The 115,440-nt window shown below is 39.8% G+C and overlaps 3 protein-coding genes across 6 annotated transcripts; 2 read left to right on the top strand and 1 right to left on the bottom strand.

Moving 5' to 3' along the window:
* Window positions 1–18,947: 18,947 nt before the first annotated feature.
* On the top strand, window positions 18,948–22,079 carry RAG1 (recombination activating 1; the record flags this gene model as incomplete). The annotated part of the gene is made up of 1 exon (XM_079707766.1): window positions 18,948–22,079. The coding sequence occupies one exon, from the start codon at window positions 18,948–18,950 to the stop codon at window positions 22,077–22,079; it is 3,132 nt and encodes a 1,043-aa protein (XP_079563892.1).
* Window positions 22,080–33,695: 11,616 nt separating this feature from the next.
* Window positions 33,696–35,279, bottom strand: RAG2 (recombination activating 2; the record flags this gene model as incomplete). The annotated part of the gene is made up of 1 exon (XM_079709107.1): window positions 33,696–35,279. One exon carries the CDS (start codon window positions 35,277–35,279, stop codon window positions 33,696–33,698), a length of 1,584 nt encoding a protein of 527 aa, XP_079565233.1.
* A 499-nt stretch (window positions 35,280–35,778) lies between these two features.
* IFTAP (intraflagellar transport associated protein) lies at window positions 35,779–95,395 on the top strand. 4 transcript variants are annotated; one of them, XR_013810988.1, is made up of 9 exons: window positions 35,779–35,875; window positions 51,949–52,103; window positions 73,272–73,426; window positions 74,675–74,746; window positions 76,069–76,135; window positions 87,225–87,364; window positions 89,393–89,528; window positions 92,210–92,271; window positions 95,158–95,266. XR_013810988.1 is itself a non-coding variant. In XM_079708201.1 (7 exons), exons 2-7 carry the CDS (start codon window positions 51,962–51,964, stop codon window positions 95,314–95,316), a joined length of 729 nt encoding a protein of 242 aa, XP_079564327.1. In that variant the 5' UTR covers window positions 35,779–35,875; window positions 51,949–51,961; the 3' UTR covers window positions 95,317–95,395. The 4 variants fall into 4 exon arrangements, 2 of the variants coding, with proteins under 2 accessions (XP_079564327.1, XP_079564326.1); XR_013810989.1 differs by lacking the exon at window positions 92,210–92,271 and having other exon boundaries at window positions 95,158–95,179; XM_079708201.1 differs by lacking the exons at window positions 89,393–89,528; window positions 92,210–92,271 and having other exon boundaries at window positions 76,069–76,129; window positions 95,158–95,395.
* Window positions 95,396–115,440: the final 20,045 nt, after the last annotated feature.

Here is a 115,440-nt window from a genome sequence, read left to right as displayed (position 1 = left end):
TATACCCAGAGTTTCACTGGGTTGCAATTTCATCAGAAACTTGACTGGGGAAAAATCTGCTTCAAGCTCAGGCTGTTGGCAGAATTCAGACCCTTGAGGTTATAGGATTGAGATCTCTGTTTTCTTGCTGGCTATTGGCTGGTGGCCTGCTCTCAGTTAAGAGAGGCTGCCGGCCTTTCCCTGTCTGGCGACATTCTCCATAGGCCCTCTTGCAATGTGGAAGCTTACTTCTTCCAACCAGCGAGGAAGAAAATTTTCTCTCTCTGGGCTACTAAGACAGGATCTTATATGATGTAGCATAGTCAAAGACATAATTATCACCTTTGCCATATTCCGTTGCTTACATCAAGTCACAGGTTCTATCTGAATTCAAGGGGAAGAGAGTTACACATGAATGTTTTTATGCACTCTCCTGTATGTGTAATATATTTTATAGCACATTAAAAAAATAAGTTAAAAAGAAAAGTAGCAGAGATAGATAAAAGGATGGAGTCAGTCTGTTTGTCTATTTATCTATCTATCTATCTATCTTCATCATCATCATCTATGGTAAATTAAAAATAAAAACAAAAATAAACCAATGCAGGGCAGCAAGAGTTATCCTAACCACAGTAGAAATCAAGGAAAAAGCATAACTGGTATAATGAAGGTCATTTTATATTGATCATATTTCTTAATTTTTCCTTTTCAAAGGTAATTTTTTCCATGAATGGATATTTTCATGATCTTTATTATTCTTTAAGTGTTGACATTTTAATAGCCTATACTTTGGAAGAGATTTCCCTGTTCATTATCTGTTTCAGAGTATGGTGATGAGCTCTCCTAGAGCTAAAGCTTTGTTTAGTGCTGGAAAATTCAATACTACTTGAGTAATGCTTTTATTCCATGTGATTTGACTGGATTCAATTATCTTTGGGGGAACACCCACCATTCTGTGGGTTTCATTTCACTATTTCACTTATTCTATAATATCTATCCCTAACCTTTTCCTCATTATTTTCATCTCTGCATTCACTTCCTATGTGATCTCAGAGTTTTTCTCCAGTTTGTTTTCTATATCAATAAGTTGCAAATTTGTCTCTTCTGGCATCCAGTGTATTCATTGTATTTCTTCTCCTTGGGTGTTAGTTTCATTACACATCCTTCTTACCTTGGTTTATCTTCTCATCAAGGACACTGCTTGTTCAACAGAGGCAATTCCTTATAGGAACATAAGTAAATAAATATTTTCCCATTTGTCTTCTGTTTCAGAAAAAGCCCATCCTTTGAAGCTTTGGTGCCAAGTATTGACTTTTCCTCTCTAGCTATGAAAGTCTTAGATGGCATCTTCTTCCAATATAAGGCTGTTTTCTCTACCTTGAAAATCTGTTGTTTAGTGTAGCCACCTTAATTATTTACCTTAGCTAGATCTTCTGGATAATTTGCTGCAGCTTCTACATCAGCACTTGCTGCTTCACCTTGCACTTTTACGTTATGGAGATGGCTTCTTTTCTTAAACCTCATCAACCAACCTCTGCTAGCTTCAAACCTTCCTTCTGCAGCTTCCTCACTTCACTCAGCCTTCAGAGAATTGAAGAGAGTTAGGGCCTTGCTGTGGATTAGGCTTTGGTTTAAAGGAAAGTTATGACTGGTTTGATCTCCTATCCAGACCACTCAAACTTTCTCCATATCAGCAATAAGGCTATTTTGCTTTGTGTGTTCACTGGAGTATCACTTTTAATTTCCTTCAAGAAGTTTTCCTTTGCATTCACAACTTGGCCAACAGTTTCATGTAAAAGGCCTAGCTTTAGACCTATCTAAGCTTTTGACATGCCTTCCTCACTAAGCTTAATCATTTCTAGTTTTTGATTTACAGTAAGAGACATGCAACCTTTCCTTTCACTTGAACACTTAGAAGCCATTGCAAGGTTATTGATTGGCCTAATTTTGATAATTTTGATAATTGTCTCAGGGAATAAGGAGGCCCAAGGAGAGGGAGAGAGGTGGGAGAACAGCTGGTTGATGGAGCAGTCAGAATACACACAGCATGTATCAATTAAGTTCACTATCTCATTCGGGCGTGGTTCATGGATCCAAAAACAATTACAGTAGTAACATCAAAGATCACTGATCTGGCTTCCCTGGTGGCGCAGTGGTTGAGAGTCTCCCTTCCGATGCAGGGGACGTGGGTTCGTGCCCTGGTCCAGGAAGATCCCACATGCCGCGGAGCGGCTGGGCCTGTGAGCCATGGCTGCTGAGCCTGCGCGTCCGGAGTCTGTGCTCTGCAGCGGGAGAGGCCACAACACTGAGAGGCCCACGTACAGCAAAAAAAAGAAAAAAAAAAAAGATCACAGATCTCCATAACGAATATGAAAACGTTTAAAATATTGCGAGAGCTACCAAATTGTGACAGGGACATGAAGTGAGCAAATGCTTTTGGAAAAATGGCACTGATAGACTTGCTCAATGGAAGGTTGTCAAAACCTTTGATTTGTAAAAAACTGCAGCATCTGTGAAGTGCAATAACATGACGTGCAATAAAAATGAGGTCTCCCTGTAAGAAAAAAACAATGGTAGCTTTCTTTCCAAACTTAAAGCTCTTCAATGCAAATGCAAAGAGACTCAGTAAAATTGTTCTTACTTGATTAAAGGGTTCTTATTTGACAGGATAAGCAGGTAAATAGGGATAGGTTCCTGGCTTATTGTATATTCTGCAGGCTCCTTTTAGTTTTGTAACATATTTTTAGTATGGTAAAACAAATACACCATCATTGAACTGAGAAAACTTTTATATGCCTCTAAAACTGTGGTTAGGCAAAAGGGGTTTTAGGGAGAGGCTTTTTGAGGGGCTCCTTAACCTGTCCCCTCTGCCTGATTTCCTGGCTAGTGCATTGCTGCTTGCCTGAAATGGATTTTTATTCTTGCCTTTGGAGTTGGCTCCTAGATACTTGGAACAGCTGTTTCTATAAGTGGATTCTCTATCCTGATCTTTGCCTATCTGCTTTGGGCAACCCCGTTCATCATGGCAGCCTCCCTTCCCATCTCCAAGTTGGAAGGTATCCCTGAGGCTGTTAAGAAGGGGGCTTCAGGTCAATCCTCAATGAGATTTCCCTTTCCTCCCTTTTCTCCTCTTCCCCTCCCTCCCCCTTTCTTGCCTATTTTCTTTTTCTTTTTTTTTTTTAATTAGTTTCTGCTTTATAACAAAGTGAATCAGTCATACATATACATCTGTTCCCACATCCCTTCCCTCATTTGCCTATTTTCTTTCCAGACTATTTTCTCTGCAAAAATTGAAGAGTGCATTGGAACCCTGTTATGGGCTGAATTATATCCCCCCCAAATTCATACGTTGAAGCCCTAACTGCCAATGTGGCTATATTAGGAGATAGGGCCTTTAAAGGGGTAATTAAGGTTAAATGGGATCATGTGAATGGACCCTAATTCAATTGGACTGGTGTCCTTTTAAGAAGTAGAAGAGACAGCAGGGATTTGTAAGCACAGGGGAAAGACCATGTGGGGACACAGCAAGAAAGTGGCCTGCAAGCCAAAGAGAGAGGTTCTGGGAGAAACCAATCCTGTTGACACCTTGATTTTGGGCTTCCATCCTCCAGAACTGTCTGAAATAAATTTCTACTGGTTAAGTCACCCAGTCTGTATTTTGTTATGGCAGCCCAGCAAACTAATACAGACCCTATCATCATTCTGCTCATCTATAGAGACTCCTTCTGGGGATCTTGGCATATGTCTAATTTTTATCACTTATATCTGGTACTGCTGAAATTTTGGATGATTTTGTGGGCACTGGGAAAGAAGGGCCCCCTTGGCCTTCCCTCAATCTCCTCTGAAACTTCATATTTCTCATGGTCTCTAGCATGTAATTTAGCAGTTATGCCTTATCTGTTCCATTCATTAATAGCAACAGCTTTAATATCATCTGCCCAAATAAGCTAGCTCGCAAGCAGCAGGTTATTAACTTCTTTAATCTCTGTCTAACACACTATTTATGCTTAAAAATGCTGAAGATTTGGTTGATTGGTTTAAAACCTCAAATTGGATCCAGGGCACAGGGATCTTCTTGATCCTTTCAATTTCCTGTGTTTAAATGATGAAGGCAGATTCCATAAGGAGTGAAGGAACTGGGGGCTTCTTCCAACAAATGTGTGTATTTTGGAGCCCCCAGTCTGGTTTCCACATGAAGTGATGTGCTGGTCTGTTGTTTTTCTCGGGGACCTCGAGGCAGATGTAGACGGCAGATGTAGACAAACAGCAGATGAAGAGGAAGAGCTGCGCACCGGGCAGGCTGAGAGCTGTAAACAAGGGGAGCTATATTAAGAAAGGTCTCCATCTACAGCACTGTCTCAATCCTGCCACCCACTGGGCATGTTCCCAAATTGACTTTCCGCAGTCAGCTGCTCAGTGACAGGTATGCAATGATTTTGTAACAGACACAAGTCTCAGCTTCTTAGAGTCGGGAGGATTCTCAGACACCACATCCTTTGACGTTTAACAAAGTCTCATTGCGGTGCATGAAATGAGTTTAGGTAGCACACGAGATGACTTCAGGTGGAGACATTAACATTGGGTGCAGGTTAACGCTGAATTGCTTTTCCAATTTTCTTTCAAACCTTTTTAATTTGGGAAGGAAAAAGTGTCTATTTGATGCCAGTAGACCTTGACACTCACTCGCCTTTCTTTCTAACAGAGAGAGCATTTTCCTTCCTACCTTGTATTTCTGCTACAAACCTTTGATAACGTATAAAATCCTTCTCTAAGTAAATTGATTTAAGTAAACAAGGTAACTTCCTTTAAAGACAACTATTAAACAAATAATAGTGCAGGTGGTATTTGGATAAGGCAAAAATCGTGAATGTGGTACAGAGTGAAATTATAAAGATACTGGCATTCCATCCCCTCCCTTTTGCTTCTACAAATGAAGAAACTGAGGCCTCTTTTGTAATGTTTCACTGAGAGGTTGAGTTCAGAGAGTCGACGTAATTGACTAGTGGCACCTGTTATGACCAGTATGCCCAAGAGGAAAAAGAGGCTGCTCCAGAAATAACCAGAGCTTGGCATTGGACCTTCACGATGGCAATGCCTGACACACAGGGAGGGTCTCTGGCCAGCCACCCTTCCACTGGTCTCTCTGCTAGGAGAAAGCATATTATTAGTATTTGGGAGTGTGGTCTTCATGGCATTAAGAGGCATGAGAAACCTGGTACTTTCAGTGATATCAAAGGGGCATAAGAGCTGGCAGTGCTGTGTGAAGGCAATAGAGCTTGGTGTCAATAGTTGAACTTGGGGCCTTAAATTATATTTTTGATTTTTCCCTTTTAATTGATCAGTCAAATAATTATTGTTATAAATTTTATTTACCTTCAATATAGAAAAATATGAAAAAATGGAAACTATATATACAATCATGTGCAGAGCAGTTACACAGTTCAGTTGCACATAAGTGAATGTCTTTATTTTCAGAAGCCAGCAGCCTTACCACTAGGAGCCCCCATTCAATCCAAAGGCAGGAAAATTAATCTAAACAATGCCTAGTTTTCCCTGTCATTTGAGATGAAACTAGCCAGTCCTTGTGATTTTCTCTCTTATTCTCTCTCTCTCTCCTTCTTCCTTGGTGGCTACTACATGTCTGACATCATGGCTGGAGATGGAGGGTAGGGACCTGGCTGACATCTGTTCAGGTTGTCGGGTGTGGTCTTGGTCACATCCCAGAATCTGCAGATGTAACTCTTTCATCACCGGTCATCTGACTCTAGCTCAGCCTTCTCCTCCTTGTGGTGGTGAAGTCCTCTCTTGACCTGTCTGTGTCCCTTTCACTGTTCCAGCATCAGAGAACCCGTGGCTTGTCTCCAACCTCTGGTCCCCAGCACCCCATACGGTGTTATCAGCTCTGCTGCGTGACCTCATGCAATCATGCAGCAGTGAAACTGTGGGATTTTGCTCATTTTCCCAGGCTCAACCCAGGAAGTTACTCTGTGCTCTCAGATCCCAAAACTTACTGGGATGTGGTTCTATTCTCACCTCCCCTCCTTCTATGTAGCACTTAATATTTATTAAGTACTTACCAAGTGTCAGACTCTTGGGCCAGGCATTTTCATTTAATTATTTGATCCCCCAGGGATGCTGGAAAGTAGGTGTTACCCATTTTTATAGAAACTAAACTGAGAAAATCCTCACTCGAGTGGTTACAGGAATGGTTCAAAGTCACAGAGCTCCATAGTGACAGACCAGAAAGCACATCTCTTATCCCTTGACTCTTGATTCTCTATCTCATTATCTCTATCTACCCTACCTACTACTCCAGGTTTATCTTTTTTTTTTTTTCCTTGCGGCATGCGGGCCTCTCACCGTTGTGGCCTCTCCCGCCGTGGAGCACAGGCTCCGGACGCACAGGCTCAGCGGCCATGGCTCACGGGCCCAGCCGCTCTGCAGCATGTGGGATCTTCCCGGACCGGAGCACGAACCCGTGTCCCCTGCATCGGCAGGCGGACTCCCAACCACTGCGCCACCAGGGAAGCCCTGCTCCAGGTTTATCTGAATTCCACATTAGACTGCAAGTTCCTAGAAGTCAAAGGCAGCTGTGATGGTTAATTTTATGCGACAACTTGACTGGATTACAGGTGCCCAGATATTTGACTAAACATTATTTTTAGGTGTGCCTGTGAGGATGTTGCTGGATAAGAAAAAACATTTGAATCAGTAGACTGAGTAAAGCAACTTGCCCTCCTCAATGTGGGTGGACATGCACCATCCAATCTGTTAAGGGACTGAACAGAACAGAAATGTGGAGAAAGGGAGAATTTGAGCACTTTCTCTCCCTTCCCGCCCCCTTCTCTCTCTCTCACTGTTTGAGGTAGGACGTCAGTTTTCTCCTGCCCTCGGACTGGGTCTTACACCACTGGCTTTCCTGGGTCTCTAGCTTACAGATGGCACATCATGGGACTTCTCAGTGTCCACGATCATGTGAGCCAATTCCTCATAATAAAGTTCTCTCCTAGATAGCTAGGATAGAGATATCTCCTACAGGAGATACCTTTCTCTGGAGAGCCCTAACATGGCAGCGTCTAATGTAATATTTCAGTCAGAGAGAATAGCAAGTGGCAGCCTATATGGACTTTTTGAGGACCAGCACAGAGGCCAATGTGGCTGCAGTGAAGTGGGTAGAAGAAGAAATGCTCCTTGTTAGTCCTTGTGAGGTCCTTGGCTTTTACTTTAATCCAAGATGGGGAACAACAGGAAGATTTAGATCAAAGAAGTAAAATGAATAGGATGAGAATTTGGTGACTGATTAAATGTGAGGATTTAGAGAAAGAAAGAAATGAAGGATGACGTTAAGAGTTTGCCTTGAAATGGGGATTTACCTTTGATGAAAAAGGTTGTGGGGAGGGTGGTTTTGAGCGGGAGGATTGGGGGTTCTTGAGGCAATGCTGTGCTTAACAATGTGCTAAGCAGCTTACATGTATTAACTCATTTAATTCTCCCAAGAGCATTACCAGGTACATATTATTATTCCCAGTTTTAAATGAGGAAATGGAGTCAGAGAGGTTAAGAAATATGCCCAAGGTCACACAGCTTGCAAGAGGTGATGCTAGAATTTAAACCCAGGTTTATGTCACTCCAAAGCCTGGGGTACCCCACACCAGAGCCCAACATTATACGGATAATAGTGGCCATGATAGCCATATTTGCTCATTAAGACTGAGGTCCAGTGAGCGTCCTCAGACTTGACCATCCAAAGAAACTCTTCCTCCTTGAGTGGATGAGTGAAAGGAGTGTACAAAATGAGAGACTGATCTCTACTTTCTTAGCCTTCTCGGGCTGCCGAAACAAAATACCACAGACTGGGTGGCTTAAACAATAGAAATTTATTTTCTCACAGGTCTGGAGGCTAGAAGTCAGATATCAAGGGGTCTTCAGGTCGGTTTCTTCTGAGGCCTCTCTCCTTGGCTTGTAGACAGCCACCTTCTCACTGTGCCCTCACGTGGTCTTTCCTCTGTGCTTACAGATGCCTCAGTGTGTCCCAATTTCTTCTTGTAAGGACATCAGTCAGATTAGATTAGGGATCATTCTAATGACCTTATTTTAACTTAATCACTCCTTTCAAGGCTCTATCTTGAAATATAGTCACATTTTGAGGTACTGGGGGTTAGGATTTCAGCATATGAATTGAGGAGAACATAATTCAGCCTACCTTTAGATCAATAGGCATAAACCACAAGTTACTTCAACATTATACTATATTATTGATTACTACCAGGAGAAATAGCTTTGCTGGAGAAAGGGAGCTATGTATCCAGGTGACCAAAAGGCCCCGGAACCTGGAGTTGATTCCTGGAATTTTATGCAAGTCTCTACATAATGGTCTGTGGTTCATGAGGAACAGAGAAGCCACAAAGGCCCTGAGGAGGTCTGAGGACTATTCTGATATCATGTTACTAAGAACCTTTTTTTTCTAGTATAACATATGTAATATGTACACATTAGAGATAATCATGGATTTTTGTTATGGCTGGTGATTTTGGGGGATTGAAGGGGGCATTGGAGATCCTAGAAATGTTGAGGGGGTCTTGAGGAGAATGACGGTAAATTCTTCTTTGAAAGAAGTGCAAGGAACAGCCAATCTTAGTTAAAGCTGAATTCACTGGTCTCACCTTATTTGTCACAAAGCAAAGTTACTTTTTATCTTTATTATTTAAAAAATTTATTATTTTTTTTTAATTTTTATTTTTTTGGCTGTGCTGTGCAGCTTGTGGGATCTTAGTTCCCTGACGAGGGATTGAATCCAGGCCCAAGGCAGTGGAAGTGCAGAGCCCTACACACTGGACTGTCAGGGAATTCCCCAAAGTTACTTTTCAAAACTGACATGTAGACAAGAAAGAGTAGAATCCAGACTTTTTTTTATAGAAACTTATATAATGAAATAAATAAAGTATTACTATTAGTAATACTATCTTCAGATGTGGAAATAAAGATACAAACTTCTTTCTGTAATGATAGTGGTAAAGGGCGCTTTTATCCACACTTGAAAATTGTACTCTTTTTGGGAGGGAGGAATGTCCCAGGAAAAACTTATAACAAGATATACATTTAAATCACATAGTAATTTTAAAAGTTTTTTTAATAAACATGTTATCGACAATTCAATGGCAGGTTTTTGAACAAATATAATTAGAAGCTGATTCTACCTATGCCTTTCCAGAACCACTATTCATAAGTTGAAAAAGAATATAGTTTTTAATTAAAATTTGTTAAAAACTTAGCAATTGTTCTCATTAGATAGAAAATTAAGCCACATAGTAACTATAGATAGAAACACAAGTCAAATGAAATTATAGTTAAATCCCCTTTGTTTAAAAGTATTCCTTTCTCACTCTCCAAAAACAATTATGAAATTTTTGGAGCCCCCAAACTGTAGAGCTTGGGATAGTTGCCCAGTTTGGCTTTTTGTAAAGATATCTGTTGCTGTCCTGCAATTAGTCATTTCAGGCCGTTATGTTTACTCTAGGCTTGAGAAAACCCATTTCTCAAAATTGAATTCTAACCCTGAGACATTTAGATCAAATTCATTCTACATTGATGTTTGAACTCATTCTTAGGCTTTATACAGCTGAATGAGATGAGGAGGAAAGAAATGGCTTTCTATATTTGGGGTCTGAAAATGGAACAGATGTCTCCAGTTTAGAAAGGATGTCTAGTAGAGTCCAAAACACTGGACATCACTTCTCATTCCTCAGACTCCCTCATGAAGACATGTTCCTTACATCTTCACTTGTTTGAGGAATGGGGAGAAGGCATTTATTACATATTTTCTGGGACCAGTTAGCAGTAGCAAAATAGTGAGTTCCATGTTAGACCCTTGATTTTGGTGGAAGACTAGAGTTAACTAGGTCTGGGATCCTGAGCAAGTTACTTTGACCGTCTCAGCTTTTGATGTTGTTTCATAGTCAATAGGAATTATGGGAGATTCCTACAGAGGCAGGTGATGGTGGAGGGGATGGGTAGGGAAGATAGAGGTTGGGATAAATGGAGGAGAGAAGAGAACCAAACTTATTGACTACTGAACTAGTTCATGGACTTCTTGAGACTTTTCCTGATAACTCAATGATATAGCCTTTTTTTGCCCACATGATGGCACTAGTTGTTTAGAAAACAGCTTAGCTAACAGCAGAAAGCCCGCCAAGGCACTCCTGAATTTGTGGCGAAAGAGCTGCAGCTGACGTTGTCAGCAATTAATAACACATTAGAAAATTTACTAACAGGGATAATCCACATTGAGTTAATTAGAAAGTAATTTTAAGACTGGAGAAGTGGGGGAGAAACGAGCGTGTGGGGATGCTCGCTTTCTACCACCAGCGCTGTGGCAAGTTTGCATTATCACTGAAGGCTCTAATCTAGCAATGATCTGTTACGGTTCTGCTTTGATGCCAAGTCGAGTTCCTTTCCAGGCTAAGAGAAGCAAGAAGGCATGGCGTGGGCGAGGGAGGGATGCTCCCTTTTCACCGTAGTGGGAAGAATCTTGTCTTGGGACTCCAGAGACCAGCTTGTGATGCTATTTTTGCTACTAATTCCCTCCTGTGACATTGAACAGGACACTTTGCTCTTCAGGTACTGTTTCTCACCTCTAAAATACATCCATTGAGTCAGATAATCTCTAAATTCCCTTCTAGCTCTGGCATTCGATTTGGTGATGTTAGAAGACAAGAGTTTTGTGAGCTGGAAATATGTAGATACATGCTTATATATGTAATCACAGTGTCAGTAAACAGCAGCTGCTGGATTATGATAAGAGCACAAAATGCAGTGTTCACACTCAGACCACAGCTGCAGGAGTAGATTTCGATTGATATCAGCAACTGGAGTTCCAGGCTATCTGGGAGGAAATTGAATTTGAAAAGTTCTTTTAAAAGGGCCTGCAGAGAGCCCAGGGGAATAAGTGTAGGCAACCTGCCTACAGGTTTGGGGCTTGGGTGAAAAGACAGGTTAAGGAGGGACAGCAGAGTGCGTGTGCCCAGAGGGAGGAGGGCCAGTGCAGACCCTGTCCGCACATCTAGGATTAACCACAGCTAGTCACTCAGCCGGGAGGGCTCTACTCAACACTGGGACCTGGCATCAAATCATCCAAACTCTAGTTTGCCCTTTTCCTACTGCTAAATTGAGCCAAGATCTGTCGGCCATATTTTATTTTATTTTATTTTATTTATTTATTTATTTTTTTTTTTTTGCAGTATGTGGGCCTCTCACTGTTGTGGCCTCTCCCGTTGCGGAGCACAGGCTCCGGACGCACAAGCTCAGCGACCATGGCTCACAGGCCCAGCCGCTCCGAGGCATGTGGGATCCTCCCAGACCGGGGCACGAACCCGTGTCCCCTGCATCGGCAGGCGGACTCCCAACCACTGCGCCACCAGGGAAGCCCCATATTTTATTTTTAATTTGCTTGGAGCAACATGGAAATCTTGGCAGCTTTGACTTTGCTGTTTCATGATGGAAGTCAGGGTTTGCTCTAGGTGGGGTCTGTCACATGGAAAAGATTTGAAACGAGAATAGTGGGTGGAATTTTAGTGACCAGGAAAAGGGGCTCAGCATGTTTTCCTGGTAATCCAATGGAGGTGTCATCTCTCAGCAGGGCACAGGGGACAGCGACATGATTTCAACATGGATGGGAGAAAGAGGTCCCCAGGTGTAATGGGGAAGGACAAGAAAACATGGGAAATCCTGCTCTTGAAGAATCTGATGTATAAAAATCCAGACTTTCAAATGTAAAAAAATAGAAGAGTTTCTTCATATGCACCCAATATTTTATTTTGCTTCATTTTAAATTAATTATTAATATTTTATTGTGTATCTTTTTTTCTATTTTAAAAGGAACATATGACTGATAAAAAATTAAACAGTACAGAAATTTTTGGTAAATATGATACAAAAAAGATAAAGCTCTTGTTTAATCTGGTCTGACACTTATACCACTGGCCCCTATGGCCTGGTGTGTATTCTTCAGTGAGTCTTTTGAACATCTAACTTTCCTAAGAAAAATTGAAAAGGACTCCATTTATGAATGTTTGAGACGGAGAAATTTTCCAACTTTGGCTTGGGGTTGAAGGATGACCCCCTGACCCTGTTTGCCTTGGACTTTCAGGGCTGAACCCAGGAAAGTTCCAAGCAAAGTGGGACAGTTGGTCACTCTAGTGTCACTTAACTTCTAAGTGGGTCTATGGAACTGGTGCCTGATCCTCTGAAGCTGGGACTTGATGCTTTGTTCCAATTCTGTGAGCTATTACTGTTTCCTGTTTCCTTCAAGGTGAAGCAAGAACCTCTGGCCCTTCTACTTTCTGGGAGTCCAGTGGAGATGCAGGGTTTTGCAGTGTGGGAGGATGGATGGGAAGGGAATCTTCTTCCACGTCAGCCATGCTGTGACTCCTCTCCACTTGGCCCCTTGTACAAAGAGGACATGAAGACCCATAAAGCCACATCCCAGAGACCCTATTTCCTGCTGATTTGAACATGGGCTCCATCTTCAGGAACTTCTCAGCTCCCAACTGCCCAACTTCACGGTGTCACATGAACCTTGGGTATAAACAATCGGAAGCTCCTAGAAGCCACAGGCTATCTCTCACATATTATTGCAGTGGCTTCTGCTCACTCTTTAACTTAGTGAGCAGAAGCTGTGTCCCCCAGGACTGTTTTGTGATTGGACAGGCCTGAGTAAAAAAATAGTGGGGATATACAAGAAGTATCTAAAGAGGGTAGCACAGCACAGAGAAATCCTTGCACCTGCTTCTTTGACAGTTTTGTTGAAGATGAAATGAGAGCAAGGCCACCTTCACTTGGGGGATAAAGCTGGTCTAAGAATTATAAAGGGGATTTGAAACAGAGACCTTGCTAGGTAGACTGATGACTCATTTTTGAGTCATCCTCACACTATTGGTGCCAATGGCTTTCAGTATTCTCCTTTTACAGAATAGTGAAGTGGTTAAGGACATGCACCTTGAAACCCACTTCACTATTTAGTGAAGTGTATCTGTGGGTAAGTTTCTCCATTTCTCTAAACTTCTGTTGCTTTTCTTTGGAGAAAATAATATCAAATGCATAGAATTGTTGTGAAAAATAAGTGATATGTAAAGCACTTGGAAGCTTGGCCTATTGCTCTGGATAACTAGGGGCTAATATTATCAATCCTGGGTTGTAGATGAGGAGATGGAACCTCATAAAGTTTAAGTAATAAATCCGAGACCTGAGGCAAGATTTAAATCCTGGTCTGTGACTTCAAAACTCTAGTAATGTAAATGTAATGTTGCTACAAGGAGCACAAACTTCCCTGACTGAGAACTGACCAGGTAGGTCATTTTAAAATTATGATAAAAATGATCATATAGTTAGCATTTGATGAGTACCTACTAAAGGCAAACACTGTTCCAAGTATTTTCTTATAATAACTCTCACTGTGTAACGTCATTGACTCTTTGAGGTATATACAGTTCGTATTTCCATCTTACAGATGAGGAAACTGAGGCGCAGAGCTCTAGAACCCTGGCAGAAGCCCCAAATTATGTTGACAAGATCATTTACAACCAAACAGTCTTGGGGAGTGAACTGGCAGCTTTGGCAGTGTTCCAGCACACACCCATGTGTGGTTCTACACTCATGTCCCCTAGCTAAGCTTCCTGAGGAGCCAGGTGCCAGCTGGAGCAGGGGGCTCCTGGCCTGTGATTGGCTACCATCATTTGTGGTTAGCCCTGTGTGGTGGAGGAGGCTGGGAAGGACAGTGGAGGCTGATAAATATTGCAGCAGTCTGCTCTGAAAGACAGGAGGACACACTCTGCCTTCTCTTTGATATCAAGTAATATCAACCAAATTGCAGACATCCCAACACTTTGTCCAGGCAGCCTGCTGAGCAAGGTAACACTCATATTTTTCACGCCTTGAGTCACAATATTTATTACATTTTTATGTTTCTACTTAGAAGTACTTGGGCTTTTTCCCTTGCAGGGAATGAGAGGAGGGAGCAAGGGAAGCTGACGTATATTTGTTTTTTCTCTCTAACGTACGAAAATAGGAAAGGAACAAAAAACCAAGTTGAGGAAGACACTGTAGGTTCATAGAGAAGATGCAAAATATCCGAATTACTGTACATGAGTGCTGCAGGCAAAGGAAGCCTTTAAGGAGTGCCTTTTTTCTTTGTCCACATCACACCTGGGGATATTAGTTCCCCGACCAGGGATCGAATGTGGGCCCCCGGCCTTGGAAGCTCAGAGTACTAACTAGTGGACTGCCAGGGAATTCCCTAAGGAGTGCTTCTTGAGTGGATTTGTAAAATGAATCAGCAGAAGGAAAGGTGTGAGGTACTTGGAAAAAATACCGTGCTGGTCCAGGCAAGAAAAATAATCAGGAACAAAAAAATTCCGGGGTTGGAGGAAATGTATACTTGCTCAGGTATTTGCCAAGTACTGCCAGGACTTTCCTGAACTAGGTCGGACTAAGCAGAAGACCAGTATTTCTCAAAGCATGACCTGTGGGCCCCTAGTAGCAGGATCACTGAAATGCTTGTTAAAAAATATGATTTCTGGACTCCATCTCAGATGGAGAATCAGACTGGCTGGAACCTGATGATATTTTTTTAAACACAAGCTCCCTAGTGATTCTGATACATGGCAATTTTGAGAATTGCCACTGTAGAGACCCTACACAGAGGTTACGTTCTTGAATGGGATTCCTGAACATGGGCTGTGACAGTGCACTTCTCTTTCTGAAGTGGTTCAAGCAAGAAGTTGCCTGGAGGAAGAACCAGAATCTTCAGGTCATTTTGTGGATGCCTGAGACATAAAAAGTCTTTTGATGCTTTCAGCTTTTTGATGCTGGTGTTTGGCAAATAGTAGACAATAGTATTTGTGGAGTGAATGAACGAATAAATGAGTGGGACAGTGACAATAAGGGGTAACTCTTGGCTACACAGTAGTCACTTGAACATTGTGTATGGACCAAGTTGAAGAGGTTAAGAGGAGATATTGTGGACCAAGTACCAGTACGTTTGTGTGTGTAGGGTGTGTGCGTGTAGGGTCTGAGCGTGTAGGGTCTGTGTATGTAGGGTCTGTGTGTGTAGGGTCTGTGTGTGTAGGCCTGGGTTGGGAGTCGGGGTGCTGCTGTTGTGGTTCTACCTCTGGAAATAACTAAGGATGCACTCATACAAATGACACTTCTGCCCCAGCCAAGCCACCCCAGACCGGCTTGTCAAAATGAATCCACGCCCTGTGGGGAAAAGGAGCCCTGTAGCTGGGATAGCAGGTGATGGCAGTGCTGAGAAGGCAGAGCCCATGGGAACAGGGCTGAGCCAGCAACAACCACCCCGCCTTGTAGAGCCTGAGGCTGGTCCACTGCTGAGACCTTTTGTTAGAAGAGAGGAGATCAAGCATTTGCAAGATTCCTGAGTGTCAAAAACAAAAAAAGATCCATGACGACAAGATAACTCTTTCATAGTCCTAACTTCATGTTGTCTGCAGGTCCATGTTTCAGTCCCCTTTCAACATGTTAACCAGAAAAGAAAGATAAGCTAAGAATGGTGGTCAGATTTGAGGCTTAGCCAAATCTTAAACTTTTCTGGGGGGAAATTTAGGAAGAAATATGGAAAAGGGACTATGGGTACATAGAAATCTAGCCTTTACAACATTTTTTCCCTAAAGTGAATATATCACAAAAATTAAAAAAATAATCTGTATTTGTTGTGAAACATTCTAATGATATAAAAATGAATTAAATAGAAAATTAGAGATCTCCTCACCAGTGCCAATTCTATTTTCTAGAGAGTTAACATTTTTAAGGTTTTAGTGCATATCCTTCCAGATTTTCTGTATTTTCAGATATATACAAACATGCATAAATGAAGTCTTACTATACTTGCTATTGTTGTTCTGGTCTCTGCTTTGTCATGTGGACATCTTTTTGTATCTTGATGTATATAGAAATTGCACATATGTATCAAGGCATATAGAAATTTAAAATTTCTGTGCTGTTTTCCATTGTATATCTGGACCAGAGTTTATTTAATAATGCCCTATTGGTGATCATTTATGCTGTTTTCTATTTTTCAAAGTAACAAACAAATCTTTTAAACAGATTTTTAATTTTTTTCTTTCTCTCTCTCTGTCTCTCTCCATATAAATATCACTGTGGGAATAACCTGTGGGAATGTTTCTATAGGATAACTTTCTAAAAGCCAATTTATTGCACAAAAGATAATATATATTTAAAAAATTTAAAGACATTGCCACATTTCCACTAGAAGTATTATACCAATTTACACTTCTCCCAAGACTGTATGAAGATATCTGCAATCTCCATGCCTATATTGATGCTGATTAATATCAACTTTTTAAATTTTTGCTAATCACATAGACAAACGATATCTTATTAGAACTAGTTATTAAAAGTTCTATCTTCTAAAAGTAATAGAAGTTTATTTCAGAGGAAGTAAAAATCATAGATAAAGATAAAAATATAAAACGTCTATAGCTTTCACAGATCACCACTATTAGCATCTTGGTGTATGTTCCCCTAAAAATAAGAAAAATAACACATTTCCCCCACTCCCTCTTGCTTCTAGTTTGGATAAACTTTTAGCAATTAAGTAGAAAAACAATCTAATAAATAAATTTGATTTGGATGTCAATGGCTAATAACTGCTTGGTGATGGTACTCTTTCCGTGGGAGTAGTTACACAAATGTATTTTGGCAGATTTTGACCCAACATTTCAGGCCAGTGCCAGTCAGGAGAGGGTGGGTAGGGAGGGGAGACAGTTCTAGGGAGGCTTCCTAACATGGCTTCCCAACATGGCTTGTGGTTGACTTACCCATTGTGAAAGTTCAGTATTTAACTTGAGTAGCTCTAAAGATGGTCATGCATTTTTTTTTAAAGAAGAAGTCAAAATATTATCTTGGAATTCCAGAGAACTAGTGCAGAAAAAGACAGGGAAGGGAAAGCCTAAAAAAATAAAAAAGGCACTTGGGAATGAGTTCAAAGCAATGGGGCAGAGGGCAGGGGACATGGAAAGTCCTCGACCCTGACCCAGGACAGAATTTAGGAACATAATAGAACTGTAAACAACTCTGAGGTGTTGGTTGGGCTGCAGATGAAATATTGAATACTTCTGATATTAATGAGACCTTTGAAATGGTTTGGAACGGTTTGGTTCTCACACAGTTCTGCATATAGAACAAGGTAACAGGATTTCCTTTTCAACAAAGACTGGAAGTTGGCTTTTAGTTTTTATGAAAAACATAAACCTCTGAAGCATAATGCATGCAAGATGCAACAAAATTCAGTGGTTTAAAAGGGTGATCTGACAGGAAGCTTTGTTAGCAGCTGTCAGGACAACACTTGTGGCTTCCTCTCCCACCCCTAACCCCAAATCCCACCTCTGGGCAAAGTGTGTTCATCTGAGGATTAGTCTCCATGATCACATGACTAGAAAAATATCATCAGTTTGGTTAGTTAGTTAATTGAGGGGGAAACGTTGTTTGATAAAATTGGCAGGTCAAGGCATTAACCCAGGCAAATATGAGAAATATAGATGATAGTCTGAAAATACAGTTGCTGTTTTCCCAGTTATGTGTACTAAAGAATTTTGAGAATATTGGGCTAATTGGGTCTAGAGACACTCATATGGCAGTTTTAGACTTCTTTCTACTGCTCCATGATGTCTACATCACAAGCCAGATTGCTAGGGTTTCCTGGAATGTATAATTGCTAATGTTTTTCAAAGAAGAAAAATATTACTCCCACCTCTTCTTTTTACAAACTATAGAGCTAATGACCAGTGCCCAGTAATGACTTTCAGGATGGCCTGTGTAATTTTATCTGAAAATACTTGAAATTTTCATCTTAAAATTCTTCAGAATCTTTGTACATGCACACTGTGGTTTGTTGCAGGTTTAGAGAGTTCTGTGGGTTTTGTTCCTAATGGAGAAACAACCTTATAATTTACAGCAGCGTTCGCTAATTAAAATTGTAAGCATAATTACTATCCATGATACTTATTATTAGCATGCATTCATAAAGCTCAAAATTCACTTCATCCTTTCATGTGCTGAGTAATTAGTTTCTCTGGATTTGTAGCTTTATCATCCCTTTATGTTCCATTGGGAAGAAATCAACAACCAACCTCCCCGGAGATAGCTTTAAAAAGCTGGAAATATATTGTCCAGCTAGTGCAATGAGACTGATACAATGCAGAAAATATGACTTTTCTTTGGTTTAGTAGACAGCTTTTCCTTGCATTTATTCAGCAAATAACTATTGAGCACATAATGTGTGCTAGAAAACTTGGGGAGACAGAGATAAATCACTCAAGGATTCTGTCCTCAAAGACCTCAAGGTTTCACTGGAAGGAAAATAATATTGTACATATATAATACTGTATATCAACTATACCTCAATAAAAAATAATAAGTTAAAAAATAAGTTTGTACATATATATGTGAAATAAACCATGGTGTTATATGTAATTAGATACGTGGTATAAATGACCATCAGCACTGTCAGAACAGGGAATGACTCTCTTCTCCGCTATATGATCAGCACCTAACATAGTATATTAAAATAGGAGGTTTAGGGCTTCCCTGGTGGCACAGTGGTTGAGAGTCTGCCTGCCGATGCAGGGGACATGGGTTCGTGCCCCGCTCCGGGAAGATCCCACATGCCGGAGCGGCTGGGCCCGTGAGCCATGGCCGCTGGGCCTATGCGTCCGGAGCCTGTGCTCCGTAACGGGAGAGGCCACAACAGTGAGAGGACCGTGTACTGTAAAAAAAAAAAAAAAAAAAAGGAGGTTTAATAATTATATTTTTGGATGATTTAATAACTGAATAATTGAATGTACTCATTTGTATTCCTTCCAAGGTACATCAGTGGGATATTGAAATTTTTTTCCTAATCTGATTTGTTTTTATTGTTTCCAGGTACCTCAGCCAGCATGGCTGTCTCTTTGCCACCCACCCTGGGACTCAGTTCCGCCCCAGACGAAATCCAGCACCCACATATTAAATTTTCAGAATGGAAATTTAAGCTATTCAGGGTGAGATCCTTTGAAAAGTCACCTGAAAATGCTCAAGCGGAAAAGCAAGATTCCTCCGAGGGGAAACCCTCTCTAGAGCAATCTCCAGCAGTCCTGGACACGCCTGGTGGTCAGAAACCAGCTCTGACTCAAGTGGCATTGAAGCCCCACCCAAAGTTTCTGAAGAAATCCCACGATGACAGGAAAGCAAGAGACAAAGCCATGCACCAAGCCAACCTGCGATGTCTCTGCCGCATCTGCGGGAATCCTTTCAAAGCTGATGGGCACAATAGGAGATACCCAGTCCACGGGCCTGTGGATGGTAAAACCCAAGTCCTCTTACGAAAGAAAGAAAAGAGGGTCACGTCCTGGCCAGACCTCATTGCCAAGGTTTTCCAGATCAATGTGAAGGCCGATGTGGACTCGATTCATCCCACTGAGTTCTGCCATAACTGCTGGAGCTTCATGCACAGGAAGTTTAGCAGTGCCCCGTGTGAGGCTTTCTCCCCAAGGAATGCAACCATGGAGTGGTCCTCCCACACAACATCCTGTGACATCTGCCACATTGCCCGTCAGGGACTCAAGAGGAAGGGTCATCAGCCAAGCGCACAGCTCAGCAAAAAACTCAGAACTGTGATTGACCGAGCTCGAGAAGTCCGTCGGCGCAAGAGGAGAGCTCAGGCCGGGATCAGCGGCAAGGAACTGACGAAGAAGATCGCCAGCTGCAGTAAGATACATCTCAGTACCCAGCTCCTGGCCCTGGACTTCCCGGCGCACTTTGTGAAATCTGTCTCCTGCCAGATTTGTGAACACATTCTGGCAGACCCTGTAGAGACCAGCTGTAAGCATGTATTTTGCAGGATCTGCATTCTCAGATGCCTCAGAGTCATGGGAAGCTATTGTCCTTCTTGCTGGTACCCCTGCTTCCCTACTGACCTGGAGAGTCCAGTGAAGTCTTTTCTGAGCATCTTGAATTCCCTGATGGTGAAATGTCCAGCCAAAGAGTGCAATGAGGAGGTCAGCTTGGAAAAATATAATCACCACGTCTCAAGCCACAAGGAATCGAAAGAGACTTTCGTGCATATTAATAAAGGGGGCCGGCCCCGCCAGCATCTCTTGTCCCTGACCCGGAGGGCTCAGAAGCACCGTCTGAGAGAGCTGAAGCTGCAAGTCAAGGCTTTCGCTGACAAAGAAGAAGGTGGAGATGTGAAGTCAGTGTGCCTGACCTTGTTCCTGCTGGCTCTGAGGGCAAGGAATGAGCACAGACAAGCCGACGAGCTGGAGGCCATCATGCAGGGACGGGGCTCCGGCCTGCAGCCGGCTGTTTGCTTGGCCATCCGTGTCAACACCTTCCTCAGCTGCAGCCAGTACCACAAGATGTACAGGACTGTGAAGGCCATCACAGGGAGGCAGATTTTCCAGCCTTTGCATGCCCTTCGGAGCGCTGAGAAGGTCCTTCTGCCGGGCTACCACCCCTTTGAGTGGCAGCCACCTCTGAAGAACGTGTCTTCCAGCACTGATGTGGGCATTATTGATGGACTGTCTGGACTGTCCTCCTCTGTGGACGATTACCCGGTGGACACCATCGCCAAGCGCTTCCGCTATGATTCAGCTTTGGTGTCTGCTCTGATGGACATGGAAGAAGACATCCTGGCAGGCATGAGAGACCAAGACCTTGACGACTACCTGAATGGCCCCTTAACCGTAGTGGTGAAGGAATCTTGTGATGGGATGGGAGACGTGGGTGAGAAGCATGGCAGTGGGCCAGCAGTTCCGGAAAAGGCAGTTCGGTTTTCCTTCACGATCATGAAAATCACCATCGCTCACGGGTCACAGAATGTGAAGGTGTTTGAGGAAGCCAAGCCTAACTCCGAACTGTGTTGTAAGCCCTTGTGCCTCATGCTGGCAGATGAGTCTGACCACGAGACCCTGACGGCCATCCTGAGCCCTCTCATTGCCGAGAGGGAGGCCATGAAGAGCAGCAAATTAATGCTTGAGATGGGAGGCATCCTCCGGACTTTCAAGTTCATCTTTAGGGGCACCGGGTATGATGAGAAACTTGTCCGGGAAGTGGAAGGCCTCGAGGCTTCGGGCTCAGTCTACATTTGTACCCTTTGTGATGCCACCCGCCTGGAAGCCTCTCAGAATCTTGTCTTCCACTCCATCACCAGAAGCCACATTGATAATCTGGAGCGCTATGAGGTCTGGCGTTCCAACCCTTACCATGAGACGGTGGAGGAACTGCGGGACCGGGTGAAGGGGGTCTCGGCCAAACCCTTCATTGAGACGGTCCCTTCTATAGATGCACTCCACTGCGACATCGGCAACGCAGCTGAGTTCTACAAGATTTTCCAGCTGGAGATAGGGGAGGTGTATAAGAACCCCAGTGCCTCCAAAGAGGAGAGGAAAAGATGGCAGGCTGCCTTGGACAAGCACCTCCGGAAGAAGATGAATCTGAAACCAATCATGAGGATGAATGGCAACTTTGCCAGGAAGCTCATGACCAAAGAGACGGTTGAAGCAGTTTGTGAATTAATTCCCTCCGAGGAGAGGCACGAAGCTCTGAGGGAACTAATGGACCTTTATTTGAAGATGAAACCTGTCTGGCGATCATCATGCCCTGCTAAGGAGTGCCCAGAATCCCTCTGTCAGTATAGTTTCAATTCACAGCGTTTTGCTGAGCTCCTCTCCACCAAGTTCAAGTATAGATACGAGGGCAAAATCACCAATTATTTTCACAAAACCCTGGCTCACGTCCCTGAAATTATTGAGAGAGATGGCTCCATTGGGGCCTGGGCAAGTGAGGGAAATGAGTCTGGCAACAAACTGTTCAGGCGCTTCCGGAAAATGAATGCCAGACAGTCCAAGTACTACGAAATGGAAGATGTCTTGAAACATCACTGGTTGTATACCTCCAAATACCTGCAGAAGTTTATGAATGCTCATAATGCATTGAAAACTTCAGGGTTTACCATAAACTCACAGGGAAGCTTAGGGGTCTCATTAGACCTAGAGGACTCTCCAGAATCTCAAAATTCAATGGAATTTTAAGCAGGGCAGCCACTTATGAGTTGGTTTTGCAAATAAATTTTCCTCTGGGGGGCATTGTGACCTTCTCCTGGTACCCTTCACTCCTGTGTATGGGGCTTCACCACTCAAGCGGTGGTAGGTTGGAGAGGCCACAGATGCTGAACCCATGTCAGGAATGGATAACTGGTGAGCTGATTGCTTGAGCCATTTAGGGAGTTCAGAAAAGCAACAGGAGAAATCAGTTATTTGAAAACTCAATAGCTGAGAACAGGAGTAACTGCAGGGGACCAGAGATGAACAAAAATATGTGTATGTGAGACTGAGTGACGTGAAAATCAAAGTCAAGGTTGTCAAAGGACAGCCAGTGAAGGCAGGAAAGGAATTTGACTTGTGGTTTCCATCGACCACCACCTCCCCAGTTATTCTAGTTTATATTGAGATGTGTTTTCTATATCATTTTTGCAGAATTATTTATTTTATAAATTTCACATATTTTGGCTTATTCTACAAGATTCAGGAAAGCTCTTCAGATTTCTCTAATAATAATATCTTACATTTGTATGGCACAATGACCTTGACAATGCTCCTGGTGCATTTTGTCATTTGGTACACTTATGCAGAAATACCCTACATCCAGAATATTTTTGGAAAATCAGTCCTTTTCTGGATTTAAATGATGTCTCTGTTGTAACTCTTGGAGTTTAGGAGATCATCTGGTACCATGGATTTTTCAATTATAAAGTGAGAATAAAACTGTTAGCTGCAGTTGGTTACTAAATCTTGTGATAATAGATGTTTACTTAGCTATCAGTAGCCAGGTATGATTTTTATTTTTTACTTTTAATTAATTTTGATTCTCCAAATGCTTTTCCATACAATCTCAAAGCCACAGAGGCTATTAAAATCTGGTTTTGTTTACTGTATGAAAACAGATTTAATGTCTTGCTGAAAATTTCTGCCAGGTTTTCTTCATTTGAAACCTGGGTCAATTTTACTAAATCCACTTTTCATGGAGTTTTTCCCTTTGCAATGTGTTATTTTTTTCTATTATGATCAGTTTACTTTCAGTGTATTAAGATTTTTGTAGCAGGATATCTTTGTACTTTTCTCACCTGCTAAGTTTATATGGAGCCTGCTCATGGTACAGTGGAAGAGTTAATATTTATAGAGGGTTTGGTTTTTTTTGCCACTTTTAGAATATTTCCACATTCATTTTTGCCTCATTTTTCCTCACTACAGCTCTGTGGGGTAGGTATTGTTATGATTCTGATTTGGTGGAGAGTTAAATGATTTGCCCAAAGTTACAGGGATAATACATACCTGATCTGGAATTTTTTTTTTTTTTTGCGGTACGCGGGCCTCTCACTGTTGTGGCCTCTCCCGTTGTGGAGCACAGGCTCGGGACGCGCAGGCTCAGTGGCCATGGCTCACGGACCCAGCCGCTCCGCGGCATGTGGGATCTTCCTGGACCGGGGCACGAACCCGTGTCCCCTGAATCGGCAGGCGGACTCTCAACCACTGCACCACCAGGGAAGCCCCTGATCTGGAATTTGAACTCAGTCCTTTTGTCTCCAAATTCCACATTGTTTCTACCACGAAAATTAACCAGTGTTTTTTGTTTTTTGCTTTTTTTTTTTTAATAAGGCAGTAATATAATTTGTTTAGAATCTACAACTAATCACTATAGTTTGTAATCTTGGGATTACATTTCTTGGGGGCAGGGATGGGTGGGTTTTAAGTCCTTGATGTGCTTTGGGCCTTTTGCTAGAAGAAAGAATTGCCAAAATTCCCAAGGGCCTCCCAAACCCCTGGTGGCTCCAGTTTTTGGAAACTATTGTCTGTATCCTTAGAAATTTGGGAATTACCAATTGCTGGCAGTTTAGAGCAGGCATGGGATTTTATGTGCTAGTGAGTCATAATGATATGTTAGTGCTAATTAGTTTTTTTTCCTTTGATTTTATTGGCCTTAATTGCCACTCTTCATACAGAGTATATCAAAGAGCTTTGTAATTTGGTTGTCAAACATGCATCAGTGATATTATCCTAAATGGTATGCATTTGGTGCTTTTACAGGGATTGAACCTGGTACTTTTCCATTTAAAAAATACAGCGGTTTTTCTTGCTTTTTATATATAGAATACATAAATTACAAAGACATTTGTAATTTAGTTGTCGAAAAGATATACATATTTTAATTTTATTTTTTCTTGAAAATGTTTAAGTTTTGCATTTTGTAAACAAATGGGCTTTGAAGCCATGACTTTCCTTCATCCTATTTAATCCTTACAGCATGTCTCTGCACTAATAAATGGCTAAATTCATGTAATCATCTTACTCCGTGAAGCATGCTGGCGCTGGTTTGTAGTTTTTTTTTTTCCCACTTCTACTCTGTTACTCGATTGGTGGCAATGTAAATACTTTCCAATATTAAATTCAACTTTTCTAGCATTTGGGGACTATGCTGAATGCATGTGAGTAACAGCATGATTTATAGCACAACCCTCCCAATAATCCCTTAATCAGATCACATTTTGATAAACCCCAGGAACATCTGGCTGCAGGAATTTCAATATGTAGAAATGCTGCCTATGGTTGTTTTTGCCCTCACTGTTGAGATTGTAATATACTAGACCCTGGTTTTATATTTAAGTTTTATTTTTGACAATGCCCACTGTGAATGCAGCCACACACTCTAGGGAAATTCACCACACTGAGTGGAGCTTTTTTAAATTTTTTTAAGTATAGACCGAGACTTGAGAAGTGCAATGCATTTTTCTCCCATGAAGCCTGATTCTACAAGTTCTCCTGCCAACCCACTGAGGTGCACTGCAGGGACCAGTGATAATGGCTGATGAAAATTGATGAATGGTCAGTATGAGGCCAAAAAGTGCTTTGGGATTAATAAATATGTACCAAGAAGCAAGAGCAGGAGGAAAAGATGTCTTTTCCTTCCAGGTGAACTGAAATTTAGTTTTGCCTCAATTTGTTTTCACAAAATATAGATGAAGATCAAGATTTTTTTGGTTGAGCTTGTGGGTCTCGCATTAGATCAAACAGAATTCAAATTACACACAGCTAGGAGGTAGAGTTTGTAAGCACCAGTGGTGGTTGGGAGAATGAATCATCATTTAGATGCAAGTGATTTTTGATTGCAGATATGTATGTGTCTTCAGTTATTGTATGAGAGGTGGTACTATTCTTTCAATGTTAAGAGGTTTTTTAATAAGAGTAGATATTTTGTCCGTATTTTATTTTTTTCATTTAACCATAGTAATCTACATAAATATACCTCATTCATTTTTGGTGAGATTTTTCTTTTTGTGGAATCGCACTTCACTTTATTTTCATATAAATAATTGTAAAGTTTGTTTACTGACTTCCAAGACTCTTCTTCTTCTTCTTCTTTTTGTGTTTGCTTTAGGAAAAATTCAGGTACCAGGATATAATGGTTTTATTTGATGATTTGATGCAAAGGACCTGTATTTTCCTGTCAAATGATTTCAATTAAAATATGTGTTTCAATACTTATTTTTATATTTTAATATTTTCATTCCTTATTAATGTTATAGTTATTGTTAATAATTTTAGGCTTAAGTATTTGAAATAAAAGTTTAAAATTTGAAAATAGTGAGTATTGTGATTTGTATTCAAATAATAATATTGAGTGCAACATTTAAAAAAATGAAGTAACTTTTTTTTTGAGGGAAATACAAAATAAATTTGGTGATCTTATAATAAAAAGCAACAGAATGGTGACAATGAGTATAATTTATACTACTATAGGAGAGACGATTTGGTTCCAGATACTTAAGGTAAATGTAGGATGTGAAAATGAGTCGTATTGAAACTCCTTTGAGAGTCTGATAAAAATATGACCCTGTTCCCCAGAAAATTCACACATTCATATACCAACATTTTGGTCAGAGTAGTTGACTTGTCCAGGGCCACACAGATAATGGTAGAAGTGAGCTAGAGCCCAGGTTCTTTTGACCAGTTCTTTTCCTAGTGATAACAACAAAAGCAGCAGTAACAACAACAGTACTGATAGCTACCACTGACCAAACAGTGTGGTGGACACTTTGCATATGGTTTTCTCATTGGATCCTTTTGGAGGCAGTACCGCTATTTTCTTCCTGTTATACATGTGGTCCCTGAAGCTTATCTCAGCCAGAAAATGGCAGAACCACGTCTTGGCAATCTTCCCCCTAGTTCTGTCCATCTTACCTTCATACTAGTCTGTCATCTCCACATCATCCGTGAAATTTCAAGTAACTTAGGGCCACTTTATGGAGACTTCCAAGCTCCCTCCTACTCAGAACACAGATTTAGCCCGGCTGCTTCCATGCAACCATACCAGTTTTTGTAATATCGAAATATGTTTGTACTTGTAGGTAGGTAGCCTGTTCCCCAAAGGCCCTGTTCCTGCAGCCCCTCCCTGTCCCCCAGGAACTCAGATCCAGCAACTAACAAGTTAACTTTTGGCACAGCAGGTAGCCTTAAGGACCTGCTCCAGCACCCTCTTCTTTCACTGATTTTTAAAAGAAACTCCTACTATCCTTGTCTTGTAGTATTTTTTCCCAGCTTTATTGAGGTATTATTGACAAATAAAACTGTACATATTTAAAGTGATTGTTTGATATAAATATACATTGTAAAATACTTTTCACAATCAAGTTAATTAGCTCATCCAGTGTCTCACATAGTTACCTCTTGTGCATGCGGTGAGAACACTTAAGAGCTACGCTTTTAACAAATTTTAAGTGTACAAGGCAGTACAGTGCCATTAGTATAGTCACCAAGCTGCACATTAGATCCTCAGAACTTACTCATAACTGAAAGTTTGTACCCTTTGACCAAGTATTTGAACATTACCCCCTGCATTTGAGAATGAAACATCTCCTCACACTTTAAGGTCCAACTAATTTCTATATCATTCCCAACACCCTTTGCAACTACTTCAGCCTATTTTTAAAACAAATATTTATAGGATGTCTTCTATGAGCAGGCAATGTGTGTTTGGCACACGCTGGAGATATAGTGGTGAACACAGATGGTTTCTGCTCACAAAGAACTGTGTGGAGGTAGACACTGAATCAACTAGAAGCCTAACAAATGCATGACTCCACAGTCTAGTATGTGTTATGAAGGAAAAGTACTAGGTACAATCAAAGTACAGTAAGACAATGGAATTTAAACTGGGGAATCAGAGAAGGGTCTAGGAAGAAGGAACCTTTAATGGAGACTGGTAGGATGAGTGGGGTGAGGGCAGGTGAGAGGTGATAGACCTGGGCCAACTTAGCCTATGGGAAGGCTGAGGTGGGAGAGTGATTGGAGATGTTTAAGAAGTGAAGGAAGTTCTGTGTGGCAGAAGCAGATAGAGAGGAAGAGGGTGCTGCATGAGTCTAGAGAATCAGGCAGATGCCTCATCATGTAGGACTCTGTGGTTTGGTAAAGACTTTGGATCCTACCCCAAGTGCAAATGGAAACCTTTGAGGAGTTTGAGGCAGGTAACTGTTGCAATCCATGCCACGCCAGGAGAGGGACACCAGTGAAATGCTTTTGGAAGGTATTAAATGTGAAAGGATTTCCAAGAATGAGAAGGTTATGCATATAAATTTAAATGATGGAGTAGCTATTTCAAACATTTTTGACATTGGTTACACACTGCCTGCTAATTCATATGTCTCACCCCCTTAGTTAGGTGACTGTGTCCAACTCTAGGCTGGAGAAGTCCAGGGAGGTTCTGCAATATCCTCAACTTGACAGCCTCACCTGTTCATAAAGTTAGCATTTCTTCCCCTGACATTTTCCCTTCTTTGTCACAGAAATTTCCTTTCCTTCCTGGCTTTCAGAATGAGGTATTAGTTCTCTTAGGAATAAGTGGGCTATAATAGATGTTTCCTGACAGAATTAGGTTTGGGAAATGGTAAATTCCAAGACAAAAAGCGATATTCTATAATGGAATGGAATTTGGTGGCATATAAATAATTTGGAATTCTTGGCACTGTGGATTAGAATGACTGCCTGTTCCATCTAAATATACCATGATATCCATTCTAATCTTGTGTGAACTCTTTTCACTAGAAAAGAGAATAATTTTAACCCAAGACCTCACCTCATCTCTTTCTGTGAATGTCACCATACTTTTTGTTCCTAAGTTCTATGAGATGTGATAATTTGATTGATCAAGATATTTAGAACACAGATTTATTTCCATATCTCATCCTTCATTTATTAAAGACTGGAAAGATAGAAAGACAACTGCAGAAGTGAGTACATTTCAGTTCATATACGTGAGCTTAATTCAAGAAACAGTTTCAGAGCAACTATAATGTAACAGAAACCATGCTTGATACTAAGGATACAAAGTTGCTTTCTAGGAGCCCACTGCCAAACAGAGAAGGCAGGCATATAAATGTCATGTAAGTGGATAAATGCTATGAAGACAAACAGTGGGGAAAGAGGGATGGCTTGGCCACAAACGTGCATGCTTTGCTCTGCTTGGGCTGAAGTCTTCACTGAGAACCTCAAGATTGAATCAAATCTTGAAGGATGGTAATCATTCACCAGGGGAAAGGGTTTTCCAGATGGAAGAAGTTCAGCTTTGATGAGGAATCATGTGCAAAATGGGTAAGGGGAGAGGAGGGATGAGCCTAGAGAATCATCCCATATAATACTGAGGCATTTGGATCTTTTTTCCGCATGGGAGATGGGGAATCACAGGAAAGTTTTCACCTGTGTAATGTCATTTTGGGATGATTTCTGTGGTCTCAGAACAGTCAGATGATTGGAGGGGCCATGGTGGAGGCAGGGAGACCAAGTCAGGCGGTTGTTTAAACAGTCTAAGCACAAGATAATACAGACAGGGGCAATGAGTCTGCAGAGCATGGAGCTTTGTTTCTACCTTAACAGGACTCTGTTAGTACCCTTCATTATTACTTCAAGGTACTTGTGACTATTTCATCTGGTTGTTTAAATATATGCTATAATAGGTATTGGCTTCATGCTTACCACATCCATTTCCCTTTTCTGGGCACACAGTTAAACTATATTTCCCATTTCCCAGCCCCTTTGCATCTAGGTGGGGACATACAACTAGTTTTTGTTTTTTTAATCAGTGGAATGTCAGAGGAAATAATCTATCAGTTGCAGGCTGAAACATTTGCATGAGGGTGTGCCTTCTCCATGTTCTTTCTTTTCCTTGTATCTGAAGTCTTCAGGATCCAAGATAAAGATGAAGATGGCAAAGTTGTCAAACAGAAAAAGCCTGATTCCCTGGACACATCTTGGAGGAATGCCACTCAGATTTTTAGCTTAATAAGGGAAACCTGCATTGCAACCAGCTTGAGTGAGAAATAAACTTTGTGACAATTTACTGGTGTTTGGGAATTTTTTTTTTTTTTTACCACAGCCAGTGTCAATTATCCTGACATACTTATTTTCTTATTCTCATCTATGGGGTCATTCAGAGGTTTGTTGGTTCCATTTATTCTTACATCTCTTGCTTATTCAGTTAGTATAATTTATTCACTCTATTTTACTCTAAATATCTATATCAGTGTTAAGCTAGGCAATGAATAAGTCACTTTGACTGCCCACACTGGGATACAGATGCAACTCACTGAAGAATTTAATTCAATTCATTTCAATGACAATTTAAGTGCCTACAATATGCCAGGCATTATGCTAAGTACTAGGTATATAGGAATTACAAAGTGTCCTATACCTTGGGTTGAGCTGTGGAGTTGGGAGAACAGTAGAAACCTCAGATAAGCTTGGGGAAGTCAGGAGCAGAGCGAAGGTGCACCTCACTTTCCTAGCAGAGTGGAAGAAGCAAGTGACTTTCAGAGGCGAAATGGTGATGAAGTCTTTTAACCAGAGAAACTTGGGAAGAGGTTCTGTGACCCAGTAAAGACAGAAAACAGACAAGTCCTAGATGGTCTCACAGAGAGAACTGTGGCCACACTGGGAAAGGAAGGGGCAGAAAGATCTCCTCATCATGTGAGCCCAGAAGGGACCTGAAAGTTGGAGAGAGAGAGAGAGAGAGAGAGAGAGAGAGGAAGAGAAGGAGAGAGAGAGAGAGCGAGCGAGGGAGAGAGAGAGAGCATTCTAGACCTTATAATACCTTGTGATTAAGGCTGAGGTGCAACTCAGGAGTCATCTTCCAAGCTAACCTCAGGCCAGGTGGGAGTGTGGATGTTGAGAAGCAACTAGTGAGGCGGGACAATGACCCTAAGTACCAGATACTTCACCCTCACTCGTTCCTACTCTTGACACCTCAGCATTATATTTCTTCTGGAACTTGGAGAAAAAGTTGGGTGAACACAGAGAATTCTAAATTTATTAAAGTTAAATTTCCAACGCACAGTAAAAGGGATGCATAATGTAATGTGAGTTGATTTATAGAAAAATACAGTTTTATTTCTTGTAACTCTGAGTCTATAAGCAGAGATTTGCAAACATTACAGCTATTAAGGAGGTGATGGAGTTCGGAGGAGGCTTCCTGGTGGAGAAGCAGGTGTCTGAACTGGGATGTAAAGAGTGGATGGGGGTAAGGGTAAGCTGGGATGAAGTGAGAGAGTGGCAGAGACATATATACGCTACCAAACGTAAAATAGCTAGCTAGTGGGAAGCAGCCGCATAGCACAGGGAGATCAGCTCAGTGCTTTGTGACCACCTAGAGGGGTGGGATAGGGAGGGTGGGAGGGAGACACAAGAGGGAAGAGATGTGGGAACATATGTATATGTATAACTGATTCACTTTGTTATAAAGCAGAAACTAACACACCATTGTAAAGCAATTATACTCCAATAAAGATGTTAAAAAAAAATAAAAAGAGTGGATAGGAATGGGCCAGATGGACTAGGGTATTGGCAGGTGTTATAAAGTGCAGGAGGGAAAGCATGCCCTGCAGAAGGAATGGGTTGCCCCAAGGCCCTGAGTATGCATGAAACAACTAGGGCTGCTCACCAGAAATGTTATCAGTTCAGCATTTTTGGAGACTGAGCACAAAGTGTGAAGAGAGTAGTAAAACAGAGAGGTAAGCAGCAGGGGACAGGTCAACATGATAGGAATGAAATTGTATGTGATTTTATTGTACTGATGAAAAACTGGGGGCCCCTGCCCTGCTCACCTCTCCATGCTTATGCCACTCCATGCTCCTCTTGTTTACTATGTGTTCCCCAGACTGATGTTCTTTCAGTTCCTCAAACGTGACAAGCTTCATCTCACCCTTTAGACTAACTACTCCTTTTCCACTATGCTTTCCCTCCTCCTAACACGTTGAACTCATTTGTACTTGTAGTTGAGTAGAGTCCCTTAAAATAGTCACCCTGGAAAGCCATATACTTGTTTATTGATATTATTCTTGTGTAAAGCGTTTTGGGACTTACCTTCAGCACCTATTTGTGAGGCATGTCAGAAAACCCATTTTGTTATCTCAGACTTCATTTTTGGGCCTAAAGTGCCACTAATACTGAGAGTTACACCCTACTAGACTTGGGACATTTGTCTGTTTCCAGAAACCAAATCCATCTCTAACTATTGAGTATCTTCAAAGGAATGAAGCATAGGCTCTGATGGTGATTGAAAAGTGAGTCCTAGAAATGTTTTCGGCAAAAGCATTATATCATTGGGATAAGTGAATACTCTTCTAATGTGGTTCATTTGAAAGTTTGCATGTGCTTAGTAGAAAAGAAACCTTATTATCTTAAAATCACATCTGGTGGACTCATTGGTGAGATGACTTAAAAGACCTATTTTTACAAAAATTTATGGTAAGTAAAACCAAAGTACTTGCTCTTGACACACACACCCCCCCAAAAACAGCTATGCTAATGAGATCTGAGCTTAACTGTAGAACCCAGTGAGTTTATAATTGAATCACTCAGATTACCATATGTTGATCTCACTGATTACAAAACAAATATGGGTAATTATTTTTTAGCCACTTGGTCACTGAAAACAAGTCAAGATAAGAGAACATATATAGTACTTGAGGGAATAACCCTTTTGAGCCCTGTGGAGGATATCTCAGTTCCAACTTGTGCTACTTTCTACTAATAGATAAAAAATAAAACAGAGAGCTCCTGAGAAAATTAAACAGTATCATTTTGCCTGCAACTGGGTAACTACAAATGTTAATAATTGAAATAAATCAATATAAACAGAAGACATTTTCATATTTTATTAGTTTTATATAGGTGATGGAAACAACAAAAATCAAAACAGTGGTACAGCAAATTATTCAAAAGGTATATTCATCAAGCAACACTACGGAAACAAAGTGAACATGATTTAATTTTTTCAAATTAATTTCAGTATCTGAAACATGGAACTATTAGCAGAAGAACTTTTGTTCCAGGATTTCATCTCCTGTGTGGTTCATATTTCCCCTAAATTTGGTAATAAGAACTTATACACTGTGGACTCTTAGTGAAAACTGATGAATAAGAGGCTATGGTTTAAGCTCTTAGGCTAAAGTGAAATGCTTTTCCAGAAAAATATTCCAGGAGGGAAGACATTTGTATATAAGGTCATCTAATTATCAATTGATATTGTGAAGCCTCAAAATTAACAGTCCTTTTAATTTCAATTCTAGCAAGTATCTAATTGAAACTTAGCAAGCTCACTGATTTTATAACTTTAATTGACAGCAAACTCCGCATATTAACTAGACTCATAAACACACATACATTTCTTTTTTCTCTTTTAAAATCATCTACCTGTTAACTTTATCAAATTCTCTAAAATTTTGTTATTTTGGTAAGTAATCAATATTACTTGGAGAAATAACCTCTCCATGAGATTTATTTGGTGGTCCTTTCTTAGTGCCCTGTTTCGGAGAGTTAAGAAGCAGTGGACTGCAGTTTTCATTAAATCTCTCAAAGAATTGGTTCAAGTGCCTGGCTTTGGTTCATCATCTGTGGACCATGTGATGGGTGGGGGGATCCTTTGAAGAAAGTGCATGTGGATAGTTTGATAAAATGTAACAAACGATGTAGATTCTTTTTCTCTTTCTTCATGTCAATGGAGATTATTTATTTCTTCCTATCTATCTATCTATCTATCTACCTACCTACCTAGCTCCTCATAGCATTTTCTGTACATGGGCATAGTCAAGTGGCCATCTTAGAGGTGTACAAAGAACATTTGTGTGGGATACAGGTGATTCAGTTTTAATTTTTGGTCAACTACCAAATTTCTATAGTTCACAAAATAATTCATTTAATTTCTTTGACTGTTAGTTTCTTTACTGGTTAAATTTGTTTTAATTGCTCTATGGATTATTTGTTATCAAAAGTCCTATAAGGGATATAAGCATACCTCGATTATTATTACTTCTTCTGTGTTTAAGATTCCTTGAATAAAAAATTCAGATCATAAATTCTCATTAAGATAACTGAGTAAAATATTTTCAAAATATAGGTTATAGGTCCTGTATAGGTCTAAATACAATGACTGTAGTTAGAATTGTATTATAAGCACTTTTCCCTGGCACTTCATTCATATAACTAAAATAAAACATTAGACATTTTCAATAAACAAAAATAGGAATATAAATTTTATCATTGTTATGATTCTTTAAAATAGGTTTAAAAATTTGATGCACTTGAATCTGAAAGGCTCTTGTTGAACTAATCAAACAACCTTCTAAGAAAGGATTTCTTGGCAGGAGTAATAATTTTCCCAGAACCCTTTTTGTGGAGGGATTTCAGTGGAGGCTTTTTTAAGGGTAGAACTCTTTTGGGGGTTTGCAGTGCTCTTGCTATCTCCACATGCTCATTGCAATAATATTTGTTGCTTCCTTCTGACAGATGGATGAGTGTGTTTTCTGCCAGATCCATACACTGGGCATGGACCCAATGCCCATCTCCATGAGAGCAATAAATCATGGCAGGTTTGTTGAGCTCAGTTGAATAAAATGGTACCCAAGTGTTGATATCCACATCACAAGTAGGGCAGCATGTAATCCAATAGCCCGTTTCAGACTCATCTTCCTCATCATCTTCATTATAGGTGTCAAATTCATCATCACCATCAAAACTATTTGCTTCTGCACTGAAACAAAATTCTTCTGAGTCTTCAAAGGGAGTGGAGTCCCCTGGGTCTTCTGTTGATGTCTGACTATTGGTGAATGTTTTCTGATCTTCATTCACATTATCTTCAGCACATTTCAACATATAGAAATAGAATGCTTCTGAAACAACCTGTTTATTGTCTCCTGGTATGCCGAGGAAAATAGTTCCATTTCCCATGTTGCTTCCAAACCATATCTTGCTGTGCTTAATATCTGGGGTCCAATCTGGGGTTTCCATCTCACGAATTTCCATCTTGTTGTCCTCGAAAGAGATGATGTTGCAGACCATTCTTTTTTGATTTTCAAGTTGATAGCCACCAATGATAACAAATTCATCATTGCTTATTTGAGTCAGGATTGCACTGGAGACAGAGATTCCTCCTGGCATGACTGTGCAACTCACAGCTGGGCTACCCAGAGGGAGATCAACCCTTATTCTGTATACATTGGCAGGGCGGATGTTATTGGCAAGTGAATGGCCTCCTAAAATATAAATGGTATCATTTCTGGCAATGGAGACGTGAAAAGATAGCCCATCCTGAAGTTCTGGAAGAATGTATGACGTAGAGCACCCAAATTCAAAATCCACCAAGAAAACATGGGGCAGGCAGTCAGCTACACTGTTCCATTTTTCTGTGGTTCTTTGGGCGGAAGGTATGTATGACCGTCCTCCAAAGAGAACACCCACACTTTTTCCGCGACTATACACCACATCAATGGAATGACCATACCTGCCTTCAGGAACATCTCCTACCAAGTCTTTCTCTGTGCAGCGAAAAGTAACTTTTTTGTTGTTCTTGCAAACAACAGACATGATATAAATCTTATCTGAAAGCTCATTGTTTGGTGTTTTCCCTCCATGGATGATGTACTGTTGCTTTTCAGACTCTAAGTTGCCTTTGAATGTGCAAGTGGCTGGGTAACGAAGAGGAGGAAGGTAGCAGGAATCCTTAGAGAAAACTGCTGGCTTCAGTTTGAGATGGTTATGCTTTACATCAAAATGGAAAACCCCAGTGGGGCAGGACCTTTTGGGCCAGCCTTTTTGGCCAAAAAAGAAAACTTGCCCATCAAAATTCATTAATGAGAAGCCTGGTTGAATTAAGGCTATGTTATTACCGACTGTTACCATTTGTAGTGACATATTTTCTGATCGTGGATAGATCTTTTATCTGAAAGAATTACAAAATTTTTTTTGCCTTAATACATCCCTTCATATAAAATCACTGTGTTTAGATCCCCTCACACGTAAGAAGCATGTTAAGAAAAGAGCTGGCCCACAAGCTCGTAGTGGCCTGAATTCGCAAAATAGCAAAAATTCAAGCAGCTAGGTAAGCAAAGAGAAACAGAACCTTCCAGCTCAATACCATTCAGGAAGCTGGGACCTGTTTTAGACATGGACTAGCGTCCCTTAGACTTCTGGGAATTGTAGTCCTTTTCCCTTAAAGATTCACCGCTTGTCAGCAGAAAGAACTACATTTCCCAGGAACGCGTTCTCTATGGGATGTGTGGCTATGATAGTTTGTCTCTGTGGCTCCGCGAGAGGAGTCTGTGAATAAAGACGCCGAAAATGCGAAGTGACTAGATGGGAGCCAAGACGTAAAACTAGCGAAGGAGAGGTGAGAATGGCCGACGCAGACCCAACATCCGGGTTACGGGAAAGCTGCGGCACCGGGAGCGGCGTCAGGCGACCCCCGCCCGAGTGTTGTTGGAGCCTCTCCTGGGGACTCTTATTAACAGGTGACCCAGTAGGAAGCAGGGCTGCTTGTGGCCAGAGCGGGGTTGCCTGGAAACCGCAGCCCGAAGAGACTCCCGGCCCAGGTGTCCTCACGGACTTCTTTGGAGCTTTGGAGCTCGACTCAAAATTGCACCCCCGGGCCTCCTTAGGTTAATGGGGCGGGGGTTTGACAGGGGCACAGAGAATAAAAAGTTATGACTGTTTTGCGGAACCGAAAGATTAGTCTCTGAATACCTGGAGTGCAGGGGAGAATTTACCTGATAATGTTTTTTTTTTTACCACTCCTGTATTTAGTCATGGAAATACAGTAATGAGACTTTAGCGGGCACCACGCCAAAGGCCATTTGTTTTCTCAGCTGCTCTTGCTCCGGTTTTTAGAGTTCTTTTAGGGATGCAGAGAAGTTTCCTAAACACCTCTCCTTCTCCTTTCCTCCCCCCGCCCCCACTCCTCCCTCTTTTTGGATAAGAAAATAGAGTTAGTGGCTGTTATTTCAGATCTCTCTTTCCAGCCCCAGAACCTTGGAAGTAATTAGTAATTCTGTTGTAAGCAGGCATTAAGCAAAGAGGTGCCAGAATTATTCAGAATGTAATATTTGTATGATTTTTTTAAAACAGGTATTTACTAGATGGAGTAAGCTTGATAAATTTTAATTTTAAAAAAATTATTACTTACCTTGGAGAGATGTCAGAAGCCTTAATGGGAAATGCACGCCCTGTTTGCGGAGTGAGGTCCTAGGCACTAAAGATTAAGGGAAACAAAATAGCACAGATTCCTTGACTTTTAAGAGTAAATTGTTAATATGCTTCAAAAACAGTATAGAACAGTGTCTAAGAGTATGGACTCTGAAGGCTGACTGGCTGGATTCAGATCCTGGCTCTGTCACTTACTGTGTGACCTTGGGCAAGTAATTTAACCTCTTTGTGTCTCAGTTTCTTCATCTGTAAAATGAAATAATAATTTTACCTACCTTACAGGTTGATGTAAGTTGTGATTAGTAAGTTAATACATGCAAAGCACTTAGGACAGGGCTTTGTACACTGTAGGTCATAGCTGTGACGATTATGCTTGAACTTATAAAAAGTAAGGTTGTTAATGCAGTTACCTGCCAGTCATGGCAGATGATGTTTATAATGCTGGAGATGATTAGAAGGGCTTTAGGATCTGGGAATCTGGTTAGTGGGTGTAGACTGATAATTTTTTAGACTAGTGAGAATTGGATAAACATATACAACAGAGGAGTTGGTGGTAGGTTCAGCTTAAATAACAGGAAATATTTCATTCTTCTTGTTACCCTTTCTCTGACCCCTCATTAAATATGCAGACTCTGAAGTTGGAATGTCTGAGTCCATATTTGGGCTCTAAAAGTTATTTGCTGTGTAACTATCTTGGGCAAGTTTTTTGTCTCTTTTCTTTTTTTATCTGCAAAATGGGGATAATATTAGTACCTATTCATTGAGTTATTTTTGAAAATAAATGGGATGACACATGTAAATCACATAGCACCTATGTTATCATATATGCTGGCACATAATAAGTATTGAATAAATGTTAATTGATGCTGTAATTTATTTTTATTCCCCCTGCAAAGGTTCTTTGGACTGTGTGGAGTTTATGGTCAGTCTAATGAGATCTTGGTAGGGCTGTTTGCCTTGAAGATCAGGTGTAATTAATTGCTAATTATTCTCTTCTACTTATGTTTAGCTTACTTGGGAGACTCCTCAAGGTGTGATATTTTAATAATCATCTTGTGGGTTATTAAACCAAGTGAGGAACTGGTGAACGAGAAGGATTATTACTAAGGTTATGAAAGCAAGCCTTTTTCTTCCTCAGACCATGGTGGTTTGTAGGTTCCGCAACTTGCCTTGCTTATGAAATAACCTGGGCAAGTGTTTTATTTGCTCGTGGCCTATCCAGGTATACATGAGAGAAGGCATCTGTGCAACTAAGAAAATGCTCTCCATAGGAACTGAAAGGAAGTACTGTTGGCACTCAATTTAGTAAAGGAAAACCATACGTGATTACACTCAGCATGATGTGTGATGATTTTTAGAGTTGCTTACGTTTGGGCTGAGGGAGCACCAAAGCCTGCTTGTTGTAAACACCTGTGAAGACCATTATTGGGATAGAAAGCAAGCTTTACAGAGGTAATGGGTCCCAGATCCCAAGGGGTGACCATACAACAAGAACACTTGCTTTTAAATGGAAAATTAAAAGTAAAATGTTTTCATTGTAGCCTATTGGCTTCATTTTAAAGTTCATAGGGATTTTGGCTTCTCATAAGTGAAAACACAGTTATTGTAGATTAAACAAATATTTTCTTGGGCAAGACATAAGGAATACTACCCCTTTTTGTAGCTTATTTTGGGTCCCCAAAGATTTCTGACCTGTTCTCCCTTTGGTGCCCTGCTGTTTGGCTCACCTCATAATTTCAGGGCCCTAAAAATAGTGGTAAAGTTGATTACTGTTAAGATGAATTACCTCTTCTTTAACACAGTTCAAGAATCTGTGTATTTAATTTTTAGATTATTCATTTTAAACTATGGCCAGATGACTTACGTATTTAAAGAATGAACAAGAACATTGAAAGTGTTTTCACATTATTTTGCCATACTTGTTTAGTTTTTGCAATTTTGCTTTACTAACTTAAATATGTCTTCACAGGAATAGACTATAGTATATTTTCCACGGTTTTACTATGACTCTATTCATCCCATCTTGGTTTTTAAATGAGTTTTTAAAAGGTGACACTAGAACTAAAATAATCTACTGAAGTGATTTTCTTTAAATAGGCCAGATAAACACAGGCAGATTTTGAAAAAAAAAGACACTGTTCTTTGACTGAAAGAAGTTTCAAAGTCAACACATTAAAGATTCTTTTTAAAGGTCAGAAATATAGGACCAATAAATTTATACAAGTCTCCCAACTCCATGCTAATATTCCTCAGCAGGGAGATTTTCATTTATTCACTGTGAAGCTAGGGCATAGTTGAGAATCAAAAGAGGACTAATGATGTAAGGTCTGGGTTTGTAGTTTCCTGTGTCTGAACTGACACTTTTTTCCTTCCAAAGGAAGCTACTGTACTCGGAAGCATTAAATCTTGCTGATCAGTGTTGCCCGTTTTCCTGATTGCTCCAAAATAGCAGGTAACCTCGTGTAACTGCAGTCTTTTAGTGTACGAATTAACACTATCTTGCACGGTTAATCAGGTTTGAGGCATACAATGTTTGATTTTTTTGCTGGCAGTAAAACCAGGATTAGGTCTTCCTTCTGACACTTATACCAGAGAAGCATTTATGCACTAAGATTAAAATTTCAACACTGATGCCACAGGAATAAAATCCTTGCAGCAGCCTGAGACCAGAAAGCCCCTCTCTTTCCAAATTCTACATCATCCCTTCCCCATCTGGACACCCAGTCCACCTGGAACTAACATACTGCTGAAGGGGGGCATCTTTCCCTTAAAGTTGAACGTAGGCTCCCATATTTTAGCTCTGGTAGAAATGAAATTATTGGACCTACCTGAAGGCCAGGGGCACTGCTCACCCCTCTCTGAATCTTTGCCGCTAAACCAGGTATTAAATGTCAGCGCTTGGGGAAGATTCACTGACTGCTCACTCTGACCGTGGCCTGCAGAGGATGACGGTAAAGAGAGTATGTATGTGTGCGCACAGATGTTCCAGTGAACACTGATCTAACGGGAGTAACTGACTGTGACCTTTTTTTTTCTTTAGATGGTTAAGGGAGATACCCAACCAGGGTGTACCCTCAAGATTTAACCGTTTCCTTACTGGTGAACAATGGAAACATAATCTACTATTATCTGTAAAGACCAAAAAAACCACAAAAAACTGGTAAAATCCTGATTTATTAAAAACATTTTAGAATGTTTAATATGTTTATTAAATGTTTATTATTTAAACATTTAATAAACAATATGTTTATATAATTAATAAACAATAACAATGTTTATTATTTAAACATTAATATTTAACGTTTAAATAATTAACGTGATTTTAAAATACTATATGATTCAAATGGGAAATTATTTTTACTAAAGCAGAGACTACTAATACGAATGTCAGTTATTTTGACTGTGAATTGCTCCTCAGTGGTCTCATTTTCTTTAATGCAAGGCTCAGAAGGAGTTCTGATTATGGGAGGCCTACCACCAACTTTGTATCAGGGCACTGCTGTGTAATATTGTATAGTAGAATGATTAAGAAAATGGGCTTTAGAGTCAAGCTGACCTGGTTTTCTCTGCCAGCTTTGCCATTTTCCAGGTGGAGTCATCTTAATCCTTAAGCCTCTTTTTCCCCACCTCTGAAATGGGGATAGAAATATTTACATCAAAAGATTGTTGCAAAAAGACTAAATGAGATAATGTCTTTGAAGTGCTCAGCCAAAGAAAATATTCCACAGCGGTCTTAAAAATGGGAAGTAGCCTCCCCATTCCCACTCCAAAGTTTCATAATCAAAGGAAGAGTAAACCAAAGGGTTGAGAACAGATGAAAAAGCTGACTTATTTTTTTTAAATAGACCTAAGTTTTTAGAGCAGTTTTAGGTTCGCAGTAAAATTGTGTGGAAGGTACAGAGAGTTCCCATGTACCTCGTGCCCCCCACTCACTCGTAGCCTCCCTCATTACCAACATCTCCCACCAGAGGTACATTTGTTACAATCGATGAACCTACATTGACACATTATTATCACCCAAAGTTACATTAATATTCACTCTTGGCGTTGTACATTCGATGGGTTTGGACAAATGTATAATGGCATGTATCTACTATTATAGTATCATGCAGAATAATTTCACTGCCCTAAAAATTTTCTGTGCTCCACCTATTTGTTGCTCCCTCCCCTCAATCCATGGTAACCCCTGATCTTTTTACTGTTTCCTTAGTTTTGCATACTCCAGAATGTCATATAGTTTTCAGACTGGCTTCTTTCACTTAGTAATATACATTTAAGTTTCCTCCTAGTCTTTTTATGACTTGATAGCTCATTTCTTTTTAGTTCTGAATAATATTCGATTGTCTGGATATTCCACAGTTTGTCTATTGTATTTTCCTACTGAAGGACATCTTGGTTGCTTTCAGGTTTTGGCAATTATGAATAAAGCTGCTGTGAACATCCATGTGCAGGTTTTTGTGTGGACATAAGTTTTCAACTCCTTTGGGTAAATACCAAGGAGCACTATTGATAATTCATATGGTAAGAGTATGTTTAGTTGTGTTAGAAACCTCCAAACTGTCTTCCAAAGTGGCTGTATGATTTTGCATAACCACCACCGATGAATGAGAGTTCATGTTGCTATACATCCTAGCCAGCAGTTGGTGTTGTCAGTGTTCTGGATTTTGGCCATTCTAATAGGTGTGTAGTAGTTATCTTGTTTTAATTTTCATTTTCCTAATGACATATGATGTGGAGCATCTTTTCATTTGCTTATTTGTCATCTCTGTGTCTTCTTTAGTGAGGTGTCTAGTAAGGCGTTTGGTCCATTTTTTTAATCAAGTTGTTTGTCTTCTTATTATTGTATTTTAAGAGTTCTATGTATATTTTGGATAACGGTTCTTTACCAGATGTGTCTTGCAAGTATTCTATGCTATCATGTGGCTTTTCTTTTCATTCTCTTGTCAGTGTCTTTTGTTATTTTATTTTTTTATAGTTTTATTTATTTATTTATTCTATTCAGCTGCGTTGGGTCTTCATTGCTGTGCACGGGCTTTCTCTAGTTGCGGTGAGCGGGGGCTACTCTGTTGTAGCGGGCTTCTCTTTGTGGTGGTTTCTCTTGTTGTGGAGCACAGTCTCTAGGCGCTCAGGCTTCAGTAGTTTCAGCACACAGCCTCAGTAGTTGCAGGCCCTAGAGCTCACAGGCTTCAGTAGTTGTGGCATGTGGGCTTCAGTAGTTGTGGCTCATGGGCTCTAGAGCACAGGCTCAGGAGTTGTGGTGCACGGGCTTAGTTGCTCTGTGGCATGTGGGATCTTCCCGGACCAGGGATCGAACCCATGTCCCCTGAATTGGCAGGCAGATTCTTAACCACTGTGCCACCAGGGAAGTCCTGTTAGTGTCTTTTGGAGAGCATAAGTTTTTAATTTTGATGAAGTTCAGCTTATCAATTATTTCCTTCATGGATCATACCTTTATTGTTATGTCTAATAAGTCATTGCCATACCCAAGGTCATCTAGGTTTTCTTCTGTGTTATCTTCTAGGAGTTTTATAATTTTTGTTGTTAACACTTAGGTCTGTGATCCACTCTGAGTTAATTCTTGTGAAGGGTATAAAGTCTGTGTCTAGATTTCTATTTTTGCATGTGGATGTCCAGTTGTTCCAGAACCCTTTGTTGAAAAGACTGCCTTTGCTCCATAGTATTGCCTTTGCTCCTTGGTCAAAGATCAGTTAGCTATACTTATGTGGGTCTATTTCTGGGTTCTCTATTCTGTTCCATTGATCTATTTGTATATTCTTTCACCGATACCACACTGTCTTGATTACTGTAGCTGACCTAATTTTAAACAATTCATTAAAAACAGTTACATCAAGAGAAATGTATACCATTTATTAAGCCCATTTCCTGACCATAAAAATTTTCATTTCTTTGCGCTCTATTCTAATTTTTATCCAAATGTATACATATTTTTACTTAGTTATGATGAGAATGTATTTAAATTTTGTTTTATCTCTTTAATGTAACATTATTTCATATATACTATGAAATGTATATTTTATTTCCAAAATTTTTAATAGTTGCCTGAAACTCCATTAAGTAAATATATCTGACCATTCAGTATTGTTGGTCATTTAATCAGGTTCTATGTGGCTTAGATGATAGAATGCAGGGATCAGAGGTAGACAGATTTGGAGTTGGGTCTTAGTTCTGCCACTTACTAGCTGAATGGCCTTTTTGACTTTCAATTTCATTATCTCTAGAACAGGGATGATACCTGCCTTACTGGGAGGATTAATGGATATAAACAGTCTGTTATAAAGAGTGTACTCAGTAGATCTTGTGTAATGATGATGGTGCCATAAATATATTTGTGTAAGTGAAGATTTTCATTTTTTGCCAAATTTTAGGATATATTTTCAGGGTTGACTTTTAAAAAACTGACAAGTAGCTCAGTTGTTTGGCTGATTCTTGTCATTTGGAATGTTGGCCCATGCCTTAAAAAAGTGTCATCATCTCTTCTGTTACTTCCATGATGATTTTTTTTTCTTTGTCTGCAAAAGAGTATTGGGTTATTTCTCTAACCTATTTATGGTGTTGTATAATGATTATGGCATTTGAAACTCCAGCATCAGTGACAGCTCTCATAAAATTGACATATTGGTTATCTCCACAGTAAATATAAAGTAAGAAATTCAACCTAGAAACCAGGGGTAGGTTTAGGTAAGTGTTTTAGCCTTTGCATTCTACTAACACCAGAAAACAGGCAGTTTTTTGCTAAATGGGTTAGTTGTCTCCTAAAGAGGCTGGAAATTAGCAACATATTTGGAAATGGATTTTTAAACCCTGAGCCCTTGCCACACATTAAAAGAGCATTAGACTCGCAGTGATCTCCTTCAGAGCCCCCAGTCTACCAGAGTCCTCAGCAAAGAAACTAAATGTGAAGTCATGAACAATATTTATTGAGTATCCACTATGTATAGAGTCATGCAGAGAATTAGGAAAAAAAAAATCACAGACTCAGCTCTTGCCCTTAAGGAACATGCATGATAGTAGGATGAAGCAACTTTTTGATCGTGGATAAACATGTTTTACATTCTTCCTATGCTCACCCTTTCTTAAAAGTGTTCTTAAAAGTTCACCAAGAAATCACAATTATAGGGGCAGAGTCAAATTCCTACCGAAATATATGGATTTCTCGCGCCTTAAATCCAAAGACAGTGGACAATTAAAGAATACAAGTCAGTGTCATTACAGAGTAGAATAATTTTTATTCCACAGAGGAGATAAAAAACTTAGTAATGGGATATACTGACATAGTAATTGAATGAAAAAGAAGCATAATTGGAGAAAAATAGAACATCAGAGATGGAAGACAACTTTAAGTCCAGTCCCCTTATACCTACATTCAAACTGCTTAAGGCCAGAAAAGTTAAATAACTTGAAAGGGTAGCATAGCTGCAGGGGTGTGTGTCCTTGGTGGGTTGAGGTGGGCACAGGAGGAGCACAGTTTTGTGAACTCATGACAGTGTTTCTTAAGAAATGCAGTGACCTCTCAAGCATTTCCATCCCCATCTTACAAATGGAGAAAAAACTTAAATGACATTGTTGCTCAATGGGTTAGCAAGTGTTTGAAATGAGGTCAGTGGCAGCTTTTCATAGCATTCAAATAGGCATAGACAATTTTTACTTTTTTAATAAGTGGCTGATTTTTCAGGAAATAATATAAATAGTGTGGGAAAGGGAGATGTTTGGCTTGTTGAATGAATCCTATGATAGAAGCCACAACTGAAACTAGTCAAGAGGGGAAAAGAGGAAGGAAAAGGAAACATATAGAAGGAAGCAATCTACAGTTAGTATGATGGATTGTCAAGAGAAGAATGTGACAAGTGACTTGTCATTTTTTATTTAAAGTAATGAATTAAATACAGCCACCTGACCAGAATGTTCCATGAATTAAGGTGGACACTTAGTTGTAAAATAAAATGGAACAAAATTTCAGAGGTGTTTAACAATGTTGTACTAGAAAGAAAATGCACTTAAAAATTTTATTCTTAGAGAAGGAGGGAATTTGTGTATGTTAATTTCTACCTTTGAGTACAGAAACCATGATGGCAAAAAGAAATTGTTTTTATGTTGGTGTGTGTGTATGTTATGTGGTGTACATCAAAGCAAAATTGGAAATAAAATGCTGAAAGAAATTGGAAGCTAGGGAAGCACTGTATTACTTCTTAAGGCCCATTTATTATTCCACGGTCATAGGAATTTAGAATCAAAAATAGCTGAGAAATATATTTTAAAATATTATTTCTTTTAAGAGAACGTCAAATGAAAAGGTCAGTTTTATTTGCAAGATCTGGCATTTCAAAACACTTGGAAATGAATTCCTAAAAGCAGAGTTGATTTAGTTTGGTTGGTCCACACCTGCTCCTAACTAACTGTGCAGGTGTTGCTTTAAAGCAGGCTTTCTGGTTTTGTGAAAGTGCTGTGCACGGTGCATGTGGCCGACAGGCTCCGGAGCTGGAGAAAAAGGGATGATTTTAATTAAGAGTAGATGCCTTTGTGCCACAGTAGTTATGCAGTACAGATAAAATGAGCAATAATGGGACATTGCGTCCCATGGGAAGGTGGGATTACAATTGAGCTAGTAAATCTTTTATGATTGAAATCTTATTGCATGATTATAGAGCTCTAAAGTTAACTTAGAAACTCTACTGCCTTATGGATTCACAGCTTTATCAGGGGCCTTGAAAAAATGTTCACTGAAAAACTCACTGTTATTGTCTGTAACTCACTGAGGTAGTTGATCACGTTTCTGAGACTAGATCAGCTTTGAATAAGATTGAAATATGTGTATTGTACATTTTTCTTGATAAAATGTGCTAGTCTAGGGGTCAGTTAATATGCTTGTAGAGTTTTGTTTGGGGGTGAAGGTAGGGTATTGACTTGTGATTACACATGACTCTTAAATTTTTCAAAAAAGCAAATTAAGAAACAAAAAATGGTAGTGAAAAGGTATCTTTCTGCTTTCAAAAACAATGGATTTTCTGAAATTTGTCTTATTGGTATATCCTTCAGCTTCCATGTCCACAGGTAATTTGCTTTTTAAAAAAACAGTAGGGGGTGAGCAGGGAGAGGCAGTTCTGAATACTTAACTGTTTGCATTTTTGTTTAATGGAATTAATAACTGTGTAGTTGAAAACAGTCTAATAGTTGACCTGCCTCAGTGAGTCAATGTAGACGTTTCTGGATTGACTTAAACAGCTTGGAGGAAGAGTATAGTTTGGGGAAATAAAATTGATTTTATACAATCTGCTGATGAACAACAGGGCTTAATGAATGATAGCCTCAAGAAACCCCACTGCAGTAACTTGGATGGATGATCAGGAAAGGGGGGAAGCAAATTTTTCAAGAAGAAAGTTTCTGCTTAAACATGTAATTTTATAGATCAGTATTATTCCCATCCTCCAGAGCTTTCTGCAACACGCCTGAGTTCCAACATTTCTTGGTAAACTTTTACTGGGTGTCTTCTCTTTCTCTTTTCCTTAAGGTGAGATCTTTTGTCAAGGAAAAAGTAAAACAAAGACATGCGTACTTCTGAGACCTCTGCACAGATGACAATACACAACTCTGTCTTCTAAAGCTTTGTAATCAACATTCAGCCCTAAGCCTCTCCTGCCTCCCACAAATGCTTTCCATAATATTCACTGCTGAGGCTTGTACCTAGGGGAGTTTATATGGAAGTCCAGAGGCTTATACGGTCAACTTTTTCGGTGATAATGGAGAATTCCATGCTTTTTAACGTATTAGAAAAGGCTTGTTGGGAGAAGCTTATAAATTGGAATGCTGTGTATTCTTAGATGCTAGAATGTATGTCTTTATCTCATCCTGATAAACTGTAAAGGAGTTTAGATCCTTTTCTGTTTTGTAAGGTGTTTTGTATTTATGCCTTCCTCTTTTCCTTTGTTTTCTTGTTCCTACTGGTAGATGTCTAAAACAATGGTATATATGCATATGTGTCTGTGTGTGTGTGTGTGCTTTGTCTCAAGATGTTTTGTATGTTATTGAGGTGTAGAATGTGGTTGTAGTCAGATGCATGGATACATCCAACCAGGGTGAGATTGCTGCTTTTTGTTTAAGTTCCTGATGACTTCATGTATGCCTTAAAAATCATAATCAAGAGCATCTCATTACTGTTTATGATACGAGAACCACATAATACTGCTCATCAATAGAGTCATTAGTTGACAAAAACCTCACTTACAGTTTCTTTTCCAGATTCCTTTATTTGTTCTCTGTGATTGGACTAGATGACCTTTAGGTTTCTCTCAACTCTGAGAATCTTTGGCAATTTCTGTCATTGGATTTCGTACCCCTTAATATGATCTAAACGACATAAAAAATATTACAGGATGCAAAATAGTTGTTGTTCAGTCAAGGCAGAAGCCATCAGTTCACACCGGGTCTCTTCTATCATGTCAATAAATCTATACCCTTACAGTGTAATTTGGTCTTTTGAGATTTGTCCATTTTCCAAAGTATAAAAGGAGACCTACCTAGCCTTTGAAGTATCAAGGTTCATGGTTTCGTTCCTCAGGCTAGGTGAATTCTTTTTAAAATATCCCATTTTACGTTTCATACAGCAGGAACTTCTTATTGAGAAGAACTATGAGAATTTGAGAATGTGGGCTTTGATAGCCCCTGCACAACTCTTTAAAAATGTGTTGTTATTTATTACTTTCAAGCATCAGTGGTAAACCTCACAATTTAAAAAAACACAAACAAACCTTTTTGCAGACATACACCTTTCTGTGCTGTTAGAAAGCAGGTTACGTGCTTTGAGAGGACACTAGCTCAGGGTGACTTGTTTCTTAAGGCTTATCACTCTCGTCTCTGACAGTTGTGTTTTGTTTAGCTAAGTCTCATGAAGCAGGGATCTGAAGATAAGCATCAAAGATATGCTACAGCAATGGTGATAATTCCACATACCAAATTTTATAATAATGTCTGTAAAGGAGCAGGTACCCTTTACAGGGACCTTCCTGGGACAGACACCCGCCTCCCCACCCCATGTCATCTGCCTGCCTCTTGTTTGTAAAAAGGCTCTAATCTCCTAGATATTCCCTGAGTTCCAAAGAGCAGATTCAAACAGCTACTAACTAGGGAAGTGAGGGAATGTACAAACAAAGGAAGAGCAAGCCCAATTTAATTTTTTTCATGATTGTTATCTTAAACCAATGCCTTGATTTATGACCCCAAACTGTGGAGATAATGTCCTGTGGGTTCAACCAGCTGGCCCCAAGTGGACCTGAACTTGATGACACGGGAGGATCAATTAAAAACTGAAACTCCTAAACCATCACGGAGGCTCTGAGTACATAATACAATGTTGCAACCATTGCTTTTGCCCTCTCCTAGAAAAAGTTACAAAAGACAGACCGTCCCTGCTATTCCATAGCAATGGAATGAAGGGTTGACAGTGGGGAATTACAGCCATGGCATCAGCTCCTGAATAAAGCAACTTTTCCATTTTCACCAACACTTGTCTCTCAAGTATTGGTCTTTCCAGCAGTGAGCAGTCAAACTTGGGTTCAGTACCAGCCTCATCTAGTTACATGTCCTTTCAGAGAGCAGGTGACACTAACTGGCTTGAGTGGTCGTTAGTTTCGTTATTTGTTAGTAAGAAAGGGGACTCCAGGAAGGTTATGTGACTTTCTTGCTAGCTCCCAGTGACTCAGTAAGAAGAGAGCCGTGTTCCTAAGGAAGCTTGTGGTCTCCCTGTGAAGTTCAGGAGTTGAAGCAGAGCAATACGTCCTCCCAGTGGTTCTGCTGGGTGCTGTGACTGTGAAAGTGTTACTTCTGATTTACCAGTGGGCGTTGTTATACCTTTAGTTATCATCACAATATGCTCTGTGTCTTTTATGTGGAGCTTTAAGCCTTAAAACAAAACACCAAATCAAAACAAAGAATCCTGTTGTCCAAGCATGTGTGTTTCTCTCTCTTCTTTTTTCTCTTTTAGAAAAGTACTTTATGGTAAAAACACAAACTAATGTGAGTGGTAACTCAAAAAGCATTGCTTCCTTCTAGAAAACCACTAGGATTTACATAAACCACTTGACTGCCTGGTAAATGATTATCTGCTCTGTCAGTCTCTGGGGACTTTTTTTTTTTTTTTTTTTGCGGTATGTGGGCCTCGCGCTGTTGTGGCCTCTCCCGTTGCGGAGCACAGGCTCTGGACGCGCAGGCTCAACGGCCATGGCTCACGGGCCCAGCCGCTCTGCGGCATGTGGGATCTTCCCGGACCGGGGCACGAACCCGTGTCCCCTGCATCGGCAGGCGGGCTCTCAACCACTGCGCCACCAGGGAAGCCCTCTGGGGACTTTTAACATGAGGTTATTTTTATTTTTATAGATAAGGAAAGTTCTAAATTTGAAGGTGGGTATCTGTTAAACTCTCTAAACAACGACAGCTTGTAAAACTGGATTTTCCGAAAGTCTTTAAAAAGTCAGTAAAAACATAACCTCTCCTGTATTCCGGTAACCACATGAATAAAATTAAAGGCATTGAAAGATTTTGAATTTGTGCTGTGTACAGCCTGTTGATTGTTTGCCTTTTAGTAAAACTGAGATGTGTTAAGGCTAAATACTCAAAATACACCAATCTGAGAATTGCAAAGGAAGTTTAAAGGAATTTCTATTATCACCCTTAAAGCATCCACAAGAAGGCATTTACAGCAATATAAAATACAACCTGGCTGCTTCTGTTTGATATTTTGCCTGTAGAAGTAGATTACCTGAGAAGCCTTGAGAAAGAGATCGATATAATACAGTGTTGGAATCTTGCTGGGATGCACTTCTGGAAGAGCAGATGTTTTTGTAATTAAGTCCATGTCCTACTGATAGTAAAATAATAGCCACCTTTGAATTTATCATTATTTATTATCTAGCAACTGCAAGCATAATATATTAAACTATGGGTTGCTGAAGCCTGGCAGTATTATAGGTAAATTTGCATACACTGTAACTGGTGCTTTTTCCTATATCTAATTTTCAGGTACAAATAGCTTGAAACAGTTTCTTTCATTTTGGGTTGGCACATAGCTACACTTTTTATTTTCACTTGGACTTCTACAATACCATGTTTTTTCTAGGGTTGTAATGCATCACGAATTCTCTTGATTGATCTTTGGGTAATATTAGTACCTTCAAAGTCAAAGGGGTCACAGTCAAAACATGTCTTCCTGTAGACAAAGGACAGAGTACTAAGACTGATCCATTATCATCATCACCATCATGGCTAACATTTCTTGAGGCCCCATGTATATTCATCTAATCCTCATAGCAATCTTGGGAGGTTCTCGTAGCTTTGCAATTCCAGTTTAAAACCCTTGGAGTCAGATGTCTTTCAGAATTCAGAAGTTTTGGGAGTTTAGAAAGGTAATCAGGGCAAATGCCACATATTACAGAAAATCTCCAGTGGGATCAGGAAAGCACCTCAAAAGCAAGCCCCTTAGTATTTTTTCAGGGAAGCATATGAATAGTTATACTATTTAAATAGAATAAATAAAAGTCATAAACACTTTCATATTAATTTGGGTCAGGTCCTGCCACTAGGTGACTTTGGGTATCATCTTATGAATACATTTTTGTTTTATTTTTTTCTGAGCTTTTTGGTAAATACCAAATAAATAAAGTTAATAACAGACACCAGATTTTCACTCTTGTTTTGGAAAAATAGAAGAACCATGGTGTCTATACAGTATCAGAGAACCCCTCCTTTTTATTATCCCCCATGAATTACACTGGGTGCTTAGGCTGTCATTCTTCTGCTTTCTGTAGATAGTCATTTTTCTCAAAGCTGTGTAAGAATCATATTTCACACAGAATGAATGGAATTTAACAAGATGAAATATCACAACTAAAAACAAAGTTCAAACTCCGCAGGGATTGAGGCATTGTGTCTTAGCTGACAGGCATTTAGTTAGCGAAGCAGTCAATGAGCTGACAATGTGAAGGGGCCACTAGCATGTGAACGTGATCTTCAGGTATAAAGCAGGAGTGTAACATTTGGAATGTGAGAGTTAGTCAAATCTCACTGTCTCCAGACGATACCTGGAGTCTTGTCTTCATTTCTGGATGGCATATTTTAAAGGAATGCAGGCAGTGTGAAATCTTTTCCAGGTAGATTGATCAAAAGGGTGAAAGGACCCAAAGCCATGTCATACAAGGTACAGATATAGTGGTTGGGCAGGTTTAGTTGAGTCTTTTGCCAGCTTCTAGCAATATCTGACTATAGTACCTGCTCACATGCGTAATTTTAGCTTAAGACTGATGGACTGCCAGCTCTATGCCACCTCCTGAGCTATGAAAAGACATGGACCCTGCCTTTTACGGGCTCTAAGTCTAATAGAGGGCACAGAAATGTATACAGCTATTTACAATTCAATGTGATAAGTGGAACGGTAGACACAGTATAGAAAGGCAGTACAGAAATTTGAGCAAATGATTTGCTCTTCCTGTGGCGATGGGAGATGGGAAGCTAAAGCTTTCAAAGAGAAACTGAATTCTGAACTGGGTTTTGAAAAAGAAATTAAGTGAATGAAATGAGAAGATTGAGAAAGGACAGTATAGGCTTGTTCAAATATTTGAAAGGATATCACGGATAAAAAGGATTGAAATTATTCAGTCCCATCCAGGGACTCAGGACTAGTTGGGGTAGGGTACAGGGAGACAGATTTAGACTCAGTCTTAGAAGGAGGCTTTAACAGAGCTGTCCAAAGGCTTCTTTGGAACATTCAGAGTTTCCAGTGTCTGGATGTGTTAAAGCACAGACAAGTCAGCTGTTCGGCAGCAGTAGTACAGTAGTATGGAGGGGTATGTGTGTGTCATGCAATGGTTAGAGAAACATAGTGAAGTACTTAAGGGCATGGGTTCTAGGATCACACTTCTAGAACTGACACTTCTGCCTACTGGCTCTGTGATCTGAGCTAGAATTGTTACGAAGTTAACATAAAAGTGCTCGGAACAGCACCTGTTACCTTATAAGTGCTCAAAAGGAACTAATAAATATTAGCCACTATTGTCATTGGAAGGGTGGTTGTTTGACATATTCTTTGAAGTTCACCTTACCTTGAAAGATTTTGGGTTTCTAATTGTGTAACGGTGGGATGATATTCCTGTGAATTAAGAAGATGGAAATGAGGAACTGAAGCAAAAATAAAATTGTGTTAGTTAACAGTTCAGCAGTTGAGATAGGAATAAAACTCTGGTGTCTTGAACTAGGGTTTATTGCTCTACTAACTATCTTGATTTGTCCTTTTAGGGCCTTGGAATTCTTCTACCTACATTTTTAGGAGAGGCTGGTACTGCACAACTCTCTGTAGCTCATGTTTTTCTTTGTCTTACAGAGAATGTGGCTTCATGAATAGGAATGCCTGCCAGATACCAGAATTGGAGGTGATGGATGAAGATCGGCATATTGAAGAAGTCTTGGATAAGTTTGTTAATTGTCACGAGCAAACATATGAAGAATTTCTGAGCACTTTCGCTCATCTTTCAAAAGGTAAAATGGAGAAGTAAACTTTCTATAGCAGTTGAGACAATGAATTTTATTATAGTTTTAGGTCTTTGCTGTCTTTTTCAGAAAGACTATTGAATGAGCATTCATTCATTCTATCTCTTTGATCAGGTAATTCTCATCAGGGCATTTGCAACTGATGCATGTAAATACTAACATTTTTATCCAGTCAAGAGTTGTATTATGGAGTCAGAGCCATTGAATTAGAGAACTAAAGAGGACTTGAGAAATCATTTAGTATAATCCCTTTGTTTTATTTTTGAAGAAACACAAGTGCAAAAAAGTGGATGTTTTTAAAAGCATACTGAAAACATTGAAGAAATCTAGCATAGTGTAGGGTGTGGAGTTACACTGCACACTTTTGGTTTCTGCCATAGCCACTTTCTGCTTTGGGGGGAGGTCACTGAGTAAAGAGGGGATAATAATAGTACCTTAAAGGTTGATGAAGGTTATTTGAGATAATCCATGTAAAACTGTTAGCATAGTGGCTAGCACGTACATGCTTAATGAAGGCTAGGTATTAGTATTATTGTTGTTGTTGTTGTCATGATGATGATGCTATGTTTTCTGTAGAATGGAAACAACCTTTTAGACCTGAGTGATAACTAAAACCCTAAAGGCCAAAGGGTGCTGTGTGTTTCTCGTGATGTGTTTGGTTGCCTCATGCAGTATTGTTGTTTTATTGAGCCAACAGTTAAAAGTTGGAAATTTTCGGGGCTTCCCTGGTGGTGCAGTGGTTGCGAGTCCGCCTACCGATGCAGGGGACACGGGTTCGTGCCCTGGTCCGGGAAGATCCCACATGCCGTGGAGCGGCTGGGCCCGTGAGCCATGGCCGCTGAGCCTGCGTGTCTGGAGCCTGTGCTCCGCAACGGGAGAGGCCACAACAGTGAGAGGTCCATGTACCGTAAAAAAAAAAAAAAAGTTGGAAACTTTACATAAAGATCTTGATTTGCTTTTTTTTTCTGATTAAGTGAGAAGGTCGGTTACCTCTTATTTCCCTGATGGCAATATCAGCTGGAGTTCAGGAGCCCTTGCCATGTGACCTCCCTCGTTTGACACACTCTCGGGCTCTCACACACTTGAAAAACCTGTGTATACCCTGCCTGCTTCCTTCACTTAAGTGGCTCCTGTAGGCATTGAGTTCTTGTTCTCAACCTTGGTCCTTTCTGGGTCATGGGATCCACATTCGGGAGACTGTTGACTCAGCTCGTAAGTGGAGTCCAATGTGCATCTGGTCATGACAATCTCAGGATACCTGACTTCATGTTTTGAAGTCTTAGTTCACGTGTCCTTAAGAAATGTAAAAGAAGGGTAGTTATAATGAAGAAAAGGAAAAGTGATTCCAACCTGATTCTTTTATTGTGCCAGGTAGTGGGAATATCATTATCTATTTTGTTTACACTTAAGGGAAACAGAGAATTTAGGAAATTCTTGTTAACTTGGGCTGTGAATGATCTATTTTGGCATGATATGTGGATCAAATTAATCTTGATAATGGCCAAATCATCTTTTGGTCTATGCACATGGATTTAGGAAGATGCTTGCTTTCTCTGAGCCTAATGATTTAGTTCCATGTTTTCCAGAGCCAAACATGGCAGTATGAATGGCTGGGGTAGGGTGTGGAAGCAAGGGTAAAACTGGCAGAATTAATGCATTTTGGTATGCCAGTGGCATTTTGATAATCCAAATTATTTTGGAAATTTATTCGTAAGGCTGACTTTATTTTTGTACTCTGAAAGACTAAGAACTTCTTGCAAGGACTTGGATGTTCTAAGGAGGTTATGCTGTTTTTGTTTTTGGGTTAAGTGGTCTGTTCTTTTTTCAAATTTCTGTATGCTCATTCCATGCCAAGAGAAGCTGTTGCAGATGTGGTGACTTCATTTTGAGTTCAGTTTTAGGCCCCAAACTGAGCTGAAATAAATGATGACACAAGTCATATAAACTGCAGCTCCAAGCACACTAGTTTTTTCCCTTTGAAAATGTCCCTAGGTGCCAGTTCACATTATAAACTAATGACCTGAAAAAATTCCTCCTACAGCAAAGATTTGTGAGTGGAAAAATATGTCTTACATCAGTAAGTGTCCTTTTTTTCCCCCAGAAACATTTAAATACCTTCTGAAAAACCAAATAGTACTTAGGGTCAGGCCTAAGAGTTGAATGATAGCCAGCAGAATTGATCAGTCAGTGTGTTCTGTTTGTTAGTTCTGTTTGACGGAAGATATGAAAGCTGTTTCTTGAAAGTTTTCTCCTTCTTTCCAGCCCTTCATTTGTCTTAGTGTATTTGGTTGTTTTGCTGATATGAAGTGGAATCTTTTCTGTGTTAAACTGGCTATCACCACATATACTTATGTACATTTCTTTAGTAAGTTTAGTATCTCAAGTACATTACCATTTCCACTAACTGTTCTATTTATTTATTTATTTGTTTGTTTGTTTGTTTGTTTGTTTGTTTTTGTGGTACGCGGGCCTCTCACTGCTGTGGCCTCTCCCATTGCGGAGCACAGGCTCCGGATGCGCAGGCTCAGCGGCCATGGCTCACGGGCCCAGCCACTCTGCGGCATGTGGGATCCTCCCAGACCGGGGCACGAACCCATGCCTCCTGCATCGGCAGGCAGACTCTCAACCACTGCGCCACCAGGGAAGCCCCTATTTATTTTTATAATAGTTATATGCCAGAATGTTTATGGGATTCATTTTCTTTCCAAGAGTGTTAAAGGGGTCAGTTATCCTATTAAAAATATTTCCCTGAAAAAATTAAACTTATTGAAGAAATTCACATTACTCCTTCAGATGCTTGGAAAACAGTTGGACACTGTTAATATTGTACCATAACTGTAACTGTAGTACATTTATGTTGACCATGTTTTGTAGTTTTTTTAAAAAGCAGCTCTGGTTTTAATAATCACAGTGCATAGTTGATGATAACTCCAGTGTTTTGTCAAAATGTTTAAAGAGACATATTACTTATTAGTTTTAAGCAGACATTTATAATTGAATTCTCAATTAGTGTCATCAGTTCAAGAAAGTAAGACCGAGTTTAAGATTTGTATTAGAAAATCAGCATGCAGATTTTGGTTTTGTTCATTATCGGTGAAGACATTATATTTTTGACATTATTGTGGATAATGATAAGAGGCTGACTTTCAGTCTTTGGTATTTCAGTTTCTTTGTGAATATAATTAATTTATACTGGACTATTTGTCTAAAGGAAAAAATGCTTCTTCCTCCTTATCTGTTATGTTTCCATCTTTAGGTTACAAAAACACAGATATAAATAATTATACTTGATTTTCTATTAATGCATTCATTCATTTATTCATTCAGTAATCCTCTGTGTCTTGTTATGATCTGAGTTTCTTGTTTTAGATGCTAGGGATTCAAAAACAATTAAGATATAGTTTGTGTTCTCAAGCACTCATAGTCTCACACACACACATACACACACGTACACATACGCACACACATACACACACACCATTATTGTTTCGATTTTGTGCTTCAGGTTAAATGATTAATTTCCATTAAGGTTGCCAATTTTAACAACTTCAGCTTAAAATGCTTTGGAAATTGAAATGAATCTACTGTGATTTTATGGTTAACTCTTAAATAGGACTTTGTATTTCATTCTCTCATTTCATTCTTAAAATACCTAGGATCCAGATTCCCTAGAATCCAGATTTACCAGTTTCTATATTACCCCATAATAATAGCTTTTTACTCAACTGCCATATTTGTCTACTTTAACCTGTTTTCTTATGTCGAGGTCAAAAATCTTGTTTTTGATTTTGATGTGTAATTTTGTTTCTTGTTTTCTTTATGCCATTCTCATTTCACTTTCAATACTTTGTGCTTTTAGCATTTTATTGTTCTTTCAACATATATTTGAAAAAAAAAATCCTGTCATCTCAATCTCCCTTTCTCCCTTCACACTTGTTAATATTTGAATTAAATTCCCCCTTAGGTAGAACATTGTCTGTCTGAATGTTCTGGACAAATGGCTATGCCTGTGGCTTTATAATCTGGTGGTGGTCTAGTCTTTGATTGTCCCAAACTCTTAGTTTCAAAACCTCTGAATAGGTTTCAGTTTTTCTTAGGTTTTAATAATCTTAATAATCATGAGAGCGTTTGACCTTCTCTTATTGATAAGCAGCTAACATTTGTTAAGTACTAGGTATTATGCTTAGCACTTTACCTGGGTCATCTCAATCTTTGTAATTACCTAGTGAATTTCTTTTTTACATTTTAATTTTTCTTTTTTTTTTTTTGCGGTATGCGGGCCTCTCACTGTTGTGGCCTCTCCCGTTGTGGAGTGCAGGCTCAGTGGCCATGGCTCACAGGCCTAGCCGCTCCGCGGCATGTGGGATCTTCCCGGACCAGGGCACGAACCCGTGTCCCCTGCATCGGCAGGCAGACTCTCAACCACTGCGCCACCAGCAAAGCCCTACATTTTAATTTTTATTATTTTCATTATTCTCAACTTACAGATGAGGAAACCAAGGCTTAAGGTTAAGTAAAATTGCTGTTATGGACTAAATTGTGTCCCTTCAAAATTTATCTGTTGCAGCCCTAACCAGTAAGGCAACTGTATTTGGAGACAGAGCCTTTTAAGAGGTAATTAAGATTAAATGAGGTCATAAAGATGGGGTCCTAATTCAGTATGACTGGTGTCCTCATAAGAAGAGACACCAGGGATGCCTGTCCACAGAGAAAACACCACAGGAGGACACAGCGAGAAGGCAGCTATTTGCAAGCTAAGGTGAGGGGCCTCAGGAGAAACCAGACCTGCCTACACCTTGATCTCAGACTTCTAGCCTCCAGAAGTGTGGGAAAATAAATTTGTGTTGTTTCATCCGCCTAGGCTGTGGTATTTTGTTATGGCAGCCCTAACAGAATTGCCTAAGGTCATGTAACTTGTTAGTGATGGCATTGGATTATGGGCCTAGTCATTGTGGCTCCAGAGCCCGTACCCTGAACCATTTTGCTTTTCTGCCTTCCATACAGCATCGGGCAGTTCTCAAGGCCTGGGATTCACAGGCATGTGGATAATGTGAGCCATAGGAATGGATGTGCTACCCCAAAACACTTACACTCTGTACTTCTCCAGAGTGTAAGCTCCATGATGGCTGATTGCTTGGGGGTTTTGTTCACCATTATTATTCTGGTGTCTAAAGCAGTGTTTGGTAATGTAGAATAACTCAATGCTTAATAAATATTTGTTGAATAAATGAAACAAAAAGAAAATAAGAGAATGAAGTATGTCAGAAACACAGATAGGAGGGCCTCAGACCAAACCCTAAAGAACATCCACATTTAATGGCTACGCACAGTAAGAAGAGCCCGCCAAAGGATGCCCCGATGTCATGATGCCCCGAGTTTGGATTTGATATACTAACTAACTGGGAACCATAGTAGAATTTCAACACACACACACACACACACACACACACACACACACACACACACACACTGCAAGTGATTTTGAAAAATAGAGGCAAAGAAGGAGAGAAGTAACTAGAGTCAGGGAGACTAGCTTAGCTAGGAGGCTGAGCAGAAATGCATATATGGTTGCAACAGACTCCACTAGGGCCGGGGAGGAGGAAATGGAAAGGAAATAGGGCCGATGCAAGTGAGAGTGACAGTACTTGGTAACAGGTGACTGACAGAGGATTAGGGGAAAGAAACAAAGATGAGTCACAAGTGTTTTGCCTGGAGATCCTGAGGCCCACTGAGGCCAAGTGACTTGTTCAAAGTTCTCACTTCAGGAGCCTTTTATTTTTTCCCTTACTGAGTGTATGTTCTGTCAGGAGCTCAGGATCTTGGGCTGGGACTTGGTTTACACTTCTGGACTGATAAATTTTGAGTTGTCAGTTCAGCCAAAGGAATATCACCACTCACACTTGACAACTTCTGAAAAATGTAATTAAAAATGAAACTGGTGACAGCATATAGAACAGCATGTTTCCGAAGTTGACATATCATTTTGGTCCCCAAAGCTATTTTGAATTTGAACATTAGAAATGCATCTTTAAACTTCCAAAGAGGGAAAAAGAGTCTTTTCCCCATCTGAAGAATGAATTTAAAATCTGCTGTAGAAAAATACCACAGAGAAAAATAGAGAAAACAGCTGGCCCTCTTACCAGTTTCAGAGCAGAAAAGGAATTTCAGTAGAGCATAAAAACAGCTTTCTCTCATAAAGAAAACACAACAACAAAAAATAATCCTCGCTGTGCAGCCTTTTGCAGTTGTTTTCTGTCGAGTATTAGATAGAGACTAGCGGGCTTAGCATTGTTTTGACACCCTTGCAACTGGCAGATTGCCTGCCAGCGGAAGTTGGAGACGAACTGACCATCTTTATGCTTCCAGGTGGCACTTAAGCCACATTTTCTGTGCTGTTGTTATCAGTCATTTAATTCCCTACTGAATTTTGAGCGGTGTTTTTAGTTCACAGGCCATTTGCAGTGTCTTTCTGTTTCCTTTTTTACGTTAGCCACATTAAGAAAAAAAGGCAACTCGGGAAGCACTTTTGCAAATGTGAGTTTAACAGTAAAGTGCACTATTGAAAATAGCACAGCAAGCAGCAGTAAACTTGCTTTAACTTAAGACATAGACCACTGGGATGTTAAATTCAAGAGAAATTTGTAGAAGGCATCATATGAGGACTTGGTAAGAAAAGCAACTAGGCAATTAAAAAAAAAAAACCCACCTAATTAACCTGGCATCCCAGGGGAGAGAATAAGGAAGCAGTTATTGATTGATTTTTTTTGGTATTGCTGAAAAGACTAAAAGGAGAAGAAAAAAAGCTCATGGTTTTATATTGATCATACATTTAGTAGCTATCTGTATGTGTTATTTATCGCAGCATAACATCAAATATCACATAGAACACTGAAGGAGAAAAAAGTATTGGATGAAGTGAACTACTTTATAGCAGAGTCCTATGGAAGAAGCATCATCAGCTGTTTAACCTGTTCTTTCTCTTTGGGGGACCATCTGCAAACTGTCATTAAGCAATTTTCATTTGTTTCTCTATTTCTTTTGTCATCACTAAATAACTTCACTTAGGGAACAAATTGACAAATTATGAAACACAGAAAACTGCTGGTTCAGTTGCAGAAGGAAATTTCCCCCTCTCAAATTATGATGGATTTTGAGCTGATCAAGCCATTTTGTTTTAGAGATATTACCATAAATCTTCAGCTGCAGTTGTTACAATTCATATTCATTTTACACATGAATATTTGGTCCATAGATAGTCATTTGTTTTCTCTGCTGTAGTTTAGGTGTAATTGGATAAGGAAAGAAAATGTATTTAAGGATTTACAACATTTTGAATTACAATCATTACATTTATTTTGGCAGTGTTTTTAACACATATTTTCTTGCAATAAATACCTTTTCTAGTGTGTTTTCTCAGTAAAACACATAAGATATTATGTGAAGTTTTAAATTTGACTTATGTCCAAATAAATGAATCATTTTATTTCTCTCTTTATAACTTTTCAATACACACACATATACATATATATTATATAGTATATTTTATATGTACATATAAATTAGAGAGGTGAACTTTCTTAGGCAAATGGAATTTTGAAATTTTCCAAAACACAAGCAAAGAATTACTGGTAGCCAAAGAAACTTTTAAGATGGTTACTATCAACCTTTAAGTAGCCAATTTAAACAATATTAAGTGCATGCACATTTGTTCCATATGGATTTTTCTTTAATTTTTACTTATTGTTGTCAATATGTTGTTATACTTGATGGAAAAGAGTAAATTACTGGACTTGAAACTGATGTGGTCAGTTTGATTCAGTGAATGGGTACATATCCACATCTGGATGGTTTTAGCAAAATGTTCTTTCAGCCATAGAACAATAATATTTTCTTTGAAATGGTCAGCTACACCCAAAGGGATACAAACAGGAAACTTTATTTTAACCAAACTCATATCTTCCTTATATGAAAATCCAACCACAATCAGTCTAGTATGAGATTTTTTGTGTCTTTTTTCTTCCTATTTGGATTCATTCCAGGTGGGATAGATTGAAGTGAACACTAGTTAGCTTACTGTTTTTGCAGCCCATTGCTCCCTTAGCAGAGTGAGGAACCATTGTACCATTTTCATGTTCTTTCCGGACTTAGCCTGCCTTTGTATTAGTTTTTGTAGTGTGTGAATCCCTGATTAGAGAAAAGGGATTGTGAATCAAGTACCATTTTCTCTTTTTTTTCCACCTTCTCCAAATTAGGCTTTGTGTGACTTATAGCCAGTCATCTAATTTCGGGGTGTTGGGCTTAGTCCCTAATTGTAGTGCCAGTCCAGTTCCTGCTAATGTTGAGGTCATTTCTGTATTGACTGTATTCCTGCTATAATTCAGGCATTGAACTAGAATCTGGGACTACAAGATGAATGAGACAGAAATATGTTGTTCTTATTTATTTCTGTGTGCTGGGTGTTCCAAATGCTTTAGATGTGTGAAGGCACAATAGCAATCTATATGTTTGTAGACTACGTACAGTTACAGGTTGATTGCTCAGGCAATGCATAAAACAGTATCCAGAATATTGCCTTTGGTTTTCAAGTCTCAATTTTAGATTGAATAAACACTTAATACGAGTTAAGAAAAGAGCAATAAGAATGCTTAGAACAGCGGATTTAAAGACTTTTTCTTCTTTTTTTTACTTCAAGGTTTTTTTATATTCAAGGGATGTCTTGGAGCACTCTGAAAAAAATGAGGGAATGTGAAAGACATGTATAATTTAAGTCTGTTCTTTCATTGCTCTTATATGCCAATGTACGAGTCCTATATTATTACAGATTTATATAGAAGAGGTTATTCTACCTCATAAAGTTTGGAAACTTCTAGGAAGCATTTATTTATAAAGGAGACAGAAGAAAATTACTCCAGCTTTCTCCAACCTATATGAATAAAAGAGATTGTCTTGAGTAGATGCATCTTTGTGTAGGCAGGCAGAAGGGCATGATCTCAAGGTGAAGGGAAATTTCTTAGGTTGGAGGAATTTAGTTTTATGAAGAATTTAGTATACTGCCCTTATATTTCTTATTTTGTTGTGGGCAGGACCAGTGTAATGGAAAGGATGCTCTTCTAGCGTAGGATTCAGAAGACCTGGTCCAGGCATTTATTAACTCTTTGAGACTGCAGTCCTGCCACTTGCTCTCTCTGAATCTATAAGTCAGGGATAATTCTGTCTGCTTGGTGTCTCATGGTTATGGAGAGAATCAGATGAAATATACATGAAGATACTTGATAAGTTTTAAAGGTTTACTCAAGTGTTATGACTATGGGGACTATTTATTATTTAAAAGAGGAACATCAAGGTTAAATATTAAAGAAATCTTGATTATACAATATAAAAAATGTAAAATACTGTCTACAGTATTTTATATTTTTATAAAATGTTATATATTTCAGTATAGTTTTCCACACCTCTTCATTGAAGTAGTTAAAACCAATTATGTATAGTATGTATTGTGTAGTATCTATGTATAGTGTGTATTGTGTAGTGTAACACTATACAATGCAGGGAATAATCCTACACTGGCCTCTGGTGGATGGATTAAATAATATGTCTACACATAACCTTCAGGCAAAGGTATTTATGTGCTTTGACAAAGATGAGGTATCAGAAACTTCTTTTTAATTCTAAATTTTTAGATTCTGCTCCACGGAATCTTTACTTGGGACTCTTACCTTAAGTATATGTAAAGATCACCTGGGAGATACTTATTAAAATGCAGCTTCCTGGGGATCAATCCCCCAATTCTGAATTACTAGTTCTAGTGTGCAGCCCAGGAAGCTTGACTTTCAGACCAGCTTTGAGAAACACCCTAAATGAGATTAAGGAGGGAAGTGGGAAGATGGATGAATTCATCAAAATTCTGTGCTTTTGTATATATAGTATTTCTCTAGGAATAAGTTCCATAGCTTTCATGAAATTGTCCACACTCTTCACCCAAAGTGTAAGAACGATTATTTTACTTTAAATATAACTTCAGTTTAATGTCATCATTTTATGTTATTTAAAAGATACTTTGCGGGGCTTCCCTGGTGGCGCAGTGGTTGAGAATCTGCCTGCCGATGCAGGGGACACGGGTTCGAGCCCTGGTCTGGGAGGATCCCACATGCCGAGGAGCGGCTAGCCCCGTGAGCCACAATTACTGAGCCTGCGCGTCTGGAGCCTGTGCTCCGCAACAAGAGAGGCCGCGATAATGAGAGGCCCGCGCATCGCGATGAGGAGTGGCCCCCACTTGCTGCAACTAGAGAAAGCCCTCGCACAGAAACGAAGAGCCAACACAGCCATAAATAAATAAATTAAAAAAAAAAAAAAAAAGATACTTTGACAGTGAAAAAGCATGACATGTTACAGGAATGATTTTTTAATTGAAATATAGTTGATTTACAATGTTGTGTTAATTTCTGCTATACAGCAAAGTGACTCAGTTATACACATATATACGTTCTTTTTATATTCTTTTCCATTATGGTTTATCCCAGGATATTGAGTGTAGTTCCCTGTGCTATACAGTAGGACCTTGTTGTTTATCCATTCTATATATAGTAGTTTGCACCTACTAACTCCAAACTCCCAGTGCATCCCTCTCTCTCCCCCCTCCCCCTTGGCAACCACAAGTCTGTTCTCTATGTCTGTGAGTCTGTTTCTGTTTCATAGATAGGTTCATTTGTGCCATATTTTAGATTCCACATGTAAGTGATATCACGTGGTATTTGTCTTTCTCTTTCTGACTTACTTCGCTTAATATGATAATCTCTAGTTTCAAAAAATATGGAACACTTCACCTATTTGTGCGACATGTTTGCGCAGGGGCCGTGCTAATCTTCTCTGTATTGTTCCAATTTTAGTATCTGTGTTACCAAAGCAAAGCACTACAGGAATGGTTTTACTTTGATCTTGCTAATCTCTCATACAGAGGCTAGGATATAATAGCTTACAGAATTTTAGGGTGGGCTTTGGTTCAGCATATATTCTGTCCCAAGTCTGAAGGATTATAGTGCATGTGTCTGCAGGCCAAAGTTACCCAATCACAGGGAAATCTGTCTACTTCTACTGTTGCCAGAAGAGTATCTGAGTGTTTTGCCATTAGCGAGTGCACAGGCAAGAGACTTGGGAGACCACCTGGGCTATGAAGGCATCTTGTTGCACGTACTTCTAGGAAATGCCCCTCCAATAATTTTGTGCTTTTGGTAACTTTTCTGCTCTGTATTTCATCCATGAGGATACTTTGTAAGTTTAAAAAATTTACTCAAGTGTAAAATTTTATGATTGGGGTAACGATGATTTAAAAGAGGGACCTCAAAGTTAAATATTAACGGAAACATGAATCCAAAATATTAAAAAATGTAAATATAAAATATCATATATGTATATGTATATTTTTCTTTGATATTTCTAGGAAAGACTTCTTAAGGAGGAAGGAAATGCATGTATGTGTTCTCACTGGATTGAGGGTTTGAAGAAAATGCTTTTCACCTCTACAAATGAATGTTTATTTTTTTGTTCATGGTAGGAAAATTAGAAAATACAGAGAGGCACCAAAACACATGCATATACACATATACAGCAAAACAAAAAACATACTCTTTCTGCAGCAGTAAAAATTTTAACTACTCTGTGGTCATTCAGAATGAAGATTACATTTCTCAATCTCCCTTGCAGTTGGGTATAGCCATTTGACTAAGTATGTGCCAGTAAGAAGTGAGGGGAACTGATATGTGTAACTTCTGGGTCAAATCCTTAAGAAACGTGCCCTGGACTCTTTTAATTCCATTTCCCCTGGCAGGAACTAGGCAGTCATTAGAGCAACTCCTTAGACCCAAAGGTGGAAGCCATGTGCTGAGGATGGTAGAGAACCCCACCAGCCTGGATCCCTGGGTCATCTCATGGAACAGAGCCTGTCTACCTGCCCTTAATTGTTACATGAGAAATAAAATTCTTATTTCAGCTGCTCTATTTTGATGTTTCCTTGATATAGTAGCTTAAACCACGCCTTCACTAGTAACAGAGGGAAATAGATGTCCAGGCTTCTTTCTCTTTCTTCATACTCTTGCTTGGAGCAAGGTTGTTGTAGTGCTTCATGCCGGATTACGTGGAGAAAGTTTGTGTCTTAGGAACGGCAGAGCAGAAAGATAGAAGGAGCCTGGGTTCTAGGATGACTTTGTGGAGCAGAACAACCATATTAGCCCTGAATTATCTACACCTGTACTATTGCATGAGTGAGAAATAGACTTCCATCTTGTTTAACTGATTGTTACTTTGGGTATCTGTTTCACGTAGGCAAACCTATATCTAATTAATAAAGCCATAATCCCGTGTCTTAGAGATAAACCATGGGTGTATTATATATCCTTACTGAATTTTTCTGTTGATTAATATTTATATATGTATACAATTATTAGTTAAGAATATAGACTTGGTGACAACCAGGATTTGAACCTAAGCTCTGCTACTTCCAAATTAGGTGGTCTTAGGAAAGTTATTTAATATCTTTGAGCTTCAGTTTTATTATCTATAAAATGGTTGTAATAGGCTCTACCTCATAGGCTTATTCTTAGGATTAAATAATTATATATCTGGGCTTCCCTGGTGGCGCAGTGGTTGGGAGTCCGCCTGCCGATGCAGGGGACACGGGTTCGTGCCCCAGTCTGGGAAGATCCTGCATGCCACAGAACGGCTGGGCCCGTGAGCCATGGCCGCTGAGCCTGTGCGTCTGGAGCCTGTGCTCCACAACGGGAGAGGCCACAACAGTGAGAGGCCTGTGTACCGCGAAAAAAAAAAGAATAATTATATATCTATAAAACACACATACACATAGATGTTTGTTTATATTAATAGTACCTGAATTATAGTAAGGGCTCAACCTAATAGTTTCATTCATTTATATATTCAGCAAATTTATTATAATTATTTCGTAACAGTGTGATCATACTATATACTCTTTTTGTAACTTGCTTTTTCATATAACATTATGTTATGAACATCTTTCCATGTCAATAAATTTGGTTATTTAACAGTATTTTTCATGACTGCATTGTATGTAATTGTATGGATAGGCCATTATTTATTTAGTCATCCTTTTTGTTGAACACAGGTTATTTCGAATTTTTTGCTTCTATAAATGATGTTATATTGCACGTCCTCATTCATACAGTTAATGCTCATTGAACACTTAGTATGTGTGAAGTGCTGTTCACATAAGTGAACAAAAGAGACAAAGATCATTATCTTCAGGGAATTTGCATCCTGTAAGGGGGAGATAGACAACAAACAATAAACACAACAAATAAGAAAAATATCTGTGTTAGAAAATAGTAATTTCTCTGGGAAAGAAAAAGAATACAGAGCAGAGTATGGAGGATCATGAGTGCTAGTAGCAGGGGTGTAAGGTTGCAATTTTATGTAGGGTGATCTGGTTAGGCTTCCATGGGAAGGTAAAATCTGAGTGAGGATTGGAAGGAAGAGAGGGAATTAAGCCTGCAGAGACTTGAGGAAAAAGCATTTGAGGCCAAGGGAGCAACTAGTACAGAGGCCTAGTGACAGCAGTGCCCGGCCTGGTTCGGGAATAACGAGGAGGCCAGAGTGACCAGAGTGGCCTGAGCAGGGGTGAGAGGAGGAGAAGCTGAGGTCAGGGAGTGTGGAGGTGGGGGTGGATGAGGCATGGATAGCCTTGTAGGTCCTTGTAATGACTTTGGCTGTATTAGTATTAATTTTTGGTAGCTACATTTTTGCACCCTTCTTATTTATGGCCTTTGGATAAATTTTTACACATGGAAATGCTGGTTCAAAGATATGAAAAAATGTAAGGCCTTGATTAAGTAAAAGTTTTCAGGGGAATAGATCAGACATTTTTGGCTTTGTAGTGAAATCTTTGCCCACATATTTAATTATTTTTTTGGATAAATTCTTAGACATGGAAATGCTGGCTGAAAGATATGCAGAATGTTATGTCTTTGAGTGAGTAAAAGTTTTAAGGGGATAGCTTCTATTTCTCGTAGGCAGAAGTCATGGCCTTTAACCTTCCCAATTCCTAGTCTTCCAGCCTAGTGTGGTGCTAAGCACACAGTGAGCTCACTGGATGAAGTGTAGTCTGTCAGTCTACCTTTCAGTCTTAATCATTACATGTCCTTGGGAATGGGGAAACAACATTTTCCCTTTCAGGAATTGTGAGTAAGTTTCTGTTGGAGAGGTCCCTATTCTCCTTAGGCTTACATTTTAGTGGGAAGAGATAGAGCACGGACAATTAAGAAAGGTAATTGCAGATGATTTCAGATACATTTGAAGAAGAAAACAGGATCATGTTTCTAAGGCTGTGACCATATGAGACAATAAGATGATGAGAGTTGTAGCTTCAATTACTGTATGCATTTTTCCCCTTGTTGGGTTGTGAAGGGAAGCTGGAACTCTGTGGTTGGCCTTTGTGTTGATTTCAGCATGTCGTGGCACCGCATGGAATTGGATTAGTGCTGGCGGTCTTTGGATTCAACTCAGTATTAGAATCAAGGGGGTACCAAATGTGGAAACAATCCAAATGTCCATTAACTGGTGAATGGAAAAACAAAATGTGGTCTATCCCGGTAATGGAATAGTTTTTGACAATAAAAAGGAGTGAAATACTGATATATACTACAACATGGATGACCCTCAAAGATGTCATTCTAAGTAGAGAAGTCAGGTACAAAAGACCATGTATCATGTGATTGTATTTATATGGAATGTCTAGGAAAGGCATATCTTTAGTTATAAAAAGTAGATTAGTGGCTGCCTGTGTTTGACAGTAAATGGGGAGTGGCTACAGATGAGCACCTGGGACTCTTTGGGGCGATGGAAATGATCTAAAAATGTAATTGTGGTGATGGTTGGACAACTCTATATATTTATTAAAAATTATTGAATTGTACACTTAAGTGAATTCTATAAATACACCTCACTAAAGCTATGGAGAGGTGGAGCTACTATTCATGGATACCTAGATCCTTACCTGAGTGCTTCACTGGATGAGCATATGGCCTCATGACTCTGGGTTTGGCTGAAGAACTAGGAGGATGCTGCTTGTCATAAATATTTCCTATTAAGAAAATAAACCATTCGTGCATAGCCTTGAAATTTTTAAGTAGACAAGGACAGTGATACAATAAAGAAACAAGATCCTACTTTGTGTAGACAGTGTCACCAACAGGTGTCACCCTGTTAGGCATTCTGGGAACTCAGGGAAGCTGTGCTCAAATACACTGCATCTGCTCCCACGCTGGACCAGCTCCCTTCCGTGGCCTTGACTAAAGCAGTTGGGAAGGTGAGTTTATCTTATGGGATGATATGTGTGGCCTCTTTGCACCAACATGTAATCCATTTGACAGGTTGCAAGCATGCTGTAATATCTACTGCCACCATCACAGAGATTGTTTAGTTGTGGTTGTTGTTTTTAAGTTATCTGGGGCATGCCAAATTAAAAGAATAATACAGATTGTCATGGGAAGATAAAGTGAACATTCTGAGATATCTAGAGGGAGGAAACATAACCGCTTGGAGATAGTGTCTTCATTACTGTTCTAGAAACACAAAAAGAACCCACTTTGTGAGCTCTTTTCCCCTTTCTTAAATCCATCGCCAGGGCTCCCTTTACTTCTCACCTGGATTGCCACAGTAGCGCCATACTTTCTAGTATGAAAGTGTCTGAACCACTCTGCCGCATTCCATCCATTTCATCTTAGAGCACAGCTCTAGTTATGACTCCCAAGGGCCTTGGTATAGTACAGAGTTTTTGTCAAGCCCTGCAAATAGCAGCCCTTCCATGCATCACAGAATATGTGCTCCTGCCTTCCTGGAATACATGGTGGTTCTTCCTCAGGCCCCACGTGTTTCCCGCCTTGGGAGCTTTGTTTGTGCAGTTTTCCCTTTGTGGGATACCTCCTTACTGGGCTCACCTGCTGAAATCGTAGCCGTCTTTCAAAGCCCAGCTCAGACTCCCCATTCCTATATGAAGCCTTCTGTGATTCTCCCAAACCAATTGTGATTTCACCCTTCTCTAACTTTGTGCTCCCTTATATCCTCTGCGTTAGTTGTGTTCTATTTGGGTGGTTTGCATAACTGGCTAAACTTCTTAGTTTGTAGACTCCATGAGGGCAGGGACTGGGTCTTACCCATCTTGGGTCACTTTGCACATAGTTGATGCCCACGATACAACCTGTGGGTTGAATAAGTTGCATAACTCAACTACCACTCAGCTTTTCTCCCTGAAAATAGACTTACAGCAACTTTACACTTTCCTCACTTTTTTTTTTCTCTCTGTGAGTGCCTAACACTGGACATTTCAAAAATGTCAACTTACTGCTATTGTGTCCCTCATCTTGGACTTTTGACACACTTTTTTTTTTTTTTTCTGAGCTAGGGTTGTGCATTTGTGTCTTGGCAGCTGGAGAGCTATGTCTATGAGTAATGAGTCAATTATCATCCAGCCTCGGGGAAAGTACAATTATTCCTGACCGGCCAGGCTAAGGTAATCCTCTCCTCCCTGTGCCCTTTCCAGTGAAGAACATGAAACAGTTGGAATTCAGACCACTGCAAAGGGAATTTAGACACAACATTTGTCTGCTGAATTTAGCTTCTTTGGACTTATTCTGATTTATGATTGATTGCTTTTTAAATTGCTTATTTAATCCTAATGACTGTCGCTCCAGGGGAGGCCATATACCAAGGAGTATGTGATCAAGAAGCAGTGGAGTGAAGTAGTTTGGCTGGGCAAATGAAGAGCAAATATTGTCCAGGGCAACATTGCTTTAGGCTAGAGTATGATATGAAAATCACCCCCCTGACTTTCAAAGTACCCAGTCTTGTTATAAGCATGATTGCTTATCCCCTATGCTCTTGGCAGGAGGTTTTTGGCAACTACCCAGTGTTGCACAGAATTTCCCCCCCATGAATTTTTCTTTTCTCCTTAGCAACATATTCAGTATCTCTTCACAACTCAGAACACACTCTTGATTTGTATTTCTGTTGACCATGGTGCAGAAGAACAGACACTCAGGTGTTGCTGGGAGAATTAGGTCATGAATTCTGATGTTGGTTGTATTGATCTGTGAGAACTTCCCTGTAAGTGTAAACTTTCTTCTCAGCTCATGGACACTAGTCTGGCCTTTGAATGGATGAATTTGAATTTTTGAAAAGTTTCTTTCAAAACCGAGTTCTCTGAAACTGACCGCTTTCCTCTGGAAGATGTACAGTCAATTTATGATTGGTGTTTATCAAGGCGTCCATAGTTTCAACCTTTTGCAGGAGTGTAACCTTTTTCTTTGGCCTGAAATTAGACATTGTAGGTGTAGTTGGTGACCTTGTAAGGGAGATCTGTTGGAAACTTGTCTGTTTGGTATCAAAAGAAAATTGGAATTCCATTGCTTCAGAATAATGAAACCTTTAGCAAAAACCTTTGTTTCATGTGTATTGAAGTTTTGACTCAGAAATGCCCAAAGAAACACTCTTTCAGGTCTCAGTAACCGACTTGTTCTCTGAAATGTTGCTGTTAGATTTCCAAAGTGTATTATGTCTGGCACTTATTTCAAAGCAAGGAACATTAGGGATAAGATGAAAAGGTAGAAAAGGACTCTGATGAAAAGTAGAAACAGAAGAAGATGAAACGCACACTTGGGTGGCATGTTTGGATGGCCACCAGGATAACTCTGGGAAGCAGCATCTGGCACTCTAATCAGACTTTAGGCCACTTTGGATTCTGGGCTGTGCCAACATCTGCCATTTTGTCATTATCATATTGAAAAAGAACTTTTTTCCTATCTTCTGCTGCCAAGAGATTTTTTTTTTTGCTGTTTTTTAAAAAAATGATAAAAGCATTTGTAAGAAGCACTTCGGGGCCTTTGGAGTGAAATAGTACTTACTCTTGTGAAACTGCTTTCAAGGTTTAGAAAGGAGTCTTAAACTGTAGGTTCAGTCAGAGAGGGAACAAGTTCTTTTCTGAATCTTTCCATATTTTAAAAATGAAAGCTTTATGTTTATGAAAGGACAAAGTTTTGAAAGAGTAAACAAGAAACTGTGTTAGATCTGAGACCTCAACCATCGTTCCACGTCAGCATCAGAAGCTGGGACTTCATTACGTTTTGCTCTTTATTTTGAAGGAGTTTCATCTGGTTATTTGTCACATAACCTGGTGTTTTATTGGAAATGGCAGAGGAGTGCACTGAGTGATTATAAGAACAAACAGAACTTGTCCTTATGGAACATCTGTTCTTCCCAGACATCACTGTGGTTTTCAAGTATGTAAGTCAGTAGATTATTACAGTAGTGTTGTGCTGAGTACACGGTATTTTCTCAGGAAATACTAGGTTTAGGTTGTGCTAGACTTAAAGGATAAGCAAGGAGAACTGAAACTGTTCCGCCTCTTATTAGAACGGGGCACTGAGGAATGGCAGGGAGCCCCTGGAAGTCTGCTTGCCTCTAACTGTGATGAAGTTTGAAGAACCTTTCATTCCTCCTCACTCCTGTTTCCAAGCACCTCCATGCCTGTCTTGCTCCATGCTGCTGCCACGGCTTGTCTCTGCCCCAGGACTGATGATTTTACAGCCATAATTGTGGCTGTAAAAGAGGAAGAAGTCAGGGAGGGTAAGTCCTAAGACCATTTTGTCCTCACTTCTGTGGCCTGGCATCGTCCTGGTTACTCAGCAGTGTTCCTGTAACCCTCCCATCACCTTCCTGACTGAGACCCTCAGCCCCTCCACCCCCAGCAGCCAAGGTGAGTGCTTCATATCAGAGTTTGCAGGGATTCGTTGTGGCACAAGGCAGGGGTCACCCGTCCCAGTAGTAGCTAATTAGATGGGTACTGGTGCAGGAGGCAGTAGAGAGAGCTGGCCTGAGCTGGTGGTGTTTGCTAATAAATCCCTTTGAAAGAAAAAGTGGCGCATTAAATATTTGTGTTTTCCCTCTCTGGCTTACTGAGCTAATGCTGTATTATAGGCTAGGCTACCTTATCTCTGCTCCCCAACAGTATTTCTGTGTTAATGTCCTATAGATATCCCTACAAGTCTTTTTTTTTCTTTTTTTAAAAATAAATTATTTATTTATTTGGCTGCGTTGGGTCTTTGTTGCTGCGCGCGGGCTTTCTCTAGTTGCGGCGCGCAGGCTTCTCACTGCGGTGGCTTCTCTTGTCGCGGGGCACAGGCTCTAGGCGCGTGAGCTTCAGTAGTTGTGGCTCACAGGCTCTAGGGTGCAGGCTCAGTAGTTGTGGCGCACGGGCTTAGTTGCTCTGCGGCATGTGGGATCTTCCTGGACCAGGGCCTGAACCCGTGCCTCCTGCTTTGGCAGGCGGATTCTTAGCCACTGTGCCACCAGGGAAGTCCCCCTACAAGTCTTAATTCTACCAATGATGAGGTATTCAGAAGCAAACAGAGGATTCTGGCTGCCTTGCACCAGGCCGAGATCATTAGAACAACAAGAATCTTTACCGATTTTGAAGCCATGGAACCAGTGGCTCTAGAGAAACAAACATGCCACTTTGGTGGGTTAGGCTGTTTTGTAACCCCTTCAGTTAGATACCTGCCCAGGTTGTTCACAAATAAACCCATGTCTCCAGAATCTTTCCATGGTGGAGTATTGTAAGGGGATGGAACAGGGTGCCCTAATCTGACAGTAGCTTGATTTCTGCCGCTTGGCCTCTTTTGAACCCCTTAGTCACTCTTCTAGTGATCCTTGAAGTAGATTCCTGTGTTTTGCTATTGTCATTTGCACCAAGGGAGTTCTAGTTTTAGTATGTGCCATGCTCCCTGGGTTCTTCTTGTACTGTTGTAAACTTTTCTTCTTTGTCTCCTTTCTGGGCTTTTCAAAATTTCTTTTTTTTTTTCTGCTTTATTCTTCTATTCTCTAAGAACCCTTTCCATTCATGTACTGTACTATTCTAAGTTGCACAGCAGTGAGTGCTGGATTAGGAAGGCCTGGGTTCACATCCCCACTCTGCTACTTACCAGCTGTGTAACTTTGAACAAATTATTTAATCTCTCTGTAGGCCTTGGTTTCTTCACCTGTAAAATGGGGATACTAATAGTACGTACCTCTAGGGTTGTTGTGAGGCTTAAATGAGATTTATGAGATGCATAATAAAAGACAGTCTGACCCTCAAGTAAGTGTTAACTCTTATTTATTTTAATATTGCTGCTAATATTAAAAATAATTTTATGGCTTAAACCACCGCCCCAGTGTAATCAACTACCAGCTCTTTACCTATCGCTGTGATCTCTCTCCCACATTTTAGCCTACATTTGCAGCTGCCTCTGGGACATTTCCCTCACAGTTTCCACTGGCACCTCAAATACAGCATGGACAAAGGTTAATTCATTCTCTCTCATCTGAATTTGTCACCCACATTTCTGTTAATGTCATCATGTTATAATTTTCTCTTAATTCAGGATGAATCTTAGACTCTTTCCTTATCCTAAGGACATAATCATGAACGTGCAAAGATTTAGCACAAACGTATTCATTGTTTATAGTTTTAAATAGTTGAGAATAAGAATTGGTTAAATAAACTATGTTAAATATATACACTGGAATTCTCTGTAATCATTAAAATTATGCAGAATATGCAATAGTATGAAAAAACATTGCTCTCAAGCTGACTTATAATATGGTATGTACAGTACAATTCCAGTTGACTTTTAGAAGTTTATGGGTGAATAGATAAAAAATGAGAAAAATAGCCACTGAAAAAATTTTGTTGCAGCTTTTCTGTCTTGTAGGATTATGAGTGATATTCTAATTTTAATCTTTTTCTTTTACAAATTTTCTAAAATCATCCATACATTGCCTCCATATTTTTTAAAAAAACCCTCAAATTTAGAAAAAAAATGAGATCGGTAATGTCCAAGAGTCTTGCAAATACATTATTGACCTCTTAACAATGGCTGAGAACAGTGCTGGATACAAACTTATAAATATTTGTTGAATAGTGAATGAAATAGTGTTATCTTTCTATGCATTTTTAGAAATAAGAGTGTTTAATGCTTCAAGCATTCAGTTTGTAGATTTTTTTGAAAAGTATTTTTTTTGTTTGGAAGAAAGATTCTCAATAAACACAAAATAAACTAGACTGGATGTGGTGGGTGTTTTCTAATATCATTTCAGATAATGTGACCAAAAGAGGAGCCTTTGGAACCAATTCTTCAGAAAACAATTTTCCTTCAGTAAAATTTACTCAGAGAAATGAACCAAATGATCACCATCTTAGCAATAAAGCCGTCTTTCTTCATACTTCGTCACAGTGTTCAGAAGAGGAACAGGTAATACGATAGCACATTTACAGAAACAGAGAAAAGAAAATTCATCATGAATTTAAAAAAAGAAAGAGACCATAATAAGAAACATCGGACAGCTATTGGATCAGTAACTCAGACTCCTAATTTTAGAAGGAGTGCCTTTGGGATACTTTAATGAAAATCATCATTAGATTTCATGATTTCAACAGCCAACTTTTATGATAGTAACTTAATTATCCCTAATTTTTGTTAAAAACCTCTTAAGGATCTGCCATCTACAGATTTTTCTTGAAATTATGTCTATATTTTAGCTTGTCCTCTGGGACAAAAGAGTTCCTTTTTATAATTCTCTGTGTAAATGAGAGTTTCTTTTACCTGTCCTGAATTCATGTCCTTCAGACTTAAAGTAGAATATGTTACCTTGGTTCTTCCAAGATTTGGTCAATAAATAAATGTTAGATGCTCTCTTCCTAATCTTCAAGACTTCATAGACTATATTCACATTATCTTTAGCTATGGTTTTTAACTATCAAGGAATCCTAGTGGAAGCTGTTCTATTTTTTAAGCCATTTGAGTTTCTACTTTCTATCTCATCGTGTATTCCCTGTGATATTGTGGACAGAATTGTATATGAGATTATGGTTTTATGCAAGGGAGAAAAATCTCCATGTTAGAAGTGTGTTTATATACAGCGAAGGGCTATAATTCTTTAATTCTATAACTTATTTCCAGTGGGGTGATTATGGGACAAGAACTTTTCTTTCTAGAGGATTCACTGTCTACTGGCCATCATTGGCAATTGGAATTACATTTTCTATTGAGTCTTTAACCAGTGTGTGAGAGGCAAAGAATTGTTCCACGGTATTTTTTCCTAGTGACTTGAAAATGTTGTATTAGCATTCTCTGATTTGTCCTTCAGAGGCTCATTGGGATGGGATGGGACGGGAGCTGGGGTAATGAGGTGCGGAGTGTTATATTTTACACATGAAAAAATTGAGGTTAAATAATTTAGCCTAGGTTACACTGTAGATGAGTCTAGAAGACAGAAGTAGAAGTCAGACCTCCTGGAACCTATTCCCTGATGGCTGCTATGACTTAGTGAATCTGCTGTCACTAAGGTGTCATGGTTTGTCACGCATAGCTAATTAACAGAAAACGGAAAGGGGATTTTAGTGCCTGAAGGGCTACAAGATCAGCTCCTTTATTTTGACTTGTTTCATGTTCCCATCAATATGTCCTCAATGTTTTTTGTTTGTTTGTTTGTTTTCCCAGATAGTGATGGATGAAGGCCAAAAAGTTGGCAGTTCCTTTCAAGGTGATCTGAATCGGGCAGGAAAGGTGAAGGTAAGGCATGATTCGATTTTATTCCATGGGCAAAACCCAGAAAGAGCATAAAAACAACAAAAACCTCACAGGACTCATTTGCTGTCTGTCATACAAATTTGGAGAATTCAGCAGATTTTGTCCATATGCTTTAAAAAGAAAAAGTGGTGTTTGATTATCTTAAACTGTCCTTGGTTGCCTGGGTTCTGGATCTTTTTTCCTCAAAGCTTTACAAGTGGAAGGGGTGCTTCAGTAGAGAAACATGACTCTCGTCCCCTTGAACATATACCGTTAATTAAGAGAAATGACAATATAACAGATTTTCAAGTTTTAGTACTGAAACCATCATATGGAAGATAAATTTTTGCTGTCCCTTGGAAGTCAAAAAATAACTGTAGTTATGTACTTCCAAGTAATGGAAGCTACAAGCCATGGTCTGGCAGGTAGAGAGTGGGGAAGAAAGACCCAGGCTGTGTTTTGAATTCCAATGATGAGATCTAAATTTATAATTTGACGGTATTTTGTTATGTACATGTTTTAGGTCATAAGCATAAAAGGCATTTTGACATCATGCCTTTACTAGATCTGCCTTCCTGCCAGTGGTGAAATCATTTGTTTATTCAAACTCTTTGATATTCACCTGAGATAAATTGGTTCATGTCTGAAGTGTTACCATTTTGTTAATCTAAAATGTCTCATTGTCAGCTTGCAGTGGAAAGCAACATTGAAATGCTGCTACTGTCTGTAAAGGTCATTTGCTCTGCTTTTTACCTTTGAAGTAATTTTCAGTTTTATTTGCTCAAAAGAGAGAACACTTGATTTTTTGCCCTGTTCACCTCTCTTGTGATTACCTGGGGCAGGATGATTTTGTCTTGAATGAACCTTCTTCCCTGCTTTCTTTAGTTTCTACTCTCTCTTTGGAATTTAAAGCACACTGTTGTGAGAATAGCCAGACCCACCACCATCATTTGCTTGAGGAGCAAAAGCAATAAAACAAAACCAAAAAACAGAAACATTGTTTTAGACTGTCTTGATGGTGGTATATATTCTGAATCAGGAACAAAAACTTTTCAAAAACTTCCCAGACTGTTTTTTCCCTTTCAGTATAGAGATCTTACTGTGGTGCCCAAGAAATCCGGGCCAACTTCCAGATTTAGTGCTTCTTTCAGATGTCACTGGGAAAGCACAGTGAACACAAAGGTCTCTATCTGGGACTCAAAAGTTAATGAGAAAAGGAGATTCATTTACTCACTTGAGTGTTGTGGAAGTGGATTCACTGATTCTTAATTGCATATTTTTCTCTAGGTCTAATTTGCATAAAGATGATGTTAATCCTTTTCTAGGTAGACAACTTCCTTGATTTAGAAGATTTGGACTTGGATGAAGACATTAAGCCCCAGATGAGTAAGAGTATGCTTTCTGTTTCCTTTCTACACTGCTTGACCTCTTTCTTGAAACTACAAATAAGACTTTAGACAGCTTTTCTTTTCTTTCTTTCTTTTTTTGGGGGCAATCCGTACCTCTACTTTCCCTGAGATAGGAAAAACTGGAGTCCTGCAGTCTCTTTTTCGATAATAAAGATTTCAGCTGAAAGGTCATACAAAACTTGTTGAAGGTTGTAACATCTTTGGTCTTAAATGAAGGAAAGGAGTTCTTCCTCCCACCCCCCCCATTTACCATGTGATTGATTTTTGGATAATTGTCTCAGAGTCATTTAAGTCAAACCCTTATTTCTTAGAAGCACCATGTAAATTGAGATTATTTTTGAGTGGTACTTAAAATATCAGTTGATCATAAAAATCATAAAAATTATGAGAATTGATCATAAAATAAACAAAAAAATAAAATCCAAATCTTTGCTTTTATAAATATTTATTAATATGTAAACCAAACAATTAAAGCTAAAGATATAGTGCGAATGTTTTTTCTTGGGCTTTCCCTGAGGTTTATGTAGATGAGGCCTTTTCCTTTCTTGGTTAATATTTCTGTGTAAGCCTAGGTATCCTTTGTTGCTCAAAGGGGCTTTGAAATATGTTCAAAATTTGAGTTACTTGTTTTGAAAACTCTCCTTCCTAATTTAATATGCAAGAATATCTCAAAATTAGTTGAATGTTAGGGAAGGGGCAGTTTCCATGGGGGTTTGGTTGTTGGTGTTTGATTGTTGTTTACAGTCCTTAGGTGGTCATAAACAGCGATTATGGTCATTATTGTTGGGGAAGGGGGCTTCTTTATAATCACACAGGAGTTAAAGTGCAGGGTGTAGTTGGTTGGGGGATGGCCACTGTCTGTAAACTGACTGTATGAGCCTCTGCTTTGGCTTCTCTGTTTGCCTGAATTTGAGAGGCTTTGGTAATTGGAAGCAATTAACATTTCTTTTCTGCTTCCAAACAGCACACTACTCCATTGAAGGCTCTGTTACTCAAGCACTCTATTAACCAGTAGACTTCGCAGATTTTTTTCCATACTTGCTTGGTTCAAGGGAGATCAGAGATCTAACAGAATCACAGAGGTTCTCTTAACTTTAATGCCTTAGGCAGCTCTGAATTTCTTTATTAGAGCAGTTTAGAGGCTCTGATTGGATTAGAAGGGATTGCTGAGGATTTATGAGGAAGCCACATTTGTGGAGCAAGCACACTGTTTCTGGGTTTTGGGTGATTTGGGGAAAGGGAACAGATTCCTGGGTCCTGTTCCTAAGAAAGAGTCTAATTCAGAAGGTCTTCTGTGGCATCTAGTGATCTGCATTTTTAACCACTACCCCCAGGGGATTCTGATATAGTTCATGTGGATGATACTTGGAGTCTGCATGTATACCTTTACAACATAAAATTAATTTCATAGGAGGGCACAGAAGTGCACAGGTTGAACATTTTTGTGATGGTTTAAACTTCTTGCTTTCTGCCAGTAATGAGAAGGTCTGTATACTGACATAATCCTGCATAGCCATCGAATCTGATTTTGGTTGTATCAATATTTTAAATTAGTCTTCTTACCTTTTCCATTATTTTCACATTGTTTTCTTTAAACTTTTTTTTTTTTTTTTTTTTTGGCTGCGTTGGGTCTTTCTCTAGTTGAGGTGCGCGGGGGCTACTCTTCGCTGTGGTGCATGTGCTTCTCATTGCGGTGGCTTCCCTTGTTGCGCAGCACAGGCTCTAGGTGTGCAGGCTCCAGTAGTTGCAGCACGCAGGCTCAGTAGTTGTGGCACCCAGGCCCAAGAGCACACAGGCTTCAGTAGTTGCAGTGGGCAGGCTCAGTAGTTGTAGCTCATGGGCTCTAGAGTGCAGGCTCCGTAGTTGTGGCACACAGGCTTAGTTGCTCTGCAGCATGTGGGATCTTCCCGGACCAGGGATCAAACCTGTGTCCCCTGCATTGGCAGGTGGATTCTCAACCACTGTACCACCAGGGAAGTCCCTCTTTAACCATCTTTTAAGTTGTTTTTTTTTTTTTTTTTTTTTTACCACATCTGTTTCTGTTGTTTAAAAAATTGCAAAGAAATGTCTCACTAGTATGATTTTTCTGGAAATCAGATAACAGGTAGTTTTGCATTTGTGTGTATAAAAGCTTACTGAGGCTGAACCAAGTCTCAGTGGACTTGCATGAGGTAGTCAGTACCTTCTCAGGTGTAAAATAATGTGAAAAGCCAAGGCTAAAAAGCAACCTAGGCTTCAGTGATCTATTCCAATTACCAAAAAGACCACCAAGCTTCACAATTTTCATAATGCACAATCTGGGTCATTTGAAAGGAAAGAAAAAAGAAATAGTTGTGCCAGGGTGAATTTTAGATTGCGTCTGATTTGTATTACACTTAAGGAATGGGAGCAGAAGGCGAATATTTATATCAGATGGGAAACGTGACATTTTAAACAGACAAGTTGCTTATATAATTTTGGCAGCTGAGGGGTTTACTGATTAGATTCTGTTGTTATTGTTTAAGCAACAGATTTGCTTGGGGCAAGAAGGAAGTGAGTTGCATATTGTTTTTCTACCACTGACTTTATTTGTTCACCTTTTTCATTTTCATAAATATTCTCCAAGATTCAGGCGCTTGTTTCTGTCCCAGTATTTGGCTTATTGTTTTGGCAGCCCAGGTGGAGACAGTTTTTCCAAGCAGACAACTCAGTGCCGTGCTATTGACCAGCTGTTGGAGGGAACCTTGGCCACAGAGTTTGGTGCCCTGTGTTTATTTGATGTCACATTAACCATTTTTTCCTCCTTTGAGATAAGATAGTTAACCTGATGGTTAGTTACTGTCATGCTCCAGACTGTTACCCGGAAATATTATTATTTGGAATAGGTATTAGTTATTATGCTTTGGCCATTGGAGCAGGAAGAATCTTCTGGTCGTCTTTATTTTTTACCCCCTCAGTTGGCCCAGCATGCTCTCTGGATGAGTGCAGAAGGTCAAAGAGACTTTTTTGAGGCCTAGTTTTCAGAATTATACTGTCTTATACAAGTTTCTTGACCAGTGGGTATACTTATGCTATGGTTGATTGTGTTGGATGAAAATGGGCAATTGATTCCTGCTCAAAGATTGGCAGCCTTATTTGATTTTCATTTTCAATCTCTCCAGTACTCCCAGTTCTAATGAAGGCATCATTTTCTCTCTCTCTCCCTCTTTTTTTAAAAAATTCTTTCCTTATCTGCAACTTTAAGGCTTTATGTAGCCTATGAATGACCTGGACTCTTATTCAAAGATATTTAACAACTGTGACTGGATCCTGGAATAAAATAAAGAATAAAACAGATCTGGTTCCTGTCCTTGGAAATTTATAGTTTATTGGAAGAATCAGACATATCACAAATATATAATTACATATGCTTTAGATCTCATGAGAGCATATGGCAGGGGAATTTAATTTGTCCATGGATCAGAGAAAGTGCTGAGAGCCTGAGATCTAAAGGATGAGTAATTATTAACTGGGTGAGGGGTGGGTAAGAGAGTATAGGAACAGCATAAGAACAGTGTGTGTAAAGGTTCTGAGCTAGGAGAAGATGGCATATTTCAGCCAACACAGTTTAGGCATTTCATTTACTTTCCACTTGGGACTGTTAAAAATCATTCCTTCATTGCTTAGAAGATCACTAAAAGATCATTGAGAGGGAAAAATCCTTGCTTCAAAATGTTCCTCTATCCCTGTTCCTCCAATTTTTTTTTAATGTGCAAACTTATCCATCTATTAAATTCAAACTTGAAAGCCATATCAACCACAAAGGCAAATGCTTCCACTGCATTCCTGAGAAGAGAACAGAATTGGGATGGTAATTCCACCCTTTCAATAATTCCTCTATTTATTTCTCCCCAAGGGTAAAGGAAGGCATTATCTAATTGGAGAGATTAGGGAAAAAAACTGATGTGTATGGATGAGACATTTTGTTTCTTCTTTTGGGTTCATGCTGTTTGGAAGGTGTATGTCCTCTCTTCTGTACCTGTGTCACCTTTCTTATAGTAGACACACTTTAAAAGGGGCCCAGGTCTGCCTTACATGGTGGTTTTCAACCTGAGAGATACATTGGAATCACTTGAGGAGCTTAAAAAAAAAACGACAATACCTGGATCCTGCCTTTGGAGATCCTTTCCCAGTAGTCTGGTGTGTGTCCTGGGCATTGGCAGTATTTAAAGCTTCCCAGGTGACTCTAACATGCATTTGAAGCTGAGAACCATCTCTAGACAAATGTCTGGAGGTATCACTCTCTGAGCCCCTACTCTAAGGGCTCTAGGGATGTGAAAAGGTTCTCCTTATACCTGGCTGGATTCATGTCATCTGTGCAGACTCCCTGTCAGGTGGGATAGTCCAAGGTCTAGACTTGGAAGGAAAGTTTGATAAATAAGAGGGCAAATTGTGACTGCAGGACAAGCTCTGTTTTCAAAGTCAGCTCTATTATAAAGCTCATATTTTGATCCCCATCTTTTTGACTCCTGTATGGATTTTTCTTTTATTTCTGTATTTAAAGTAGAGGGATATGATGTATTATCACTGTCAAATGCCAACTCTGCCCATGAAGTAACTCTTCCCTGATCTTCCTGATCTTCCCCTTGAATGGGCAGTAATCTTCCTCTGTTTACATTTCCACTTTTATTTATTTTGCATTTATTTTTTTTCTCAAAGTGAGTTTTCATTAATGTGTCTCTTGAAAGTGGCATATGGTTTATTCATATGCATGTACACACACACACACATACACAAAGAAAACTTCATCTTTTAATTGGTGTGTTTAATCCATTTACATTTAATGTAGCTGCTGATATATTTGGCTTTAAATCTCTTATCTTACTATTTTGTTTTCTACTTGTCCTGCCAGTTATATGTTCTTCACTCATTTTTTGCCTATTTTGGATTAATCGAGTATTATAGTATTGTTTCATTGCCCCCTATTTTTGCTGGGTAGAGAATTCTAGGTTTTTAATTATTTTCTTTCAGAATTTTTAAGACATTATTCTGTTCTGTTATGGTGTTAATTTTTTCTCTATTGAAAACTGTCAAAAAACCAAGTGTTAATCTGATGGTTGTATGTTGGAAGGTAATATGTTTTTTACCTCATTTGACTGCTTTTATGATTTTCTCTTTGTTTTTGTTTGTCAGTAATTTCACTCTGCCCCGGCATTGTTAACTTTGTATTTGTTCTGCGTGGGGTTTGTAGATTCTTGTAAATGTTAGGAAATTCTCAGTTCTTATGTCTTCAAATATTACCTGTGCCTAGACTTTTCACCATGTCCCACATATCGCTTATGCTCTTTCCTGCATTTTCCATCCTTTTTTATTTCCTTTCTTTCTTCAGTCCAAATATTTTCTACTATCTATGTTCTAGTTCAGTAATCCTTTCTTGAATTGTATCAAATATGATGTTAAAGCTATCAATATTTCAGTTATTATAGTTTTCAAGAGGTCTGGAATATCTATTTTTATAGATTTTAGTTCCCTGCCAAAATTTTCCATTTTTGTAATATATTTATTGGAATATATTAATCAATTATTTTAAAGTTCCTGTCTCATAATTCCAATAACTGAGATGTCCTGTGAGTCCATTTATATTATTAATTTTCCCTTTTGATCTGGTATCTTTGTATACCTGGCAATTTTTGTTTGAATGCTGAACATTGTATATAAAATATTACATAGGCTCTGGATGATTATCTTAATCTTGTTTTAGAAATCTTCTTTTCAACATTTTGCTAGCAGTTAGAGTAGTCATAGGTCATCTTAATCCAATAGGGGGTTGAGCTGATTTGGTGACAGCTTTATGAGGGCTGCTCTACTTCTAGTTCTTGCTTACTGCTAGGGTGTAGCCCTTCAAGGTAAATCACAGCCCCTCCTTCTTGGAGATCCCAAACTCTATTTTTTATCTTCACAGCACTGTGAACCTGTTGGTAGTTCTGCTAAGCTTCTCAGCCTCTTAGTCTACTTCTTCTTCACTTCTTGGTTTTTCAGCCTCTGCTTACAAATCAGTAAATGCCATAAGTTGAAAAACAGCTTAGACTCTTAGACTCACTTTCACTACTTTCCTTCTCTCCAGGATCTTGGCCCCTCAAGTTCTGGGCTTCCCTGGTAGCTCTCTAATGCCTTTAAGTAGTTGATTTTTTATCATTTATTCAGCTTTTCTAATGTTCTTGGTGGGAGGGTCAGACTCATATTAAATGTGGTCTGGGAGCTCCTTGGAAAACCCCAAGGTCTGAAGGTCAAATAAGTTGACGTTTGCACTGATGTTGCAAAAGCAGTGATGGGTAAAGATGCTAGTAGCTTAGTGTGAATCAAGGTAGAAGCACCAAACTATACTAGTAGTCACTGTAATCTTCACTGTCCTGAATTGTAGTTAAAGCAAATGCCAGTTTCCATTGCAGATGTCCTTGATGAAGTGGTAAAAATTATTAATTTTATTAAACCCTGATGCTTGAGTGTACCTCTTCTGCTGCATACTGAAATACAACAGTTATATTTCATATATACATGAAATACATGAAAATTTTTTCATGGAAAAAATGAAAAACACTTTTTCATGAAAAAACACTTGTGCAATTGAGTGGTGTGCTGAACTTGTTTTGTTTTGTTTTTTCTTTCATGGATCGTTTTTACTTGAAAGAATGACTGACAAAGTATAGTTCTCAAAAAGGAATGAAGTGAGCCCATCTCTACAAGACAACAGCTGACAGTATTCATTGCCAATGATAAAATTGGCAATGGATCAAGTGAAAATTGGATTTTTGGAAAACTTATATCCAGTACTGTGAGCTTGACAGCTTCCCAATATTTAAAGCCTTTTCTGATAAAATTGGTAATGTTAACTAATGTGATTTTTATATTGCATAATGAAATATGTCAACATTTGAAAAATCTGCATAACACAGTGAACCACCGTTTTCCAAATAACCAATATATGATGTTACAAAATCATGCACAGGAGCGCAATCCATTCAACACGTAAGATAGACCAATGGATTTTAACATAAGAGTATGAAAAATTTACTGAAAGGGTTTTTCATATTGCACATTGAAATTGTTTTTAAAAACTTTATCATTTTTCAATATCTAGTGTGTATCAAAGAATAATATCCCCAGTTATATAAAAAGAGTATTAAAATAGTCCTCCCCTTTCCAGCTACATATCTGTGTGAGACTAGAGTTTCTTCATTTTCATCAACTGAAACAGCATATTCCAAAAATTTAGTGCAGAAGCAAATATAGAATCCAGCTTTCTTCTATTTAAGACAGACATTTAAAAGATTCAGACAATGTAAAACAATGCTTCTCTTCTATTTTCTTTGATTTTGGAAAAGAGGTTTTTTAAATAAAAATATTTATTTTAATATATGAGTATTATTTTAATGATTCAATATCAAATATTTGAAAATTTGTATTTTAATGATTCAGTAAGCAAATATTTGAAATTTTAATTTCTAATATGGTAAATATTGATAGATATCACTCCCATAAACAAAAGCTCTTTGGGGTCTTCAAAAAATTTTAAGAACAAGAACCACCTGATATAAACTATCGTAGCTGGAAGCTATGTGCAGAGGAGGCCTGAGTGCATTTCTTATCTGTATCCTTTTTGGTCTTGAGGAACACCTGAAATTTCAGGAAATTTTGGCCATTTCTACATGGCAACAAAGGAATGGATTGGTTAATTTTTATAAACATGACAGGCAGACTAAATATTATTGTCTAGATTATCAGATGCCAGGTAGATGGCTTACTTTTTAATGTATTAAATTACATGATTATAACCTTTGACTTGCTGGTCATTGGCTAAATGCAGAAAGACAAATGGCACAAACACATAGTATATAAACGCTAGACATTTTGTCATGTAGTTGAGAAGGAGGTTGAAATGCTTTCAACCAGGCTTGCCATCCAACATCAAGATTCATTTTTCGAGAGGTGCCTTCACTCTACAAAGCACATCAGTCAAGATGGTGGTATTTAGCTAAGAAGGAAACTAATTGTTTTAGAAACAATAAGGTCAGATGAAGTGTCTTAAAGATAAGATTTCAGTTGGGAAAGCTTTGCAGAAAACTTCAGAAATTCCATTCCCCACCATCAGTGAATACAATCGTTTTCTCCCTGAGGGAATGAATATTTAAATAACCCATCAGTGATTATAAAATGGCTAAAAGATAAGGTATCTTTCTTTATAACTTGTGTCTTATCAGACTATTCGTGTGCATATAGGTTTCACTCTTTTATAAATCTGTCCTATTTAGAGTTAAAGCAGTTCAATTTTTGTGTTGATTATTGTCTGATTTTACGTATAAAAATCCTACTCCTGTAAAAAAAAAAATTAGTTTTTGAGGGAAAGGACTATACATATTTTGCATCATTCACAATGTCCTATGGATAGGTAGACTCTTCATACTTGCTGTTCAGTTTAAAAGTTGAGATGCAGGAAATTAATTTCCTTTCTGCAAGTATGTGCTGAGCATTTACTACATATAAGGTGTCGTGTTAGGCTCCAACAGCTATGCGTTTGTGCATTTTACTTTTACACTGGAGAAACAAATGACAGGAATGGGAAATGCAGTGGATACTGAGTCATATTGTTTTGAAAGAATTGTACCCATGGCAGTGGAATTCTTATGAAATAAACCATGTTTGTTGAAAACCCTACCTTCTTCGCAAACATATGAGGGATGTCAAGAGTTTCAGCAAAGGAATTGCAGAGTTGTCCCTCTTCGTGCACAATACTGTCCATCAGATTTTAAATAGCTCTGAAAGCAGAATTGATTTTGATTTCATATTCAAAGGGATGTTTGCACTGGCAGCCAATGGGTATGGTAGATATTGGTTTTCACATTAAGAGGCTTGAACCTTTCTCTTCTTGCCTCTCTTGTTGGCAGGCCCCTAACCAGTGAGGGAGATTAGCTTTGGACTCATAAAGGAATACCTTAGAAAGCCAGTTTTTCCACCAACCTTATTGAATTTAAAAATATTACTTCTCTGGGACTTCCCTGGTGGCGCAGTGGTTAAGAATCCGCCTGCCAGTTCATGGGACACGGGTTCGATCCCTGGTCCAGGAAGATCTCACATGCCGCGGGGCAACTAAGCCCGTGCGCCACAACTACTGAACCCACGTGCTGCAATTACTGAAGCCCATGCGCCTAGAGCCCGTGCTCCACAACAAGAGAAGCCACCGCAATGAGAAGCCCGCGCACCACAATGAAGAGTAGCCCCCGCTCCCCGCAATTAGAGAAAGCCCGCACACAGCAGCGAAGACCCAACGCAGCCAAAATAAATAAATAAATAAATTAATTAATTTTAAAAAATTAAAAAAAAATATATATATAAATATTACTTCTGGTTATAAAATTGTAAAATGCCCTGAACACTTACTAATCATGCTAATGTGCTATCGTAGTGACATTTCTTGACCCTGAGTTTGTAGGTACAATCTGATAGATTTTAAATAATATATGTGATGAAAATGCTTACTTAAAAGTAAGTTCATGGGCTTCCCTGGTGGCGCAGTGGTTGAGAGTCCACCTGCTGATGCAGGGGACACGGGTTCGTGCCCCGGTCCGGGAACATCCCACATGCCGCAGAGCGGCTGGGCCCGTGAGCCATGGCCGCCGAGCCTGCGCGTCCGGAACCTGTGCTCCACAATGGGAGAGGCCACAACAGTGAGAGGCCCGCGTACCACAAAAAAAAAAAAAAAAAAAAAGTAAGTTCATGATGTGACATCATGAGCTAGGAGCACGGGCTCCGCAGACAGACTGCAGCTGTGGCGCCGTGAGTGAGGTGGCTGGGTGACTCTCAGTGTTAGAGCTCATTGCCTGTAAAAGAGGAAATAACAGACTTGTTGAGAGGACTGGCAGAGTTAATGCATGTAAAATGCTGGCTATTATTATTGTTTTTATTTCTCCTAATTAATCAGGTCATATTCTATGATTTCAATAATTAATCATAGTAGAACTTCCTTCTTCACCATCCCCCTGCCCACGTGCTCAGTTTCTAGGCTGTTTGTCATGTTCCCTGTTGCTGAAGTCTTAAGAATTTTGTAATCATGTCTTTTGTGAAGGTAATAGCTGTAGTGATGAGAGACGTATTTCAAATGTTTCAGTTTTTGAATATCAGTACCTGCTCAGTTATCTCCCCATACATGCTGCCCTTGGCAACAACAAAGGCATGCCTGTTGTTAATTAATCACTTCCACTGAGAAGTTAATTAGTGTCTTAATTAGGATCATCATTGAATAGCAGGCACAGCATCTTGCGCCAGCTGCAAGTTATTGGTTGCAGCCCTTCTGGTCCTGCGAAAACTTAGACGGCGGAGGGATCCTGTTGTGCTTCTGTTTGTTTTTCTGTCTTCAGAGAAAGCTGCGGAAGGTCATCAGTTGTCTGTGATGCATCCATGTTCTGTCACACGTGCAAAAATAAGGAAACACATCCACTTCTAATGGATCGATCAGAAAACCAAGATTGGCTTTTGAATTCTTGTGATTTGCTAAACAAGCCGGAAACACATTGTTGTTGTTTGCATACATTGAGAAGTAAGCCATGCATTCTGAGTATGACAGAGTATTTCATTTTTCTGCTGGAAGTTAAAGTTCCTTCCTTCTGGCATCATTGTTTTTTAATATGTTTTTTTGAAATATTGCCATATTGTTACAGGATGAAATCAGCACTCCATTTTCTTTCTCTTCACCCCCTCAGGAAAATATGGCAAAATGAGGCAAAAGTAGCATCTTCTTGACTTATTTTCCTGTAGAAGTAGAAATTGGGTTGAGGGTGAGAGGCGTGATCAAGTTATTCCCAAAAGAGCATTTCTCCCAGACCTTTTGGATGGATTGTAACATTGCAACTATAAAATAAAAACTAATGCACTGACGACTTCTATTTTATAGAAAGGAGAATCCCTTGAGTCAAGTTCCCAAGTGAGGACAGGCATTGTGAAATGGACCTACTTTACTTGAGCATATTTGCTCATTTTTTGGACTATCATAGACTTTTAGATGACTTAGGTCGATTGTGGACTTAGTGAAGGGATCAAGTGAAATATTTTGTATTCGACAGATTTGCTGCTGCTTCCAGGAGAGGTGGAGCAAGACATGAGCATGAGTGTTCCTTCTTACATTCCTTCTGTGGCCCAGCCTCTTACCTCTGGAGTGAAGCCAAGGCCCACTGGAAAAGGAGCAGACAAACAAAGGGAAGAGGTACTCCACAGGGAATTCAGTCCTCTTGAAATTGCCTTGATTTTGTAACTAGTCCTTTCAGAGAAATGCCACTATACCCGTGTGCTTCTGTATTTTTCTGAGATTTGGGAAGATTTACAGTTCAGGTTGCTTAATTGGGTCCCTCTCACTGCCATCTCTCTCTAATGTGTATAATCCCTTTTAAACACACAGAGCAATTATGTTTTTACGTGGAAACTATGTTTGTGTCATGATGTTCGCCATGCTACAGGACAGTGCTACTTGGGGACTCCGCAAGAGAAAGGATGGAAAGTTTTCTTCTCTCTTTTAGTCTGCACTGGCCACTTTTGTTTTTATTATTGTTTCCAAGGTCCTAAAAACATTTTGCATTAGTTAAGGTAAGGCCAGGCTGCTATAGTAGGGAATCCCAACAATAAACCAGTGGCTGAAAGGAGATAGAAGTTTATTTCTCTCATGTAACAGTCTGTAGAGAGCCTTTAAAGTGAGCAGGTGCTTCTGTCCCCTGGGGTCACCAGGGCCCAGGTTCCTTCTCCCTGGATCTCCACTGCACCTCAGGACATTGTCCTCATGTGCATATTCCAAGTCAGGTCACCGTCCTACCTGGAGGGGCAAGAGATGAGAGCATGGGGGCAGCAAGTTCCCCCAAGGCATAGGACTCAGGGCTCTTCATCTCTGCTCACATTCCATTGGCAACCACTTAGTCACATGTTCCTATCTGGTCCCTGGGGAGGCTGGGAAATGTCATCTATACATGCACTTCACCAGCACGGGAGAATGGAATCTGCCACATGTTAACGCTCCCAAATGCACAACTTGAAAGCCATCTTTCACCATCATTTGCAACTCATCTACATATACTTAACAAACATGTGCCAGCCAAGGCTGCTGATGGTGCTCGGCAGTGGCCTTTATCACCTTTATTACTCTAGCATAAAAGGGGATCCGGCACAAGAAGTTGTTAAGGGCTCTTTATTATTGCTTCCTAATAAAAACACTAGGGTGTTTTGTGATTATTTAGTTGTTTGGGTACTAGTCTTGTCACTTGATGTTATGGAAGCAGTCATTCAATCAGAAGTAATCCACACATTTCAATTTTAAATTGCCCTTTTCTCATAGAACTTTTGTTCACTGACATCACAGAAGTCTATCTAGGATGCTTGCAGACTTATATTAAACCCCAAATTGTTTACCTGATAAACTTGCGGAGATAGCCACTTTTCAACATGCTTTTTGAATTAAAGGTTGCTTTCTCTGAGTATTAAGAGACTATAATTGCAAGGTGATTCCTAGCAGGAATCAGTTTCTTTTAAAGACTTGTTCATGTTCTTGACTTCAGTTGTGACCATACAAATTATTGGACCAACCAGTGGTCAGTGGCACCTAGTGCCATTATAGAAATTGTTACAAAATGGTTTTAGTTGATGGGTTTAAAAAAAAAAAAAAAGAATGATTTCTGGAATCAATCATATAGCCAGTAAAATGCTAGTTAAAACCCTGTGTATGGTTGTATCTTTAAAAGGAGTATAAATTTCTTCCCAGAGAATGTGAAAATTTTTAAATGTTCGAATCAAAATGATATGAACAATTTTTGTGTTGGCAAAAATGAGACATAAATGAATAATTTGCTGCTTTTTAAATATCAGAGTAATATTTTGGGTGGGATTTTAATTTCTAACCACTGTTTGTTAGAGAAATGTTTCAGAACTGTCTAGAATCACAATACCACACCAACTCTGCCTTGGTTTAATAGTATTAATCTTATTTTAAAATACCCAATGTAGGTAATAGAACATAATCACCAATTTCCAGCACATACATCCTGTAAGGACCTACCAACGGGCTATTTTGGGTGAGAGATGGTAGTTGCTTTCTGTGATGTCAATCTCAAAAGATGAAACTTATCCTGGATGTCCTGACTTCCTCTTAATTGCCTAATGAGAATCCATAACTTCCTGATATGGACTGGACCCATTTAATTTTTTCCTAATTTTATCACTGCTTTTATACATGTGCATTTCCTCCTTACAGTCAAACGTTTTTCAAGAGCCTTCCACTTTCCCTTTGTGAATAACTTCTTGCCGTAGTTACTCTCTTTTGATGAATTTTGGAAGTTTTGAACAGCTTTACTGAACAAAAAGAATTCACATTAAGAAGATGAAAAATTGTGAGTTCTTGTCCTACTTCCCAAAATATAGAAGAGGTCACTGAAGAAACTTCTGTAGTATTTTAATGGGAGATTGCCTGTTTTTCCATTTCAAAATGGGACTCTAAAATTTTTCACCTGTATAGACAGTTTATTTATCATATTACTGTGTAAGATAACCTACAGCTAAATGCTGCTATTATTGATTTGAGCATTAGTTCTATTTACTTTAATTTGCCTACATGGTACGATGAATGAAAATGATTCCTTCTGTAATAGTGTCCCTCTTAGAATCACGTGAGCAATTTTAAGAAAACTAGCAATTTTCTAATAGTGTACAAATTCTATTCCCTGAGAGACTACAAAAGGATTTCAGTTAGATTTGAAATTAGACACCTGAAATCCACATGTTTCTCTCAGCTCCTTAGGCAAAAATAACAAGTTAATAACTTAATTCACAGTTGTTTTCTGTTTAGTAGCAGGGGATTTGGTGTTCCATTGCACAAATTCTGCTCTTTGAAATAAGTCAGAAGTTCAGTTTGCAATCTAAAAAACTTGGAGCCTTATATCTTAGAACCTCAAAATGAACCTAACTTGAAAGAAGAGAATTCCCAAAGTGTGCCACAGTAGCCAACAGCTGAAATGCATAAATAGAACTGCAGCTTTACAGTATTTGAAAAGCTGTCGTTTTGAAGATCACAGTGATGTGTTCTGAACTGCAGTGTACATCAGGGTTCACTTTGAATTACATATATGCCCCTTGTCTTAGAAGACCCTACATTCACTTATGTGTGTCTCTATAAGGTTACTTAATTAAAATGCAAAAAATGCAGAACTAGTGCCGAATTAAGTGCTTTGCGTATAGGAGACATGCAATAAGTATTGAATGAACAAATAATCAGGAAACTTTCCTCACTACCGGGAGTGATTTTCTGGTATAATAAGATGGTTAGGGTCATTGTCTCTTTCCTTCTCTATTGGTTCATTGCCCTCAACGTGTAAACATGTTTAAGTCTCTCCCATCCTTAACGAAATGAAAGAAAACTGAAAAAACAACCTTCCCTTTACCTTGGACCCCTCTTGGCTATTGTCTGGTCTTTTTTCTCCCTTTTCATACAGACTTCAGAAACCAACGGACTCGACTCCTCTAGTTGACTCTGCTTCCTTTCCCCTCACTCATTCAGTTCATTGCAAAATGCCCTTGGTCTAATCACCTGCCTGGACATATTCAGAATAAAGGTATCATTGCCAATCGTCCCAAAGGACACTTTTCAGTCTTTATTTCAATGGGACTCTCTAGTGTGTTTTTTACCATTGATTTTCCCTGACACTCGTGGTCCACTGGTTCTCTCTTCCCAGCTCTTCTCAGATTCTTTGTGTATTTCTCTGAGTGTTCTTTCCCTGCCTCCTTTGGGGGTTTTCCCTCCATGCTTCCCTTAGGAGTTGGTATTCCTCAGGATTCCATGCTAAACCTACAGCTCTTCCCACTTGCATACTTGGATCTGTTTTCATCTATAGGTTACTACCTTTTGTGCTTATGTCTCCAAATCTGTATCTCCAGCTTCAGACCTTTCGCTGAGCTTCAGGTTTGTGGGTTCAATTGCCTGTTGACAATTCTATCTGGATTCCTTGAGGTACATTCAAATCAGCATGTTAAAAACTGAGCTTATCTTTACCTACTTCTCTTCCTGCATTCTTGCTCTTCTTCCCTTCCTATATCCAAATCAGTCATCAAGTGCTGTTAATTTCACTTTCTAATATTTTAAAATATCTGCTCTCAATGCCCTGTTCTCATTATCTTGTCTGGACTGCTTCAGCAGGCTCCTGACTAGTCTCCTGACTCCCAATCTACCCTCTGTTCAGTCTTCAGAGTGACCTTTCTTGATGTACCCTCCAAGAGGGCATGGTCTCCTTCTGTTCTCTGCATGCCTGTGTCTCATTGTAGGTGCTCAGTTAACATTTGAATGAAGGAAGGAATTTATTCGAAATGCAGATACCAAGTATCAACCTACTTTCAAAAAATCCTTCAGCGACTTTTCATCATCTCTGGGAAAAGTAGCATATAAGACCTCTCATGATCTGGCACCATCTTCGTCTCTTGCCACTCTCTACCTGACATTTTCTGCTCTGACAACACTGAACTACTCGCAGATACACATATGTGAAATTCTGTGTGTTTCTGACTTGGCCTGTTCATGAGACCTGCTTTTGTCTGCAAAGCTCATCTTCCCTCAACCTTGTTAAATAATATTACCCTTGAAGATTCTGCTTAGACAGCACCTCTTCCAGAAAGCCTCCTCTGAATCCTCCCCAGTGCCTTCCAACCTGGGCTGGGTTAGGTGTTCCTTCTCTGTTCCTGTCACCTTCTAACTATACCATGTGTACTTACTACATTTTACTACAATGATCTGTTGATGTGTCTATCTCATTTCTCTGTGATTTCATACAAGTCTGCATCTTTGTATCCTCAGCACCTACACAGTGCCTAGATTTTAATAAACATTTGTGGAAAGAATGGAATATATCTGAATGATTGCAGAAGACTATTCCTCTGACGTTTTGATCCAGAGAGGTACTGGCCACCTTGCAGTATAGAGAGACAGTGATACCCCCAAAATGTTTTAAAAGGTCTTGAGTATCATATTTTGGCATTGCAGATATGAAATTATTATTATTCTTGGTTTCTTGCTTTTATATTTCAGCATTTAACTGATTGCCTAAGGAATTAATCTAACAATGATAGCTGCTGTTAATAACTCAGTTTGTAAGTGAAGACATTTATAAGTATATTTTTATATTTTTAAGTGTATTGTAAATGAATAATTATTGTGTTGGCCTCATATGTTTATTGGCTAGCTAGAAACTTATTCCTTGTTGCTGTTTCGGTTAATAACAAATGACTGATGAAGGAAGTCATGCTCCACAATAGAGAAAAATTTCACTGTATGAAAAAGAACTTAAAATAAAAAACTTTTCACTTAAGGATAAATTTCTATATCTCTAGTTCCATACTGTTGGATATTATGGCTGAAAGGTGTATGGGGACCCTGGAGAAGGGAGAGGAGTAAGAAGGTGGTGGGTTGGACCCTATCTGGGAGAAAGGACTAACTTGGTCACAGGAGTCAGCCCTCGTCAGAGAGTCTGGCAGTTCAGCATACAAGCCTTCGTCTGGGTTGCTGATAAAAGGTGGGTCCTGAGTGGGGTGATGAGTGGGGAGGTGAGTAGGGTTTTCTGGAGAGTGGCCATACTCAGTTGAGGGTAAGTTAAGCTTCAGCACTTTACCCTCTGTGCTCCTTTAGCCCTTTTTGCATCCCTCTGTTGGGGAGCATAGAGCATGATAATGAAATCACTCATTTACTTCCGTCTTCTCCCTGAAGTTATAAAACCTCATGGGCACAGATTTTGCTTCTTTTCTTCCTTGTGTTCCCAGTATCTAATTCACATTAAACGCTCAGTGAGTGTTTACGGAGTGAACACGTAGAGGGCAGGGAGGTGGGCATGTGAGGGTTGCTCGGGCTGTGTGAGGGAGCGGGGAGGATGGTATGATGGTCTCGCTGGGATTTTAGCTCAGCAAAGGGATTTGTCTAATTTGAACCTGCTTTCCAGCCTCAGAGGGAGCTGTGTGAAGGCAAAGTGACTGCATCTAGTGAGAGTGGCTAGTAAGGTCTAGGCAGGTTTTAGAGGCCTCAGGATAAGGTTCAAAGTCCTAGTGCAATGGGCAGCCTGAAACTGGTGGACATGTGGATGGCAGGTCTTCAACCAGGTGTCCATGGGCAGCAAGAATCCCTTCAGACAGAAGCACTGGCAGAGAGGGGGCTCTTTCTCGTCTTCTGCCAGGACCAGGCCTGCAAACCTTAGTGCTTACTGCTGGATAGAGTTAGAGACAGCAAGGATGCTTCTATTCAGGAAATGAGCATACTGTGTCCTTGTGTACATGTTTCTTCATTTAAGCTAGTCTTAGCCATATTACCCCACTGTCACTTTGTGGTGACGATAAATTTAATTTTCAGAAAGTTATCTAAATGGACAGATTAGCCACTCGGCAGACTGATTTGCTTCCAGGGTACAGCTGCTCTTTTAAAGATAGTCATGGTATTATGTGGATCCTCGAGTGCATTTTTTTATGATAGGCTGTGAGAATTTTTTAACTTATTTAGAAAATATCTTTTCTCCCAAAGAGCTATGACTTGGCTTAGTGAAAACTTCAAGGTCGATCTTTGCTGGTGTTTTTTGTTGCGAAGGTGAAACTTTATCTACCGGTCGCCCGGGATTCAAATCTTGCTTCTTTTCCTTACTAACTGTGTAGCCTTGGCAAGTTACTTAACCTTTCAGAGCTTTGCAAGATGCGTTGTTTGAAGATTACTGCTAATGCCTGCACGGTTCCTAGTACTGGGGCTGGCGCGTGGTGGGGACTCACTCAGTGGCCGCTCCCATCATTACCTTTGTCAGGAAAGCACACAGACACTTTCTAACAAAGAGGAAGTGAGCAAGTCTCTGAAATTTGTTCTCGTGCTTGTTTTACCGAGAAAGGATGATGGATGGCTGGGTGTTTGCTGTTAGCACTGCACACCCAACTACAAGATGCAACTTGCTAAACAGATAGGAGATATCTGCTTTTCATGTTTTGGGGTGGTTTTTTTTTTACACCTTTGGTAACAGTACACAGTTGCTGAACTAGATGCTCCATTTTCAAGAACATTGCAAAAGCCACTAAACGAGATCATTTTCCATGCAAGAATATTGAAAGCTGATTATAGCTTCAGGGCATTTTTTTCATTTTTGCATAAGCCATCCTTTTCAATTATTTCAGCATCACCATACATAATAGAGAGCTACACAGAGGTGCTGGGTGATTTCATTGTATCACACACCATTTGCTTTTGGAGAGGCCTTTTAAGGGGTGATACAGTGAGATTTAAGGCATTAAATCTCTTTTGTTTATTGGAAAATATGCTTTTTTAAATCTACCTTCCTTTAGGAAGTCTTTAAAATTGACAGATTATGAATAAGTAGATACAAAATTATTACATCTCTTTGCAGCTACTCTGAGTTGCAGATAAATTCTGTAATATTTAAAAAATTATTGGTAGGAAGAAAGGATCCTGGACTTTTTAATTTAGGGTGCTACTATGTGTTTTAATTCCTGCTGATATTGGCCCAAGTATTATCTGAAGAAGTAAGTATATTAAGCAGAGAGTATTTTTATCTTTGAAAATGATGTTTTATTGCTACAGGTCTTTTTTAGTAAATGATAAAAGTGTCCTTAAGGTTGACCAAAATCTTAAGGTATATTTTCTCACATTTGAATATAACTCTTAATTTTTCCATATGCCTGTAGCCCTAACACTACAAATGGTAAAAATGTAATGAATGTGTGCAAGAGAGACTTTCTGATTCTTCTTGCCGTGGGCAGAATTAGTTAATGATATTCATTCAGATGCAGGATGGTACAAATGGAGCATATTAAGAGGCTTAAATTAGGTCAAATTGAATAATTGAATTCATTCCTTTACTTAAAAACAGCTTAATCAGCTCAGAGTGCTGAACTCTAAAAAAGTTTAATTAAATATTAATAGAGAGTTTATGTTTTCAACTTTATCTTCATTTACAATGATTATATGTTATTTTCCTCCTTTGCTACCTTTTATAGATAGTCGGAGATGAAGTTCGGCCGTTCTCACTTGATGAAGAATTTGATTATGACGCTGTGATGCTAACCCCCAAGTTCACTCCTGCAGAGATAGATGCCATCAAAGAGCTATGTGAGCAAAAGAAAAAGAGCACAGACTTAGAGAAACCCCGGGACTGATCCACCAAGACATCTTCATGTTTATTTTTATCTTGTTCTTATTCGAGCAACATTAGAATAAAATATATACCTACTATAATCCCTTTTGTGGAAATTTGTGTGTGCGTTGATTTATCAGAGTTATTTGTCAGTAGGGAGATGAGACTAAAAAGACCAAAGAGCCCTCTACCCTTACAGAGTTCTCTTCTGTCACGTGGCTGCATCCATGGCTGATAGGGGGAGATGGAGGTGGCAAATGGGGACAGGAAGCAATGCCCACAGAAGGGTCCATCTGATGAGAGCACGGAAACTAGGTAATGTGGGGTATTGTAACAAAAACTGGAAATTTCATCCCGCCTCCTTGGGGAGGAAGGGCAATTGAACATGCAAAACACAAAGAACTGATTATGTGATAGGTCACTGGTCTCAGCTATCCAGAGATAGTGGTATGAATGTGAGTGCTGAGAGGTTGGGCTTCTAGGATTGATTGGGAAAAGACTTTACTGAAAAAGAAAGCGTCTGAGAATTGATTATATGTCATATTAAATTCTTGCATTTTGTTATTGCTATTCAGCCATGTGTGAGGAAAGTTACAAAGTACAAGGAATGATCTCTTATTTCCAGAAGTTTACAATATCATTTGAGAAGGCAAGGCATAGATAGAGAAGAAAACGAGAGAATGTAAAAACTATTAGGAAGTGCTAATTGTGTAAAATACCCACAAATGCTTTAAAGGGAGGAGAAAAAGTGGTGAAGGCACAGACGAAGGGGGAATAGTATGTATGAAGTAATTTTTATCATTGAAGGAATCAGTAACAAATCAAATGTATTTAGTCTTTTTTTTCTTTGACTATATATTTTATTTCTATTTTTTCTTTTCCATTATGGTTTATTATAGGATATTGAATATAGTTCCCTGTGCTATATAGTAGGACCTTGTTTATCCATTCTATATATCAGGAGTCCCCAACCCCCGGGCCACGGACCAGTATCCATCTGTGACCTGTTGGGATCCGGGCCGCACAGCAGGAAGTGAGCAATGGGCAGGTGAGCAAGCAAAGCTTCATCTGTATTTACAGCCGCTCCCCATTGCTCGCATCATTGCCTAAGCTCTGCCTCCCATCAGATCAGCGGCGGCATTAGATTCTCATAGTAGTGTGAACCCTACTGTGAACTGTGCATGTGAGGGGTCTAGGTTGTGAGCTCCTTATGAGAATCTAATGCCTAATGATCTGGGGTGGAGCTGAGGCAGTGATGCTAACGCTAGGGAGCGGCTGCAAATACAGATTATCATTAGCAGAGAGGTTTGACTGCACAGAGACCATAATAAATCAATTGCTTGCAGACTCATATCAAAACCCTATCAGTGGCAAGTGAAAACAAGCTCAGGGCTCCCACTGATTCTGCATTATGGTGAGTTGTATATTTCATTATATATTACAATGTAATAATAGCAGAAATAAAGTGCACAATAAATGTAATGTGCTTGAATCATCCCAAAACCATCCCCCCCATCCTAGTCTGTGGAAAAATTGTCTTCCACGAAACTGGCCCCTGGTGCCAAAAATGTTGGGGACTGCTGCTGTATATAATAGTTTGCATCTGCTAATCCCAAACTCCCCATCCATTCCTCCCCTGCCCCCCCCCACACCCTGGCAACCACAAGTCTGTTGTCTATGTCTGTGAGTCTGTTTCTGTTTCCTAGATAAGTTCATTTGTGTCAGATTCCACATATAAGTGATATCATATGGTATTTGTCTTTCTCTTTCTGACTTGGTTCACTTAGTATGATAATCTCTAGGTCCATCCATGTTGCTGCAGATGACATTACTTCATTCTTTTTTATGGCTGAGTAGTATTCCATTATATATATATATATATATATATATGTATATATATACCATATCTTCTTTATCTATTCATCTGTTGATAGACATTTGGGCTGTTTCCGTATCTTGGCTATTGTAAATGGTGCTGCTGTGAACATTGCGATGCATGTATCTTTTTGAATTATAATTTTGTCTAGATATATGCCCAGGAGTGGGATTTCAGGATCATATGGCAACTCTTTCGGTTTTTGAGGAACCACCATACTGTTTTCCATACCAGCTGAACCAATTTCAAATGTACTTAGTCTTAATTAGTTTTCATACAGGCCTGTGCTTGTGTGTGTGTGTATATATTCATAAAAACTGCCATTTATATTCCTTACAAAAAACGCTCTTGATTTAATATTGCTATTGTCAGGTGATTTCCACATCTATTTTTCTTTGTCTAGTCAACACAAAACACCATTTATGTGCCAAGCCTATGCTAGGCAATGGGGAGGATACAAGTAAATTAGACATGGTCTGACATAGTGGGGAAGACAAATGTATAAACAAATAATTACGGTAGAGCTGCACTGTCCAACATCATAGCCACTAGCCACTAGTGTGACTGAAGAACTGATTTTTAAATGTTAATTTTATTTTCATTTAAAATATAAAGTTGATATTTGATGCACTTATTATAGAACTCTCAAGTCCATTTGGAACAACTTGGGTTCGTGAATCTACTTTTTCAGCTGCAAATTTTATGACATCTAAATACAGATCATTTATTTTTGATGACAACTTAGTGTCTAAAATATACTATAAATGTAAAATGCGCATTGGATTTCAAAGAATTAATATGAAAAATTATAGACTATCTTGTATTTTTGTATTGATTACATGTTGAAATAATATTTTGGGTCTATCTGGTTAAATAAAACATTACCAATTTCTTTTTACCTTTTTTTTTTTTTTTTTGCGGTACGCGGGCCTCTCACTGTTGTGGCCTCTCCCACTGCAGAGCACAGGCTCCGGACGCGCAGGCTCAGCGGCCATGGCTCACGGGCCCAGCCGCTCCGCAGCATGTGGGATCTTCCCGGACCGGGGCACGAACCCATGTCCCCTACATCAGCAGGCGGACTCTCAACCACTGTGCCACCAGGGAAGCCCTCTTTTTACCTTTTTAATGAGGCTACTAGAACATTTAAAATTATACATGTGGCTTGTGTATTTTTATTTGACAGCACTGCAGTAGAGTGTAATCAGTTTTGTAAGAGTAATGTGTACTAAGAGCTACTGGGCAAAGCAAGTTGGAGTTACTGAATTATGCCTTGGAGAGCTGGAGAATCTTCAAAGAGGAGGTGACATTTGAGGCTGGCCAGGAAGAATCAGTAGGACTTTTTGATTGGAGGCTATTAGAATAGTTTGTGTGGGAGACAAGAGCCAGAATTAAGGCAGTGTAAGTGGATGTGGAAAGTACGGATTTGATTAGAGATTTGGAGGTAGAACTAGCAAGGATTTTTGATTGATGCAATGAGGGGACGAGGGAGCAACTGTGAGGTTAAAACAAGGTTTTAGCGTGCAGTCTATATACACATGCTGACTTGAGGAGACAACTGCATTGTGACATAATTGTTCATAAGACCAGAGGATCTCTTTTGACTCAATATATATACACATAGCATTTTGGTATTTTAGATAAAGAAAGACTTCACCATCTTTAAGACATCCCAATTCTATGGACTTAAATAGTTTTATAATAGAAGAAACAAAACTAAGTATTCAAAAAGAAGTACAGTTTGGTGGAGTATTCCATTAACTAGGCAGGGTAGATGGCAGGTGAACGTTACCGTAGAGTGTTCTATCTGTAGAATTGGTGTATTTTGGGCTTCATTCCTTTTGGAAATTTTTTTTTAAATATAAGTATTTATTTTTGGGTGCGTTGGGTCTTCGTTGCCGTGCGCAGACTTCTCATTGTGGTGGCTTTTCTTGTGGAGCACAGGCTTTAGGTGTGCGGGCTTCAGTAGCTGTGGCTCGTGGGCTCTAGAGCACAGGCTCTATAGTTGTGGTGCACGGGCTTAGTTTCTCCACAGCATGTGGGATGTTCCCGGACCAGGGCTTGAACCCGTGTCCCCTGCATTGGCAGGCAGATTCTTCACCACTGCGCCACCAAGGAAGTCCCCCCCCCTTTGGAAATTTTTGATTCCTACATTTTTTGGGGCAATTGTGCATTACAGCAAAAGTGACACTGGAAAATGGGTCCCTTAAGGCCTTTGAATGAAATAGTTTTGTCTCAACTGTACCATTACTCTTCCCCTGACTAGCAAATACTCCTCTATGACTTTCAGCTTTATGGGTCCCTTGAATCAATGTGAATGGTTTATTTTACGTTGGTTGGCAAACCCTAACCAAGTGACTTTAGAAGAAGCCTGAGCTTGTATTCATAGATAATGCTTACCCGGATTAGGTAGTGGCATTGAGGATAAGGAAGAGTAGAAGATAAGGAGAAGCTCCTGCGTGTATACACCAAAATGGGAGGGAAGAAAAAAAGTATCTTGAAATAATGTAGCAGTTACAACACGAACAAACTTGAATGGAGAACATTTCACTCCAAGCCTGCAATACCAACCCTAGCTTGTTCAGTGTGGTGGCACACCAAGCAATCTTATTCCTTCAGGATCCACCTTATGGGGAGTTGCACAAGAAGGAGAAAAAATACTTAGACCTGATATTGAACTTCCTTGATTCCTTCATCAGGAAATTTCTTTTCCCATGAATGAAATAGAGCTGTAGCCTCATTTAAAAGAATAAATTTTCCTTATGTGCTAGGTACTTGTATGGATGAATTAAAATATGAAAAAGACAAAAAATTTTCATTTCATTGGCTTGTTTCTTGGAGGTCGAAGGTACATGAGTACAACAGCTTGGGAAATGACATGAAAGAGACAATCTTAGAATTTCCTAGAAAAATATTTCTCCATATGTGGAAGAGAAATCGATACTTTTCACCCTGGCCTACCCAGCCCTTACACCCTATGGCCCCTACCTACCTCTCCAATCTCATCTTGTACCTTCTTCCTCATTTTTTATTATGTTCTAACCAGTTCGTATTCTTTTATGTTTTTCAAGCACTCCACCTTGTTTCCACCTTAGGACCTTTGCTCTCACTCTTCTTTCTGATTGGTCTTCCCAAGTCTTGGTGTAGCTGGGTCTTTCTCATTATTCAGGTCTCAGGTGAAATGTGTCTCCCCAGTCTCTCTCTTGACCACCCTATCTAATCCCATTCTTACAACCTTCACTCCATCCCGATTTATCCCATTACCTTACCTTGTCTGTGTCTTATCTGACTCTTCTATTAGATCATAAACTGCAAGAGGGCATGGACCTCCTCTGTCTTTTTATTGCTGTGTCCCCAACACCTGAAAAGGACCTGCAATAAAGTAGGTGTTCAATAAATATTTACTGAATGAATCACACCTAAAGTATGAGCTTATTAGTTTGAAGAACCCAGAGGTCCATTTCATTGATTCAGTTTAGTTAGACATATACTGAGCACTTTTGGTATATTTTCTTACTTCTTAGACTCATGACAATCCGGTGGCCCATGCAAATTTGGGAAGCCTCACCTGATTGGCTTGAACTGTTCCATCCAATCTGTTCCTTGCCATAACTCCATGGAAAATTGAGAGATCTTTGGTTCACATGGAAACTTGACCCACTTCTCAATTGTTCTTTTGAAACCTTGTTATGACTTCTTAACATTAAAAACCCTATTGAGGAGCCATTCATGTGATAACAATACTGATATTGCCAACATTCTACATTAAAAAGTGTGGACTGATGACTAAAGGAAAACTGGAAAGGGAAAAAGAAAACAGAACTTAGAGAGGTAGGAAGGAGGAAAATTCCATTTTGGTAGCTGTCTGTAAAGCAGAAGCCTTTATCCATTCATTCAAAAATGTTAATGGGGCTTCCCTGGTGGCGCAGTGGTTGGGCGTCCGCCTGCCGATGCAGGGGATACGGGTTCGTGCCCCGGTCCGGGAATATCCCACATGCCGCGGAGCGGCTGGGCCCGTGAGCCATGGCCGCTGAGCCTGTGCGTCCGGAGCCTGTGCTCCACAACGGGAGAGGCCACAACAGTGAGAGGCCCACGTACCACAAAAAAAAAAAAAAAAAAAAAAAAAAAATGTTAATGTTCATAAGAGTCATCACATTTTAGAGGTGGTCCTAAAGCCTAATTCCCTCATTTTCATTACACTTTTATTTATTTTGAATGTCATGTAAGCCACAAGAGGTTTTTAAACAGAGGAGAGACATAATCTGATTTACATTTGGGGGAAGATGGTGGAAAGGGGATAGGGCTGTATTGTATTGGGGGAAGACTCCACTGGAGGGATGTGTGTGCCAGGCTATATTGTTCTCTCTCTGGAAGTTTCTATGATTTGGTTATCCCCAGTATTCTGAAAATTTACTATGATCTGTGTTGACACAGGTCTATTTTCATTTTTTTCCTGGGCACTCAGTAGCCTTTTAGTCGGGAAAGCTACATCCCTTTTTTTTTTTTTTTTTTTTTTTGCGGTACGCGGGCTTCTCACTGTTGTGGCCTCTCCCGTTGCGGAGCACAGGCTCCAGATGCGCAGGCCCAGCGGCCATGGCTCACGGGCCCAGCTGCTCCACAGCATGTGGGATCTTCCCGGACCGGGGCACGAACCCATGTCCCCTGCATCGGCAGGCGGACTCTCAACCACTGCGCCACCAGGGAAGCCCAAGCTACATCCTTAGTTCTGGGAAATTGTCTTGAATTATTTTTTGGTGACTTGCTTCCTTCCATTTCCTCTTTTCTTTCTTTCTAGAATGTTCGTTTTTTGGATATTGAACTTAGATGCTACTACAATGTTTTCGTACTCTTCTGTTTTCTTTCCTTTTGCTCTGTTTTCTGAGATTTTTCTCAACTTTATCTTCCGCGTTTTTATTGCAAGGTGTGTATTATTTTCTTTTTTGAATTTTGTATTATTTTTAAATCTGCTAAATAGTAAAGCCAATTCCATGAAAAGCAAACAAACACCAAGAAACCACATCCAGAGTGATCAAGACAGCATGCCAGAGCTGCATCAGGGCTAGACGATTAGAACTGAGAGAATGAAGGTAGCGTCTCATCCTTGATAAGGATGAGCATGGTGCCCCTTGATGGGAAGCACTTGTGTTCATGATGCTGAATGAATGAGCCATAAGAGCTGGAGATGCCAAGAGGGACTTGGGTATTCCCAGCATGTTGTAGAAAGCGTCGGGTGTGAACAAGTGGAGGCTAGGTAAGTTCTAGGATCCCTAACACTGAGAGAGGGAAGTGATGCATTAGGTGCTGGGTCTTTGGCTGGGTTGCCTTTGGAATGTACGAGGCATTCATGTGTTAGGCACTCCATCCTCTAAAGCAGCCCCTTTTTCTCTTCCTGATGTTCCTATTTCTGTTTATGGCACCACATTGGTTGCCAGAGGCTATTATTTTGGCCTCTGCGCTACCTTTTTGTTCCAGTCTCTCCTCTGTACCCCCCTGGCCATTATTCAAGACTTCATTTTTACTTATCTCCTCCAGGAAGCCTTCCTACTTCCCAATTAGTCTCTAAATGCCTCTATTCTTTCCATTCTGGCTTGTTTTACACGTTTTCATATTCATCTTAATGTTACTATCTTATTTCAAAACCACTACTAGCTGCTCATTGCCTACTGATTATTAAAAACTTCTCAATTTAGCATCCAAGGCCCTATTCCCTTGTACCCCCATGATACAGACGAAACTGACTACACGTGGTTCCCAAATGTTGCCTCCCACCTTCATGCTTTTCTTCTTATTGTTCTTTCTTTCTGGATGGTCACCCTTCATGTCTGCCCAGTGAATTTCTCCTCATCCTTTAAGATGCACCAGGTATAATTTCATCTTCCCCAGAACCTGGATATCACTTTGTAACACTGTTGCTACTTGTCACATTCTGCCTTGTGTACATGTTCCCCCCTCACTGGAACCCACCCCCCTCACCGACTCCAAAGGCAAACAACCAAATCTCATTCATTCTTGCAACTTTAGGAAGCACTGTCTCTTACGTATTATGGTTCTTATCTGGCTTCATTTACTTACAAAATCCAGGAAGAGTGCCACAAAAATGGATCCCATTAAGATTTATTCATTCAACTAATGTTTATCTACTGTCTGGTTCTTTTGTTACGTTTTGTTTTTAGAAACAAATAGTTAATGTCATGATTTGTTAATCCATTGAATTTATGATAAAGAAACGAAATACAAAATGTCTGCACAAGCTGCACCAGAATGTTGATTTATTGAGAGAACAATCAGAAAAAGTAATTCCATCCAGTACAAAAATGGGAGGAAAAAAAGACCCAACAATATGATTCTAATGTAAGTGAATTTTGCATGAAGGAATGTATGAAGACATTTTAGTATCAAAATAATGGCAAGTCAATAATAAAGGTTATGGTACATGAAAAATAATTATAATACTTTGCATTTGTATAAAAATGTGCAGTCTTTCTAAAGAGATTTTTGTTGTTGGCTCCACTTCAGATGGTAGTAGATTATCTCCATTGTGTGCATTTAGAATATTGACATCCCTGTTAAGATTAAAAAAGTAAATCCAATAACTCTCCAAATTGTGTTAATAATAGCTTTATTCTCAGAAGAAATTAGCATGAATTTTAGTTTAGGTTAAAAAGAATTTTCAAAGGATGGCTTATGTGCAAGTGGTGGTAATGGTGCATGAAGTAATTAGGGTGTTTAACAACCATTCAGAAAAAACTGCTAATTCTTATTTTTACCCACAAAGATGGGAAAACCTGGAAAGTATTTGAATCAAAGACATATTGGGGCATATTTTGGGGGAAAAAACCCATGGTATCAGATGTCTTTGCAAAAATGATTTCCTAAGTCCTTTGGGTTTAAGAAGGTCATTGTCTTGAACTTATAGAGGACTTAGCTTGAAAATAAAGGTCAACTGATTCCTGAGGAGACTTTAGTTTCCGGAGAGTAGTTTATGCTTTTCTTTAAATGCTTTGGTTATAGTATTAACCTGTTATTGATGTATTGACTCTAATGACTTCTGATGACTCGAGGTTTTTATATCTATCTATCTATATATGATATATATTTCATGTGTATATATATTTATATTATTTTGCAGTGAATCCAACTTATTTTCAAATGTGAATGTAATCCACAGTTTGGTTAGTCTGTGTTACCTTTTTGTTTTGCTAAAATTGAGTTTGCTAACCTTTCTTTGGGGAAAAAACCTGCAGCATTTGTTTCTTCAGCTCTATTCCTGTTATTGTTCTGCCCTGTGAGCTTTGCCTATAGCATTGGTTTCTGCTTCCCCCATCCAACTGAGTGTAAGTGTAACAGAGACAAGTACACGTTGGTGGATGTTTCGTGTTTGAACAGCTGAACACCTGGCTACTGGTGTGCAGGTGCCCAGAACTCTGGAGAAGGGGGTTTCATTTAAGACAAACAAGAAGAATACATGCAAGTTGCAGATGAGGGCTTGGGTGTTGGACTTGAGATGTTTCTGTGTCCAAAACAATAAGGAAATGTGAGTCCCTTACAAGTCAGAGACTGGGTACAGTGCTGGTCAGAGTATTTCTGGAAAAGTTCTTCACTTACATAATGGCTTCTGTATTTGTTGGCCTAAATGAGTCTACTATATCCTGTTTAGTTATTGTCCTCAATTTTCAAGGATCACAAAGGGTTTTATACAGATGGTAACCAAAGTGATCACTTCTTATTATGGTGAAATTAAGCTCTAATATGCTATATATCAAACAAATAAACTGTCCAATGCCATCACCATAGTTTAGAATGAGAAATGAATTACATTTTGCTAAAAGTGTGCTCCCATGTTCATTTTCCCCAAATTTGACAGTCATTACATTTTAAGTAATAATTAATCAAAATAGAAAGTATTAAGAAAACACTAAGCATCAACTGAGTGTTTACCACATGTTCACTATGATATTAGATGAGATGTGGGAGAAGAAAAATGAATGGCTAAATACTTAGTAACATCACAGAGAGGCCAGTTTTGACACAGGAAAGAGAAGTCAGTGCAGTATCCTGGGGAACCCAGTGGTGAACTAGTACTACCCCAGCTAGACTTATTGCTTCAAAGAAGTTATTGACATTCCATAGCTAAGGGGAGAAGTAAGTAGACCTTACTTTCTAGAAGTTGAGCCCTGTGTTCTTTTGGGGAGAGATGGCTCATCCGGATGATGTGGCATCAGTGGCACATACCAGTATCTGTATGTATTTCCCTGCCCATCCCCCTCCCCCATCAGACACTACACCACAGATGGCACATGTTCATCTTGCGGTGGTGAAGGGTTGACATCAAAAGCAAAGAAACCCTTGAAACCCATCCCTCTCGGCCCACAAGAACAGCTTCTCTCCGCCACAGTGATGAAAGCCGGAGATAAGAGGGGCATTCCCACCACCGTACTCTCTTGTGGGCAGCTGACAGTTAATGCAGGTGGGCGTAAGGGGCTGCCTGTCTTTTGAAGGTCGTCTGTTGAACTAGAAGGCCACCTCCCTGGGGTCAGTGCCCTGCTTTGGCCCAGGAGCTGCTCTGAGAGTAACCAGGTGGTGAATACCTGCCCGTATTTTCAGAAGATCAGAGGTGGCTGTCAAGAATCCCTCTATCATTCAAAGGCAAGGTGGTGAGCCTTTGCGATGAGTGGCTGTTGGAGGGGCCACCTTGATTCTTGTTTTTTCAGAAGTCAAATTCGATTGCTGAGCAGCTGGCTCATCTACCTCCTCCCATCAACTAGACGGGAGGGAGGCTGGTTCTGTTCAAGTCAGGGTGAGCACAGCTAAAGTGCAGAAGAAGAGAAGCAGGCGTGAAATGGGTCTGCCATTCACCAAGCAAATGTCATTTTGCTTAAATTGGACTCTGCTATTTTATCTTGACCCACAACCCAACACAACTCATTGTAATACATTATCACGTACAAGATAGTTGGCTCATTAATAATACCCCAGGAAAGAGACAGGAGTAAACAATGAAAACTCCCACACATTAGCGCCATAATGTACTACAATATTTTTCCTTCTTTTCATCAAAATCCTCCATGTAATTAAATCCCAAGTAAGTCAGCAAACAAATCCCTCAGCTTCTTTTATTGCACTTTTGTTTTTTGGAGTGAATTTGTTATTTTTCATACTAGGTAGCAACTAAGCACAAGCTCCTGGATGGCTCTGAAAGTTTTCCTACAGACAAACAAATCCCTCAGCTTCTTTTATTGCACTTTTGTTTTTTGGAGTGAATTTGTTATTTTTCATACTAGGTAGCAACTAAGCACAAGCTCCTGGATGGCTCTGAAAGTTTTCCTACAGACAATAAATATTTATTGAGTGCCTCTGATAAGCAGGGCACTGGCACTCTGGAGTTGCAGCAGCAAAGACAGAATGCGTATTGCTGATAACTGCTGTGATGAATGACAACCTGGATGAAGTGAAAGAGAGCATTTGGGTGAAAAGGGAAAACCTTGTTAAGGAGGTTACAGGTAAGCTGAGACCATAGTGACAAGATGGGGCCAGGCTTGCAATGACCAGGAGAAAGTGTGTTCCTTTTTGAGCCAGTAGCTAGGACAAGACCCTAAAGTGGGAAAAGTTTAATGACCAGAGAAACATAAGGAAAGCAAAGATTTGAGAGAAAGCAAAGTTTGTTGGAGATGACTGAGGCAGGTAGGGTTGTCCTGAGATTGTATGATACTGGAGGTTATGGTAGGGAGTTGGATTTTAATCTCTGTGCTGCAGGAAGCCATGGAGGTTTTTTTTGAAGTCTTTGATGTGCTTTATACTTTAAGAGATCAACTCTGCTTGCTGGTGTTGAGATGGGGTCAGGAGAAGAAGCAAGATGACCCGCTATGTGGCTGGTTTTGCAGTCATCCAAGTGGGGGGTGATGGTGGCTTGGGTGTTAATAGCAAAGGTGGAGAGAAGTGGACGGATTCAGGACCTATAGTGGAGATGGGGTTGATGGGACTCAGTGAGGGATTACATACGGGGAGGCTGAGTGGATGAGAAGACTTGAGGTTGAATCCTAAGTTTATGCTTCACAGTTTTCTCTTCCAACCTCTGAGGGTTAAAGCTAGGATAAAGAAAAACATATTGATGGGGGGTTGAGATGTGTCTGGAACTTCCAAACATAACACTATGATACTGTAGGAGGTTTCATTCTTTTTGAAACATCATCTTTCTGACTTGTGATACTTCTCAAGCCAAGTGCTATTTTCCCTCTTTTCCATTTGAAACCTATGGATTATTTAATTACACTATCACTTTGCAATAGCCCAGCCTCATTCTCATTCATCTCAGCATCTGAAAGGTTTTAAGCCAGTCATCTAAATATCAGTGGTGGCCACAGCACCTAGCATAGACCTAGAAATTGCCTAATAAATGTCTGGAATTGAATTGAAAAGGGATTTAGGGCAACGCCTCTCTGTGTGGTCTGTAGTCCCACGTGGTTCTGTGAACTATTTGTTACAAGTCCATGGCAAGAAAAGTCTGGAAATAAGAGCAAACATTTAGAAACTTTTATAGCAAATTGAAATTGCTGTGACATCCAAGCAGCATTTCATTTTTCCAGTGATTTACTTTTATTCTGTTTTATAAAATAGCCATCTAAGATGTACTGGAAATTATCATACAAAAAAACGAAACTGGGTTTTCACACCCAAACAGTTTAATAAGCACTGATTGAAGACAATAGACAATATCATTGCCTTTCCAAGGAGAAAAGTGTGGTGATGTCACGTGACAGGTCAGGTATTAGGGGGAAACAGAGCTGGTTCTTGCTCTTTCTTGCTTTGGCTACTTCCAATCACAAGTGGGTTCTGGGATGTACAGGACTCTCCTGATGTATGTAACCTCTGAAACGCTGAAACAGGAAGCGAGTGAAGGAATTCCAGGAGTGTGCATTGTGTGGAAGCGTGAAACTGAGCTTGAATAGATGATTGAAACCCTATGTGTGAACAGGGCCAGTTTTATCTGTTTCTCCTCTATGAGCTGCTCCCAAGGGGCAATTTGAAATTGGTTTTGCATTTCAGAAAGCTATAAAACGTGGAGTTAGGAGCTACTTTCTGAGACTGTCTAGTTCCATTCCCTCATTTTACAGATAAGTAACTCATATCCTAAGGATATGTTTTGAGGTGAAAATGTCTCGTAGGGTCCAGGAGCCAAGGATAAAGGGCACTGGCTGATCTTTTCCACCCCGAACCAAGCCGAGCTTGTGGGTAGTTTTGCACAAGGCTCATTTTTCAGTGTTGTGATTTGGACCAACTTTCTTCAAAAAACCACATCTCTGTAAAACTGGAGCCTGGGAACCCATTTTTAGCCTCTTGTTTTCACATAAACCAAAGTTCTGTTTAGTTGTAAATTGGGGCTGGAAAAATACAACCACGTGCTCTAACAGCTTTCCTGAGTTTGCACATCTGTCGTTGGAAATATTTGCCAAGAAAACTTCATGAGGTGCCTTTCACAAGGAAACAAAGCAACCAGCGTGATTTGTCTGCACCCCGTCTTTGTCCATTTCCAGTAGGATTTTACGAGCATTTAATTGTTTTATTGAGGGTCGTCAGGGCTTAGCAGGTAAGAGGATGAGTTTGGGCGTCAGGAGGAATAGAGTTTGAGTTCAGCACACATTAACTGGGTGATCGTGTGAATAATGTCAGCTCTATCGGTTTAATGTATGCTTCTTCCAGTAGGGGTAATACTACCTACTTCACAGCATTGTGCGGTTAAAAAGGGACGATACATATGAGCACTTATCATGGTGCCTGGCACAAAATAATGACTCCATCGTGGGTTGTTGTAGGCAGATGTTATCTGATGTGGGAAGGGGGTAATGAATGCAGAGGATCAGGTGAGGAGGTGGGCTGCTCAGTCAAGTCCAGTGTGAGGACCACCTGTTTCTCCAACATGACAGCACAGGCCAACTCTCCAAAGCTTACTAGGTACTGAATGGGGGAGGGAGAACACCAGAGAGGAGCTATTGGTCCACGAATACCTTCATCTGCTGGTGGACTTCCTCCCAAGCAAGGAATTAGAAGTGGTGACATAACGCATCCGGGAGATCTGAGTGAGCCTGAGCTCCAGGGCATGGGTCTCCATCCCAGGGGCTCATTTGTGGGAAAGAAGGAGGTGGGTGTGTCTCTGAAAGTCGGTCACAGCAGAGGGCACTGAGCCAAGTAGAAATGTTAAAGGCAAGAAAGTGAGGATGACGGAGATGTGGGTTAGAAATAGAGACAGATGCCAGGCCAATTACTAGCAAAAAGGAAGTCAGATCTCTAAGGAGAACAGATGTCTACGGCCAGGATTTGAATCTGGCGAGAGACTCTTGGTTTCTAACCCTCATGTCAGGGAAGACAATGTTTCATTAAGTGGAGCTGGGTGAGCACATCAGGCTTCACCAGCAGGCATGGTTTGGGGCAAATTTCTCAGCTTCTCTATGTCTCATTTTCTTAAGGTATAAAATGAGTAAGTCCTACCTTGCAGACTTGTTGTGAGGACAAGAGAAAATGCACATCAAATGTCTAAGACTGTGCCTGGTATGTGCAAGATGGTTAAAATGGTACCTGCTATTTTAATCTATTAGTGCCTATTTTGGTTCCTAAGGGTACAAAAGTCCCTAGAGATTGAGTGGGGCAGTGCTTTCAAAGCTCAAGGAAAGAAAATGGTTTACTTAGACCAACATTTCCAAAGGTGAGTTCATTAGAATATCAAGGCCTTGAGATGCTCTATAATAAAAAGCTTCTATGATCAAATGTTGAAAATACCTCCCTTTGGAATTTCATATTGCACATGAGAACATTAAAGCCTCTGAGAATTACTGCAGTAAAGAAAGAGAATTTTGCTTAATCTTGTATGGAGCATTTACCAAACCTCAGTCTTTTTTCTTTTTCCTTCCTTTCTTCCTCTCTATAACCTTCCCTTCTCTCTCTTTCTTTACTTCCTCCCTCCCTCTCTTGTTCTTTCCTTCATTTCCTCCTTCCTCCCTGCTTTTTTTAACCTTTTTAAACCTTTTCTCAGGGTATATCTTGCATTCCTATACACTAATGATGAAAAATCTGAAAGAAAAATTAAGGAAACACTCTCATTTACCATTGCAACAAAAAGAATAAAATACCTAGGAATAAACCTACCTAAGGAGACAAAAGACCTATATGCAGAAAACTATAAGACACTGATGAAAGAAATTAAAGATGATACAAACAGATGGAGAGATATACCATGTTCTTGGATTGGAAGAATCAACATTGTGAAAATGACTCTACTACCCAAAGCAATCTACAGATTCAATGCAATCCCTATCAAATTACCACTGGCATTTTTCACAGAACCAGAGCAAAAAATTTCACAATTTGTATGGAAACACAAAAGACCCTGAATGGCCAAAGCAATCTTGAGAACGAAAAACGGAGCTGGAGGAATCAGGCTCCCTGACTTCAGACTATACTACAAAGCTACAGTAATCAAGACAGTATGGTACTGGCACAAAAACAGAAATATAGCTCAATGGAACAGGATAGAAAGCCCAGAGATAAACCCATGCACATATGGTCACCTTATTTTTGATAAAGGGGGAAAGAATATACAATGGAGAAAGGACAGCCTCTTCAATAAGTGGTGCTGGGAAAACTGGACAGCTACATGTAAAAGAATGAAATTAGAACACTCCCTAGCACCGTACACAAAAATAAGCTCAAAATGGATTAAAGACCTAAATGTAAGGCCAGACACTATCAAACTCTTAGAGGAAAATATAGGCAGAACACTCTATGACATAAATCACAGCCCTATCTTTCTTGATAATTACTTTTTAAAGAGATGGCTCCCTGGTCCTCGAGGAAACATCCCTGGATTGTAAAATTGGCAAGAGGCTTATCTAGCTTCTAAAAAGATTTACATACATTTCGAGGAGGCAGAGAAAGAGCTTACAATGATGAGTTTTAAGGTAAACGCTCAAAGAAAAAAGGGAGTTGGAGGACAGTGTCTTTCCATTTTCTTTGCCTCAGCGTGAATTGCTTTTTTTTCTTATTTCTAATTTGTATTTACCCTTACAACACCAGTATCAGCATCGCCTAAGATTTCGATTTCTGAATGTTACTCTTTTTCATGCTCTATTTGGCTTATTAAATGTTGATGTTAGGGCTTCCCTGATGGTGCAGTGGTTGAGAATCTGCCTGCCAATGCAGGGGACACGGGTTCGAGCCCTGGTCTGGGAAGATCCCACATGCTGCGGAGCAACTAGGCCCGTGAGCCACAACTACTGAGCCTGCGCGTCTGGAGCCTGTGCTCTGCAACAAGAGAGGCCTCAATGGTGAGAGGCCTGCGCACCGCAATGAAGAGTGGCCCCTGCTCGCCGCAACTAGAGAAATCCCTCGCACAGAAATGAAGACCGAACACAGACAAAAATAAATAAACAAACAAACAAACAAATAAATAAATAAATGTTGATGTTAATCTTAAAAGCATAAACACACACACACACACACACACACACACACACACACACGTGATCCAGAGTAATTACTGGCAATATTTAGTTCTGTCCTTTTAAGTCTTCTCTCTATGAAAGTTGACTTAAAAAAAAATCTATGTCTACCATTCTCTTAAGAGGGCTTACTGACCTCTTAAGAGAGAGGTCAGGTAGAGCAGACAGGTAAAAATCACTTGATGTGAGATTTCTTTTTCAGTAGATTATATTTCACATATAGAAGCCTGCACAGGAATGAGACATTCTGCATAGCATTTGATTAGTGGCTGTTTGCTTGGTCAAGCTTTATGTGACCCGTGCAGTAATCAACATAATTATGGGCACAAATTACATATGCAAAACTGAGACCCAGTAGATGTCCTCATCCACTCCTCTGTTCCCCTGGGGAACTGATGGTTCCTGACAATAGGGTTGTCTGCAGACACTAGCGTGCAGTGGTTGCTTGCTTTCTCTCTGCTTCAGTGCTTTTCTTTCAAACAGCAGATAGATTTAAAAAAAAAAAGAAGAAGAAGAAGAAGAAAAAGAAGAAACTCACAATACCAGAGGAAGAAGGAAAATCAGGGGTCAGGAGGGTGCCTTCTTTTTTTAAAAAAAATTTTTATTTATTTTATTTTATCTTTGGCTGTGTCGGGTCTTAGTTGCGGCATGCGGGATCTTTTGTTGCAGCGTGCAGGCTTCTCTCTAGTTGTGGTGTGCGGGGTTTCTCTCTCTAGTTGAGGCGCGTGGGCTTAGTTGCCCCGCAGCATGTGGGACGGGATCTTAGTTCCCCAGTCAGGGATTGAACCCACGTCCCCTGCATTGGAAGGTGGATTTTTTTTACCACTGGACCACCAGGGAAGTCCCGAGAGTGGCTTCTGAACTGCCAGCTGGAGCACTTTATAGCCCTCACCACCCATTTGTGCAAGTCAGGTCTTTCCTTTGATTATTCGCAAGTCTCTCTTACCATTAGACTGAAAGTTCCCTGAGGTGGTGGCCATGTCTTATGTCTCTTCTGTACTTCCTGTATACTTTCTCAAATGCTGAGAATGTAGCAGGTATTCAGTAAGGATCTGGAGAATTTAGCTGAAGAGCTGGGGTAGTACAACAGGAGGATAGTTTGAAATGTTTTTTTATTTTACACTTCCCTCCATGTAATCTTCTCCCTAGTTTACTTGAGGCATCCTCCCACCTCTTAGAAAGGTTACAAGAGGGGTGCAAAGGGAAAGAAGGAGTTAATATTCCAGGTTTGGTATTTAAAGTAGTATTTTTGATTCTGCAGTAAGATAAGACATTTTTCCAGAGGGGAAAAAAGTCTAGGACTCTTTTCATAGGAGTTCCTCTCACTCCCAGCTTACCGAGAGGAGGCCTCAGTGGATCAAAGCATAAAGATTTTCCAAGTGTAGAGACTCCCCCTTCTGCCTAGGACATGTAGGGCCCAGGACTTGATGTCCAGAAGGAGGATCATTTACAGAGAAAATGGAAAATCCATGGTTTACTCCTATGGCATAGGGGGATGGGGAGAAGAGGGGGGAGACAGGAAGTGAAGAAGGAGTGAGATCTCCTTTCTTCTGGGCCTGAGCCCTGGGGATGGGAAGAGTGTGTGTGTGTGTGTGTGTGTGTGTGTGTGTGTGTGTGTGTGTGTGTGTGTAACCAGCAGTAAGTTGGGATTCTCGGTGTAGATTTGTTTCTCAGGCTGCCTTTGCAGGAACCTGTGGGCAGCTTCAGCAGAAGACACTGGTCAGCACAGCTAGGTTAGGCCTAGGAGGGCCTGGTTCTTCTGAACCAGCCTTAATTCTCAAGTTACTGAAAGGGACCTAGGATTTCCTCACGTCCGCAGGGCCGGCCACTGAATTTTGCAGAGCCTGCCTGGGGAGCCTGGGCCGCTTTGGTGAGCAGAGGAGCCAGTGTTGCTGAGGACAGCAGGGCAGTGCTTCCTGGCCAAGTCTCAGGGGTGTGTCCACTGTGCCACCAGGAACTGAGGTCAGGCGAGTCCAACAGACCCTGAGTGATGCCAGCAACAGACTTAGAGGCACCAGCTGAATGTCCAGAGCATAGGTTCATGACTCAGTGGTCTCCAGTCCAGGGGTCATCCCAGCCTGGGAGCTCCTCAGCAGATGCTGGCTGACATCTCAAGGACCCCGGCCATCTCCCCTCTGCCCCCATGAGGTCACAAAGCCACACCCTTCCTTTCTGGCTCTAAGGTGCCACCTTAGGAGGCACAGAGGAAAGGGAGATGCAGACTCTGAAACAGCATGTATCCAAGCCATCCCAGCTGAGACAGGATACCAAACAAGACTAAATTACTAGGCTGGACAAAACTTTCATTTTTTTCTCCTGCCATCAGCCTGGTGAAGGTCTTCAAGGGAAGCAGATCAATTACAGGGGCATAAAAGGCTCTTTGTTTTTGTACATCTGAGTATAGTGTAAGTGAATATTGATCCTGCTACACACTGTGGGTGTGTTTTATGTTTCTTTAAATTCTCTGGGAATGAACATTTCCTAGCTTCCTCTGTACGCTCCAGAGTTAGACCTCTGTTGATATAGGTGTCAGCAGGAAGCAGTGCCTCCCAAAGTGGAGGGAAGGGGGGAGGAAAGCTTCCCGGTTGCTTCAGGTGAGGTGAGAGTGAGCTGCGAGAACTAGTGCGATGGTTTGACCAAAGCTGCTGGCCAGCAGATCTGAGCAGACAAGCAAATGTGCCTATTCTCTTAGAAAATACCTCTACTCTGCCTTCACATGGTCAGCCCAAATGCCTCATTTTGCATTAAATGTCAACTCATCTCCAGGGACAAAGATAAAAAACCACTTTCAATTTACCTATTTAAATGAGAAGACACCAAAACTGTCAGCCATACTAAGGGAGCAAAACAGATTCTTCATCACCCTTGCAAATAATGAGGTTTCCAGACAAGAACTGTGTGTGTGAGTGTGTGTGTTTGTGTGTGTGTATTTAGTTTTGAAGGCAGCATTTAAAAAAAGCAAAGTTCTACTCCTAACCTGGGAATTAGCAGTAGCACAGACAGGGAGGATCTAGCCAGGGCTTGGTATGCGGTAGGGCCATCAGTAATAGGGGGAAACTGTAAAAATCAGGGGCAACCAGATTTTTCTTCATCAGAAGTATGCTGGTTGAAAGGGGTAGAGGGCTACCACCCTGTGCCAAGAGCTTGCATATCTTTTCGTGCAATATCTCATTTAGTCCTTTTACTAGCCCCATGAATTAGAGATTTATGTATTGATTCTATTGAAAAGAGAGCTTAAGCTTCAAGAGTCCTACCCAGGTCCCCAGCTGGTGGGTGAGAAGGTTTGAATTCGAACCTAGATCTGATTTAAGACCTATGGTCCTTCTGCTACCCCTTACTGCCTCCTTTTGGGAGAGGTGAGAAAATCTCTCAGGGGGAGCCAACAGTTACACTTTGTACTCCTTTATAGAACAGATCTCATCTGTAATTTTTAAAATTAAATGTTTTCCTTCCTGGATGGTGAGCAACATGAGATCTGGGGCCATGTCTGTTTTGTGTATTATCAGTAACACATGACAGACATATGCCTGGCACATAGTACATGCTCAGTTTTCGTTAGTTGATTGTAAGTAACCATACGATATTGGAACCCTAAAGGTACACTAATGCAAGTTTTAGGGATTGTTCTTTGCAGATAAGCTTCCTGAGATATATCGTTAACTTATTTAGAAAAATAATTCTTTTTTTCCCTAAAGTTACAGATGGTTTGTGAGAGTCTTTGATGTTCATACTAACTAAAAACTCCTACATGATTAATAAAGAGATAAGAAATGTCCAAGAACAG

Source organism: Hyperoodon ampullatus, assembly GCF_949752795.1.
Source record: "Hyperoodon ampullatus genome assembly, chromosome: 7".
Lineage (NCBI taxonomy): Eukaryota > Metazoa > Chordata > Mammalia > Artiodactyla > Ziphiidae > Hyperoodon > Hyperoodon ampullatus.
Note: the sequence above shows the minus strand (reverse complement) of the source record. Positions and strands in the feature narration are given on the sequence as shown.

What these genes read in the sequence shown, in the direction of transcription:
- IFTAP (XM_079708200.1), top strand. Translation starts at nt 51,962, where the DNA reads ATGAATAGGAATGCCTGCCAGATACCAGAATTGGAGGTGATGGATGAA. An exon ending in ATCGGGCAGGAAAGGTGAAG is followed by an intron (nt 74,747 to 76,068) that starts GTAAGGCATGAT and finishes ATCCTTTTCTAG; the next exon opens with GTAGACAACTTCCTTGATTT. An exon ending in CAGACAAACAAAGGGAAGAG is followed by an intron (nt 87,365 to 95,157) that starts GTACTCCACAGG and finishes TACCTTTTATAG; the next exon opens with ATAGTCGGAGATGAAGTTCG.